Below are 118,274 nucleotides of genomic sequence, written 5' to 3' on the forward strand. Positions count from 1 at the left end.
TCACTAAAGCAGGAAGGGGGCGTGACCACTGTGTCCACGGTGTCCATAACACTAGTCACTAAAGGTGGAAGGGGGAGTGACCACAGTGTCCATACTTCCACTCACTAAAGCAGGAAGCGGGTGTGACCACGGTGTCCATACCACCAGTCATTAAAGCCAGAAGGGGGTGTGACCCTGGGAAAAACAGGAGCCTGGAGGGAGTGGAGGTGGGCGAGTCTGCTACTTCCCTCTTCCTGCGTTTTCTGGAGGAACCTGGACATTGCTGGGAGGTGTCAGAACCCCCTTTTCCAGAAGAGACACTTGGTTTTTCTCAACCAGACGAGTGTTATGGGCCCAGCCAGGCTCCTTGACTACTCCTCCTTGAGCCTTAAAATGCAGCCAATAATCCCTAATGTTCCCGTTGTTCCGCCATCTCATCAGGATCCTATGCAAATTACTACTGATCTCGCCCCCTGTGCTCAGGTGGGGCAGCAGAGAGCCCATCAGAAGGCTGTGTGGACCACTCAGTGGGTGTGGAAAAGCAGAAAGGACAAGCCTGTGAGCAGCTGCATCCCGGGAAACGGTTGTGTTCGACACCAGCCAGAAAGAGAGGGGTTTCAGAGGCCGTTGCCCACGACAGAGACAGCCCATCACCCGAGCGGCCCTCACTCTGTCCTATGGCCTTTCATTCCCCTTACCCTCCTCCAGCCATCCTCTTCATGTCATCATGTGTCCATGTGTGTGCACGCATGCAGGCCCTCCCTAAATGTGTGCAGAGTGTCTCCCGCCTCCCACTGCCTGTCCTGGCTCTGCTCCTCTGTCACACTTCTGTCCGAGTTCAGGCCGCCTCCTCCTTCCCCCTGTCCAGCCTCATCTCTCCATGTAGACGGAATAGAATCCCATGGGAGGCAACAAGGGCTCTGGCTGTGCCTTAGAGGGTCGCTCAGACACGCAAGTAAGGCCAGTGATGGCCACCGAGCCCTGCGGCTGCCCAAGATGCCCCTCTGCCTGGGGCTTTCCTGGTGTTTGCTTTCACCCTCTGTTGCTGGGCTGGCTCCCTGCAGAGCATTCCTGTCTGGCTCCCTGGCTCCCTGAGGGGCAGTAAGAGAGCCTGTGCTCAGGTGGGGGAGATAAGAGAAGAATGAGGAAGAGGAAACCCCAGGGGCCTTCCTGGAGGCAGCGTGAAGGTGAGTGCATGGCCTTTGGTTCTGGCAGCCCAGGGCTGGGGCCTGCCTGAGGAGCTCCTGTCCCCTGCAGGCCCTGGCAGTAGCCCTGGGGATCCTGGATGAGCTGGGGGGGGGGGGGGGGGGGGCGGGTCTGAGGCTAGGTGACTGACCAAACTGAGGCATTGGAGAGGCAACATGGGGCCGGTGAACATAATCAGGTTTTGGATTCGGAGAGACTTGGGTGTTGCCCTTGGCTCTTCACTACTGTCACTAAGGCCTTTATTTCTCAATGCCTTCGTTTTTCTCCTCTGCAAAATGGGGTGCAACAGTTTCCAGCTACACAGAGGACGGGGGCCTCATGCAGTGGACAGCTCAATAAACAGAGGCCAGGATTGTATTTGGATGGATGCATTGCCATTTCCTCTCCCAACAGGCACAGTCCCCCCTTACCTATCCCTCCTTCTTAGCCTTAGATGTTTCAAGACACCACCCCCGCCCTGTGGATGCCTGAAACTGTGGATAGTACCAAACCCTCTATATATCGAGCACTGTGTATACTGGGTTTTTTTTCTACACAAACATACATACCTATGATAAAGCTCAATTTATCAATTAGGCACAGTAAGAGATTAATGACAATAACTAACAAAAACGGAATAATTACAACAACATCCTGCCAGAAAAGTTATAGGAACGTGTTCTCTCTCTCAGAATACCTTGTACTGGACTCACCCTTCTTGTGATGATGTGAGATGACACGAGGCCTGTGTGACGAGACCACGTGAGGGGAGTGAGTCACTATTAAGTAAAATAAGGGTGACAAACACAGGCCTGGCCGCAGGTGATCTGATAACGTGGACAGCTAACGGGGAGTTTAGTGAACAGTGTGGACACACTGGACAAAGGATGGTTTATGTCCGGGGCGGACAGAGCGGGATGGCGTGAGTTCATCCTGCGACTCAAAATGTCACCGATTTCAAATGTAGGAGTTATTTCTGCAATTTTCTGTTTAATAATTTCAGACCGAGGTCGATCTCGGGTAACGGAAACCACGGGAAGCGAAAGCATAGGTAAGGGTCACCGAGGGCGTGGAGCTGAGCAGAGCTGGCTGCAGCTGCCACTGAGACAAGAGACGCCCTTCCTGGTGCAAAGCCAGGCCACCCCCTTGCCAGTGCACGCTTTCCCAAGATGCATCGGGGCCTGCCCGGCCCAGCCTCGATGGCGTTCCTGAGTTCTTCCCCTTCTTGCCAGAGTTGCCATCAGTATTTCTCGGCACTCGGCCACCCAGGCCTGGAATGAGGTTGCCAGAGGCCGGCCTGCTGTGACCAGCGCCGTCATCTCTGTGGGACCTTAGCTGCCCCAACCCTAAGATGGGGAAGGAGATGAAGGTGAGACACTCCCACCCACAAGGTCTGGTCGAAGGACCACAGCAAGGCCCAGGTGAGGGCAGAGGCCCCATCTTCCTGGTTTACTGCTTAGCTCAGAGCAAACGCTCAGTAAAAGGTGAGGGTGAGAAAATGCAAGAGACGTGGCAGGTGGAGTCCCGACCGTGCTCACTGCCTGCACAGACAGCCCGCCTCCTGGAGGGGCAGAGAGAGACAGCAAGGCGGCGTATTAACCATCATCTCTTTATTTACAGGGCAAGAGACCACATGCAACACAGGCCTACGAGGGCGTAGCACCCCCTCCCACTCTAAAGAGGGACCGCAGACCCCCCCAGGAAGGTCCTAAGACTCAGAACACCCAGCTGCGGGCCCGCGGCCCAGGCGCCCCACTTGATTTTCTCTAAAAATAAAGACCAGCTCCAGCCCCGAGGCAGGGCCTCCCAGTTCGTCACGGCCAGTTAGCTGGGCCAGCTGGACTGACAACTCCCCCTGACTGTGAATGTCCCTGAATCATCCCCATGTCCCTGGCCCAACGGTTCCCGACCCAGACCTGTCTCTCAGGTACAGCGCGTGGGAACGGCCCCGGAGAAATTGTCCAAACTCCCCCGGGATTCGGATTCAGCAGGTGGGCCCCGGGGCCTGCCTTTCCCCGCGGCTCCAGGCCATGCCACGCGGCTGGGTCCTGAGCACCGGGAATAAGGAGGGACCAGGAAGCCTCCCAGAGAGGCCACGGTTCCTAAACCCCAGCAGCCATCCTGACAGAATGCAGAAAACACACTATGGAAGCGCCCGGTTCTGCAAACCGCTAGTTCCTGCCGCTCCCTCCGCAGCACACACACACGCTCAGACGCCCTCCTCGCCATCTCCCCCGAGAGTGAGGGTCACCACAGAGGGACGCGCCCCTCCAGCCTGTGAAATGCTTTGCTCTTTGGCCTCTCTCACCACCTCTCCCAGCACCCATCTTTCCTCGCTGTTCTGTGAATCAACGTGTTCCTTGCAGGGCACGTGGATCTCCGCCCCTCTCCAGCTGCACAGGGAACCCCATTCCGGGGGCTGTGTGCCCACCAGGCAGCATCGATGCATTGGGGGTGTTGCACCTGCTGGGAGGGAGATCCACCGAAGCATCTCCGAGGTGGAGGGGGTTGTGGCTTTGCGATCCAACTTGTGTCTCAGTTACACCCCAAAGCGAAGCGGCCACTTTCCCAGGGGCCCTCGTGGCCTCTGACCTCAGGCCATTCCCAGCAGCCTGGGGAGCCACCAGACAAATCCTGGAAAGGCAGCCCCGTGGGAACGGTGACTATCTCTGGGGAACGGCGGTACGACGCCACAGGAGGAATGCGGGAGGGCCCGGGTGACTGTCCCAGCAGCTACTGGTTTCCACTTGGCCCGCTGCTCAGCTCCCCCCGCCCCCCGGGGGGTGGGTGCATTTTTAAAAACTCATGAACCTGTTATCTCAAGCCGCGCACACCTCCAGCTCGGCCCGGAGTCTGTGCACGCAGATCTCCAAACCTCGGACCCAGAAGCCGCGTCCTCTTTCTGACGGAGCATCTGATGGCCCCAGTGGTCCAGGGGACATGCTTCGGGGAAGGAGCCTGAGTGGTGACTTAGAAATGATCTTGGACGATGCGATGGATCATTAGCAAAGAATGAAACACCTCCTAACATTATCCTGGAAAATACATCAAGTAACACTGGGGGCTCATTATGTGCCCAGCACTGTTAGAAGCACGTTATAAGGATTTGCAATTACTTCCCACAATACCCCTACGAAGGAAGAGTCATTGTCCCCATTATACAGATGAAGAAATCAAGGCACAGAGACCTTAAGGAACTTCCTTAAGGTCAGGAAGGTGGTGAGAGGCGGAGCAGGCCTAGAGCAGCTCTCGGGCCGGCTCCACCTGCTAGTCACCTGCAGAGCCTTGAAAACACAGGGAACCCAGACACAACCCTGACCAACGACAGCGGGCTCTCTGCAGGTGGCCCCTGGACACCGGTGCCTTTGAAGGCTGCCCAGGTTATTCTAACGTCCTGCGTGGACTGAGGCGAGCGGACTAGAGCAGGATCTGCAAACCGTGGCCTGTGGGCCACATCCAACCCACTGCCGATTTCTGTGTGGCCCACAAGTTCAGCGAGGTTTCTACCTTTTTAAATGTGCTTTAGAAAATCAACAGAAGAACAGCAGTTTGTGACCTGTGAAAATTATATGAAATTCACATCTCAGTGTCCATAAATAGTTTTATGGGAACACTCTGGCCCTTTCTGATAAAGTTTGCTGACCCCCTGGATCAGAGAAAACTGGCTTCTGTACCAGCAGAAGAAAGTTAAGATAGGCCTAAGGAAGAACTCCCCCCGCTCCCCCCCCCAGAAAACAAGGAAGACCTTCCTGGCTGCCTGGCCAGGGTGGCTCAGTGGTTGAGTGTTGACCTATGAACCGAGAGGTCACCGGTTTGATTCCTGATCAAGGCACATGGCCAGGTTTCAGGCTTGATCCCTGGTTGGGGGCGTGCAGGAGGCAGTCAATCAATGTTTCTCTCTCATCGATGTTTCTATCTCTCTCTCCCTCTCCCTTCCTTTCTGTAACATCAATAAAAACATATTTATAAAAAGAAAAAACTTTTAAAAAATATACATTTTATTGATTTTTTACAGAGAGGAAGGGAGAGAGATAGAGAGCTAGAAACATCGATGAGAGAGACACATCAATCAGCTGTCTCCTGCACACTTCCTACTGGGGATGTGCCTGCAACCAAGGTACATGCCCTTGACCGGAATCGAACCTGGGACCTTTCAGTCTGCGGGCCGATGCCCTATCCACTGAGCCAAACCGGTCAGGGTGAAAAAGAACTTCTTATCAGAGAAGTTCGTTAAACACTGAGGGGGCTTTGGGGCCCCCCTGGAGATAAAAGGATTCCACCCCCGCCCCCACCCCACTTTGCAAATGCCAAATGCAGACAGCCAGGTCAAATGGATACCAGGCCCCACTTCTTAGCCATGGAACTCCCCCGAGGGCAGTGACAGTTCCGTGGGGCCTTCAGCTTTGTCCTGACCTTCTGTTTCCCACTGCCGATGTCCAGGGCCACCTGACAGCACCCCCGCTCCCCCAGACTTCACGCTGCATGGCCTGCCTGCCTGCAGCCACACCCTTACGGCTCCATCACAGTCTCCAACCAGCCCCCCATGCGAGGCACACACAGCAGAGGCGTTGTCTGCTCCCTAACAGACAATCTGCTGGCGGACTCAGGGTTCCATTTCCAAAGAGCCGGCTTTGATCTCTTTCAGTTGCACCGCCTCACCGGCAAGAGGCCCATGCCCATCGAACCGGAATAGGAGAAAAGAGCAAGCCTATTTGGTTTCTGCTAGATGAGTCTGTGTTCCTTGGTGCCAGACCCCTGACCCCAACTGATTTTCCCAGGGGAGTAAACAGCCCTGGCATCCTGTGGGCTCCCCGCCCCCCCCCCCCCCCAGCAGGTGCAAGGAATCCAGCTGGACAGGGATTTTGTCAGTTGTGACCTGGTTTGCCCTGGACCAGAGAGTTGGCCAGGAATGAGATGCCAGGCGGGGGGCGTCAGGCGGTCCCTAGAGCCAGCTCTGCGTGGAGAGACGTCCTGGGTGGGCATCCTGGGTCTGGCCTGTGGGGGGCAGTTATCCTCAAGCACAACCTCAGAGAGGCCCCAACTCCTCAGTGGGCTTTGTGGCAGAAGTGTGGGGTGGGGGTCCTGGCAGGGTCTCCGGAAGGCCTGGGAGCCACTAAGGTGTAGGGTGCCTATGGCGATGTGTGTGTGCTTTGAATCCCTGCTTGCATTACATTCTCCAAGGGCATGAACTACAAAAGCTAAAGAACTGCCCGGCTGGTGTGGCTCAGTGGTTGAGTGTCAGCCTACGAACCAGGAGTCACGGTTGGATTCCTGGTCGGGCACATACCCGGCTTGTGGGCTCATCCCCAATGGGGGGTGTACAGGAGGCAGCCAATCCATGAATCTCTCTCATCACTGATGTTTCTATCTCTCTCTCCCTTTCCCCTCTGGAATCAGTAACCCCGGGGGTGGACGGTGCTGGGGCAACTCTGAGGCACATGTGCCAGGACAGGGTGAGCAGGGCTGGAGGAATGCGAGGAACCCGTCCCGGCTCAGCATGCCAGCTCCTGGGGGGCAGGGGCCCATCTGCCCAGACCACGCCGTACTGACAGACAAGCAGGTGCTTAGCGCAGATTTGGTTCTGTTTGAAAGATGATGCCCAGCTGTCCAGGGAAGGAGGAGAGCGGTCAGTCATTGCAGCTTCACCCAGAGAAAGGACTAGCAGGGAACACGCCTCTCTCCCTGAAAGCCCTGGAGAGCCGGCAATAGTCCTTAGTTGTGAAGGAGCAAGAACGCTGTGTGGAGCCCGAAACGTTGGGCCAGGTTCCGATCACAACTCCACGTCTGCTCCCCAAGACACGGTGGGAGCTCTCGGTGGGGCCGGGGACCAGCGGTGTGGGGAAGGCAGAATCGGCTGGATAGGAATCTGAATTTGCACCCGACCCCAGAGGGCTGGGACACAGGTTAAGGTTTGAGGAGCACTGCGCTGGGACCTCGGGCAGGTCAGATGACTCAACGGTGGCGCTGTTTCCTCACCGGGAAGATGGCGAAGAGGTCGCGGGATAACGTATGTCACGCATTTAGCACAGTGCCTGGCACAAAAGAGGTGTTTCGTGTTCATCTCCCACCCAAGTTCCCATTTCTTTTCCGTTCAAAAACTTCTTCACTTTTAAAACTTGGAGCTGTTGCAGTGCTGCGGTCGGACAGTAGAGGGCACTATCGACATCGCCATCGCGGAGGACAGGGCACCGGTGGCTCAGGCCCTGCGGGTCCTCCAGGGGTGTGGGTTGCAGACGAGCTGCTAATCGGCTCCAGGGCAGAGGCAGTTCCCCAGCGCTCCCCTCCCAGGGCTGCGGGTCCTGGATCGGGTCCTGGGTAGGAGCCTGCAGCCTCAGACATCTGGTCCCCCATTTGCTCTCCCACCGCTAGTTATAAACAAACTGTCGCTTCTCCAAACCTCCAGCGCTCAGTCCCCAGGCCTGCGGGGAGGCGCCTCAAGCTGGGCCACTAGACGTTGATGAAGGATCCCTGGTCGCCGTTGGCCGTCTCGGGCTCCACACAGCGCCCCTTCCTCCGCGTGACCCTGCGGTTCCGGTGGAACTTGGCATAGCAGCGCAGCCCTGAGCAAAGAGAGGCCAGGGGGTCAGGGGTGCAGTGGGCCAGTCCCCTCCCCATCCTCTCCCCTACACACCTTCTGGGACCCCTGTCCCCTCTCACCACCACCCCCTTCTTTATTCTGCCCTACAACCAACACACCCGCCTCACAGCAGCCTGAGTGCGGAGGAAGGAGGGGTGAACAGATGGAGCACAGGGGACATTTAGGTCCATGAAACTAATCCGTGTGACACTGTGATGGTGGATGCATGTCATTGTGCATTTATCAAAAACCACAGGTCGTACCACACGAAGAGCAGACATTATGGACTTTAGTGAACAACAACAATGCATCACCCTGACTGGTAGCTCAGCTGGTTAGAGCATCGCCCGGATGCACCAAGGTTCTGGTTTCCATCCTGGGTCAGGGCACACGCAAGAATCAACCAGTGAATGCATACATAATGAAAACAAATCAATGCCTCTCTCTCCCTTTTTAGAAGCAACAAATGTAAAATAAACTGCTCTTCTTGAAAATAATAATAACCACGTATCCGGATCGACTCATCACTTGTAGAAAGTGTGCCACACTAATGAGAGATAATAACAGGGAGAACTGCAGGAGGAGAACTCTGTATTTTCTGCACACTTTTCCTGTAAACTAAAAATGCTCCAAAAAAAAAGTCTATTAAGCCCTGGCCGGGTGGCTCAGTTAGTTAGAGCATCGTCCTGTACACCAAAAGGTTTCAGGTTTGATTCCTGGTCAGGGCACATTTCTAGGTTGCGGGTTTGATCCCCGGTTGGGGCGCATACGGGAGGCAACCAATTCAAATTTCTCTCTAACATTCTCTCTCCCTCCCCGCCCCCCCAAATTAATAAATATATCCTCGGGTGAGGACTTTTTAAAAAGTCTATTAAAAACTTTTTAAAGGAATGAAGATTCTGCCCTCCCCTATACAACCAGGAGGTTCTCTATTGGGCTCGAAAGGAAACCTGACCTCAGTCTTCTTGCTTTTCCTCATATATCCCGCCACTTCCTGCCTCAGGACCTTTGCACTTGCTGTCTCTCAGCCAGAAATGCCTTCCCCAAGCCCTTTGCATAGCTGGCTCCTTCATGGACTTCAGGTCTCAAAGAGAACCTCCCTGCCCACCTCATTAAAGTAGGTGTGGCCCTCTCCACATCGTCCCAGGCACCCCCTGAAATACATGGGTAGACATACTGTTCATTTAAGTCCATGTGCTCTTGATGGTGGCTGAAGGAGACGTCAGCGAGCAAATCCCTACATTTCAGGTTAGGAGTGACCACAGAGCGAGAGGACCTTGCTACTTTAAGATCCACTATGTCACCATCAAGAGAATAAAGGGGCTGCTATGAAGTGTGTGCCGAGTGGCCTAGAACTGACACCTGGGTCACTGTGCTTTTAGAGCTGGGACCACACAAGTGACACCTGGGAGTGGACAGGGGGTTCACGAGCAGGAGCGGTTGGTAGTCACAGAAGCCCTTCTGGAACCCTCCGGAACCCAGGCTGGCCCCGACTGCCGGGTTTCAGCTCCGAGCCCTGTGTCCAGCGTTTTGGGACATGGTCCCCACGAGGGTTCCTGGCACCCCCAGATACCTCCAGTGTGGCATCTCGGTGACAACCTCTTCCTGGGCCATCTTTAATGAGCTGCCTGAACTGTCGCTTCCACTCTTCATTTTTTTAAGCCTGAGTCTCCAGGGAGCAAGCAAGAGTTTTGATGGAGCCGACCAGTGCGAGGGCCAGCGGAAATGAGCAGATGGGGCTTTGTTTGTAGACAGAGCCTTTGGACGCTTGGAAAGCCATCCCCTCCCACCTGAGGCCCAGGGAGGGAGAGAGAGAGAGAGGAAGGGGGAAAATAAGGAAGGAAGGAGGGAAAGAAGGAAGGAAGAGAGGAAGGAAGAGAGGAAGGGAGGGAGGGAGGGGGAATGGATTGATTCCTGGGCCGAGGGGCCACCATTGAGCATCCAGCCAGGCACCACTGGGCATGTGCAGCTCAGAGGGGCCAAGTCCCCTCACTTAGGTGGGCTGGACCTGGAGGCCAAGGACTGAGGTTTGGCCCCAACGCTGTTCTGGGCTCCCTGGACTGGAGTGCCTCCTGCCCACTCGGCACCTCAGTCTCCTCCTCTGTGAAATGGGGCCTCGACCCTGCATCCAAGTACCAGAAGCAGCTTCCCAGCACCCCCCCCATCTTCCACGCCTGCTGCCTCCATCCCCTCTCCCCTCCCAGCTGGTCCTTCCTGTCTCCATTCCTGCCCCCCACAGCCCTACAGCCATAGCGAACGGTTAACCCCAAAGCCAGACCATGTCACGCCCCTGGTTACAACCTGCCTTCAACTTCCAATTAGAAATCAAACAAGGCCAACAAGGTTCTGCATGATCCTCCCAACAAGCTTCCCCCACTCCCCGTGTGCCACCTTCCCTGTGGCCACCGTGTGCCCAGCCCACACACCAGCCTTGCCCCTGCCTCTCGCCTGGGACGGTCTCCCATACAGCCACCATCTTCAGGTGGCTGGTTCCACTGTCCACTCTTGCCCCTCCTTTCTGTAACAACCCAGACTTTTCAGCAGACCTCCGGGCTATTTTCCTCACAGCCCTTATTGCTTCTAAAGGCATCTCATCTCACTGGGTAGGGAGATAAGATCTCGTCTCACTGAAATGGACTCTGGGTGAAGAACTTGCTCCTTTTTAAAAAAATATATATTTTATTGATTTTTTTACAGAGAGGAAGGGAGAGAGATAGTCAAAAACATCAGCTGCCTCCTGCACGCACCCTACTGGGGATGTGCCCGAAACCAAGGTACATGCCCTTACTGGAATTGAACCTGGGACCCTTCAGTCCGCAGGCCAATGCTCTATCCACTGAGCCAAACCAGTCAGGGCAGAACTTGCTCCTTCTTTTCGCTGCTGAATCCCAGATCAGTACCAGACACATAGTAGGTGCTCAGTAAATATTTCCTGAATGAATGGATGCATGAATGATGGGACGGACACAGTGCTACTGCTTTCACAGCAGATAATTGTTAGCCTGCTGTGAGCCAAACTAGGGCATGTATCTAAGGATGGTTAATAGAGGCACCGAGACCAAATCCTCCCACTCAGGAGATATGAACACTAATTGGATACTGGATGATACTGAGTAATTATTGTTCATTTTTGGTATTTTGTTCTTAAAAGAGTACTTATCTTTCAGAGATACACACTGAAATATTCACAGATAAAATCTCTCAAAACTCCCAGGAGTTGCATCAAAATTATATTGGATTGGGGGACTGGGCAGGGGAGAGACGACACAGATTGGCAGTGAGTTGGCAATTATTGAAGCTGGGTGGTGGGAAACGGGGGTTCATTATTATAGTGACTACTATTCTGGCTACTTCATATATGCTTGAAAAATTTCAGAATACAAAATTAAAAATGTTCTCCTCCTTTTCCAGCTCTGTGAGTTTGGGCAAGTCACTTAACCTCTCTGGGCCTGTTTGTTGATGTGTAAAATGGAGGTCACAATCGCTCCCTCCCTGGATGGCTGTGAGGATTAAGAAGGCGTGAGGATTAAGGATTAAGGAGGGTGAGGAGGATAATGAGAGTCAAGTGCTTAGCACAGAGCCCGGCACACCAGGGCACACCTGGGCACACCTGGGCACACCTGGGCACACCTGGGCAGGAGGACACCTACTGCTCCGGGTGGGAGCTCAGAGGCTAAAGCAGCAGCCGGCCAGCCAAGTGCATCCATCCTTCGCTGAGACGCTGAGACGTGCTGGGAAACCCACTCCCCAGCCCGATATCGCACTTGGAATGCCTCCCTGGGGTAGAATTCTGGCCTGAAAGCACCAGCCTTCTCGGGTTTGATCTTATTTAAAGAGATAGTCTCCTCTCTCCTCCCTTCTCCCTTCTCCCGATCATGGGAGATCAAGCCAGCTTGTATTTTGAGAAGCGAGAAAAGCAAATCTGAGAAACGATACCAGGACTGGAGACTAAATGAGTTCACAGATTGGGGAGGCACTGATGCTCACGGGCGTCGGCTCCCAAGGGATTCTCCCACCCCTCCTTCGCCGCAGGCCCTCGGGCAGCCTCCGCCACGAAATAGCATCCGGGCTCCGTGCAGAGCCAGCTTCAGGGCATGAGGGATGCCTCCCGCCCCCCCCCCCCCGCCCCCGCCCCCGCCCGGGGAGTCCAGGCTCACCTTCCGCACACATGCAGTCGTCGAAGCATTTGTTGTTGAGGCCCCGGTTGTGGGGCATGCAGATGTGCCCCCGCAGGTCACAGCAGGTCCCTGCCAACACAGCAAGCACACGTGGTCAGCCAAGCTGCGGGGACCCTCCCCACGCCCGCACACGGTCCCACCGGACAGCAGATCCATCATCGCTGCGGCAGGGCCGTGCCCTGGCGGGGTGGGGCCATCTGGTGTGCAAGGCTCCCAGCCGGAACCACTGACGCATGTCACGGCCCAGGGCCCTGCGGGCGGGTGGCAGAGACCCAGCTGCCCTAGATGGACAACTGATTGATCATGGGAGGAGCGGGGCACTGTGGGATCACCTCCCGGGGACAGCGGGCGGAACAGCTGGGGGCTGCCAGGTGTGGCGTCAGCCTGGAGCTGGGGCGCCTCAAGGATCATTGACACCAACGTCCTCTTTTGACAGATGGAGAAACCGAAGCGCCCCCCCGCCCCCCCCGGGAAGCAGTGAGATCCCCCAAGGCAGGCCCCAACCCGCCCACCATGGGGCCCCCTCTCAGAGCGACTGCCCAGTTGGCCCAAACGCCAGCCTTTTCTTTCCGCTCCGGGTGAAAACAACGGTTTGGAAAGAAAACTTCCTGTCGGGGAGCTGGTGGTCTGGCCCACACGATGCCAAACGCGGATGCGATGGCGGTTTTGTAGACTATTCCGGCCACTGAATGAGCAATGTGTCCCCCTGGGGGTGTACCACTCGGCTCTCCCCCCAAGATCCAGGTGGCACTTGCTGTCCAGCAGCGAGGAGAGCAGTTAGCTGTTAGCCTCTTCAGGATGTCACCCTGGGCCCATGTCACGCTATCTCTTGAGCAGTCCCAGCGATGGCGGGGGAGGGGGGGGGAGGGGAGAGGGGGGAGGGGAGAGGGGGGAGTGGGGGAGGAGTAACAGGGCCGGGCCAAGACTGCATCCCAGGTTCCCCTGCCATTCCTGCTCCTCGCCCTCTGATCACCCTGAGACCTTACCCCCCACCCCCCTAACCTCTAACCTATCTAACTTCACCTCAGTAGATGCCCCTGGAGGTTAGAGCATCAGTCAAAACCCCAGCCCCTTGCTTTCAGGGTCTTGATGGGCACAGCTGCCGAACGGGCGAGGATGCCATGGGAACACCCACAGAAAGCTGGGCAGTGTGGTGATGGGCCAAGGGCAGCATTAAGCCCGACCAGACTTTAGGAGGAAGTGGAGGGAGGGGTCAGCCGGACTTAAGGCAGCGCGCGGGGCAGTGGCGCCTCAGGCCGACTTAGGGTTGAGCCACTTCCCAGCCGTGTGACCTTGGCTGAGACTCACCCTCTGAGGCTGTTTCCTGGCCTGAAAATTGGGGGTGACAGGGTCTCTTTCTCTGGGTTGCTCTGAGGATGAAGTCAATGTTCCAGAAACTCTCAGGAAAGGATAGCTGGGGTTGTTACTACTTATTACCCCGAGAGGGTCCTGAACCCACAGGCCTCCTTGTGTGCCTGGGAAGGTCCACCTCACCCCCTCAGGCCCCCAGCACCCAGCACCCAGCCTGGTGCCTTGAACGTGACGCTGGGTCGGTACCTGGCAGGCAGTCGTGGTGATGGTCGCACGGCTCCCCTTCGGCTGGGGATGTCTCGTTGCCATCACTGGAGAGTTTACCCCGGGTCTTCTCTGGGGACAAGAAGATCGCGGTCAGACGCTGCCGCCCAGCGGGGCCGAGAGCAAGCACACGGACGCTGGTGTCGGAGCGCACGCACCGCCTTCCCAGCGTGGCGGGGACTCCGCCGCAGCCGTCTCTTTTCTAAACCGGGCTCATGGATAGCACAGACCTAACCTTCTTTTTTCAGGGTCCAATGAGTTGACACATGGAATGAGTTTGGCACTTGGTAAGTCCTCGATAGTGGTATTTCCCTGTGGGGTGCGCCTTGCCGTGTGGACTCCATGCCCCACCCATCCCCCACTTTGGACATCTGTAGGTCAGGCTGGGGGAGGGGAGGGAGCCCAGGCCTGGGGATGGTGGGTAGGTGGATGTACCTTTCTTGTTTTGTTTTGTTTTTAAATTGTTTAATTTTTTATACTTTTATTCATTTCAGAGAAAAAGGGAGAGGGAGAGAGAGAAAAAAAACATCAATGATGAGAGAGAATCATTGATCAGCTGCCTCCTGCACATCCCCTACTGGGGATCGAGCCCACAACCCAGGCATGTGCCCTGACTGGGAATCAAACTGTGACCTCCTAGGCCAGTGATGGCGAACCTATGACACGCGCGTCAGAGGTGACACGCGAACTCATGTTTTTGGTTGATTTTTCTTTGTTAAATGGCATTTAAACATATAAAATAAATATCAAAAATATGTCTTTGTTTTACTACGGTTGCAAAGATCAAAAAATTTCTCTATGTGACACGGCACCAGAGTTAAGTGAGGGTTTTTTCAAAATGCTGACACGCCGAGCTCAGAAGGTTCGCCATCACTGCCCTAGGTCATAGGTCGACACTCAGCCTCTGAGCCCCGCCGGCTGGGTGAATGTACCTTTCTTTTTGGCAGAGGGCCAGGCCTCAGGTTTTAAGTCTTCATAATCGGTCCAGTCGAACAAGGCCATGTCCAGCGTGGGCATCACCTCCCCGTCAGGCCTGGGCTGAGCCTGCAGAAGGTGGGTGGAGAGGACGGAATGTGGAGCCCCAGCAGGTGGAAACAGAAATGTGGGGTCCCAGGGCCAGAGGGCAAAGGAGGGGCTCCTCAGAGGCCAGTCACCCTCTGCTGGAAGCCCAGCCCGGGACACCCATACAGTCACCGAGGGTCCTGCTGCAGCAGCCGCCAGGGTACTGTCCTCGCTTCACATCCAGGCAGAAAGGTGCCTACAGGCGACCGATGCAGACAGAGGGGTCACCCCTCGGGCCTCTGAGGGAGGGGCTGGGAAGGCCTGCTCAGGCCTCTACATCCACAAAGAGGGGGCTGGATGAAGCCAGCTGCTCACTTCCCTGCCCCTCGTTCCCTGGGGAAGTTGTCAGCGGCCAGGGCACCGCTGAGCCATGGCCACAGCTCTGTTGCACTCACAGCCCCGGAGCAGCCGTCGGGGCTGCATCTGCCACAGGACATGGGCAATAAAGGCGCCTTTCGGGGCTGGTGCTCAGTGCATGGACTTCAGGGGGCCTGCGACGGCAGGGATAACCAGGTATTCTTTGGGGATGATTCATAGCTTTTCTCAGAATCTCAGGGGGTGCAAGACCCCAAAAGAGAATAAGAAAGATCTTCTGCTAAAAAGTAAAGCTCTTTTCTTCTACATATACTTTATTGATCATTTTATCTGATATTATTACTTTAAATATATCTTTATTGATTTCAGAGAGGAAGGGAGAGGGAGAGAGAGAGATAGAAACATCAATGGTGAGAGAGAATCATTGATCAGCTGCCTCCTGCACGCCCCCCACTGGGGATCGAGCCTGCAACCCGGGCATGTGCCCTTGACCAGAATCAAACCTGGGACCCTTCAGTCCGCAGGACTACCCTCTATCCACTGAGCCAACCCAGCTAGAGCTACGTGATATTATTTTGGAAAATACTGCAAAACTACAGAAGAGGTGCAATGATGCGTATCTTGCTAATTGCAAGGATGATGCAATGAACTCCCATGTTCCCTTCCTCTATTTGCCGGTGGAAGCAAATTGGCCACAAGTGCTCACCTGCTCTCTCCATACATCTCTGTAAAGGTCTGAAGCAGATGTGCTAACTAACACTGGTTACTTCTGGGTCGTGGGGACGGGGCTTTCTGCGGCGTTGTTATTCTCTGTACTTTCTCTCTGCATAAAATTCTCTGCAAAGTACCCTGCTCTTCTCCATGCAGAGACCGGTGTGCTGAGCGGGCACTGGCTTCCCTGGCTGTCCCCAGAGTGAGCCCCAGGGCCACCTTCTCCTGGACAGTGGCCGCCTTTCAGGACAGAGCGCCCACCGGGCTGTAGCTGGGCTGGACGGGCACCAGGTGACCTGGTTTCCAGCTCACCCCAGAGGCCTCCACCAATTTCCTTCCACCCCCCGTGCCTCAGTCTCCCTACATGGCTCAGAGGGATTTGCATGATGTGGTCTCCAGGACTCTTCTGGCTCCGAGGCCTTACCTGGGGCCACAGGGATGTGACAGGCAGGATCAGGGACTCTTCCGTGGCAGGTGCTGCCTCCAAAGTGGTGAGGTAGAGGATGGTCGGGGCCAGGCTGGTGGACGACTCCTCCATGGCAGCGTCCAGCGCCTGGCCTTCGGAGAGCTCCACCTTCTTCATGAGGGAGCTGGGGCCTCGGACCCAGGCTCGGCCTGAGAGACGGAACAGGAAACACAGGGCCTTTATCTGCTCGCCACCCCGCACCAGCCCAAAGCAGAACCCCCGTTTCCCGCTGCAAACAAGGGGGTGGAGGCATCACGTGACAGGTCTGACAGCCTGGCTAGCCATTGGCTCCCAAACCTCCCTGCTGCCCACTCTCCTGGGAAGGTGGAAACCGGGGCCTGGGGGCGGAGGAATGTCTGGGGTGAACTTGCAGTGTTGCTAGGGAGACAGCCCAAGGATTCTCAATCTAAAGCAACATCATAGCAAGTCCGAGTCTGGGATGGCTGGGTGCAGCCCAGGGTGTAAGTACGACAAATGGGAACTAATAGGATTAACATGGAAGGCTTCCTGGAGGAGGTCAAGCTTAAGTAGAGGAGCAACGAGCTAAAGCTGAGAGGCGTTGCAGGGGGAGAGGCCTTTGAGAAGTCTGGAAGGTGAGAGCTGAGGCTTATCACACACGAGGGAAGGCTGGCTATGTGGTGATAACACGCGCTGTTTGCTGAGTGCCTGCTGTGTGTGAGGACCCCAGTGTATGCCCCGTCCTGCGGTACTAGCATTAGTTCATGAGCTCTGCAGGAGCTCTGGGAGGCAGGTACTCTGTCAGCCTCATCCACCAGGGAGGAAACTGAAGCACAGAGAGGTTAGAAGACTTGCCCAAGAACATAAAGCTGGTAAATACTGGTTTGAATTCGAACCCAGCTCCACCTGAGGATAAAATCAATACTTTTAACCACCAATGCCACCTTCCAAGACACATGGGCATGGGGTAGGTGAGTGTGACCCGGCAGGGTTGGGGTGGTCGGGAACACGGGGCTTCGAGAGAAGCTGGAGGGCCCGGGCTCTTCCCTGCCTCTTTGTCTCAGGCGAGAGCTGACGTTAAGACTGGTTGCGTCGTTGGGACCACTCCACTCTCCAGAAATGAATCCCAGAGAGTAGAAAGGCCACTTAGGGACCTTTGAATCTGTTCCTTTCATTTCCCAGGCCTCACAGCTGGTCAGCTGGGCTGGGCTGGGCCTGGCCTCCAGACCTCCCGTGCCCCCTCCTCCTTTTGTGCTCGCTTTCTCTCTTAAAATATTTTTATTGATTTCACAGAGGAAAGGAGGAGAGAGCAACATCAATGATGAGAGAGAACCATTGATCAGCTGCCTCCTGCACGCCCCCCACTGGGGATCGAGCCTGCAACCCTGGCATGTGCCCTGAAGGGGAACTGAACTGTGACCTCCTGGTTCATAGGTCGATGCTCAACCACTGAGCCACGCCACTCACTCTGTTAGGGCCCCACCGGTCCCCTGGAGCTGGGGGCTGGAGCTGAGCTGAATGGATCCACACCCCATGTGTGCCCTCTGGCTTATCCCTCAAGGATGCCAGCATCCAGGAGTAGGGGGCTGAGGATCTAAGCTGCCCCCCACCACGCATACACCTGCGGACTGTGTTCTGCCCACATGGGGGGTCCCAGTAGGCCTGGCAGGAAAGCAAGCCCCAGCTGTTTGCAGGGGGAGGCGGGGCTGAGGCTCCACCACCCTCCTCCTGCAGAACCCCTTCCGCCCTGTGCTCTGTGTCTGCACCACGAGCCCTGCCCCTAGAGGCAGTCTTGTCACAGGAAGAGGCTTGGAAGCTGCGGTTGGGGTTGAGGTTTTGGGCTGGAGGCCAGGTGAGCCTGGGGAGGAGCTAGTTGAGTGTAGCCGCTGGGAAATGTTTGTTCAGAGACCGAATGGGCAAAGGGAGGGGGCGCTGGGAACAGTGGCAGCTAGATGCTCGCAGGGGCTTGGAGATGTGAAGGCAGGTGAGGAGGGCTAAGGGGAAGGGGAGCTCCGCAGGGAACAGACAGGGCAGAGGCCGGAGCGATAGGGATGAGACGCCTCCCCCTGGGACCTCTGTGTCCAGGTTGGAGGACACTGGTTCAGCATCAAGGAAAAGCTGAGCATCACCTAGCAACAACGGCTCCCCGTCCCTGCCGCCTGCCAGGCACCGCCCCAAGCTCTCCACATATCAGGCGGTCTCTGGACCTCCACTTAGGCTCGATGGGGCCATTTTCCTCATTTTGCAGAGGGAGAAACTGAGGCACAGGGCAGTGACTCATACAGCTGGTCACTTGGGCGGATTACCTACTGATAAGACTGAGCGTCGCCCTAACCGGTTTGGCTCAGTGGATAGAGCGTCGGCCTGCGGACTGAGGGGTCCCGGGTTCGATTCTGGTCAGGGGCATGTACCTTGGTTGTGGGCACATCCCCAGTAGGGGGCATGCAGGAGGCAGCTGATCGATGTTTCTCTCTCATCAATGTTTCTAACTCTATCCCTCTCCCTTCCTCTCCGTAAAAAATCAATAATAGCCCTAGCCGGTTTGGCTCAGTGGATAGAGTGTCGGCCTGCGGACTCAAGGGTCCCGGGTTCGATTCTGGTCAGGGGCCTGTACCTTGGTTGCGGGCACATCCCCAGTGGGGAGTGTGCAGGAGGCAGCTGATCGATGTTTCTCTCTCATCGATGTTTCTGACTCTCTATCCCTCTCCCTTCCTCTCTGTAAAAAATCAATAAAATATATTATTTAAAAAAAATCAATAATAAAAAAAAAGACTGAGCGTCTTTGGCCACACGTCCCTCTCTGCCTCTCCCAGGCTCCTCCCCTCGCCAGATCCCTCTGACCTTAGGGAGACCGCCTCACTCCTCTGGGTGCCCATTGCCCGCCGCCTTTGGGGCCTCTGGACGCCCTCCCGGTGACCTTACCCCATGGACACCCCTCCGGGCCTGCTCCTGAAGCCATCTCCGCCCCTCACTCCGCCCTCCCTTCCATCTCCACACCCCACCCCCTCCCAGATATCCAGCTACCTCTGTGCAGTCTCAACCTCTCCCTGCGTCTCTTGTGCTCCCTGCCGCGTCTCTTCCCTGGAGACCGGTTCTCCTTCTCAGGGTAGGGCAGGGCCAGCCCCAGGAGCAGACTCTTGTCCTGCAGCAGGCCTGCAGGACTTTGCCCAGGCAGCAGCCCCCCTGCCCCTGGCAGCCTGGAGGCCTGCCTGGTGGAGGTGCCCACAGCTCCATCCTGGGCCCGGCCAGGCATGCCTGGCCCCCGCTCCTTCTTGCCCAGGCCCCGCCGATGGTGGTGGCTGGCCGGAGGCGTCCACAGTGCTGGGCCTGGGAAGCTGATGTGATTCTCAGGGAGGTTTCGAGCAGGGGTTCCAGGGCCCAGGGAGCCGGCCAGGCTCAGCTCCAGAAACGCCAGGAGGGCAAGGAACAGCATGGGGGCCACGTGGGTGGTGGGCCCAGCCATGGGCTCCTCCTGCAAGAAAAGCAGCATTTGAGGGGGCAGCTGGGCAGCCCTCCTCCTCCACTTCCCCACTCCCAAACCCCTCCCTGACATCCCTGCCGCCCAGTACTTCTCCACAGGGACCGAGGGGACTTTGCCCCCAGGGGGTAGTGGGTAATTCTGGGTTGGCAAAACTGGGCAGTGTTATCCCGAAACGCCAATCAGAAAGAATGCACCCCTTTGTTCATAGCAGCGTTATTGACAATAGCCAGGATCTGGGAACAGCCCAAGTGCCCATCAGTAGATGACTGGATAAAAAAAGCTGTGGTACAGTTACACCGTGGAATACTATGCAGCTGTGAAAAAGAAGGATCTCTTACCCTTTGAGACAGCATGGAGGGATGTGGAGAATATTACGCTAAGCAAAATAAGCCAGTCAGAGAAAGACAAGTATTATATGATCTCACTTACATAGGGTGACCCAAAATTCACGCAAGAAGTAATTTTGATAGAAAACACAGGTTTATAATTAAAATTGTAAATTTTTTATTGATTCATAAAGTGTACAGTATAGGGTTATGTACGGAATAGCACATCGGGTAAATGGCCTCCACGGCTTTGCTGGCACATACCCAAAGCCGTGGTTTTCATTGGTCTTCATTGTCCCTGCTCCTGGGCCATAACTGGTACTTGGTAATGCTTATCAAATTGAAGGGATTGAAATCAAAGGGCAACAGATATTAGAATCTGATTCAATAAGCCAAGTAAAATTAAGCTTTTATTTGTTGTTGTTGTTGTTGTTAATGCTCACGCAAAATTCAAATCTTGCGTGAATTTTGGGACACCCTATATGTGGAATCTAATGAACAAAATAAACCGAGGAACAGCCCTAGCCAGTTTGGCTCAGTGGATAGAGTGTTGGCCTGTGGACTGAAGAGTCCCAGGTTCGATTCCGGCCAAGGGCACATGCCCAGGTTGTGGGCTCGATCCCCAGTAGGAGGTGTGCAGGAGGCAGCCGATCAATGATTCTCTCTCATCATTTTTTTTAAAAATATATTTTATTGATTTTTTACAGAGAGGAAGGGAGAGAGATAGAGAGTTAGAAACATCGATGAGAGAGAAACATCGATCAGCTGCCTCCTGCACACCTCCTACCGGGGATGTGCCCGCAACCCAGGTACATGCCCTTGACCGGAATCGAACCTGGGATCTTTCAGTCCGCAGGCCGACGCTCTATCCACTGAGCCAAACCGGTTTCGGCTCTGTCTCATCATTGATGTTTCTCCCTCTCCCTCTCCCTTCCTCTCTGAAATCAATAAAACATATTTTTTTAAAAAAGAGAAACTAACTGTAGTAAAGGTTATGAAAATAAAAAACACAATCCCCCTCACCCCCCCAGCCAAGAAACAAAATAGATCCAGAGGGATGGAAACATGGAACAGACTGACAATTCTCAGAGGGAAGCGGGGGGGGGGGGGGGGCGGGGGCAGGGGATTAACCACATAATTTATATGCATATATGCACAGCCCATGAACACAGACAATAGGGTGGTGAAGGCTGGGAGTGGGGTGGGAACTGGGTGGTGGGGGACACAGGGGAGAAGAAAAAGGAAGGACATTTGTAATACTCTCAACAATCTATATATACTAGAGGCCCGGTGCATGAAAATTCGTGCACTTGGGGGGTTCCTCAGCCTGGCCTGTGCCCTCTCACAGTCTGGTAGCCCTCAGGGATGTCCAACTGATGGCCTCAGTCTGGCCTCCTTCTGTGGAAGGTGACCCCGCCCCCCATCACCCTTCTGCCGCCACTGGTGGCCTCCCACTGCGGGAGGTGACCAGGCTGGCAGATCAAGGGACAGCACTGGCCTCACCCCCACCCCATCACCTGTCTGCCACTGCTGGTCACCGCCGCCCCCCAAATGCAGTCTCCTCCCTTTGCTCGCTGGCCCCACCCCCCGCCAATGGGTCGTTCTGCCATCCGGTCAATTTGCATATAGAATAAAAGCATAATATGCAGATCGACCAGATGGTGGAACAACCAGTTGCTATGATGTGCACTGACCACCAGGGGGAAGACGCTCAATGCAGGAGCTGCCTGCAGGCCCCTGTTGCCCAATCGGGGCCTGCTGGCCAACCTCTTGGTCCCTCCCCCCGGCTGGCAGGTTCTGATCGCCCGGTCGGGAATGGGGGACCAGGGGTGGGTGGCAGCAGAGGGGGCAGTGCCAGGCCAAGGCAGGTGCGAGTGAGCGGGGCCCCGACAGCCCTGCCGATCACCCCACAAACAGAGGGCGACCGCCATCAACAGCGGGGGCAGGGCTGGCTGCTGACCGCTGGGGAAGATCGGCCCTGATCGTAGGCCAGGCCTAGGGACCCTACCCGTGCACGAATTTCATGTGCCAGGCCTCTAGTAATAAAATAAAATAAAATATGCCCAGCCGGGTGTGGCTCAGCAGCTGAGCATTGACCCAGGAACCAAGAGGTTACCGGTTCAATTCCCAGTTCGGGCACATGCCCAGGTTGTGGGCTCCATCTCCAGTAGGGAGTGTGCAGGGGGCAGCGGGTCAATGATTCTCTCTCATCATTGATGTTCCTATCTCCCCCTCCCTTCTTCTCTCTGAAATTAATAAAAACATTAAAAAAATAAAATAAACAAACCAGGCAGTGTTACTGACTCTACTGGGCGGAGGCCAAGAGCGAACAGCCTGTGATGCACAGGACAGGCCCTGAGACAGACCGGCCGGCCCACAAGGACCACAGTGCTGGGGCCGAGACCCCGTATAACAGCGTAAGCAGCATCCAGGCTCCAATTAGCCTAGAATTCCTTTCTCTGCACAAACCTCTGCCCTTCACTGCGTCCTCTCGAAGTTACGCCTTTAGTCCCCAGGACTTGGCTCGAAGCCCAAATTCAAGCCAAGGCAACAACAGCGTTTGAGCACGTGCTGCAGGCAGGAGGTGTGCTCAGCGCTTTGGGTGAATTCACAACACCCAGTCCTTTCAAGATCTCTCTGCCACAGCTCCTACCACTTCCTGAAGTGCAAGCGGAGGCCCCGGGGTTCAGTCACACCTGGGAGGGGTCATCTATGCAATTCTCAGGCCTGTGCTGGGAGTCGTCACATGGCTCCCCTTGGACTTCCTGGTTCTGTCACTGCACCCTTCTTCCCTTCGGGGTCCGGGCAGGTTCTGGCACCCCCTGTCCCTGCTGCACTGAGGGGTTCTGGAGGCTTTGACTCTGAACCCTGCAGAGTAGGGTGAGCTGACTGCTCCCCATTCCCCACTGGAAGCGCCCCCCCCCCCCATGGGACCCACTGCTCTCCCTGACCCCGGAGGAAGAATCGGACCCCTGGATGTTCTGGAGGACCTTGGAGCTGGCTCCTGAGGCCTGTGGCTGGGGGATGGATGCGGGGGCGGGGGGGATGTCTGCTAACTCTGGGGACCCCTGCAGCGCCTCCCCCACAGCACCCAGAGGAGGCGGGCACCAGGCTGGCCAGGCTGATTGAATTTCCATGGACTCCCGGCCCCGAGAGTTCATCAGGCCCCCAAAGGCGCTCACACGCCGTCTCCTGGTGATGTGTGGCCCTGTAACTGCCAGGGCTGCCATGGGCTGCTGGGCCTGTGATGGTCCCGCACGTCTGTCTCCCTCCAGCCCTCTCAGTGCCTGCAGTCCCCACACTGGCCCTCGCCCGGTGTTCCCCTTTGCCAACCCTGCCTGCGGTGCCCTTGTCCTGAGCAGGGAGGGCAGGTGGGACAGGATGGCTGGCTCTGGACCAGGCTGACCCGCTGTGAGAGGGCTGGGGGCTCGCCCCGTCACCTGCTGTCCTTTCATCCCGCCTGGCGTGTCCTGGTCCCCTGGGAGGTCCTCTTCCTGGAACCATAGAGACAGGCTGTCCCGTCACTTCTCATCTCATCCCGCCCGGAGCCGCCTGCACAGCCTGGGTGAGCCTCGGGGAGCTGGGTGGGACCGGGGATGGGCTTGTTGTGACAACCCTGGTTCTCATCACATCCCTCCATTCCTAAGACCATTCACGCTGCAGCTCTGGGCTGATTTCCTGTCCACCTGGCAGGCAGCATTGGCTTCTGCCCCCTCAAAGTCCCGGAGGCCGGGGCTCCAGCAGCTGGGCAGTCGGGCTGGAGGAAGGGGCCCGTTTCAAAGGGCTGTCAATCGAGCACTATTCCCCTCCCAGGGACCCCTGCTCCCAGGACTGAGGAAGACGCTGGCTGGTCTGCAGACCGCCCTTTAGCAGGCTCCACCCGCTGCTCCCTGTGATGAGAAAGGCTCTGAGTGTGCCAATGCTGGCCCGGACCCAGCCCTGCCCTCCTGTCCTGGGGGACACCGATGGCCGGGCGGGAGGGATGCCCACAGAGTACCCCCAACAGGGATCCTTCGAGGTGTTGGCCAGTGAATGGAATCCCCGTCCTCCCGTGGGGAGAAGCAAGGCAGGGCACCCAAAAAGTGTAGGCAAGAGTCCAGAGGAGGGTGGCAGAGGGGTGGGGACTGGGCAGACCCACTGACACGTGTGGGCAGCTTGCTGTCCCTGTGGCGCACACAAGCCAGCCCCTGAGCTCGGTGACCAGCCTGGGGACTGGTCTCAGAAGACAGTGTGTCCCCGCAGAGCCAGGAGGTGCAGCCCAGCCCCACACCCCCTGCATCATGACCCCATCTATACTCTTTCTCTCCTCTCTCTCCCCTCCCTCCCTCCCCTCGCCTCCCTCCCTCCCTCCCAAAGTTCTGTTGCCAAGATCCTGCCAATGGCTGTGCCATTCACTGTACCCAGGAACCCCAATTTCAGGGCCATCTTTGCTCCCTCCCCACCCCTTGTACCCCATGAATCATGCATGCAGCCTGCCTGGGGCAGGGGAGCGGGGGGTTCAGTGTGCAGTTCTGGTGTACCCATGTGGGGGGGTGGCATCCCTCTCCCCAGACCTTATTAGCACCGTCCTGCCCCCATACTCAGCCTGTGCCACTGCCAGGTTACTCTGATCATGCCACCACCACGCCCCTCCCTCTCAAAGCCATCCATGGCTCCCTATTGCCTTCCCTCTAATCATAGGCTCCTCGCTTTGGCACTTAGGGCCTTGATTAATATGGCCCCAACCTAACTCTGCAGCCCTGACTGCTACTTCCTCCCCTTCACAGCCAACAGAGACCATTCCCCGGGCCCCAAACACACCCCATCGTGCCCGATTCTATTCTCTCTCTGTGTCCAAACCCTGCCCGCCCTCTCTGTCAGGAAGCCTTGTTCAGTCCCCCAATTAGATGGGCTTCCTCCCCTGCGCTCCTGCCCAGCTCTGCCCAGCTCTGCAGCAGCATCCTAGGGGCTCTGTCCCACTGTTCCTAGCAGATCTACAGGACCCTGCAAATAATAGGCATTGACAACGATGGACAGAAATGAAAGTGGGTTGAGCACAATCGAGCCTGAGTGCAAAATCATAAATATATTCTCAGGGTGTGTGTGTGGGGGGGGGAGCAGGGGAGGGAGTGAGGGCTGGGGGACCTAGCACCACTTTGTCCTGACAACTGCTTGGAACTCTCTCTCCAACCCACAGGGCTTGCATGCAGATCTTGGCACAGCCCAGCAGCCAAGATGCCAGCCTGGCGACGAGCCACCCAGGAAGCGTGGGCTGCTATAGGAGTCGTGCCAAGGATCCAGTAAGGAAGGGCGCCGGTCCGTTTCTGTCGCTCTGGAAGCCAGGGGGAGGCGGCATACAAAGCGCCAAGCATCCAGGAGAAAGGGGGCAGCAGGCACCCCCTTCCGCTCCCCCCCCCACCCGCCTCCCAGCCATGGACGTGCTGCAGCGGCTTGCTCACAAAGCCTGCTCTTCAGGAGTCGCCCTGACAAGAGGTGTCCAGGGACAGCAGGACACCCACCACCCAGAGACGGTGTCCTCACAACTGAGACCCAACAGCGGCTCATTCCAAGCGAAGAAAACAAAAGCAGTCGCGGTCACGGGAGCCTCCGCTCCCCGAGCAGCTGCCAAGCCCAGGCTGCAGGCGTATTTTCGTCCGTTTCTGATCGCATCCCTCTCACATTTTTAAAACGAGGAAACCGAACCTGGCCAATGTGGCCCAGCGGTTGAGTGCTGACCTCTGAACCGGGAGGTTACGGTTCGATTCCTGGTCAGGGCACATGCCTGAGTTGTGGGCTCGATCCCCATTGGGGGGTCACGCAGGAGGCAGCCCATCAATGATTCTCTCTCATCATTGATGTTTCTCTCTCTCTCTCCCCCTCTCCCTTCCTCTCTGAAATCAGTAAAAATATATTTTAAAAAAAGAAAAGAAAGGGTTAAAACCGAGACTCTGGGAAGGGAAGCCACAGATCCAAGATGACATGACTGGTGAGTGGCAAGCCATTCAAGGCCTGGGTTCTCGGCATAGGGGACAGCCCTGCACTCCATCAGGGGTCACCCCCTCCTCCCCCCCCCCCCCCCCCCCCGCATCTGTCATCTCCGTGAGGACCCAGCAGTCAGGACCCAGCAGGGAGGTCGGCACTGGCAGCTGGGAAGGGGAAACTGACCAAGGAGGGGAAAGGGGCTTTTCCGTGCCCTTATCCTGTGCCCATGCTGTGCAGAGTTGAGCTGCAAAGCTGTTTCCATCCAGAAGGCTGCCAGGAGGCAGCATCACATGCAAATGAAGGCAGTTAATCCAGCCTGGAGCGGGCTTTGATTTCTGGGCCCCTCCCCCCAACAGCTTGCATTTGGGGGCCGTGAGATGGGGGGCTCTGGCCTGGCAGACAACTGTGGAGCTGGGCTGCCACCAGCAATCCAGGACAGCTGAAGGTCCTGCCTTCTTTTTTCCGTTAATCCTCACCCAAGGAGATTTTTTTCCATTGAGTTTTATTTTATTTTATTTTATTTTTTTTAAATATATTTTATTGATTTTTTACATAGAGGAAGGGAGAGGGATAGAGAGTTAGAAACATCGATGAGAGAGAAACATCGATCAGCTGCTTCCTGCACACCCCCAACTGGGGATGTGCCCGCAACCATGGTACATGCCCTTGACTGGAATCGAACCTGGGACCTTTCAGTCCGCAGGCCGACACTCTATCCACTGAGCCAAACCAGTTAGGGCTTCCATTGAGTTTTAGAAAGAGTGGAAGGGAGGGGGAGAGACAGAGCAAGTGAAACATCGATGTGAGAGAGACAGGTTAATTGGTTGCCTCCCCCTGGGGACTGAGCCTGCAACCGAGGTGTGTGCCCTTGACTGGATATGAACCCAGAACCCTCCAGTCCTCGGGGCCATGCTCTAACCACTGAGCAAACGGGCTAGAGCAGGGTCCCACCTTCTGGCCTTGCTGATCAGCTCACCAGCTGCACGGCGGGTTGGGGAGAATCAGGAGGTAGTTAGGGGGGTGGGGATAGGGCTGGCTGAGGGTGTCAGGATACATGATAATAACCACCCCATTCCAGAGCCAACCCCCACACTCACTTTTGGAGGTGCCCTGCCTTGCTCTGTCCATCTCTCACTGTGCCTGACTCCTGGGCACAGATGGGACCCTAACCCGCCGATCTGCTGGGATGTGCTCCCTCCGGGTGACCAGCATGGGGTCTCCAGCTGGGGGATCTCAGAGTTCCTGCCCCGCTGGGAGCAAATTCCTGTCTTCTTTAGGGGGAGCTGGCTCTCCTAGGGCTGGAAAATGGGCACTTTTGCTTGTTCAAGCAAAGTATTTATATTCCCATGAGTGGGGGATAGGTGGGTGGATCTTAAATTCAGGGACTGGGCTCCTACTAAGGCAATCTATACTAATAAAAGGGTAATATGCTAATTAGACCGGGAGACCGGACATCTTCCTACAGTCCGACTTCCTTCCGAACAAAGCCACGGTGGTGGGGGCCGAGGCAGAGGCGGTTAGGGGCGATCAGGCCAGCAGGGGAGGGCAGTTGGGGGCCATGAGTCCGGCAGGGGAGGGCAGTTGGGAGCCATGAGTCTGGCAGGGGAGGGCAGTTGGGGGCCATGAGTCTGGCAGGGGAGGGCAGTTGGGAGCCATGAGTCTGGCAGGGGAGGGCAGTTGGGGGCCATGAGTCCGGCAGGGGAGGGCAGTTGGGGGCCATGAGTCTGGCAGGGGAGGGCAGTTGGGGGCCATCAGGCTGGCAGGGGAGTGGGATGGGGCCTAAACCAGCAGTTGGACATCCCCTGAGGGGTCCCGGATTGGAGAGGGTGCAGGCTGGGCTGAGGGACCTCCCTCCCTCCCCCGTGCATGAATTTCACACACCGGGCCTCGAGTTTGGGATAAGACTTTGTCCCTATAACCTCTCTCATGCTCTCTCCCACCATCCCCTCTTTGTGAGTCGTTTTCCTTTCTGGGGATGGGATTCTTAGCCTGTCTGAGATCTGACTATTTAGGAAGTCAGTCCTGTGCGGTGCGTGTGGTTCTGGGTAAGGATGGGCCCAGGAAGGGTAAGGGAGCTGGAAGGCAGTGAAGATGAGTTCGCTGGTGGGGTGGGTGGGACTCTAATCAGCTACCCTGGGAAGTTCTCCTTGACAGCGGGGGGTGGGGGGTGAGTTCTAGACTGTCCTGAGCTAGCCCCTACCCATCTCCCTGCCTCTGTGCAGCTCTGCACCCCCAAAGTGCCACCTGGCCACAGGAAGGGGCCTCCCTCTAGGCCTCAGAACAGCCAGAGCCCCACCTACCCCTCCCGAGGCCATTGTGCCAACCCGGCCTCACGCAGAGAACTCCGCCCCTCAGCCTGCGGAGCACCAGGTGCTTCTTTGCAGTGGAGACTCCGGGGAGGTGAGGCCAGGTGGGCACCCCTCGCCAAGCCTCTCCGGGTGCCATGCCAGGGAACCAGCTCCACTCTGAAGGGGGAGGCAGGGTCCCTGCTCCTGGGCATCGCCAGTGTGACGGGAGGTCCCCGTGAGACAGGGGCGACCCAGCTCTCGCCTTGGAGCACTCTCGGACCAGAGGCATCGCTCCTGCCCGCAGGGCACTCTGTTTAAGTAGGAAAAGCAGCCCATGCCCCAGAAAGGCTGTTCCAAAGGCTGAGTTCCACTGGCTGCCCGTGGGGACCTCCCGATCTGAGAGGAGAGACACAGTTCCGGCCAGAACATGGCGAAAACGCTCTTTGCTGGACGGGGCGTCTCATCTGCAGGCAGAGACACCATCGCTGCCCTCAGGTGTCCCCTCTGACCTGGCAGAGAGGCCACAGGTCCCGTGAAGGACTGAAGCACAGACATGACTGTTACTGATGTGAACACACAGATGTCAGCCCAAACCCATTAAGCTGAGTCCTGGGAGAGCCCCACCCAGCAGAGTACAAAGAGCTGTGTGACCTCGGGCAAGTCACCTAACCTCTCTGAGCCTCACATCCGGTGGATGTGAGGATGAGAGGAGGTAAAGGTATAGGGAGTCAGTGTTACCCAGTAAGGGCGCAATAGACAATAACTGGTTATTACGGGGAGGGGAGAGGGGGGTTGCATGTGTGCATCTGTGCCAGCATGTGCAGGGGCAGGCGCAGGCGGGCCCCTCCTCAGTCCTTGGTGGGTGATGGATGGCTTCCGTGGGACAGGCCAAGGCCAGCCTGGAAGGGACCATTGTCTGGCAAATGAGGTTTGGCTTCCCCGCAGGGGCAGTCCCATCTGCTTTTATTGTTTTCACAGCAGCCTCAGGAATTCCTACCCCCCCACAAAGCCTCAAAAAAATTTGTGTAAGGATATTGTCTTTTTTGGGGGGCGGGGGGGGGGGATGCTCCTCTCTCCCAATATCCCCCCCCCACCTCCGGAGACAGAGTCCTACCTCCTGGTTACAGGTGCTCCTCCCCCTCTTCTTCTCCTCGGCAACCTCCCACCCCCTACTCCCCAAACTTCATGATCTCGGTGCCCAGACAATTTAACATGACTTGCTGCTTGGTCAACTCATCACTTAATCATCAAGTGACAAAAATGCCTGCTCTTGGCTCTGGAGGAGCCAGTGTGGAGTGGAAAGACACCTGGAATCAGACAGCCTGGCTATGAATCTGACTCCAGCACTGAATAGCTGTGTGACCCTGGGCAAGTCAGTTAACCTCTCTGGGCTTCAGTCCCACATCTGAAAGATGAGTGTGTCTGTTTGGGTGTCATGTATTGGGCATTTACTAAGCTAGGCCTAGAGCTTTATATGCACAATCTAGTTTAGCCCTCTGAGTGGACACTATTGTCCAGGTATTAATAGCGACAATGGCTCAACATCAGGACAGAGATTTGGGGGATTTGCCCAAAGTTACTCAGTAGAGTAAGTGGTGGGGCTGTGATTTGAACCCATCTGACTCCAAAGGCAGGGTCTTGACCAGTCATGCTACATTCAGTGACTGATACCGGTGTAGTTCCATGACCCTCAGGCATGACACATTCTGGGGACCTTAACCCAGAGCCTTGCACAGAGAGAACCCCTTAGAAAGTGTGGGTTCTACAATTTGTTCATCCCTGCTGCTGTGGGTCAGGCAGGGACTTCATCCCTCATGACCCCACATCCATCCAGGGATGTGTCCAGGTGATCAATGCCAGGCCTTGCTGTTGTGGGGGGGGGGGGGGGCGGCTGCCAAAGCTGGGACCTGGCGGGAGGGGGGACAGGGCCTCTAGTGGTCAGTCTTCCCACCCTCTCGAGTCCTTCCTGGGGAGGTCTATGCTTCGTTGGCCACAGAGGCCCACTCGAGAGGAAGGGCTGGGGTGGGACAAGCAGAGGGCCTGGAGCAGCGAGAGAGGCAGGTCTCAACTGTACGGTTCAGAACCGGGGGGCTCATAGGACACCCCACTTGGGAATATGCCCAGGGCCCCTCTCTGCTTCTGCTGTTCCCAGGCGGTGGAGTCAGGGAGGCCGGGACGCAGACCCCAGCGCTGCCCCAGATCTGGCTGAGACAACTGAGGGAACGCCTCTGGGTCACACAGCTGCTAAGCAATCCGCTGGGACAACCAACTCTGCAGGACCTAGGCAGTCACTTCCCTGTCGGGTCTGTTTCCTCCGCTCCCTCACCTTCCAGAGGGATGCAGGCCCGCCCGGAACCACAGGGATTTTCCAGACAGTTTGCCCCCTCCACCCCCCCCCCCCCCCCCCGCCACCAACCTCCCCAGCCACTCTTGTTCCAGGACCAACTCTGCCCCTGGCCTGGCCAGCAGGACCCAGCCGCACCCAGGGATGACCTGTGGCCTGCAATTTCCAGTTCATTGCTGTCTCCTTGACCAAGGATTCCATTCCACAGAACAAGTGTGTGCAGAGCACCTACTGTGGGTCAGGCCTTGGGACCACAGGTGGAATGGGACCCCGCCCCACCAAGGGAAATGAGGACCAAAAGAGACGGGGAGACAAAGGGGAGCAGGAGGGCTTCCCCCAGGAGGGGACATCGGGCCTGGGCCTGCAGGATGGGTAGCCGTCAACTGAGCACAGGGCAGGGCAGACATTTCACATGGAGGCAAGGCCCCAGCAATGGCCCAGGGAAGTCGGGGCGTGGAGACGATTAGCCCTTCATCGTGGCTGAACCCCCATGAGTGGATGGGTGTGGTGGGAGGCAGGCAGTTAATTTAGTGGCAACAGGGAGCCGTGGAGGGGCTTAGGGCTGGGGAGAGGGGTGGGTTGAACGGTGAGGAAGGCAGAGAAAGTGCCGTCATTTTCACGTGGACGAGGGGCAAGGAGGCTGTAAGCAAGGTTCCTAGAAGGCACAGGGGCTACTGTGGCCCAAGAAGGTGGGGGACAGAGATGGTGCCAGAGTTGGGCCTGTCTGCTAGGCAGGATCATGAGCGAAGGCTGAATGGGTGTGAGTGTCCCCCCCAGTCCCATCCGTGCCTCTCTAAACAGAAAGGCTCAGGGTGCCAGCCCTGGCTGTGGCTGAAAACAAAAACGCAGCCAGGAGAGCCCAGAACTTGCCGGCTGGGAGAAGGCCTCCCTCTTCCGACGTTGTCCTCATTCAGCCACCCAGCCCACATCCTAGTGGCCCCCTGGGGTGGTGCGTCACCCGTGATGATGGCACAGATGATGGCCAGGGGATCTGGGCGACGGCACAGCAGGTCCAGGGGCCAGCGTGACGATCCCCCCAGTGGAAAGTAAATGGCCCGTGAGCTAAGGCCACGGAAAAAGCAATCAGTGCAGGACAGAGCCTGAGAACTGGGGATGAGTCACCGGGATGCCTCCTGATCAGTGGCCAGCTGCTGGCAACACCGACAGCCAAGCTGATCTCATTTTGAAAGCAGAACTCCTTTTTGCCCTGATGTTTTAACTCTGATTTGAGGACAAACAGCGGAAGAGAGAAGTGTCTGTGAGAAGGCACATGCCCGCAGGGGTGGGCAGGTGGGTGGTGTGACAGTGATGCGCACGGGTGCTTAGTCAGCTTTCTCTGCAGTGTCTCTAACCTTGAATTTTTGATCCATTTCCCCCTTTCTGTGGAGGCCCCCCTCCCAACCCCACCCAGGGGCTGTATACTCCCTCAGCGCCTCTGAGTGTGCCCTGCGCTGGTATCCCGCATGCTTTTTTCACGGACTCCACACACATCCTTATAGTAGGAGCTACAATTCTTCTCGTTTTATGAAAGCGGCAGTGAGACTCAGAGAAGTGCGTTCCTTTGTCCAAGTCGCTCACAGAACATGTCTGCCTGACCCCAGAGCGGCGGAACTAAACCAGCACCTGGGCACTTCCTCGCGTCCCAGCCACCAGACTGGGAGGTGAGCAGCATGGAGGAGTGCGCTGGGCCGCAGAGACCAGACGGAGGCGAAGCTGAGGGGGCATCCAGGGGAGGATGCAAGACTTGGCGGGAAACCCAAGAGCCCTCTTGCCTCAACCCGTGGCGTCCGCGGGAGGCTGAGACCCCACCCAGCGCGCAGGAGGACAGCAGCACGCGGTGGGGAGCGGGGGAGCGAGCGGGGTTGCGCCGTCGGGTGACTAGAGCGCAGTCCTTGTCCATGCCCAACGGGAAAACGCGGGCCCAACGCGAGGCTGGCGGGGCGCACCCAGAGTCCACTCTCCCTGCAACACCTCTCAGCCCCCTGGGCAGCCTCGAAGGGGGCAGGAGGGCACACCTGGCAGCTCCATCCAGAGCTCAGGGAGTCTTTGAAGCTTCCCGGAACGGTGGTGAACTGGGGTCCCCGGACTGAGAGACACCCCTCCACCCCCCCCCCCCCCCCGCCGGAGACTCAGAGACAGAGAGACAAAGAGAGACCGGGTCCCGGAAGAAGAAGGCGAGTGCCAAGGAGGAGAGGGAGCCAGAGCCTCGACCAGGAGAGGGCGGCGAGGGCGCGCGCGAGGCGAGTGTCAGGTGGAAAAGTGAGTGTCCGGCGGAGGGTGGGTGAGCCAGGGGCCGGGAGCAGAGCCAGGAGGCGAGGGGAGACGCGGCGAGGAGGGAGGAGGCGGACGGACGGACCGACGGGTCCCAGGGCCAGGAGGCAGGGAAGAGAGCAGCGTCCTCACCTCCAGCCTAAGTCCTGGGCGCACCCTGTCCCTGAGCGCGCCAGGTAGCCCACCTTTGTCGCCGCGCACAGCCAGGTGAGGTGGGAGGGCGGGGCGGGGGCGGGCCAAGGCCAAGGCCAAGCCTTACCTGGACGGCCGGGGAGGCGGGGGCCGAGGGACGCCGGGCCGAGAGCCTGCGGGAGCCGAACGCAACCGAAGGCCGAACCGCGCAGCGGGGACGGCGCGGAGAGGTGCGCGGGCGGCAGGATGTGCCCGGGCTGCGCGGGGGCTGGAGGGAAGGGGGCGGGGGCGAGGGGCGGACGGGAGGGGAGGGGCGGGAGCGCGGGGAGGGCGGGGAAAGGACGGTGGGAGCAGGCTCCCCGGCCCCCCGCGAAGGGGCAGCCCCAGGCCGGGCCGGGCCCGCGCGCTCCCGGCGGCGCGCCCTCGCCAGCTGCGCTCGGCGTTCGGGGCCCGCTCCCCAGAGGCCTAGCCGCCGCCGCGAGGGCGCAGGGCAGACAAAGGAGGCAGACAAAGGCGGGCGCAGCCGGGCGGCGCTGCCGGCACCGGGCGAGGCGGGCCCACTCCTCCCGGTGCGTAAGAGCCGCCTCGGCGCGGCCCGGGGCGCGTGGGACGGGCGGGGCGCGGGCAGCGGTGGCGCATCTGGAGCGGCCCCGCCGGGAGCGGGCAACAAAGGGCCACGGCGGGGGGTCCCTGGCGAACCCCAACAATGGATGGGGCTGAGCGCTCAGCTGCTGCCGCGTCTGGCCCAGTAGGGGCCGGCCGGTCCCCAAAAGGATTATTCCGCCTAGGCTGTCAAATGGGACAGAAGAAATGCCGGTGGCGAGGGAGGCGGGACCCGGCACCGCGGGGCCTTTGTACCCTCCGAAAGTACGCGAAGTGGGGGGCGGGGTTCTAGGAGAGCTCGCTCTTGGATGTAAGGGTTTGGGGTCTTCAAAGCTCTACCTGGTGAGATTCCCGGGTGCTGGCGACCGCACCAATGCTCACCCCCCCCCACCTCCCCACCCCCGCCCTCTGCTCCCCGGGAAAGGAAACAAGACAATCCTTCCACCCAAGCATCACACACACACACACACACACACACACACACACACACACACACACACGGTCCGGCTCTCGCCACGCCCTGTCCAAAGTCTGTCTGATGCTCCCCAGCCCGGCTCTGCCTGGACAAAGCCAGCGCTCGAGACTGGCTCATCCATCACCGCGCGGGGCGCCACGTCCTGCCGACCCTGGGAGTCCGGGAATGCTGTGTGATGGGTCCCGCGGCCCCCATAACTCACGGCGGGGTCAGCGGGGCCGCGGGCGCTGCAAAGATCAAAGAGCGGTGGGGCGGGACCGCCGCGCACGCGGAAAGCCGCAGTCTCGCCTGGCGCCCAGAGCTCAACCGTGGCTTCCATTTCAACTGTTTTGTTTTTTGTTTTCTTTCTTGAGAGTATGGCACATTATGGCTCAGCGGCTTAAGAGCTCTGCTCAGGAGGCAGGCTGGATGCCTGGGCTCCTCTTCTGATGCCATTCCCGTCTCCTTGGGCAAATCGCTTAACCTCTCTGAGCTCATTATCATCTCTAACTCTCAGGGGTCAAGGATTAAGGGCAAGGTCCTGGCTTCATAGGAAATGCTCTAGAACAATCAACTGCTATTGTTATTGTCATAGTCTCAGCCTGATGGGCGGATTGGTGAAAGGGCTAGACTGCTTATTCACTGGAAGGTTTGAATCCCTTATCTCTCAATGCCTATTGAACACCTGCTATGTGCCAGTTCTGTTCTGGGCACTGGGGCTACAGTAATGAACAACATGAACCAGACTCCCTGCACTCATGGACCTGACATTCTAGTGAAGGAGACAGATGAGAAGCAAGTGAACAAATATCTATATCATATGCCAGGTGGTAATTAGTGCTATAAAAAAAGCAGCATAAGTAGAGAAAACATGAAAGGGAAGAGTTATTTTACATAAGGTTTTGAGGAAAGGCCTCTTTGGTAAGGCAGTTTTTTAGCAAAGAAAATGAGGTAACGAGCCGTGAGGAGGAGAGTGATGCAAGCAGAAGGAAGAAACAGTGCAAAGGTCCTGAGGCAGGAGAGTGCTTGGTGTTTGAGAAAGAACAGCAAGGCTGGGGCACAGAGAGATGATGTCAAAGATGGAGAGGATCATGGGAGCATGCAAAGGCCACAGTAAGGACATTGACTTTTAGCCTGAGTGCGATGGGAGCCGCTGGAGGGTTATGAGCAAAGCAGTGACGTGACCTGACTTGGGTTTTAACAGCGACTCCCTCTGGTTCCTAAAATCGAGAAAAGACTGTAGTGGGGCAGGGAGACCAATTAGGAGCTGAGCAGAGAAGAGGTGATGGTGACTTGGGCCCGGGAGGGTGACAGAGACCATGACTCTCCTTTTCAAGGCTGAGCTGTGGCCAGGCATTTATCGAACCAGCAGCTGCCGGGGTCCAACCCCAGCAGGTCCAGGGGTTCCCAAAGGCGTGGACGGAGTCAGCGAAGAAGGAATGACACGGAGGCAGCCTTCAGGTGATCATCATAGCCGGGTTCTCTTGTCAGGGTCTCCAGGTAGGTTCTGTTCAGGATCTCCAGTGAAGTTCTGGTTCGGATCTCCAGCCAAGTTCTGGTCTCGATCTCCAGAGAGGTTCTGCTTAGGATCTCCCGTCAGGTTCTGTGTCCATGTTCTCTTGCTAGGTTCTCCAGGTTCTCCAGCCAGGTTCTGTAGCCATGTTCCCTCGCTAGGTTCTCCAGCCAGGTTCTGTCCAGGTTCTCCAGCCAGGTTCAGTCACCAGGTTCTAGTCAGGTTCTCTTGCCATGTTCTATAGTCAGGTTCAGTCCAGGATCTTTTGCCATGTTCTCTCCAGCGAAGTTCTTCTGTCTCTAGAGAATGTTCTGTGTAGGTTCTGTGCCTAGGTTCTATCTCTCTTGGTTCTGTCTTATAAGTTCTGTCTCTTTCTGTCTTGTTACATCTGTATTTATACCAGTTGATTTAATCCTATCAATCTCTATTCCAAAGGTTAGGGCGTTTCTTATCTCCATTCCAGGGAGTAAAGATTATGTAGCTTAAGCATGATTGTTCGTAGTTAAAGTGATTAATTACCTGCCTGGCACATAGTTAAGAGGTTTTATTCCCTCCCTAACTTCAGGGGGAAATCCCTACCTGGGGAAACAATCTTTCTCGGAGAGGTGACCTTGGTTAAAACACAGCGCCAAGAAGGTGAGCAAACATATTAAGAACAGTATGCCATATATGCCAGGTCCCTTGAAACAGCAAGCATGGACCGGCTCCCGGCAAGCAGCAGACTATGAGATACTCCGGTCTGAAGGCTGCTGCTGTGAACCAGCAGGGAATCTGTTGCCGGGCATAGACCCCCTGCTCCTTATGTTCTCCCAGGGCGATGCCGTGGGAAACGGTGGATGTTAGGGGAGGCCTGGGCTCCTATCCCATCCAGGTTATGGTGACTCTTGGCCTCTGTTTCGCCATCTGTAAAATGTGGTAGTTGAATGGCCAAAGTGGAAACAACTCAAATATCCATCGACTGATGAACTGATCAACAAAATGTGGTATATTCATCCAATGGACTGTTATTTGGCCATAAAGAGGAGTGAAGTCCCAGAACACACCACATCTGGATGAATCTTGACAACATTATGCTAAGGCATAAAAGCCAGACATACGAGGCCAGATATTGCATGATTGAGTTTATATGAAATGTTCAGAAGAGGCAAGTCCATAGAGACAGAAAGTAGACTAGTGGTTGCCGGGGCTGGGGGGAGGGAGACTGGGAAGTGACTGGATTTGGCCAGGCACTGGGTGAGGTGCTGAACTAAAAGAATGAATGAGGCTGGGTCTCTGCTTAGGGGTTGTTCCAACTGGCTGGTCCCTGAGCATTGGGTGGGATTGTCACCAGGCTGTATGTGGCTGACTCTGTGACTCCCCCACCTCCCTGTGTTTGGTGTCCTGGGAACCTTAGGCAGGGGTTGGATCCATGATTTCGCCTGTGATCAGCCTGGTGTGTATGGGAAGGACTTTGAAAGCATCTTAGCGGTCTGGACACTGTTGTCTGTTGCTTTTCCCAGTTCACTCATTGTGTGCTTGCTCAGTGAACCCCAGGAACCCTCATTTGCCCATGCAGGCCTTAGTCTGTGCAAGGCCTTTCTTTGCAAAGACTTTGTTGCATCTTGCCTTCTCTTAGTTTCCATTTAAATGTCCCCTGGGAGTGATTTTCTCTCTGTCCCCATTGTACACCCTCAGGGACCTGCTCCAGTTGGCAAATAAGCTCTCCCTCCTCCTAAACATCCATCCTTCCCTCCCAGACACCCTCCTACATATTGTCCTTATGGAGAAAAATATGCAAATAACTTTGAAAAACAGTCTCCCAGCAACCGGGTATTCAGAAATGTAATACATTAACCCCATAATGTAATCTGGGTCCTTCGACCATCCATCATGCTGATGAGATTAAGATATGAAAAACCAGATGCTGCAGAGCCCTGTGGATGGAAATGACAGACGAGTTTGCATAGAGCTCCCCTCCAACCCCCGGTCCCTGCCCCAGCCCCAGCCCCAGCTTCTGGGCCCCCATGGAACCCAAGGCCATTAGAGGTTTAGGAATATCTGTCCAGCCTGTTCCTTTCACAAATGAGGAGAAGAGGCCTTTTAGAGATTAGGGGTCAGATCAGTTCGAATCCTCATCTGTCTCCCACCTGCTTTCCACTGTTTATGGCTGACTCTGAATCCAAGCCCCAAGCCCAGGCATTTTTATCTATGGGTTTTGACAAAGTGGGCACCCCCAGTGTCAAACAAAGGTTGTTGGGACCTCAGTTTCCCAGTTGGAAAAATGTAAGTGGTGGCTTGTGTGCCCCCGAATATTTCTCCGGAGTTCTTTAGCTGCGTGTCAGGATGGGTGGCTTGCACTGTGTCTTCTCAGGGCAGAGGGCCTGGCATGAGCCCTGTGCTGCTCACACTGCCCTGGAGGCCATCCCACAACAGTGGCTGGGCTCTGAGCTTCTCCACCCCAGGTCCCAATCCTAGGGGGCCCTTTACAAGGAATCTCCACCCTAAGACTTCCACTTTCTGTCCAATGAAAAAGCTACTTGAGTAGCCTCCGGAGCAAGCATGTCAAACTTGTGGCCAGCGGGCCGCATGGCGAGTTTGACATGCTTGCTCCAGAGAGAGGCAAAGAAGGATGTCCTCTAAGGATGTCCACTTTCCCCCGTGGCCAAAGCATCACAATAATTAAATCTCAAGGAGCCAGGGACACCTCCACAAACCAGTGAGCTGCTTGGCTGGCTCTGCGTGGAAATGGTCCTCTTATGCAAGGCATGATGTGAGCAGGCTCCCCAAGTCTGGACAAGAGTTGGTGTGTCCCACATGCGCCGCCTGGTGCATCAGTTTCTGAAAAAAAAAAAAAATCATCCATCCCTTTGGATTAAGCATTGCAGTTTTATGAAATGCAGACTTCCCTTGGGAACTGCCCAAATCCATTGTGGTGATGCCCATACTTTCTTGGGCATCAGGGCCCCTGGGGAGCTTGTTAAAGGGCCAGTGCCATGCTGTGCACACAGATGGATCTGGTAGGTCAGGGAGGCCACGGTTCCCAGTGTTTAATGGGCTCCCCAGGGATTAAGATGTAGATTTCCAAAGACTCCTTTTGAGACCTGCTGTGCTGGCATTCCTGGCTTAATGGGCCAGGTTAGGTATTTTTTCCTCTGCTCCCACCTGAACGGAAGTGTGTAAATGAAGATTTGAAGGCTTCTGGGGTAAAGGGGGGTACAGGTCCCCAACATTCCTGGCTAGATCTGTGTACCCACAGATGAGTGTGACTGCTGACAAGCTCTTGTCAGCGACAAGGTCTATGGCTTCTGGTCCTGACTTGTTTCCCGTAACTCCACAGCCACTTCTCTGACCTTAGGGGCTGAAAATAAGTTGAATTCCTGGAGTTAGACTAGGAGTTAGAACTGGATTTGTACTCCAAATGTGTGATTTTGGAAAATTAGGGAACATCTCTGTGCCTGATTTACCATCTAGAAAGTGGGGCTGTATAATGGGTGCCTAGCTCCTAAGGTTAATGAGGGAATGAAGAAATCAATGCTTGAACATGAGTGCTCAATCCATGTTGGTAATTATTTTAAAATTAATCATTATCTCCCAGAGGCCTCACAGCCCTTTCAGAGTCGGGGAGTGGGGCAGGGAGGGGATGACTCCCGAGCTAGTGGCAGAAGACACCTCTGCCCACCCCTCCCTCAGTAGCTGTGTGACATTTTAATTCACTCCTCCTCTAAACCTCGCTGGCCCATTTGTAAAATAGGGACAATTACAGTCACTGTCGTGTAGACTTGATGAGAGTTTAGCGAGATAATCCACGGACACACACAGCCCAGCGCCTGGTATATATTAAGGCCAGCGGTTGTTTGGGTGCATGGGCCTGGGGGGTGAAGCCAGGCTGGTGAGGTTCCGGGTGGGGGTGGGGGCGTCCCAGGTGCACCCGGGTCCGCCCCTGGCCCCGCCCCGGAGCCGGCGGATTCGCTTTCGGTTGGGCGGCTGCGACCGGGAACCCGCAGAAGTCGGAGCCGGCGGAAGATGTCGCTGTCCACAGTTCCCAGCTGTGACTCCACCTGCTCCGCACCAGCAACGCGTGCCCACCCCCTACCGCGCCTCCTGAGCGGGAGAAATGCCCTGGGGGAGGAAGGGTCGTCGCGATCCGACCCGGAGACTGAAATTGCCTTTTTTCGCGCTCACCCGAAAGTGAAAGGAGGCGGCGTGACGCCCGGGGATCGCCTGCGCGGAGGCGTGGCCCCGCCCCTTTCCAAGCCCCGCCCCTCCGAGGCCCCGCCCCCGGCGCTGCTCCCTCCCGCCCCCGCTCCGGCCGCTGGGGGGAGTAGGCGTGTCCCCCAAGCGGCCTCCGGGACCCGCCGCCGCGCCGCGGACGTCACGAAGCGGCGCCCAGCCGCGCGCATTGAGCTGGAGGCGCCAGCGGTCCGGTCCGTGGTTCCCCGCGCGGGGCCCGAGCCGCGACCCGCGAACCGAGGCCGGAGCGGGTGCCGCGGGAGGGAAAAGGGCGGGACTCCCTCCGGGGAGGGACCACCCGGGCGGGGGTGGAGCCTCCTTCCAGCCCGGCTTCTCCTCCCGCCGGTGCCGCTTTCCGCTCCCGGCCCTGCGCCTCCGGCCTCTGCGGCCCTTCTGGCCTTTCCTACCCCCGAGACAGCGGGTGGTGGCCAGGGAACAGGCTAATCGCGGCGTAGCTGATGTCCCCGAGGTACGACGCCAGCGTGGGGGGGGGGTCGTCCCCAGATGCCCTGATCCTGTGTTCAGGGGGGTCCTGCTCCGATCCCCCCAGGGGGAGGGGAGGGGCGGTGGAGGCGGGCGGGCCCCAGGTGCCTGGGTCTCTGGAACTAGCCCTCACTCCGGTCCCACCCCCTAGGTGGCGGGAAGGATGACTACGCTCACGCGACAGGACCTCAACTTTGGCCAAGGTAGGGAGGCCGGGCCTGCCGACCGGGTCCGGGGCGAGGGCGGGTCTGTGCGGGCGGACTTTGCTGAGCGCGCGGGTTGCGCCCCTTGCAGTGGTGGCTGACGTGCTGTGCGAGTTCCTGGAGGTGGCCGTGCACCTGATCCTCTACGTGCGCGAGGTCTACCCGGTGGGCATCTTCCAGAAGCGGAAGAAGTACAACGTGCCTGTCCAGGTGAGCCCCCACAGCCGGGCCGGCGCCGCCGGTCATCCCCTAACCCCAGAGTGGTCAGGGAGTGGATGTTAAGCGTCTGTTCCACCTTCAGCCGGCCCCTTCGTTCTCCAGCGGGGCGGGGGGGGGGGACCTCCAGGTCCTGGCAGCGGCTGGCAGCCTGACAACCTCCCAACCCCTGCTGCTGCAGCGGCTCCTTCCATCGCCTCTGAGCTGGGAGTTCCCCTCCAGGAGTTAGGGACCAGGCCTTCGCAGGGAGTTGCCCTGGGGCATGGTTGTATTTTAAAAGAGTTCTTGAAGCTGGTCTTGAAGTTGCCCTGAGGTTGGTTGGGGGAGAGGATTTCTGTAAACCTCAGGCACCTTCCCTCTGCCCTCACTTTCCCTAATTGTAGGTTAAAAGGGAGACACAGCCCCACAATACTGGATTCCCAGTCTCTAGAAGTGTCTGCCCCTTACAAGGCACTCAGTAAACATTAGAGGAAACGACTGAATGCTGAAGGTGGTGGAGCTCAGGGAGTGTACTGGGAAAAGGAAAAGAGAAGCAGCGTTGCCTGGGCACCCACTAGGTACATACCTCACTGAATCCTCACTCTGCCTTCGAGATCTTCACAGACGAAGTTTATTAAAGCTCCAAGAGGCGATTTGTCTGAGGCCACATGGCTCCTTCGTTCTAGATTCTTAACTTTTGAAAACTGATTCAATTTCTGGATCCCTACTCTTAAAGAAAATGCCCATATACTCAAACACAACGTAGGGGTTTCTCAGACTCTGGAGGAGCTGAAGGACCCCACGTTAGGAAACCCTCCTGCTGGAAGTGCTAACGTTGAGCCTGAATCCGTACCTTCTGGCTTCTCCCCCCCTGTGGGTGATTCGGAGTTCTGAGCCCCATGATGGGAAGTTGGTCTCTCAGGTGGGAAGCCTGGGGAGCTGCCGGGCCTCTCTCCGAAGGCAGGCAGGCTTGGGCTCCTGGAGGGGGTGGGGGAGGCTTCCCAGAGGTGCTGGGGCCTCACCAGCCATCATGGCCTTGTGCGCAGATGTCCTGCCACCCGGAGTTGAACCAGTATATCCAGGACACGCTGCACTGTGTCAAGCCGCTCCTGGAGAAGGTGAGGGCACCAGCCCACCTCACACGGGTATGGGATGGGGTGATGCTGGACCTGGCAGGGGACCCAGGGCTCTCACACCCAGAGGCCTGTTTCCTGCACCCTGGAGACCCCCGAGCCCAAGGACAGGCCCCAGGGCACATGGGCCAAGAGAATGGTGTGCTGGGCTCTGTGAAAGGTGTGCTGGGCCCAGAGCCCTCGTGGATGGTTCTGAGTGGGGCCTGCCTGGGAGGGTTCTGGGTTCTCACATCTGTTTCTCTCCCTCCACCCCCAAGTTCCATCTGGGCTTCGCCCCTCAGGGTGTCCTCCTCCTGTGTCTTCTGTGACCCCTAAGGGGCCCAGGTAGTCTCTCCCCTCAGCCTGTACCACTCATGTCAGGGAGTGCCTACTTGAACTTCTCAAACATCCCTCCAGGGTCTTGGGGACCCTGGGCCTAGAGGCTGAGCAGGGCTGTGAGTGGGCCCTTTCCCACCCGTCCTGGGGTAGGGGTGCGGGGGAGACCCAGTTCCGGAGTAGGAGATTTCTGTCCTTGCAGAATGATGTGGAGAAAGTGGTGGTGGTAATTTTGGACAAAGAGCATCGCCCAGTGGAGAAATTCGTCTTTGAAATCACCCAGCCTCCACTGCTGTCCATCAGGTGAGCCGCCTCTCCGCCATCCACCTGCTAGACAGTGCGAGGTCCTTAGGAGTATCCTACCTTCATGCCTTTAAGCAGCTCCCAGAATACCTTGGGGAAATGCAAGGCATGCCAACTTAGCAGGCAGGCCGCCCCGTGGTCTCTGGACATCACACAGGTTATACATGGAGATCCTCCCGTGACACATGTGGGAAACCATGGCACTGGTGAATGGCTAGTCCCAACCTCCTCTTTCATAGATGGAGAAACTGAGGTCCAGAGATGTGACATGAACTACCCAGGGTCACCCAAATGCTGACACAATCCAGGGTCCTAACTTCCCATCAAGCAGTGTAATCCATAGTCAATTGGTTTGGCTCAGTGGATAGGGCGTCGGACTGCAAACCGAAGGGTCCCAGGTTCGATTCCGGTCAAGGGCACAAGCCTGGGTTGTGGGCTTGATCCCCAGTTGGGGCATGCAGGAGGCAGCCAACCAATGATTCTCTCTCATCATTGATGTTTCTCTCTCTCCCTCTCCCTTCCTCTCTGAAATCAATAAAGATATATATTTTTTAAAAAGTTGACCTTGGGCAGGAATGTTGGCTGGTCAGCTGCTGGCTTCCCGTGGTGAGATCAGGACAATAGAATGGCCTTGGGCGAGCCCTTTGCCCTCGCGGCTGGGGTCCTGGTCCTCAGATGGGAAAGGGGACATTAGCATGTTAGCACCACCTATAGGGGCTCCCTACACCCCTTTCCCCCATCCTGGCTTAGTTAGTCTGGGATGGGGCTCTGCACTGGTTTTAAACTCCCCTGGTGACAGGTAGCCCCCTTAGAAGCCAACACTCAGAAGGACTAGAGGGGCTCGGGACCCCCTCATCTGCTTCTGGGGTTGACTGCTTGTGGAGGGGGGCACCAGTGTGACAGACCTGCCTCTTCTCTCCCTCCCAGCTCAGACTCCCTGCTGTCTCACGTGGAGCAGCTGCTCCGAGCTTTCATCCTGAAGATCAGTGTGTGTGATGCTGTCCTGGACCACAACCCCCCAGGTGAGCTCACCTTCTACTGCCTCTTCCCTGGGCGTTTCCATGGCTACCTTGGGTGGGTCTGTGTTCTCAAGTTCCTCTGAGCCTTGTCTCTTCCTGCTTTTTAGAACTCCTTTCAAAGTTTACATCCTCCAGGAACTTCCCTGGTTAACTCCACTCTGTCTTCAGTCTGTTTACTTGTGTCTTGTCTTAACACTTGCTTTCGTTACACTTTGATCTCTGGGGCTGCTGAGCCACTAGGGAGGTGGGAAGAGGCTCTGCCCAGTGGCAGGCATGGTGTGGCCCGGCCTTGATCACACGCTTGCCTCCTCAGGCTGCACCTTCACCGTTTTGGTGCACACAAGGGAAGCTGCCACTCGCAACATGGAGAAGATCCAGGTCATCAAGGTGAGAGGAGACTGGTCCAGGGGGTGGGCAGTGAGACCGCGGGAGGCTCTGGTAAGCCAATGCCACAGTTCTGAGTGGGCAGGGGTGCTGTCTGTGGGCATTGCACCCATAACGTTGCTTAAGACAGTGCCTGGCACCCAGTAGGTTCTGGTTGTGTGCTAACTGTGTGGCCACATGCTTGCCATTGCTACACCTGGGCTTGCAGCACTGGGAGGAGTGGGCTGTGTGCTGGGGCCCCCAGCTCAGTGAGGTTCTCCTTTCTGACCCCTTTCAGAATTGGTGCTTGGGCTTATTAAGTCACTTAGGTTCCCAGCCCAGCTCTGACCCATAGGCATGGCCTGTCTAGTGGAGGAGCCCGGGATTCTGCACTTCCCTACTGATTTGATGGTCCCTAAGTCTGAGGGCCCCAGCTCTGGAGGTAGAGGGGGAAGGCAAAGGGAGGGCTGGCAGGTCCAGCGCCCTTCCACCCCGTCACCTGGATTCCTCCCTAGGACTTCCCCTGGATCCTGGCAGATGAGCAGGATGTCCACATGCATGACCCCCGGCTGATACCCCTAAAAACCATGACATCAGACATTTTAAAGGTGAGCTGCATGGGGACCAGGTATGCTTTATTTAGGGTGTGCTTAAGGCCTTGTGGACAAAGCTTGGAGGTTACTAGGCAACACCTGGCACAAGGCTCCTCCCATCCCCTTTCCCTTCCCCATCCCGGCTGTGGCCATGTAACCTGCACTTGGGGAGAGAGAGAGAGATCTGCCTGCCAGGGGCTTGCAGACCCTCCATATAGGGGCCCTGACTGCCACCTGACACGGCTGTGTGTTCCTGTCCGTTAGATGCAGCTCTATGTGGAAGAACGAGCTCATAAAAACAGCTGAGGGTGTGTCTGCCCCCATGGATGCCACAACTATCGGACTTTGGGGGCCCCCAGCCTCGGGCAGCACTGCAGGGCCACCCCGCTTCCAAGTGCTCTTATTGCCTCTGTGCGGACTGCCCATCCTCCAGCCCGGAGCTGCTCAGGTCTGGTTGCCTTCACGGAGGAATGGTCCCCCCAGGAGGGCAGGAAGGTGCTGGGATCTCAATTTCTCAGCCTCCTGGGGTTCAGCCGGTCAACACTGTCTCAAATACTGTGCTGTGAGTTGTTTCAATAAAGGGCCCCAAGGGCTGACCTGGGCTCTCACTCATTGTAGTGGGAGGGGCAGGTGCAGCGCCCGGACCCCTTACCCCCCACCCCTAGACCCAACCCCAGGCTGGTTTTACTGGGAACATTTATTATGACAAGTGAGAGCCACACAACAGTGGGTTTGCCCAGGGTTAGAACTGTGGCAGGAGGTCCCGGGGCAAGGGCCTCCCTGCCCACCACAGGCTCATCTCTTGCCTGGAGGAGACCTTTGGCACTTGGCTGGCGGGTACAGAGGGCAGATGAAAGGCTATCGGATCCAGACTGTCAGAGGGGCCTGCAGAAACGAAGTCGGGAGGGCAGGTTATTAAAGTTCGCATTCCATGGCCGTGGCTGTTCCCGCTCTCGTTCCCGATTCTGCCCCTGCCCCTGCCCCTGCTCCTGCATGGTCTCGGGCTGAGTTGTGGAGGCTGCTGGGTTCCTGGTCGTCTTAGGGCTGATGATGATGCTGCTGTTGGTGACACGGGGCCCATACCAGCCTGCCCAGAACTGGGTGTCTTTGCCCCCATGCTGGAAGAGGATGTGGCGGACGCCTGGAGGGTAATCTGAGAAGGTGTGAGAGACCTGGAAGGAAGGGAGAGGGAGTGACCACCAGGACTGGGAAGGGGATGAGATGGGGTGACCACTCAACTGGAGAGGAGAAGGGGGAGTCCCAGGTGGGAGAGCTGGGGCATCCAGGCCCTGGGGGAAGTGGATGACAGGCTAGCAGCTGAGGTCTCACCTCTCTCCACTGGGCATCGCTCCACTGCTCGATGATCACAGGTGGGGGCTCGAAGGAGGCCAAGACGATGTAGTTGGCTGAGACCAGCTGTACTCGGATGCTGTAGGTGCAGCCACAGTCTGCTCTGGCGGCGAACCTAGGGGAGGCTGGGCTTCAGGACTGCACCCCAAGACAAAGGGTGGCCCTGGCGGTGGGCAGGCAACAGGCTTACAAATTGGAATTTCGTTTCTCTATGGGGCCCATGGGGTCCACCTTTAGTGCTCCCTGTACCCCCAGGGTGTGCAGTCTCTGTGCTGGGCCTCAGTTACTCCATCTGAGAAAAGGGCAACGCTTTTGGGTATTTCAGAGATTGCATCTTAAAAGGCAAAAGGCTCTACAGAGATAGTAAAGGCCAGGCTGTGGGTTCAATGGGAGATTCAAGGGGTGGCCTGTTTGGTGTGGGCTGGCACAGAGCTCAGCCCTGCTATCTCCCCCGCCCCCAGCAGTTCTGCACACCCCTCCAATCCCACCCCTCCACCCTCAGAGTGGTGGCCCTGGGCCCTGCTTCTGCCATGGGCCAAGGCAGAGCGGCTGGCACAGCTCTGCAGAGAGGAGCTTGAGAAAGAGTTGTGGGATAAATGGTGGAAGGGGGCAGGGGAGGCAGATGAGAAGGCATGTGCGCAGATGTGAGGTCCGGGAAGGCTGGGTCTTGGGTGTCTTGCTCTCGTGCGGGTCGGAGATAACTCACCTGTAGGCCTCAGTCTCCCCATCTGTAAACTGGGGTTAAGGTTTATCCCCTGCTGATGTGATGGTGGGGAGGCCAGGAGGCGCTGCTGGATGAGCAAGTGCTGGTTCTGTCCACAGGAGGTGTGTGTTGGGGGCGGAGGGGGCAGGGAACAAGCCAGCCGGGTTGGCCTGGCTGCGGGGACTACCCTTGCCTTAGGCGCCGCTGGGCAGAGTGGGCACTCCCTCCAGGTGTTCTCAGGTTAAGGGGAGGGTGCAGTGTGGGGCCGGGCCTCACTCACCAGTCCTTCACCACGATGTCAGGCCGGATTGTGTCCATTAGTTCCTCCCAGTAGCCCTCAGCTTTGAGGTCCACCATCTGGGACTTGAGGCACAAGCTGGGGAGAAGGAAAAGCTTGTATTCCTGGGTGTGCTCTGCGTGGCCTGCACCCAGGGAGGTGGTTCAGGGGACCCAGCAGTGTGTCCCCTGACGGCTGCAGGACAGCTCCTGGCTGGTGCTGATGCTGGCTCCGACCTCGGTGTGGGCCCATGAGAAATATGCAGGGAGTCGACTCCCTTGTGCCTGGGCAGCACCTGATCCCAATCCATACGCCCAGTCTCCCGGGGCTCCAAGAACTCGCATTCCTCGGTTATGGACAGCCTGTGGACACTCCTGACAGCCCACTGCCCCAGGGGCTCCCAGCCCCCTTAAACCGGTCCCCACCCCCAGTCACTGAGTTTCCTTCTGCCCCAGGAGGCAGTAACTGAGCTGGTTTGGGGAGCACCTCCCTTGAGCTTCACAGAGGCCCTCACGTAGGTAGGCCTGGGGTTTGGCAAAAGGTGTCCCGACCCGCTTCCTCCAACACAGCCTGCTCGGTTCAGTTTCTTACTCATAAGATGTGACGAAGTACTTCTTGACCTTGGAGTCAGGAAAATCTTGCCCATGGCCTCCAGGTAAGCTCTCCACCTTCCAGTGGTCCCCCCCATCGTGGTCGATTTTCCAGGATCTCATACCCTCTAGGAAAAATAGGAGCCTAGTAAATGTGTAGCCTGGTCCTCCCCATTTGGTACGAGGGTGAAATGCAGGGCTCGCTCATGCTCCGATCTCCAGGTGTGCACCCCAATTGTGCCTTGGAGCACCCCTACAAAGTTAAACTCCAACCCATTCCCACCTCTCCCCTCCTTGTGCCTGACCAGCTTGACTCCCACATGAAGCGGGGGGAAAACTACCTTCACTTCCAGGTTCTGATGCCCTTTGGGAAATAGCCAAGTTTCAGTTCTCAGAACATTGTGAGGGGCCAGTGCTGGTACTTTCATTCTTAATGGCTAATGTGAATTTGTCCCAATGGGGATCACTCCGTTGACAACTGACATCCTCACTATGTAACTGAGATCGGAAGGGTGTGCGGTTTGTTGCTGGGTCATAGGACCCTCTGGCCTGGGTGGGAGGGATGATAATTGGGAGAATGGGCGTCCTCTGAGTTGGTGGCATGTAGTAACCCCATATTCATGGGAGCATCCCCACCAGGTTGGCTCACCATGTCCTGGTCTCCCTCTTCAGAGAGAGCTGAGAGGAACTTAGAAAACTGGCGTGTTTCTCCCCAAGGTTTTCCAGAACAATCACCAGGGGAGCTTTTCCAAATTACGCCCCTGCTCCCTCTATAAGGAACCCACACCTATTCCCTGTGTGCCCAGGGTCCCCCCAGTAGAGAGCCAGATGGGTAATACAGGGCCCTGTGCAGGCAAGGCTGCAGGCTGGCTCTGCAGGGTTGTGAGCTGAGCAGATGGCCAAGCTGGGCAGCTTCTGAGAGGGGCCTGAGGGCCTCCAGCAGCTGAGCATTTCTGGATCTTTGGGCAAGACGCATCTCGCTTGCGGCCTAACATTCTCATCTACAAAATGGAGCTAACCCTCCTCAGGCGGCCGACTCCTGGGATCCACGTGAGGAAAAGAGAGAAAACAGGCATGAGAGGGACCCTAAGTCTATAAACAACGCCTGTTCATCAACTGCTGCCGTGGCCCCAATAAGGAGCAAGGTGCCTGGTATGTAGTAGGTACTGAACAAAGGAAAACACCCTGGCAAATACAAGAGAACTCGAGCTAAACAGGGAACTCAAATGATGTGATTGCAGTCACCTCCCAAAACCCTCATTTTCATCTGTATAATTAGGGTAATGGGAAGATTATTGACATTTGGTAAGAGCTTGGGCTAGTGCCTGGCCCGTAGAGGAAGCCTCCTAAACGTTAGGCAGCTTGGACTGAGCTAAAGGGGCAAAGGTGGACCTGCAGTTTGTTGATTCTTCAACGAACGTTTTCTTGAGCCCCTGCTGTGTGAAGGTCTAATTGTGGACACTGGGTGTACTGTGGCAAGCTAGATCCACTAGGTCCCTGGAACTTGAAGGGGAAAAAAGAGAGATAAAAAGGTAATTCTATGGTATGAAAAGTGCTATGAAGGAATTAAATGGGGGTGATAGGACTGAGGTAGGGAGCACTGTTTCTGGATGGACCAGGGCAGGTCTCTGAACTGAGACCTCAAGAATGAGGAGGAAACAAGGGAGCCTGGTGGGGGCTCAGCTTTGGAGAACATTCCAGCTAGTATGGGCATAGCAAGTGCAAAGGCCCTGAGGTTCCCGAAAGGGAGGAAGGAAGCCGCCCACCTTCAGCACATGGGTTGCGTAGGAGGTTCCTGCGGAGGATGCACAAAAAGTAAAAAATCTTCCAGTCAGACACAGGCTCGTCGTAGTCCTCGTTGATGAAGCCCTCACGCAGGCTCTTGCGTTTCCAGAGGGTCATAAGGTCGATGAGGTCGCGCCAGAGGCTGCAGACAGGGCGGCAGTCCAATACCAGCTGACGGGCAGGCACGTATATGAATACCTCCAGCAGGATGTTCTCAGGCAGGTCATTGATGGTGAGCAGGGCCATAGCTGGGCTGAGGTGCACACACAGGCCTGTGTGTGGGGTTGCGGCGGGGGTAGGGGTGGGGGTGGGGGTGGGGCAACAATGGTGGTTATGAGCCCTGACCAAGGAGATGGATTCCTCAGATCTTCAGGGTCCTGGGCCTGGGCCCCCTAATCCTGCTTCTGTTGTAAAACAAGAGGGGTTAAGACAAGAAGCATTTGAGCATCCTTCCAGGACACAGCAGGCCCTCAGAATATGGACTAAGTTTTAAGGGGCCTTTTCCCCCATTAAGGAAATAATAGCTTAGTTTTAAGTTGGTGGGCCTGGTGAACAGTAAGATTCTGCCAAGGCCACACAGTTGTCTGTGAGCTCTGTAAGGGTCTGTGGTGATATTTTAGTGTATGAGTTCACTGTCATAAAATCTTTATAACACCCCCAGACTATGTCACAACTTCATTAAGTGGTGGGGCTCGTACCGAGGCATCAACTTCTCTCCACGCTGCTGCTTGTGGCCTGAAGTCTGATGTGATAAAACACCCAGGCGAGGAGCTGCCCCACCCATCCCAGTTCTGGGGGCGAGGTGTCAAGCCAGAGCCCACTTTTTAAAAAGACATTTTTTAAAAATTGATTTCAGAAAGGAATGGAGAGGGGGAGAGAGAAACATCAATGATGAAGGAGAATCAATGACCAACTGCCTCCTGCACGCCCCACACATGGGATGTACCCTGAAGAAACAGAATGGTGACCACCTGATTCCAAGGTTGATGCCCAACCACTGAGTCACACGGGCTGGACCAAAAAAATTTTTTTTTAAAATTATTGACTTTAGAGGGAGAGAGGAAGGTGTGTGTGTGTGTGTATTGGGGGGGGGGGGGAGGGGGCGGAGAGAAACATTGATTTGTTATTCCAGTTGTATATGCATTCATTGGTTGATTATTGCATGACGCTCTAACCAACTGAGCTACCTAAGGCCAGAGCCCACCCTGAAATGCCCAGAAACCGAAAAGCAGTTTGAGGGCCTGGGTTTGAACCCTGGCCTGCAGTGACCGACCCAGAAGCTGTGTAAAGGTGGTAACTGATGTCCAACCTCAGAAGGCCCAGGAAAGAATTCAGCACAGGATGTCATTACTAACATTTCTACCATCGGAGCAAAACAAAACCGAAACCAAAACCAAGAGCACCTTCCTCCATCCAAACTGCGCAAGGGTTCTGAAGAATTTACCGTCACTTGCCTGGGGGTGGGGGTGGGGTGTTTCCCAAAACACAGATCACTAAGCTGATCCCCTGGTGGGTGGGGGAGGGAACCTTCACCCACACCGAGAGGCACTGGGAAGACATCCTTTTCCACAGAGCCTCGGATAAGGAAGCAGTTCAGATTCTTTAGGCTCCTGTCCCCCCAAAATGAGGGGGCGCAGAAAGGAGCACTTTAGCATGGCAGAGAATAAACAATAGACAGATATAGAAGGCACTCTGTACGGTGTGCAAAGTATTATGATGGATAAAAACTCTGATGTGACCAGATCTGCTATTTCAGGAGAAGCTGTAAACATTAAAAAAAAAAAAAAAAAATGGAACCTGTGACTTTTTAATCATCGGTGGCTTCTAAAAGCACTGTCTAGGCAAAGGTGGCTGGGCTGTTAGGTACCGACAACTCCTCACTCGGGCGTCCGAAGCCTGGTCTTTGGCTCTGGTCCCCGGTAACCACTCCACCCACCCGGTTTGTCCTTCGTGGGGCCCGCCGCGCGGGGTGGGGAGCGGAAGGGAAGCCCGTCCCGGGGCGTGTGCGGTGGGAACTCCAGCCCCAGAAGCCACCTCGCACTTAGGGGGCTGCCCACGTGCCCGGCCCCAAGTCGCGCGCTGGCCTTTGCTCCGTGGACCCTCCCAACGACCCCCCCCAGGCGCTGTCACTGCGCCCGCTTCTCCGAGGGGAAGTCGGACTCCCGTGCCAGGCGGGGGTGCCGCCCGCGAGGTGCCCGGGACGTTCGCCTGCTGGGGCGTGGCCCGGCCGCCCGGCCCGGAGTCTGACTTAGGGAGGGGAGAGCCGGATGCCCGCAGGGCGCAGAGTCGGGAGCCCCGCCCGCGACGGCCCGCGGGAGACGCCCGGTGCCCCTTCCTTGCTGGCGCCGGACACTCACCCTCTCGCGCCTGTCGCCCCCCTGCCTGTCCTGCTGGCCGCGACCTGAGCACCGGGCGGAACGGCCGGCGGACCGAGCTGCGCATCGACCTGGAGTCCGAGGCCTCGGCGACTCCGCGACTCCGCCCGCCCCGCCCCCCGCTGACGTCATGCGCGCGCCCCGCCCCTGGAGCCGCCCCGGTGACCTCGGCCTCGCTCTTTAGCCGAAGGAGTCGGGAGGCCTCGGGGCCGGGCCGCACGTCGGGAACCCAGGCCCCGGCCTCCTCCTTTCCCTCCAGGCGGCGTGCGGCTCGGCAGCCGGGACCGTTCCTTCCCGTGGCTTCCTCCTGCCTCCGGGGAGCCCGAGGCCCGCCCCTGCACCAGCCGCTGCACCGACCTCTCAACCTGCTCCCCAAATATGAAAGGGAAGTGAAACCGGTAGGACCGGACCGGTGGGCCCTTCCCTGGAGGATGATTGCTGAAAGCGAAAGTCAGTCTTTTTTTCTTTTGTAAGAGTTTATTTTTATTATAATTTTTTAAAAATATTTTTTTATTGATTTCAGAGAGGAAGGGAGAGGGAGAGAGAGATAGAAACATAAATGATGAGAGAGAAACATTGATTGGCTGCCTCCTTCACGCCCCACACTGGGGATCGAGCCCGCAACCCAGGCATGTGCCCTTGGCTGGGATCGAACCCGGGACCCTTCAGTCCGAAGGCCGATGCTCTACTCACTAAGCCAAACCGGCTAAGGCTGTAAGAGTTTTTTAAAAATATGTTTTTGATTTCAGAGAAGAAGGGAGAGGGAGATAGAATATCAATAAGAGAGAATCACCAATTGGCTGCCTCCTGCAGTCCCCCTACTGGGATCCAGTCGAGCCCTGGGAATTGAACTGTGACCTGGTTCATAGGTTGATGCTCACCTACTGAGCCACACCAGCCAGGCTTAGTCAGTCCTACCTTCTCTAGGGCTTAACCAAGGGCAGGCCTCAGTGTCCTCAAAGGTAAAAATCTCTCCGCATTTTTGTCAGGATTAAATTCATTGATGCTTTCTTCATTTCATTGTACAAATAACGATGGAGCACCTGGGGCTGCAGGGAGCCACAAAAGGCTGTGCAGGCTGTGCGCTGCACAGGGGTGCCCGGCCAGATCACATGAACTCCTTAGGGCTGTCTCTTCTCCAAGAAGGGTGTTCTCTGCTAACTTGCCACACAGCTCGTGAGGGGCGGTCCCTGCCCTGGCCGAGGCCCTAATCTCGCTAGTTAATGACTGAGAGCATTAAGTTGAACAGTACTGAGCACCTACTGTGTGCCAGGCACTATTCTCAATGCCTTGGCTTTATCTAATGTCAGTAAAGCTCTTGGCAGAGTAAGGGAAGCACCAGTAAGCAGTGCCTGACATGTCACTGTTGACCCAGCATGAGGTGTGTGACCCGCAGGCTTGTGGCGAGGCCACAGAAGAAGCTAGCAATGCTGAAGGCGGCTGGGGGGAGGTGTTTGCAGCTCACCGAGAGCTTTGTCCTATGGCCCTGGTTCTGCGATTGTCAGGCTCCTGAAATGTCAACTCCTCCGTACCTTGGACAGAAGCCACACATGTTGCACCTTCTGCATGTCTGGGGCCTCCCCCGAAGTTTGCCCTTTCGCCCCAGAAACCACAGGGCACAGGCTGGGCTGGGAAAACCTTTTATTTGGCTGCATGCAGCAGGGGTAGGATCAGAGCACTGCTGGAGGAGGCAGAGGCAGAGGCAGAGGGCAAAGTGGGAAGGGTCTGTGAATGGCAGTTCCAATGTGGGGTGGGGCTTGGATTGCTCTCCAAGCCACAGGGAGCCTGGTGTAGGCATGGAGGTGGACAGGCGGTCCTTGAAGACTACCCACCCCACACTCATCCTGTGCTCACACATCCTAGCTCTCAGAATCAGAGCCCAATCCTGCACCCACCTGCCCTGGGTTCCCACGCACTGGGTTCCAGAGAGCCTTCTGGAGAGCCCCACCCCATCTGGCTTTTGGGACTTCACTGGCGGTAAGGACGGTCCAGACGTGGCGTCGACTCCACCCCACCCTGGGCCTGCCCGTCTCAGACCAGGCCTGAGCCTCTGGGCCATAGCCACCTCTCTGAGCAGGCAGGTCTAGCGAGAGCGTGGGAGCAGCAGAGAATGGGACAGGGACAGGCTGGCAGAGCCCTCCTTCCACTCCCAGATCTGTCTGAGCTACACAGTCGCTCCCAGCATCTGGACTCTCCAGGGCAGCCCCAGGCTTGCCCGATGTCCTCCACACCGTCCCTGCTCCGAGGGCCCCCCAAAAAGATAGGGGGCAAGGCCCAGGAGGGGAAGGTAGGAACACAGATCTCGGTTGCCATCTGAGCTTGGACACCCACCCTCAGAGGAGTCTGGGGAGGAACCTGGGGGAACATCCTGTACCTCCCTAAAGGGCCCTGCCTCTTAAAGGTATACACAGCCCTCACCATCATTCAGCTCGCACCCTCAGGCAGAGCGCTGGCTGTCTGCAGCATGGGAGGCTCCACAAAGAGGCGACTGGGGGGCAAGGGTGAACTAGGAGGTCTGGGGAAGTTGGCCCACCGCCCCTTCCCAAGCCCAGCCTTTCTCTGACAGCAAGTTTACCAGTCAGGGTTCTGCGGACGGGGCCTCGGGGGCGTCAGGGCAGCGGGGGGCCCAATGGTGATGCTGCTGTTGGTGACCCTCGGGCCGTACCAGCCGGCCCAGTAGTGGGTGTCCACGCCACCGTGCTGAAACCAGATGTAGCGGACGCCGGGTGGGTAGTTGGAGAACGTGTGTGAGACCTGGGAAGGGGGCAGGTAGAGGGAGGGGGAGAGGTCAGGGAGCTGACCCTGAGGGTGGCGCTGCCTGAGGGGCAGGGGGGCAAGGAAGGGGCTGCCCTCTTAGTGCTGGGCCAGAGCGGAGTTCTAGTTCTCATTCTGTGAAGCTGGGCAGACCACCTCCCCTCTTCTATGCCTTAGTTTCCTCGTCTGGAAAATGGAGTCGATTCCTGGAGGGGCCACTCCACAGGATTATCTAAGTGTGGCGCAGAGCAACAGAAGGAAATTTCGCAAGCTGACGAAGGGTGTCCAGTCCAGTCATCACTGGGCACATTTAGCTATTTAAATTAAGTAAAATGAGATGAAATTAAAATTCAGATCCTCAGTCACACTAGGAACTGGTTCTTATTAAGTGTTCGATAGTCACATGTGGCCATTGGCTACCATACAGACAGCGCAGACAAACCATTTCTGCCGCTGCAGAGAGTTCTATTGGAGAACGCTGGCCTAGGTCAGGATTTGGCAAACGATGGCCCGCCTGCCTGTTTTTGTAAATAAAGTTTTATTGGAACACAGCCATGTTCACTTGCTTAAGCTGCTTTCACAACACAATGGCAGAGTTGAAGACTTGAGTAGTTGTGACGGAGACAGGACAGCTTACAAAGCCTGAAATGTTTCTATCTAGCCTTTTAAGAAAACATTTGCTGGCCGCTGGTCTAGATGATAGTAACCACCAATATTAGTAATTAATAATAGTCAACCTTTTTGAATGTGGCTCTATCAGCATCGCTTCACTGAAGTCAGAGCAGCCGAAGCCCAGGTGAGAAGCAGCAGAGCTGGGATTTGAACCCAGGCCTGTCTGGCTGTAGTCTCAGCCTTGGGCAATGTGCCCCCTGCTCCCGTCCTGTCCCACACACCTCTCTCCACTTGGCATCGCTCTTCTGCTGGATCGTTGCTGGGTCAGGCTGGAAGGTCCCCAGAGGCGCATGCGCTGATGACAGGAGCTGAACGCACAGCTGGTACTTGGACCCGCAGTCTGGCCTTGCTGCGAACCTGCAGGCAGAGAGAAGGCCCATCAAGGCCTTGGAGATGGGGGGGCAGGGTGGGGGTGGGGCACCTGAGTGGCAGGGCCCACCCCCAGGCCCTCGCCCCAGGCACTCACCAGTCCTTGACCTTGATGTCCGGCCGTGTAGTGTCCATCAGCTCCTCCCAATACCCTTCGGCCTTGAGGTCCACCACCTGGGACTTGAGGCAGGTGCTGGGGGGCAGGCGGAGGGTAGGCTGGGCTGAGGCTCACCACTAGGGCACTGGGAGGCTAGGCTGCTTTCCCAGAGAGGAGAGACCCCAGGGGGGCAGTGACTTTGGCTTCCCCCTCACCCCAAGTCCCCCTGACCTTGGATCTTACTAATAAGAAGTCACGAAGTATTTCTTGACCTGGTCATTGGGGAATTCCTTCCTCTGGTCTCCAGAGAGGTCTTCCACCTTCCACTCATCGCCTCCATTCACATCCAGGCTCCAGAACTCAAATCCCTCTGGCAGGAAAGCACAGTTCACATCAGAGGGAACCCCCTCCGTGGTCACCTTCTCCCGAGGGCCCCTCCTCCCGGTTCTCCCTGCAGCTCAGCAGTTGCCCTCAGGCCTGTGCTGTGGAACTGCAGATCAATGGTGCCTGCCTGGAATTAGTGCGTCCTGTGTCAGGCACTATGGTGAGTGATTTCCATTGGGACTCCTGGGACACGTGATGATATGAAGGACCAGATTCTTTCTGTGATGCAGAACGCTCTGCTGCTGGCCAGATCTGAGGCTAGTCCTGCCTCTACCAATACTGACGGTGTGACATCAGGCAAGTTGCTTTCCCTCTCTGAGCCTTGGTTTTGTCCTCTGGGGTCAAAGATTAGGGACTGGCAAACTTTCTGTAAAGGGCCAAAATATTTTAGGTTTTATAGGCTATCTATTGTCTCATTGCATAGTATGTGGTGGTGTTTTTTTTTTGTTTTTTTTTAAATAATCCTTTAAAATGGTAAAAGGTATTCTTAGCTCCTGGGCCAGATTTGGCTCATGGACCATAGTGTGTCAACTGCTGGTGAAGAACATAGCTGTTGGGGAGTCACGTGAGGCAGGCATCTGAAAGTCCTAGAGAGCTTGGAGCTGTTTTATCATTTTGCTCCAGAATTTGGCCACATAATGGAGAATGAGGCTCCCATCCTCTCCTATCCCCAGTGTCTAGCTGACGAGTTAACATAGGGAGGGAACAAGGAAGTGCTGGAAGTGGCTGCAGTGTGCTGGAAAGACTGGACTTCTTATTCTTCCACAGGCAAAGTCCTTTGACCTCTGGGACAGTCCTAGTAGGCCTAGCCCTGGAGTCTGGGAACTAGGTCAACAAAACAGCTGACTTCCTGGTCTTGTGCCTGGGGCATAGTTAATCCCAACTAATCAACATTCCTTCTCCTAGGAAAGGTCACTGGGGATATCAATTTAAGGGTGGAAGAAGAAATGCCACTCTTGGCCTCAATTTGCTCATCTGAAAAATGGGTACACTACTAGCACCTACCTACCTTTTAGGATTATTGTGAGAGGATTAAAGTTGTTAGGCCATTCAAAGTACCTAGCTTATAATAAGTGCTTAATAAATGTTAGCTAGTATCCTGACAGTGTGTGTGTTGGGGGCACGCCTGACCCACTCTGCACCCCACCTTCGGCACACGGGTTGTGCAGGAGGTTCCTGTGGAGGCTTCGTAGGAAGTAGAAGATCTTCCAGTCGGCCACAGGCTGGTCCCAGTCCTCGGTGATGAAGCCCTCACGCAGGCATTTGCGCTTCCAGAGGGTCACGAGGTCTATGAGGTCCCGCCAGAGGCTGCAGACCAAGCGGCAGCGCAGCAGCAGCTGGCGGGCGGGCACGTGGGTGAACAGCTCCAGCAGGATGTTTTCTGGCAGCTCGTTGATGTTCTCCACCGCCATGGCTCCCGGCCACTCCTGTGGTTATTGAAAAGTGAGGCTACAGACCCTCTCCTGGGCCTGGGATTTGCAGCACCCCATGCTGGTGGCGGTCCCCAGCCCGGGTTTACAGTCTCGGGAAAGTCCCTGGGCCTCTCCTGGCCTCAGTGTCCTCCTCGGTAGCCAGGGGCCAGGAACAGCACCTGCCACCCCCTGGGAGGTCCAAGGAGCCTGTGACACAGCAGAAGCTCAGTACAAGGTGAGTTGTTGTTTTGTTTTTAACTGGCACCTCCCAACAGCCTCTAGGCTAGGGAGGCCTGCGGAGAGGTGGCGGATCTGCCCAAAGTCACAAAGACAGAAGCAGAGGGAAGGAGGCCGAGTCTTCTCTGATTCTAGAGTCAGCCTTTTCCAAGAGGCCAGTTGTTAGAGTGGGTAACAGCGCGCAGCCCCGCAGAGCACTCCAGCCGGTGCGGTGCCTTCTCCATTCTCTCTCCTGCGCTCGGAGGGGGGAGGGCGATGTCGGGGGCAGGAGTAACGATTGTCTCCGACCGAGGTCCAAAGGGCTCACGCGACTTTCTCAAGGCCGAAATGGAAATGACCTGCCCAGTTGGGCCTGGAGAAGGGTGGGCAATGCAAAGACCTTCCCTACACCCCCACTCGCACCCGCATGCCCGTGTATGGGCTCCAGCCCCAGTCCCCCTAGCGTGTCTGCACCCTCCCATTCCTCGTGGCGACTTTAAAATGTCCCCCAAAGTCGGGGCTCGGACCCCTACGCGAGACCCCAGCTCCGGTTTCCGCTCGCACCGCCGCAGGAGGCCGCGCCACGTAGTTCCCGCGAGCAGCCTGGGACTCGTCCGCGCCGGCCTCCTGGGCGCACAGCTGCGGGGCCGGGGGCCGCCGAGCCCCCCGCCAGGCCCCCGGCCGCCTGCGCCCCCGCGCCCACTCCCGCGGGTCACCTGCACTCGGCCGACGCCGCGCTGTCCCGCTCGGAGCTGAGCCGGCCGCTGCTCGCGTTCCCGGGGATGCGGCCCCGCCCCCGCCCGCCTGGCCCCGCCCCCGGCCCGCCTGGCCCCGCCCCGGCCCGCCTGGCCCCGCCCCGGCCCCCCTTCGCCGCCCGCTCTCCTCTCCACGCCGAGCCGCGCCGTGGTGCGTGGGGCCCGGGACGCGCCCCCCATCGGGAAATAGGAAAATTACCCGGGTTGGGGGGTGCCGGGAGGAGCCTCTGCCCCTCCCCTTTGCCTGGGCCGCCCGCCCCCGCACCCTCCGCATGACCTAGACTCCCTGCCCTCTGCCTCCTCCTTCCAGCAGCCACAACGGAGGGAGCGGGGAGAAGCCTCAGATCGGACCCCCGCTCCCCCATTAAAAACACACACAAAAAGCTGACTCCTGACCTTTCTCGGCCTCCTGGGTCCGCCGAGGAACCTGCAGCCTCAGGCCTCCGCCGCCCGCTCCGGATTGCGGGGCGACCGGGCGCGGGGCCAAAGGCGGGGCGGGAGGGGCGGGGGCGGGGGCGGAGGCGGGGGCCTTTAAGAGGCGCGGCGGGCCGGGCCGACCCCAGACGCGGGCAGCACCCAGCCTTGCCAACGCCGCGGGACTCGGGCAGCCCCGCAGCGCTCCGGCTTCTCCTTCCCTCGGGATCGCCCTCCGCAGCGATGGACGGAGACGGGGACCCAGGTAGCCGGGCCCACGCGCTCAGTCTGGGAGGGGAGAGCGGGGACCGGTGGGCGAGCGCTGGAGAGATGCGGGGTAGCGGTGGGGAGGTGGGCAGCCCAAACCCAGCGCCGCAAACTTTTACCTAAGAAAGTCCTTGAGACCGTCTCTAGAGTGCAGTCCTCTGTCTGGTACCTTGGTTTGGCTGGAGGCCTCGAGAGGTGACAGCAGGGAGGGAGGACTCCTGGTCCCATTTACCCAGGAGACAGCAGAGGCGAAATCCCACGTTCCACCTCTGGCTTACCGAGGTCTATAGGGCTGGGGCCTGGGACGCATCTGGGATGCAGGAGGCTACAAGCCCTCTTCTTCCCTCAAGTTCTTCCATTTGCCAGCTCTGGCCGGTGAGCTGCCTGAATCCCCATGGATTTCTTGGGGTTACCAGCCTCTCCCCACCCCATCCCAGCCTTCCTCCTGGGTTCCCTTGTCTGGAGGGGCCACCCTTCATCTGGGTGGCCAGTTGCCCAGTGGGGACCAGGCCAGCGGTGAGGGAGGTTGGAGCACCAGCTCTTGCCAATGCTCAGGGCCTTCTGAGACTGCCCAGTCATCTTGTCTGGCACCAAGACCCCCCGGCCTGGAGGGGCTGCCCGCTGAGTCAGGGTGGGAGCGAGCAGACTCCCCCATGCCCCCCCATCAACCCCTTCCTCAGCAGGCCCATCTGAGAGTGGGCACTGCTTGGGGGAGGCCATGGGAAACAGACTGATGCCTGCTCAGGTCGACCAGCCCCGCCTCCCAGCCCTGAAAATCCCAGCGCCTTCAGCTCCCACTCCCAATCCTCCGGCGCCCTCGCCACACCCTTTACGGGGCTCCAGAATGGCTCCTGCTTTTCCTCAGGCCACAGCTATTCCCTGGACTCCAGGGCCCAATCCAGGCGCATGAATCAGCCTTGGAGGCAGTTTCCAGGGCCCAGATAACTTTCCGACAGCAACAATGTGGGGAGTTGTGTGTGCCCGAGAGGGGGATGGGGGGCCGTAATCAGATCTGGGGCCTCAAGTGCCAGGCCTGGGGCCAGGAGAGGGGACTGGGTGAGGTGCACCTTTCCGGGGAGCATCAGGTGTCCACCAGGGCCAGGGCAGGGGTGGAGAGGTGAGGACACTGGGCCCTGCTCCCCAGAGAGCTGTGGGCAGCAGGGTGGGCAGGTGACGTGGCTTCAGGGCCTGGCATTTTCCTCTCTGACTGACCACTCTTCTGCAGTGTGACCTGGGCAAACCCAGGAAGTGTCTCTGGGCCTTAGTTTTCCTCTTCGCCAAAAGGAAGGCGGTAAAGCCCCATGTCATAAAGATGTGGCAAAACAACAACAAACAAAAAACTAATAATGAAGGGAATAATAAGATTCATTAAATAAGATCTACTGTGTGCTCTGAGCGCTGAAGAGGTAAACCCTGATTCAGTTATCAAGGGTCTGACTGCGGGGAGGGGGAAAATTCTGCATGTGAGGAGGTAGAGGGCTGGTAGGCTGGGCAACACCCAGTCTCGGGTCCAGGCCCTGCCTGTTCCCTCCCCCAGTGCATGGCACCTTGGCTTTTCAGGGTTCAGCCCTTAGGAACCCCCCATCCTAAGTCAGAAAGCTGTGGCCGCCCCCATCACCCAGAGTGGCCCCATTTCCTCCCCACTGTCTCTCCCTCCTCCAGAGACACTGGGCACTTGGTATCTGCTTACTCAAGGCTTCAGTGGCCTGGCTGGGGCCGGCTGGGATCCCGGAGACAGTCCAGCCTGCGGCTCCTGAGATCTGTCCACCGAGAATGCCCTTGCCTCTCCTCAGGGGGCTTGAACATCAACACTGTCTGAATGGCCTGGCATCCCCATTTCATAGACGAGGAAACTGAGGGCCAGAAGTGAGAAAAACCTTCCTATCCCAAACACTTATTACATCTCCCTGTTTGACACACACACACTCACACTCACATGATCTCTCTTTTTTTTTAATATATTTTATTGATTTTTTACAGAGAGGAAGGGAGAGAGATAGAGAGTTAGAAACATCGATGAGAGAGAAACATCGATCAGCTGCCTCCTGCACATCTCCTACTGGGGATATGCCCGCAACCCAGGTACATGCCCTTGACCGGAATCGAACCTGGGACCTTTCAGTCCGCAGGCCGACGCTCTATCCACTGAGCCAAACCGGTTTCGGCCACATGATCTCTTTTAATGAGCCCCCCTGCCCCCATTCCCAATTCAAAGATTCCTGTCCCCTTCCTCTCGGGCCTCAGAATCCAATGTCCCCTCCCTAATACTAGCAGGGTGACTGTTGGCAAGTTACTCACATCTCTGAGCCTGAGCAATTTCACCTACAGAATCAAAATCAAGATAGTGCCTCCTAATTCAATGAATTATGTTTTTGATGGGTGATGGTGAAAGGTGGCTCTGGGGCCAGGCTGCCTGGCTTCAAATCCAGGCTCCAACCACAGTGTGGTCCTCAGCTGTGTCACTCCTCTGTGCCTGAGGTTCCTCAGCAGTGAATCCGGGACAATAGGAAAAAACCTCTGAGATGCTTGGGGCTATAAAGAGTAAATGGCCCTGGCCGGTTTGGCTCAGTGGATAGAGCGTCAGCCTGCGGACTAAAGGGCCCCGGGTTGGATTCCGGTCAAGGGCACATGTCTGTGTTGCAGGCTCGACCCCCAGTAGGAGACATGCAGGAGACAGCCGATCAATGATTCTCGCTCATCATTGAGGTTTCTAACTCTCTCTCCCTCTCCCTTCCTCTCTGAAATCAATAAAAAATACATATTTTTAAAAAAGAGTAAATGAACTTAAAATGCTCAAAAAGGGCCTATACTTACTTGCTAAGTGCCCAATAAACATTAGCTGCTGACAGTGTGCCAGATGCCAGGCACTGGGGATGAAGCAGTGAGTTTCCCAGACCTTGTTCCTGCCCTCATGTCCTCAGTCTAAGGTGTTTTATAAACCATCACACACTAGGACAAAACCTGGAAAGGACTGGAACTCTGGGGGTGAGAGGATATATCAGAGGGTAAATCCAGGAGGGCTTCCCTGAGGAGGTGACAGGAGCAGGGCTCTCAGAGGGTGGTTGGAAGGATTAAAGAAGTTCATATGTGAAAGTGAAACGTGAGGCAATTCTGTTCATCATATCAGTTGCTGTCATCTGCGCAGGTATAGGGCGTACTGGCTCTGCAGGGGAAACTGAGGCCTCTGAGGCGGCTCTTTGTACTTGATGCTGGCCTGTGGCCCTGAATCCCCAGGGAGGTCCCCAGGGGGCTCCTCCACTGGGCACCCGTTTCTGGTCTCAGGATCTCTGGCCCCAGGTGCCGACTGTCCGAGGGTGGGTGGGGGCGGATACCTGCCACATCTGGGTTCTGGGGCGTGCAAGGGGACAGTCTAGGGGGGAGTCACCACCTCCTCGCCCCTTCATCCCCGCAGAGAGCATGGGCCAGCCTGAGGAGGCGAGCTCGGATGAGCAGCAGGAGGAGGGGTGCGTGTGCGTCCCGGAGGCGAGCGGCGGGGAGGAGGAGGAGACGGCGTACCTGGACGAGCTGCCCGAGCCGCTGCTGCTGCGCGTGCTGGCCGAGCTGCCGGCCGCCGAGCTGGTGCAGGCCTGCCGCCTGGTGTGCCTGCGCTGGAAGGAGCTGGTGGACGGCGCCCCCCTGTGGCTGCTCAAGTGCCAGCAGGAGGGGCTGGTGCCGGAGGGCGGCTCCGAGGACGAGCGTGACCACTGGCAGCAGTTCTACTTCCTGAGCAAGAGGCGGCGCAACTTGCTGCGAAACCCGTGCGGGGAAGGTGAGGGTCAGGCTGTAGGAGCCTGTGGCTGGGGGGCTCAGTTTGCTCCTCCGGAAAATGGGCCACATCCAATGCCCGCCTGCTCGGAGGGTTCGCTGAGATAAAGCGCGAGGCACAATGCCCAGCCCAGAAGAGCCCCGATAAACTCTGCTCCCGGTGGGCTCTTTCCCAGGTTCTTCCACGACCCTCCCAGGGGGGAGAGAGAATCTGGGACAAACAGGAAGTGCCTGCCATCCAACCCCACTGTACCAGTTGGCCCAGCACCTGATTCAGGGGCCAGAGCCAGCGCTGTCACACCCTCCGCGGGGACCGGGTGACGAGGGTGGGGCTGTCCTGTTCCCGCAGAGGACTTGGAGGGCTGGTGCGACGTGGAGCACGGCGGGGACGGCTGGAGGGTGGAGGAGCTGCCCGGAGACTGTGGGATGGAATTCGTCCACGACGAGAGCGTCAAGAAGTTCTTCGCCTCCTCCTTCGAGTAAGGAGAAGGGGGGTGGGCGGGAAGCGGGAGAGGGGCCTACACTCCTCCTAACTCACTTTCCCCAGGTGGTGTCGCAAAGCGCAGGTCATTGACCTGCAGGCTGAGGGCTACTGGGAGGAGCTGCTGGACACCACTCAGCCGGCCATTGTGGTCAAGGACTGGTGAGCCGCCCTGGGGGACTTGGGGGGTGGGGGTGAGGGGGGAAGAGGAGGGGACTAAAGTCACTACCTGCTTCAGGGCCACTGCCTCCCCACGCTAGTGGCTGTGGCCATGTGGGCCGGGTCTCCAGGAGAGGGTGAAGGCAACCTTTCCTCCTGAGTTTAAATGTTGGCAAAAAAAAAAAAAATAATTTTTTTTTGTTTGTTTTAATCCGTCTACAATCCAAACGAAACATGTCTTGGCGGGCCGGCTTTGGGCCCAAGGTTGAGTCTGGCCTACGTGGATTTTAGTCCTTGGGTTTGGACCTTGGAAAAGTTACTTTCTCTCTCTGACCTCAGTTTCCTTATCTGTAAAATGGGGGCACTCCGAAGGCCCCGCCCCCCGGCTGAGGCCGGCCGCTCGCTCCCTCCGCCGGCAGGTACTCGGGGCGCAGCGACGCCGGCTGCCTGTACGAGCTCACGGTGAAGCTGCTGTCGGAGCACGAAGACGTGCTGGCCGAGTTCAGCAGCGGGCAGGTGGCCGTGCCGCCGGACAGCGACGACGGAGGCTGGATCGAGGTGAACCTGGAGGCGCTGGGGCGGCGAGGCCGGACCGGGAGGCGGAGGGCGGGGCTTGTGGAAACCACGCCCCGTGGGCGGGGCGGAAGGGCCCACCGGCTGGGAGAGGGCCTGGGGCTGAGAAATCGTGTTGGGGCTGGAGGCGAGTTAGTGCGCCGGGTGTCTGACCCTTCCTCTCCCCCCCAGATCTCCCACACTTTCACCGACTACGGGCCCGGCGTTCGCTTCGTCCGGTTCGAGCACGCGGGACAGGACTCCGTCTACTGGAAGGGCTGGTTCGGGGCCCGGGTGACCAACAGCAGCGTGTGGGTGGAGCCCTGAGTGACCCCTCCTCCCGCTCCCCCCAGCTGCCCTGCAGGGGCAGAGGCCTGGGGTAGACAGGCCTTAGTGGTAGCACCTCCCCTTCCCCTCCCCACGCACTCCTCTCCCGCCCCGGCTCCAAGCCCAGCCCCCAAGCAGGTAGGGAAGGGTTTTGCTGGCATATGTTTGCACCTGGAAAATAAGATGGGTGAAGGCTTGGGCCTGGACCGGGCCCACCGCGGAATCCCCCACCTCTAGCACAGTGCCTGCCGTAAAGTGGACTTTCAATAAACATTACTTGTTCGAGGAAGAAATGAACGAATGGATGAAAAACCCCCCTTCCTTTGCACCCTTCCCTTCTCCCGAGGCCCCTGGCTCAGCCTGGAAAAATACTTGGTGGGGCTCCAGCTGCTTTGGTTTCCAGGGCCCATTGGGCGGGGGCAGAGCCAGCCAGGCCTGGGCCGGTGGACAAAGGCTGGGATTGTGAGGCCCGGGAGTGGGGAGCTGGACCTGGCGCCTGCCTGACACCCAAGCTGCCCAGAGGCCGGAATGAGGGGGGGCTCTGTGTGTGGGGCCACCCTCCAGGCCTTTCTGGATCCCCATTCTCATTTCCTTATGAAGGCAGGTTGGTGGGTGATGGCAACACCTCATATAGGGATGCCCATGGCCTGGGCTGGGGGGTGGGGAGGTGAGGGTGGGGACCACAGGAAGGCCAGCTTGGCCTCCCTCTTCAGTTCACGCCCACTTTGCTGTCCTCCCTGCCCTGCTATTGAATTGCACAGGAGTCCTTAGCATCTGGTCTCACAGGTCACTTTCTAAGCCTGGCCCAGGGGCTGGCTCCTGGCACCTGTTTGAGGGAAGGGGTTTAGGGTGTGGTGCCCTGTTCTGTGCCAGCAGAGGTCAGGCTCTGGCCTCACCAGCAGCTCTCCAACCGGCCCCTCCCCAGGACCCTCAGCTGCTGGTCCTGGGCCAGGGAGGGTCCTGAGACATCTGCTCTCTCCGACGTGGGGACCAGTAAAACCCCTGTGCCCCTCCAGCTTTCCTTCGATTCTGAGCCCTGATGCCCCCTGCTAGTCAGGAGGGATTGCAGGGTTTAAGCTGGGGCTCATGCATGCACTCATGATTCCTGAAGTCCCCATCATGGACAGGCCCTGTGTAGGGTCCCGAAGTGACAGGGTGAACAAGACACTCCCTGTCCCAGGAAGAGGTATCGTCCTGGCTACGCTGAGGAGGGGTACCCGGGAAGGGAGTCTCCAGTCTAAGGGTGGAGGCCTACCCCCTGCTCTGGGGACATGCTCCATCTGAAGGCGGAGGCCTAGCCCCTGCTCCCAGTCCTTTCTAGGAGATTTCACAGTCCGGTGGGGAGGGCACCACACCCACCTGAGTTGCCAGTCGGCAGGGGAAGCAGTGCCTTGCGCTGGGGGCCCAGTTTGATGAGGATTCACGGAGGTCTTGAGGGCCAGCCCAGGAGCTCCCAGGCTCAAGTAGAGGGGTAACCTGGGAAGCTTTGGGGTGAGGGACTAACTAGGGTGGGCAGGTGGGGAGCCAGGTGGGGATGAGTTGGGAGAGGACTCCTTGGGGCTGTGGGTGGAGTCTGGACAGAGCGATCAGTGGGCCTGAGAGGCTGGGATCCGAGTCCTGGCGCCTGTGAGGACTGGATGTCAGGGCAGGGATGTGGGGGGTGCGGAAGGTGCTGCAGGTGGGGGAGCTCCCCTGTGGGGATTCAGGAAAGAGGCCCAGGTGATGTCTGGGGTTCTGGGAGTTGCAGTGTATGTGGCCAGCAGTCAAAGCCAAGGGCACCGCTGAGGGCCGGAAATAATTGTGAAGTGAGGGCCCAGGGAACCTGGTCTCTGGGGCTTTGATGGGGAGACAGCAATCCAGGGCGGGGGGTGGGGTGAGTAAGAGGGTGCAAGTCCAGCAAGGCCACCCCCAGCCAACTGCCTGCTCTCAGAGGAAAGATCCAGAAGCCCAGAGACCAGATTCTTTCCCCAGAGCCCGCAGAGGAGCGCTGAGGGGCTCAGATATTGGGGTGGTCCAGACCCATCGTCCCTGAGCACCTGTCACTGGAGGGCCCATTGGCTAGACTGGTGGTGCTTAGCTTGGGAAGGCAAGACAGCTGCCCCTGAGTTGTCAGAGGGCTGACGCGGGGAGGGAGGGGGCAGGTGGGCCTGCAAGGCTCACTGTGCCCAGGGGGCGTCCTGTCACACCAGCCCTGAACCCTAGCAGGAGGTGGGGAAGGGGGCAAGGGCATTGCCATCCCCCTTCGTCACATGACAAGACTGGGGATGAGAGTAATCGGAGAAGCACAAGTTCTAATCCAGACGCATCTTGCTCCAAAGGGCTTGCTAACCCCTCAACTTCATCGTCCCTGCTCTACAGGGCAGAGTGGACCCCCCAGGAGCGTACAGTTATAGGACTGCGGATACCAGCTTCCTTCAAGGGAAACCTACACGCTGTCCAGCAGGGGGCGTCTCAGGGCCTTCCGGACACTGGAGTGTCCAAGCCAGAGAGAGCAGACAGGCTATAGCCAGCCACATAGCTCAATGGCCTGTGAACACTGGCTAAGGAGAGCGGCCTGCATGTACCCTTGCTAATTAATCAATATTTATTGAGCACCATCTACCTGTCAGGCAGAGATAAAGCAGACCAGGACGCTGCCCTCCTGGAATACACAGTCTAGGTGGAGACACTAAACACAAGAGGTTAAGTGAATGAAACAGAAAACCACTAACCTGGTGTAGCACTTAATACCCACGACAGGCGCTATGCGAAGAGCTTTATGCACATTAATTCACAATAGCCTTATGAAGTGGGAGCTGTTATTACTTCCAGTTTTGACAGATGAGAGAACTGAAGCACAACTAAGAAGCGGAACTGGAATTCTATTAGGCTCTTGCCCTCCACAGTGTAGGAGACAAAGTAGAGTGTGAGGATGGGGGTGCTCTTTTGGTCAAGGTGGTCAGGGAGGACCTCTCTGAGGAAGTGATAAGGTGCAGATAACTGGGGGGAGAGCATTGCAGGAGCAGTGAGTGCAAAGGCCCTGAGGTGGGAATGGACTGACTTACAGACCAGAAAGGCAGCCAACGTGGCTGGAGCTCAGTGAGCAAATGGGGGGAATGGTTGGACACGAGGTTGGACATGTAGGCAGGCAATTCTGAGAGTTTCCTGAGCACCTACTGTGTGCTCTGACATATAAGGTATAAATGCTATAGGAAGCAGATATGGTATCAGTGTCCTCTACGGAAAAACCTTCTTTTGTATAACAGGAAGGAGCTGGGACAGGGAGTTAGAGACCAGCAGCTGACAGTCTAGTTGATGAAACCAAATTCCCCAAGAGTAGCAGGATGAACCATGATGAAGACGATGATGATGGTGACAATGACAGGCATTTGCTGAGGCCCTACAGGTGCCAATTCCTGTGCTAAGCACAGCAGCCCATTTAATCTGCTCCACAGCCCTCTCTGGTAGACACAGATATCCTTATTTTTTCGGGGAAAGAGCGAAGACACAGAGAGGGCCTCGCTGAGGCCCCTGACCTCACCATCTCCATCCCAGGCCACCGGCACCCTCCCCTGCATCCCTTCTCTCGGGGGATGTCCCTGGGGCCTGTCTCAGCCTCACGGGCTCCATTCTGGAGAGGTTGGGCAAGTGACCCAGGGCCATCCAATGAGTAAGTACTTGAGGCTGGGTCTCCCGCTCCAGTCCTAGCCACGTCGCCATGGTACGTGATCAAAGAGGGGCACATGCCAGGGGACCGAGCAGGGGCAGCAGTTAGGAGGAGTGAAAAGAGCTGGAGGTGGCAAGGACTGTGGGCGTTAGGGCTTCTGTGCATATTCTCGGCCAGGAGGAGGGGGAGGTGCTGAGCGTTCACGGGCCACCTTGTGTTAAGGGGTCAGGGCCTGAGATGAATTTTCTTTTAGATTTCTTGGTGGAGCCCTCTAACCATTTTGCAGTAGAAAAATTCCCCTTTCGGCCCTGGCTGTGCAGCTCAGTTGGTTAGAGTGACGTCCCCATACACCGAGATTTTGGGTTCGATCCAGGTCAGGGCACATACAAGCATGAATGAATGCAGAAATACGAGAAACAACAAGTCGATGTTTGCCGGGGTCCAACCCCAGCAGGTCCAGGGGTCCCCAAAGGTGTGGACGGAGTCGGCGAAGAAGGAATGACACGGAGACAGCGTTCAGTTGATCAGCAGCCTAGCCAGGATCTCTAGCCCGGATCTCCAGCCAAGTTCTGGTCTGGATCTCCAGAGAGGTTCTGCTTAGGCTCTCCAGAGAGGTTCTGTCCAGGTACTCCAGTCAGGTTCAGTGTCCAGGTTCCAGTCAGGTTCTCCTGCCAATCTCTGTAGTCAGGTTCAGTCCAGGATCCCTTGCCATGTTCTCCCGCTAGGCTTTGCCTCAAAGCTCCGAGGCCAGTCCCTGTCCAGGATCCTCCGGCATGCTCTCGCCAGCGAAGTTCTTCTGTCTCTAGAGAACGTTCTGTGTAGGTTCTGTGCCTAGGCTCTGTCTCTCTTGGTCCTGTCTTCCAAGCCCTGTGTCCTTAGTTCTGTGTTCTGAGTTCTGAGTGTTTCTGTCTTGTTACAACTGTATTTATACCAGTTGATTCAATCCTATCAATCTCTATTACAAAGGTTAGGGCGTTTCTTATCTCCATTCCAGGGAGAAAAGATTATGTAGTTTAAGCATGATTGTTCGTAGTTAAAGGGATTAATTACCCGCCTGGCACTTAGTTGAGGGGTTTTATTCCCTCCCTAACTTCAGGGGAAAATCCCTACCTGGGGATTCAACCTTTCTCGGAGAGGTGACCTTGGTTAAAACACAGCGCCAAGAAGGTGAGCAAACATATTAAGAACAGTATGCCATATATGCCAGGTCCCTTGAAACAGCAAGGATGGACCGGCTCCCGGCAGATGTTTCTCTCTCTCTCCCCGCCCCTTTATCTCTTAAAAAATCAATAAAAAAAGAAAAAAGTCCCCTTTCCTCGTTCTGATTCATTCACTTTGTAAATCTGGATTTTTGTACGTATGGTACGTTTATAGTTGTGGACCTAGAGGAGCAGTTCCTCTCCATACCACTAGGTGGCAGCATCGTCAAGGCAGTACCCAGAGTGGGCTGGTTCTACCCAGTTCTTCCCAGGGCTGGGGGCTTCAGGGGGCTGAATTTGAACCCAAAGCCTGTTTTCTTTCCATTGCTTGAGGCTAAGTCTGGGTCTGAAGAGGCTGAGGCCCTTGCCCTGCTCTGGGGCCGCTCTTACACCACAGGCTCCCGAGAACCATTTAGGAGGCTGGGTCCTTTGAGGTCTAAGTCCTATCAGACAAGGAAGGGTGGGTGGTCCCCAGGGATCTAACCATACGTGGGTCTGGGTCCTGAAACCCCCAGTCTGTCCCGCTTAGGCAGAGCCCCAGGCCTGCAATGAACACCGGCCACCCAGGCAGATCCAATCCTGATCTCCTGGTGAGTAATGGCTTTGCTATTTTTTTACACCATAAATTAGACCTAATCTTGTGTTGACTCTGCTGAATGAGGAGAATAATGAGGAAGATTAAGATGAGATGGTATTCATTCTCCTCCAACAAAAGCCAATGAACTGCCAGCTGGATTCGTGCCCTGGGCCAGGAGCTCTGCAGACAGGGTAGGCAGGCCCGGGGTCCACCGGGGATGCAGCAGGAAAGATCCCAGTTAGATGTGAGGAAGAACTGCCTGGGAGAGGGAGGGGCCGGAGTCAAGGAGGGGGATGTGCAGGTCATGGAACCGCCCACCCAGGTGATATTTGTGAGACACGGAGCGGGCTCCAGGGGAATTCCTGGACCCCTGCACTACTGGGCACCTGCTCCCTGAAGCCCCTGACCTCACCCATCTCCATCCCAGGCCACCTGGCATCCTCCCTGCATTCCTTCCCTCAGGGGATGTCCCTGTGGCCTCTCACTGGCTCCATTCCAGGGTCACCTTTGACCCTGCATGTAGAAGTCTCCAACCTCCTCCCCACCTGCTCCCCCTCCTCCCTTCCTCTCTAGGAATCAGGGAAGCCACATGTCCAGGGTTAAGAGCATGGATCTGGAGACAGAAGCGCTTGGGTTTCACCTGGCTTTGTCCCTTGTCCCAGCTGCAAAATGGGACCTGCAGCCCCACCTGCCAACCTGCTCTGCTGTCCCGACGAGCTGAAGTGCCCACGGTTCCCAGACAGCTCCCAGCACCTACGGGGCTTTCTGCACAGATCGGGGGCGAATGGATGGGCCGACTGCTGCGGGGCCGGGGGAGCTAACATTTGTTCATCTCTTTTCCCGGCTACGTTATGTCATCGACCGCCCCCAGCAGCCCCTGGGGAGGGCTCAGTTTGTCACCCACTTTATGGAAGAGGAAGCGAAGACTCTGAGAGGAAGGTCTAGTGGTCAAGGTCACAAAGCTGTGACCTGCAGAGCTAGCTGGGCCGGGGCCTGGGTCTGAGACGCCCCAAAGCTGTGCTCCTCCCTGAGTCCATACCGCTTCCTGCCTGTGAAAGGCATTCATCACGCGCTGGGCTGATGAATGAAACGCCCGTCAAGTGCCGTTTCTGGTCCAGTAAGTCCCTGTTTCAGACTCTCCCACATCTTGGTAACTCCCAGAAGGAAATGGATTGGGGGTGATTTACAAAATCCTTCCCGGTAATTCTCGGCAACTCGCCCATCTCGTCTCTACTGTTGAGAAAAATCCACCCTTCCATCCACGTCTCAGAGTTTGCTACATGTGCTTTGTTATTTTCTGAGCCTGGCAAAAGTAGCCCCGTCGTCCACATTTTATCACCCATGCTATTTTACACCTTCTGTGTGCTCACTACGGGCAAGGTGTGTCAAAGCACTGCTCAAACATGGATCTATTTATTTATTTATGAATATATTTGTATTGATTTCAGAGAGGAAGGGAGAGGGAGAGGGAGAGAGAGAGAGAGAGAGAGAGAGAGAGAGAGAGAGAGAGAAAGAGGAACATCAATGATGAGAAGGACTCACTGATCGGCTACCTCTTGCATGCCCCACACTGGGGATCGAGCCCGAAACCCCGGCATGTGCCCTGACCTGGAATTGAACCGGGACCTCCTGGTTCATAGGTCGATGCTCAGAGACTGAGCCACACCGGCCAGGCCAAACAGGGTTTTATTTAATTTTCCCAGCACACTTAAGTACTACTCTCATCCCCATGTGTGAGACTGTGACCAAACCGAGGCTCAGAGAAGTGCAGTTTCGCCCCAGGTCACACCGCTAGGCCGTGGCAAGGCTGAAATCCATCCGAGACTTGGAGTTCTCCCCAACCCCGTGGGCTTCCCCACAGGAGGTGACTCTCACGGGGAGTCCTGTCCTGCGGGAGGCAGGGTTGGTGGAGGGCAAGGGCCGCAGTGTTCAGGGCAACCAATGGGATTTTAAGCTGAGCCTCAGCGGCAGACCTGCGGTTCATATGTGCAAGCACCTAGTGCCACGCCTCTGAGTGCCAGACACCTTGCTTGCTCCCAGGATGCAACAGTGAGCGAACGAGGTCCTTATCCCCAGGGAGCTCACAGGCGAAAGGGGGAGACAGGTCTGAATTCCCTGCCTGTGTGACCTTGACCAAGCCACTTAACCAGGAAGTGTCTCAGTTTCCTCGTCTGCAAAATGGGGCCGATCACAGTCGCTACCTCACAGGGTTGTTATGCAGATCAAACGAGCCAATATTTGTAAAGCGCTTAGATGGGGGTCTGCACATAGAAAGTGCTGTATATGAGTTTGTTAAATAAATACAAGGAACAAGTCGGGCAACGACAGTCCCATAGTACAAGGACTGGGAGAGGGGAGCCCCTGTAGTAGGGGAGCCCAAAGGAGGGGGTATCTAACCTGGACCACAATCAGGGAAGGCTTCTCGGAGGAGGCAGTGAGTGGACACGCGACCCGAGGAAGGGTAGGATGCTAAATTACTTCCCTAGCCCAGGAGGCTCCCTGCCAGTCACAGCTGTGGTCCTCACTGGCCTTTTCCCAGGGCTTATGGTCATAATTCATCCATGTACTAAGCACGGAAGTGGCATCTAAATTCGAATGGAAGTCTCTGTCCTCAGGGACCCAGGGTTGAGGGGGCTGGGTGCAGGGGGTCCCAGATCTTCTCTGGGACGGCGGAGGAAGGCCCTAGCCAGGCGGGCAGGTGCAGGGGAGCCTCTGGCAGTGGAGGCTGCCGCCAGGCCCTCCAAGCCATAAAGACAAAGATGTCTCTGGAAAAAAAAAAAAAAAAAAAAAAAAAAAAAAAAAAAAAAAAACCTAAAGAAAAAAATATAGGAAAGGGAGAAGCAGGAAGGGAAATGATTTTTCTCGGCTGGCCTTCTCGGGGAATTAAATCTTGTTTTTTGTCACCACCGAGTGGAATAATCCAATATATTAAAGCAGAAGCCCCCTCCTATTTATTGCTATGACTTTGGTCTAACAGTCTCGGGCTGCATTTGGAATCAGATGGTCCTGGGGGGGAGGGGGTGGGCGGCGGGAGAGAGGGAGGGAGACATCAGCCCCCTGGATCAATTACTCTCCTCTCCAACACCGGAAAAATGAATTATTCCCCGAAAAGCAGGCTCCTCATCCGATGAATTCTGCACTGCAGAGCCGGCGGAGTTAGACCAAATTGAATTTGGTCTTGGAGACATTGAAAAGCAGGTGGAGTGTGTGTATTGGGGGCGGGGTGTCTGACTGCCACCTTGGCCTCTGTCCCCTGGCTGGGGAAGCCCCTGCTCACAGTCCCCTGGGGTGGGGACAAGAGGCAGCCATCCTGCCTGCCCAGGGGCGCGCCTGCACCCCGCAGGGGAAGACATCTGTTCCAAGCCTGAGGCTCGGAGCAGTGCGGTTGCTTGTCCGAGGCCACACGGGGACATGGTCAGCAGGGCAGTCTGTTTCCTTTCTGTCCCTTGTCCTCTGGCTCCTGGCCCCTCAGGGAACCTTAGATGGAATAAGTTGAGGTTGGGAGTTTTTCACTCTGGACACTGGTTCTGCCCATCCGTAGCTGTGTGACTTGGGGCAAGTAGCTTAACCTCTCTGGGCCTCAGTTTACTCATCTGAAAATGGGGTTTACTAAAATCCCTACTCTGGTTGCCACTCTGTCACTGACCAATGACAGAAATGCAGTGCAAAGTGGTTTAATTGAAAAGCAAATTTGGGGCTCACAGGACAGAAAAGCCTAGGGTGGGTTTCTTTCAGGTATAGCTCAATCCAGAGGCTCTAAGGGTGTGCTCAGAACTCAGCTTTTCTCCTTGTCTCTGTGTGGCTTCATCCCAGGCAGGCTCCCCCAGGAGGGGCCAGGCAGGCCCACATCTGTGTCTTTCCAGAAGTAAACCCAGGGGACTCACATGCCCACCTCCGAGCCTGTGGTGAGAGGGATGGCCGATGCCCAGATGGGTGAGGCCTGGGGTCCAGTCACCCAGTGAGAACCGCAAGGCTGAGAGAAGGGGCAGATGCTGTGGGGCCCTAAGAAGGGGGACTGGGTGCTGGGACAAAAAACTAACACAGAGTCCCCGCCTCACAGGCCCTGGAGGGATGCGGGGGGTGTTGTTTGGCCCAGCGCTTGGCACAGGGCAAGCTCTCAGCTAACCAGGGCCCTGTGGACAGTGATTGCTCGTGTTCACTGACGGGGCCAGTGTCCTGGGCAGGATGTGAGGGGCTCTGCCTGGATTCGCTCTGCCTCCCTCATGGCTTCATCTGCTCCCCAGCCCACCCCCAGGCCAGATCCCAGCCTTCAGCCCTCTGCCTGCCCGGGGGTCCCCAGGGAGGGGCCCTCGTCACCCCCGCGGCCCTGGGAGCTGCAGAGGCTGCACTCTCACTAATGATGTGGGGAAGGGAGGGAGGAGGAGCCTGAGCTGGAGCTCCTCCTGGGCCTGAGCAGGCTTTCAGGGCTAACGAGCTGGGCCCAGGGAGATGCTGGGGAGGGGGCTTCTGGTCCAGGCTGGGGTTCTGCAGGGGCTGGAGGCCTGGACGGGGAGAGAGGCCTGGGGGCCTGAGGAGGGGGCGAGGGGGCTCTGGGTCTCTGATTGAGTGGAGCTCACCGCTGCCCTCCTCCTGCCCTTCCCCATGTAGAAAATACCCCAGCGTCCAGGACAATTTGGCCAAGTTGGTTCTCTCTATTCTGCACTATGGAAACACTGGGTATCTGTTTTATTTCCTCCAAATATCAAGTCATGTTACAATATTGTAATTGCCTTTGTATATTATACTCCCCACCTCCCAACCCCATCTGAGAGATTCTGACCCCTCTAGCAGGTGGCCACCTGCCCCAGGGATCAAGGTGGGGGCCGGGGGGGAGAGGGCGGAGAAGATGAGCATCTTGCTTTGCACCCACCACAGAGTGGGGTGCTGCTGCCGTGGTCTGTTTAGGGGTTGCTCTCCAGGCAGCCCCTGCCCTGCACCTTTCCAGTGACCGATGAGGAAACTGAGGCCACGTTGGGGGAGGGAATGAATGTTCCTCTTTGAGAGTCAGTGTGCTTAAAAGAGAGTCAGCAAGGAGCTGGGTTCAAATCTGATTTATACCATTAGCAAGCCTGGCAGCCTTGGGCAAGTGTCTACCTTTCTGTATCTCCATGAAATGTTTTCTTTTTCCCCCACATTTATTTATTTATTTATGGAGATGACAGAAGCACAAGAAAGAGCCAGGCCTCTCGAGGTGTAGACTTAGAAGCACCACACCTGTACCTCTGCTTCATTCTATTACCCAGAGCCAGGCACAGGGTCAAGTCAGGAGACAGAGGCAGAGGACACTTCAAAGTTAAATGCCCAAGGGGGTGGAGGCAGAGAGGGTAAAAGATCATTCAACCCATCAGCAAGACCTATGAATTCTACCTTGGAAATACTTTCCACACCTGTCCAATACTCCTTCTATCTTATTGCTCCCACCACTTCAGTTCACCGTGATCTCTCTTACCTATCACCACCTGACTGCTCTGTCCAAATCTTTCTTGTCCATTCCGTCTCAGACCATTCTCAATGCAGCAACGAGCATCAACTTAGAAAGAAAACCTGCTCTGACCACTCATTTCATTAAGTCTGCCAAATGGTTTCCTATTGTTCTCAGGATAAAGGTGAAAATCCTGACTAAGGCCTGAATTGTTTTCAATTTTCAATTGAGGGGTTATCTGAAAGCAAATAGGTGACCTGGTGAAAGGGAGAAAGAGAGTGAGGAGGGTGTGTGGGAGAGAGAGGCTTTGTAATGACTTCCACGTGAGGACAGCCTGGAACCCCCCTTTCTCCAACCTCATCTCCTTCCATCCTTTCTTTCACTTTATGGTTGGAACACATCCTAATTCCCCAAGTTGTACACTATTTCAAGCCTCTGGGGTCTTACTTGGACTGCTCTGTGTTCATGTAGAGTTCTTTTTCCCTCCTTTTGGTATGGATTCAAAACCCTTTGCCTTTCTCCTTTCCTTCTTCTAGGGAAAAAGAAGAGAGGAGAGGAGCCCTGGGTGGTTTGGCTCAGTGACTAAAGCGTCGGCCTGTGGACTCAAGGGTCCCAGGTTCGATTCCGGTCAAGGGTATGTACTCCAGGAGAGTCTTTCTAATACCTTTTCCTGTCTGTGCCAGGTCCTCTCCCCTGGGGCCCAGTGCTATCCTGTGCTTATCTCTGTCATGGTTCTAGTCATATTGGATGGAAATAATCACTCGGATCCTCTTTTCTAATTACAGTGCTTCTCAACCTTCCTAATGCTGTCACCCTTTAATGCGGCTGGTCAGGCAAGAACAGTTAATGGTGCTTGCTATTGCGACATGATAATCCATTTACCCGATATGCTATTCCATACATAACCCTATACTGTATACTTTATGAATCAATACAAAATTTACAATTTTCAATTATAAACCTGTGTTTTCTATCAAAACTAGTTCTTGCGTGAATTTTGGGACACCCTTATTTCGTAGGTTCAGGCTGAGTCATGTGTCAATCCCAGATCCAATCACTGTGGAGACCAAGAGAGGTCCCCCATGAATCAAGTGCTCTTCTTATTCCATGATAAAAGTCAAGAAGACAGGGTCAAGTAAGAGAATGGCTGCTTCCAGACAAATCACATGACTGCATTTTTGCTTTATGTGTAGGTGTGAGGGGAAGGTGGGGGAAAGAAAAAGGATTCCCCAGAGAAAGGGGTGAGCTATGAAGGGTATTTTCAACGAGAAGTTTCCTGGGAACCAACAATCCACATACTTATGTCCAGCAAAAAGATTAATAAAATCAACATATATATAATCCAACTCAGAACCTTTCTTCCCAAGCTGTTCATCCACCCTGTTTCTGTTAAGAGAACCCCATATTCTCAGAATCTAAGGGCTGACTTTTTCACAAGAAGGACATAACATCACCTTCCTCTCCCTTTCCGCATGATTTCCCTTCCCTACTAGCAGGTCTAAGCAGTCTTCCCCCTCCCACCCCACTGTCAGCATTTCATAAAGTCTTAGTAGATGAGCATTTCAAAAGGGAAGCTCATTCTTACAGGTGAGAGAAGATCCCAGTCTCTTCTCATTCAACCAGTCACACTGGAGTTGCAACAGGTGGGTCATTCCAAAAAGAGAAAGGGAAAAGAACCAGAGAAAGAACCATTCTGTTAAGGTTTTGCTTCTCCAATTGCTACCCATTCGCACTGAACCCTCTACCATCCATCTACCCTGTTGATTGTCTTTGACCATCCGTGAGAGACTCCATCTAGAATGAGTGCCTTAGGGGAGGGGGCATTGCACTGTTTATTTCTATTAGTTACACTGTGCTCTTAACACATGACAGTCCCTGTAGAGTGGGTGCAGTCCATGGTGAAGTAAAGGGGCAGGGAAAACTTCAGAGAAAAGCACAGCAAAATACTAGTGTTCTGGAAGAACTGCCATAATAAATTAGAGATTAGGATGAGATAAGAAGTAGTCGTTTGACCGCCAAAGGGGTCGCGACCCACAGGTTGAGAACCGCTGAAGGGAGAGCAGGGGTCAACCTGGAGCAACAAACCCTCCAGCACAACCTGCCAGAGTCCCGAAGCCAGACTTTTGCTTGGCCCAAGGTGGGAATTTTCTGTATCAATATGGGCTGGGGGTCAGGGTCCAGCCATACTGCTCCTTTGGGGGGCTCTACCGCCCTCCCCCTGCCCCCAGCTGGGGTTTGCTCACTTTGGAATATGGGGAGGCAGACCCTTCAGGGAAAACTTGGGTCTTTGTCTCCCAGGTCACCTGCAGTGGCTGCCTTGGGTGGGGTGAGAGTCTCAGAACAAGCTGACCAGGTTGGGGGCAGCTATATCCTAGCTAATAAAGAGGGAATATGCAAATTGACCACCACACCACCACAAAGATGGCGGCCCCCATAGCCACAAGTTGGTGGTGCTCAGCCCTGCCGGGAGGGTGGCAGGCACAGGTCCAGCCACTCCTTGTGCCTGCTGCCGGAGTCCCACAGACCTTTTAGCCCAGCCGGGGGGCGGGAGGGGGGGGCGGAAGGCGCATGATGTGGCCAGATCTACCCTCTGCCCCCCAGTCGCCCAGGGCCAGCCCAAGGTGCAGGCAAGCCTCAGATGGCGGCTGCCCAGCTGACGCCCAAGGTGCAGGCAAGCCTTGGATGGCAGCTGACTAGCCAATGTCTGAGGTGCATGCATGCCTTCGATGTTGGCTGCCCAGCTGCCTAGGGCTGGCCTGAGGCACAGGCAAGCCTTGGATGTTGGCTGCCCAGTGTCCAGGGTGGGCCCAAGGTGCAAGCAAGCCTTGGATGTCAGCTGCCCAGCCGCCCAGGGCTGCCCAAGGCTCAGGTAACCAGGGCTGGCTGAGGCTTGCGCTGCTGGCAGTGGCAGCAGCAGAGGTGTGATGGGTGTGTCACCTTGCCCTGATTGCCGGCTCGCCTCCTGCCCCTGAGGGCTCCCGAACTGTGAGAGGGGGTAGGCCGGGCTGAGGGACACCCCTCTCCAGTGCATGAATTTTCATGCACCAGGCCTCTAGTATATATATAAACCTAAGCGACCGTTTGACCATTTGACCGGTAGCTATGTCATGCACTGACCATCAGGGGGCAGACACTCAATGCACAGGCATGGAAACATGGAACAGACTGATGAATCTCAGAGGGAAGGGTGGAGGGTGGGAAGAGATTAACCAAAGATCTTATATGCATACTAGAGGCCCAGTGCACGGATTAATGCACTGGTGGGGTCCCTTGGCCTGGCCTGCGGGGATTGGCTCTCCGACATCTCCCGAGGGCGCAGGCCAGGCCGAGGGATCCCACTGCTGCACGAATCCGTGCACAAGGCCTCTAGTAGCTATATAACAGAACTGGTTGGTGTGGTTCAGCACCACGGACAGCACCCTGATGCCAACAAGCCAGAGACCCCAGGACTGGAAATCCTGAAGGAGGGAGCTTCAATCCCGAATTGGGGTGACATAGTCTAAGGCAGGACAGAGGGAAGGCACAAGGATTACTGGGCACTTCTACCAGCCAGAACCAGTGCTGGACATGAATACATGATTCCAACGGGGCCTCATCTTCCTTCTCGTGTGACAGCTGCGAAAATGTGGCTCAGCAAGGTTACGTAAGCTGCTCCAGGCCACATAGCTCGTTAGTGGTGGAGCATGGACCTCGACCCAGGCCTTTCTGAGCGCAGAGTCTCTTAGTGTCTCTCTGATCAGAGGGAGACGCACAGCCTCTGCACCCTTGCGGCAACGATGACGCCAAAGCGGCTGGTGTGTGTGGCATGTGAGTGACCATGGGTGTGCACGCGGGTGAACTCAGCGGAGTGTGACTGCTTACAGGAGGGTGTGCGAGTCCCCGTGGGAGCCAGTAGGTTCGAGTTGGTGTCATGTCGTGGAGACCCTCCCTTTCCTGGAAAGAGCTCTAGAATTCACTGCTGGCTTTTTTTTTTTTTTTTAAGCACTTAAAGAACAGACCAGAACTGATAGCTAAATTAAACCTGCTGAGCGCGCCTGTTTAATTGAAAATGCCATCTGTAATTTAAATGTCAGAAGCGGGATGGTTATTATGGCTGCCTTAAAGACTAGGGCTCATTTCACAGTTTCAAAACAGACCAAGAAAAGCAGCAAATGGACCATGGCCTGCGGCATCGTGGAGCGATTAATAACTTCTCCGGTCCTGCTGAGCTCCGGCTCCCACCGCAGCCCCCATGGAGGCGGAGGGCGTCTGGCTGGGAGCTGGGAGCTGGGAGCTGGGAGCTGGGAGCATGGGGCTTGGGGTCCAGGACTCAGCTTCCTGCCTCGTCCCCTCTTCTCCAGCCTCCGCTCAGAGGCAGGGCAACCTCTCCAAAGTGCAGGGCTCATTTTGACCCTCTTCAGGGTCTCCCTGGCACTTCTGGGATGAAATCTCAACCCCTTAGCCCGGCATTCAAGGCCTCAGGAAGACAAGGCCCTGCCCACCTCTCCAGCTTAGGTTGCCACCTCCATCTGCGGAATGCCTCTAGGCCTTTGCACGGGCTGAGCCTGCATCCTGCAAAGCCATTGTGGCTACTTTTGTCCACCTGGTGAGCACCACTTAACATTCCTGACTCAGCCCTGGTGTCACCACCTACAGGGAGCCTTCCCTGACTGCCCCATGCTTCCTCGAAGCCCTGAGCCAGACAAGGGTAAGTGCTATCTTCTTGGTCTCCCATGGCCCTTTAGTCACCTCCCTGACTTACCACGCACCATTACTTCCTTCTTAACCCTTCTTTCTTACCACAGCGCTATCTTTTCCCCATCCCTTATGCGTATGAGCTCCTCAAAGTCTCATATATCTTGAGACCCTGTGCCCTGTCCAGAGCAATCACAACAGCTAACATGTATTGAACATTTACTATATATCAAGCACCGTCATCAGGCCCATTTTAGAAATGGGAAGACTGAGGCCTGGGGAGTAACTGTCATAAGCCGGGTGGTTACCAGGGGCAGAGCTGGGACTCGGATGGAGGCAGTCTGCCTGCAGAGGCCGGGCTCCTCACCGCTATGCTATAGCGCCTCACGCTGGGCCCTCAGCTTAGAGAATGTTTGTTCACGAAACACACGAAGAGCTGGTCAGGTGTGTCCCGGGCTCTGTCTCAGGAGAAGATGCCACAACAAGGTGTTCGGGCAGAAACTCCAAAGGGATTTAAGCCAGACCGTGCTGACCTTCCTGTGCTGGGAGCTCAGGCTGGTGCTTTTTCCTCACATGCGGGGGGGGGGGCAGGAAGGTCTCCCTGTGCCCCAGGCCCCCATGGCTTCCAGACGGGAGTCCCCGTCTCCTCTTCCATCCCTCCATCAGCAACTCCCTGCCTATCCATGCTCTGCCTATGGCCCCCCATTCAGGTGCACTGAATGAATGTAGCAGTGAGGTGCAGTGGGACCACTAGAGTTGGTGTCCAGCATCTTACTTACAGCCATGGGATCCTGGGCAGGACATTTGACCCCTGTGACCTCACTGTCTTCATCTTTGAAATGGGGTCATGTAAGCGCCCAACTCAGCGTGTTGAGGATTCAAAGAGAACACGGAGGTAGAGCGCTTCACAGAGGCACCTAGCAAAGGTCCAATGACGGTAGCTGTATCATTCATTCATTCATTCATTCATTCATTCACTATTTCCTTCTTAGCCCATGTCTGGGGGAAGAGACTGTGCCTGCTCTGTGTTCCTGGGTCTCCGACTTCCAGCTTCGGGGGACTTTAAGCTGCTTAGTGGAGAGAGAATTTCCAAGATGACTTACTTGCTCTGTGATTGGTGCTACACCACCACGCTCTCAGTACGGCCCCAACCTCCCAAGCCCTCCAGCCCACATCCCACCGTCCTGCTCCGTCTGCCCTCGGCCTGCTTAGTCCCCGGACCGTCCCCTCCCGGGGGTTGTCACACAGCCTTCTGTTCCCTCTGCCAAGAGAAGAACAGAGAAACTCATTCCTAATTAGATGGGTTTCCGTCTCCCCAGGTCTTCACTTCTTGCCTGTTCTCAACTTGTTAGAGGAAATCGTAAATTGACACTGGTATTGATTTGCATAATTCAGATATAATTAGGAGACAGATCCGCCAGAGTGGCAGACAGCGGGGCTGGCGCTGCTGCAGCCTGCTGACCTCGGGAAGAACTTGGAACTGGGCCTTTCACTCTTACCAAGTTCATGGCTCCCATTCTCTACAAAGTCCTGTTGGCCCTCGCCCCTAGAAACTTGCTCCTCCATGAAGTTCCAAGGCAACAGGAAAGCCCGCTTGCCCTCAAAGTGGCTCCTGGCCTGGTCCAGCATCTGGAATTCTGACCATGAAGGGCACCTCAGGGGGCCTGCAGGGATGCAGAAGGCCAGGAGGTCAGTGGACACGGGCCAATTTGCTTATGACACCCACCATCTGGAGGGGGGAGAGGACTTCAGGGGAGTGACACTCTGACAGCAGGAGGAAAGGAAGCAGAACCAAGCAGCACTTTGAAGCAAGAGACTAGAAGTGAGTGTGAGCCAGTGAATTACGTTGCTGCTGCGAAGAAAAAAGGTGGTGTGCCCTTGGGAAAATCAGGAACAAAATGAGGCAGAGAGATGGCTGAAAAGTGCACACCTTGCCCGTTCTGTTCTGTAACCACGTCTTCATGACTTTGTTTATTCACCTACTCATACAACGAATATTTATTGAGGGGCTATGATGTGCCAGGACAACAGCAAAGAATGAGGTGTCCACCCTCTGGTCTCTTATCACCGTGACTGGTACACATGCTTCCACCTCTCCAGCCTAGGAGGGTGGATTTTGGTCCAGGATTTAGGGCCTGGGGGGCAGGCTCTGGAAAGGACCGGCTCTGGTTCTGTCTCAGGAAGGCAAGCAATGGCGGGGCATTGCCAATCAGATGAGAACCTGGGGAGTGACCGCACCGAGGGTGGGGCTCCCCAGCGGGTGGGAAGCAGGAGGATGGGCAGGGAGTTTCTCCATACCCAACCCCGGCCCCACTTCTCCCCAAAGTGACCCCCCTCCTCCCACACAGCCCCTGCAGAACCCCCCCGCCCCCCCCCCTGCCTCCAGGAACTACATCCGGTTTCCCCAGGAGCAATCTCCAGGCACCGATTCACTCGTTGGCTGTCACCACGGGCACTGAATAATAAGGCCTCTTCCTGCAGAAAGGATATTAGAGGCTGAGGTGGGAAGGGCCCGGGCAGTATGATACTTATTTCCTGGGCATTTGCTGCGATTAATCACAGGGCTGTCTCTCACCTGCTCTCACAGGCCCATCCGCAGTCCCCAAGGCACTTTCCCAGTGCCCCAGGGGCTGCCTGCCTGCTAACCCACCACGGAGGCGGCCTGGCATGCGTGTGCGTGGGCTGAGATGGGGAGGAGGCTGCCACCCTCCACTGGCGCAGGACTCTCATTCATTCATTCACTCATTTGGCAAACATGTATTAAACGTCTGCTGTTTCTCCCTGTGCACTGGGCCGGGGGCTGGGCATACCAGGGTGAACCCGCCAAGCCTGGTCCCTGTCCTGGGCAGCCCAAGTCGTGCTACACTGTCCCTCCATCTGCTACCACTCAGCAGGCGGGACTTCGTTCGGGGTTCGGGCTGGGGGTGGGAATTCATCCCTACATTCTCTGGCCGGCCCCCCCTACACCTTCCGCACCCCCGCCCCACCCCCACCTCAGACCCACACACACCATCTCTGCCCAGATGGTTAAACAAGACAGCCACTCCCTAAATCCTCTGATGAGATTTCCCAGCTTTGCACCAGGACTCCTCTGCATTCCTCAGGCGGCAGAAAGAAACCCTTAACCCGCACCAACCTGTGGCAGGCCCTTCTAGATGGTAAGGTTACTCACCTATCTCATTCAACCCTCACTTCACAGACGAGGCAACTTGCCCAGGGTCGTACTTAAAGCAGGGATGTGCCCAGCAGACTCTTACCAGCTGGGCCTTTGCTGCTGACGTCAGGTGGGCAGTTTGCAATTGGCCCTGGGGGGAGTATTTACACCACGGCAATTGGCAGATGCTACCGTTCAGGGCTTTCCCCCTTTAGAGCTGGTTGTCAAGCATTTATCAGCACACCACGGCAGGGAGGCAGGGGTTTCCGGCCTCTGTCTGGCCACTTTTCAACATCACAGACCATTTTGGGAGTCAGATGCGGTTCCCACTCCCCTCCGCTCTCACATCCAGGCTGATGATGGAGTTAAGACCTTGCAGCTAATTGAGGTCTTGCTCAAGGTTAATCTGTGCTTTTATTGGTGTGAGTGATAGCTCGTTGCTTTTGCTCTGAGGACGAGACAGGAATCTGGTGGAGGGCAGATACTGAGGCCCCTTCTCAGGGGTGAACGCAGACCTGTTCTCTGAATACCCGTTTTGTATGGCTGGAACCCGCCCCCCCCATCCCTGTGATCTCAGCTTAAATGTCATCCCCTCACGGACACCCGACCATCCCATGTACATGGTACGTTCCTTGGCACCCACAGTTTCCCCTTTTAGTTTACTTATTTCTTTGTTTCTTTCACTAGAATGCAGGCTCAGAGAAACTGAGGCAAGAGGGCCTCAGCAATTTCAGATGTTTCTTATTCCTCATCAACGCATCTTGTTTTCCAATTCCTGATCTGGGGAAGTCATTACCCCAGCTATTTTTTTTTTATAATATGTTTTTATTGATTTTTAGAGAGAGAGGGAGGGATGGGGGATAGAGAGAAACCTCAATGAGAGAGAAACAACATCGATCGGCTGCCTCCTGCATGCCCTCCACTAGGGACTGAGCCTGAAACCCGGGCATGTGCCTTGACCAGGAATCGAACCAGTGACCTCCTGGTTCATGGGTCAGCATTCAAGCACTGAGCCATGCCGGCCAGGCTCCCGGCTGTTTTTATAACTCAGCTTGGGTCAGCATCAAGTCCCCGGCTCACAGTCAGAGCCCGGATTTGCACCCTGGTTTTGGTGCTCCCGAGCTGTGGGGTCATGGGAGGGAACAGAGGAGGACAGCCTGGAACAGAAGCTGTGGAGCCAGGGCAGCCACGCCCCAGGCCCCAGGCCAGCGCTGTGGCTTTGTTCTCCCAGGAACAGGTTTCCTAAACACCCTAAGGCATTCCCTGCTTTAGATTATATTGTTTTATTTTTGATATTGTAAAATTAGTGCTTTCCAGTGGAGGAAATTTGGGAAATACAGAACAACATTAAGACAAACGAAAAGTCATCTATATATATAAAACCCTCATATGAAAATAGACTGAACAGTGCAACAACTGAACAACCAAACAACCGGTCACAATGATGTGTGCTGACCACCAGGGGGTGCACGTGGAACATGGCGGGCGTCAGCCCTGGCGGGATGGTGGAGCAGGTGAGCAGGGGTACCAGATCAAAGCAGGGTGCCAGTCATTGTTATCAGGGTGAGCCTCTAGTGGTTACTAAAAATTCTTTGCTCCTGCATACTGCTGTGCCGCCCGGCGCTTGCACCAGCTGCTGGTGCTGGAGCCACTGCTCACACCCACTGTTGGAGCCAGCCCTAATCACTCTGCACTGTCAGTGGGTGCGAGCGGGGCCAGTGCTGTCAGTGTGTGGGAGTGGCGGCAGTGGGAGCCGGGCTGCTGACAGATAGGGAACCTGGGGCTGTGGTGGGAGGGGCTGGGTGGGGGTGCAGAGGATGGGCAGAGACCTGCCCCTGTGCTCACTGTGGCCCACAGTTCCTTTCCAGGTGCACAAATTCGTGCACTGGGCCACTAGTGTAAATAAGAGAATCGCTGCAGTTTTCCTGAATTGGCCCTGCCCACCTGAGCTCAGGACCCCCCCTCCTCCAGCAATTAGAAGTAGCATTAACACTGCCTCCTGGACCAAGTTATTACTTCCAAGAATCACAGTCTCTGTTACTACAAGGAACTAATTAACAGCATGCAATGAGGGGGAAATTCAATTAATTAGTGGCTTAATCAGCGCTGGCAATGACTCCGGCCCTGGCTTGGGAGTTGGGTGTGTGGGGGATGAAGACCCTCCAGAGGGCCAGGGGTGGGGTTTGAGAGGTGGGGGGGGCACCTGGTTTGGGAATGGGGTTCTTGAGAGGCTGTGAAAGTGCTGTGCACAGGAAAGAGCCCGTGTCTGTTTCTGCCAGTTCTTTGCTCTGCCTTCTGGGCTGAGGCCCCGGTTAGCATGGCTGTGTGGCGGGATGGTCTTGGTCTCACCCCAGTGTGGGGGTGTGGTGGCTTCAGGGGAAGTGAGGTCAGACTTCCTTCTTTGTCCTGTGGGCTGGGGGTGGGGAGGGAAGGTGGGCACACAGGTCCCCTCTTTCCCCTCACAGTTCCTGCTCCTGGAGTCCTGCCCCTTGGGGTCCTCCCATCTCTCAGCCAGAAGTCTGGAGTCACCCCTGACATCCTTTCTGTCAAGCCCGCCTCTAACCTGTCGCCAAATCCCGTGGCTGCTGCCTTCTAGGTGGTTCTCCCCCCTCCCCCCTCCTCCCCCTCCTTCCTTCTCAGCCTCCATGGGGCTCCATCGAGCTTTTCCTGGGAACCGGCAGTAACCTTCCCACACCAGGCCCTCCTCCTCCTCCAGCCCCTCACCTCCAGCAGCTGCTGTGACCTCACCATTGGTGGCCTGGACAGGGTGGATTAGACGGTTTCAAGGCCCCGCTTTGAGTTACAAGGCCCTGCTTGCCCCCTCCCCTAGGCCCACCTCGTGCCCCCATCACCCCTCCAGGCTCTCTGTGCCCCAGGCACGTACCTGCTTTGAGTTACTTCAACAGGGTAAGTGTGGATTTGCCACAAGCTCCAGCACTCAAGGCTCAGGGCTCTGCTAACGTAGACTGCAGCCTATTGCCTCTGTCCACTCAGACTTCTCCGTCTTCCCTGCCCTTGGGGCAGGGGTGCTGGCGGGGCCGGGGCAGTTTTGGGATCCATCTAAGGCAAGTGGAGTGGGGGATTCATTTAGTGAGGGTTCAATGGGACTTACACACATGGTTCAAGGTCTCTGCGACTAGTTAAGGAGCACTCCTACCCCCCGCCCATGACTCATCCAAGCTCATGATGTGAAGACATAGGGCCAGGGGTCGACGCAGGAGGTGCACGTGCCCTTCAGTGCCCAGGCCAGAAGGCTTGACACAGGCGGAGTGGGGAGCCACTCTGCTGTGGAAATTTTTAAGTGGAGGTTTTTATCGAGGCCTCATCCAAAGAGGAGTGTGTTCTCTCCAGTCAGGAATACACATGAGGAGGCATCATCCTATATCATAAAAGGCTAATATGCAAATCAACTGAATGGAGGAACAACCAGTTGCTATGATGCGCACTGACCACCAGGGGCAGACATTCAATGCAGGAACTGCCCCCTGGTGGTCAGTGCACTCCTACAGGGAAGCACCGCTCAGCCAGAAGCAGGGCTCACGGCTGGCTAAGGACCCCCTCAGGGGATGTCCGCCTGCTGGGGAGTGAGCCTAAGCCAGCAGGCGGACACCCCCCAAGTGGTCCTGGACTGTGAGAGGGTGCAGGCTGAGCTGAGGGGACCCCCCCTCCCTGCCAGTGCACGAATGTCGTGCACCGGGCCTCTAGTTTACAAATAAATGCAGTGTGTGTGTCTGTGTGTATTTCTTTCTTGGTGGTAATCATGTGACATAGAATTGATCAGAATTCATGTGTTTGTAGGTATATTACTGTCTTGTTGCCGCTGTAACAAATCACCACAAATGTAGTGGCTTAAACAATACACATTTATTATCTTAAAGTTCTAGAGGTCAGAAGTTTAAAATGGGTCTCAGATCAGGGGCTAAAATCAAGGTGTCAGGACTGCATTCATTTCTGGAGGCCTTAGGTTTCCTGGCCTTTTCCAGCTTCTAGGCTGCCCACATCCCTTGGCTTGTGGCCCCCTCCTCCATTGATGTCGGACAGAATACTGCTCACACTGCCAGCTCTCTGCTTCTCCCTCTTCCACTTTTAAGGTCCCTTGTGATGACATTGGGCCCACTTGGGTAATCTATTTTATGGTCAGCTGATCAATACCTTTAATTCTATCTGCAATCTTTATCACCTTTTGCCATGCGACCTAACATGTTCACAGGTTCTGGGGATTAGGGCATAGAATTCTTTGGAGGCCATTATTCTGCTGACCAGCGAGGGCATTATCTTTCTATCTTCTCTGTAGAAAATGTTACAAAATCTTGACATATGAAGAGGGAATCCAAGAGCATGCAGGCAAAAATGTAAGAAGAAAATATTATAAAGTTGTATTAAGCAGTTAATAAAAATAGTTCCCCCCCCCCCATGGATTGTGTGATGTTGGTGTAATTTTTTAGCTTTGAAAATGTAATTTACTAACACTTTTAAAAAATTCGAAATAAACACTAACTTTCATGCCCCATATTGCATTCTTTTGAATGAAGAATTCAATTTTGCATCTCTTAGATTCTTTTTTTAAAAAAAGCTCCTGCCCTCACCCAAATTGTATAAACTTCAGGTCCCCCTGCTGTCCCAACCCCAGGGCCTTTGCACATGTGCCTCCCTATGTTGAGAGCTCTTTATACGTCCCTCACCCTCTCCTCTTGGTCCATCCTTCAGCCTGAGCTTTAGTCCTTCATATAAATCTCTCACTGCATGTTCTCCTCCTCAGTTTGGTTGGGTTCCTGGGCTTTTCCTTTGTGGCCCCTGTGCAATTGCAGTCAATTATTCATGAAATTGCCTGCTATGTCTGTCTCCCCATTGGAATGGCAGCTCCATGACCTTGAGGACCTGGCTCACTGCTGTTTCCCCCAGTGGTTAGCGTAGTCTGGTACTCAGTCAGGAATTTGTAAGGATGTGCGGAATGTGAGGATGGGTGGAGGGGTGGGGGGATGGTACTCTCGGGGCGGGCGGGAAGGCAGATGCTCCTGAACACAGATACCTGTCCAAGGTCGTGCCTGACTCCATGAGCTGGACTCACCTTCAAACCCAGAGCTTTGCCGTGTCGATATATATCCAACCACACCACCCATTGGAGGCCTAAGGCCATGCAATGGGTGCCCATGTGGTGGGAGGCAGAGATGTGTGTCAGCTGGTGAAGAGCTGGGCTGGGTCAGATCGTGGGGGTGATGGGAGCCTGGCAGGTCCTGGAGCACTATGGGCAGGTCTGCCCTTGCAGGAGGCTTCTCTGGAGAAGGACCCCTGCCCTGGCCCCATCACTTGGGCTGGCAGCCCGGCCCGTCTCTCCGGCCTGCAGGCTGCCTGGTTGCACTGACCCCTCTTTCCAAGGCCTCTCCGTTAAGCCTATCAAAGGCAGCCACTGTGGCCCAGTGGTTTTCAGAGGGAGGCCGATAAGGCATTGATTGAATTCAGGATTTTAATTTATGACAATTCTAATCCTATTATGGATTCCCTTTTGTCTGCAGCCTGTGCGGTGACGGAATTTAATTGTAGCCAAGCCAGATTCCCCCTGCTTGGGGCGCCTTTCCTGCCAGGCCCCAGGTCCGGCCAGAGTTGCTTGAGGGAGCTGAGTGGCCCTGGGCTGGGGGGACAGGGGTGGGGAAGGAGGGGCGCCCTGGTCTGCGGAGTAGCAGGCTGCTGCAGCGTGACCTGTGGCTGGCAGCTGCCTTGTGTAGGATGAATGGTGATGCCTGGTGAGTGACAATTACGACTGCAGCACGTTGCTGGGGGGGGGGTGGGAATGGGGGGAGGGGCAGTGGCAGTGTGCCGCCTGCACAGCTGTGTGGACAGCGCTGGCATCCAGAGATAGGCAGGTTCCTGGGGAGGAGGAGGAAGGGGAGCTCAGGGATCTGCCAGGACCTGTGTAGCAAAGGTGCCGAGAAAATGACTATCTCAGAGTGAGCCCAAGACCCCACTGCCTACCCAGAAAAGGGGGTGACTCCCAGGTGATCAGGGTGCTTGGAGGGAGATCCAAGCAAGGGGAATGGTCACAGTGACATCACAGAGTCCCTTCTTGGCTTCTGGGCCGGGCTGGGGGGAGGGGGAGGGCAAGCGGAGTGCAGCGGGAAACACGGTGAAGAGGGGTCAGGGGTCAGGGGTCAGGGATCAGGTGCTGGTCTCAGCTCTACCAGGAGCAGCTGTGACTTGGGTCACATTGAGCCTCTGTGATGCGCCTTCCTCCGCTGGGGAATTAGGGGCAGAATCAGGCCCAGCCTGGGCGGGAAGGAGAACGTTGCTGGGGTGGGTGTGAGCTGTGTGTAGGGGGGCAGAATGAAGGGTCCCAGTCTCAGAGGAGGCGGGCTGACGGGGGCACCAGGCTCAGGCTACTTGTGGCCTGTGTCCAGGTGACGGCGAGGGGGCCTAACAGGAGAGTCAGGCATCAGGAGAGGGAATCAGCTGTGGCTGGTGGGCAGGGAGACCTTAGAAGTGAGAGCCGCCTCGTATGTTGCAAAGAAAGACCCAGTGTCTCACCTCAGTTCCTTCGTCTGTCAAATGGGTATGAGAACAGCACCAGCCCTACCTCCCCGACAGGTAGGAAGGGGCGCGGAGACTTGGTGGGGCGGCTTAATGACCGGGTGAGGGAGGAATGTATTTCATGGCTCTCTGGGCCTCAGTCTCTTCGTCTGTAACTGCTGGGTTAGGACCAGATGACCTCCGAGAACCCTTGCAGCTCCGGCATTTGCGAAGTTGATGATGAAACAAGGAAGGCTTCCTGGAGGGGTGGGCCAAAAGGACAGAGAAGAGTGGAGGCTTTTGCAGACCTGCAGGTCTCAGATCCTGATTCCTTCAGAACCAGGTGGGGGTGGAGGAAGCACAGGGGAGGGGCAGCGCGGTGGAGGAGTTGAAAGCTCAGGCACTTGCTGGGATGGAGCAAGTCACTTAAATGAGCCAGGCAGACAGGGTGTAATACAATAGGGGGTGGTGGGGATTATGGCTAACTGGAGTGTGCATGCTCCACCTAAAGGGGCAGCCATTTCTTTTCTGCTCCAATGATTATTGCCACGTGAGGATGCTGATTCTGGTCGTCAGGTGGCCTCAGTCTTCTCAAGTGCCCCATCTGTAAAATGGGCGCAATGATATTACCCGTCTCATGGAGCTGGGGTGAGGACCTAATGAGCTAATAAGTGCAAAGTGCTCAGAACAGTGCCTGGCATATGGTAAGTGGCAATTACTTGTACTGACAATGACTGCAATGATTATTCTCTATCCTCACAAGAGACCAGATGTCTTCCTCCCCCAGCGCACTCAAGGCGGGAAGGTGGGGGTGTCTAATCATTGTGGTTCGGTTGTTTGGGGTCTGCAATGGGCTTCCTGGCTGTCCTTGGGCGTGGCCTGAATGGCTACCGGGGATGAGAAACGTTCATGACCAGGGGAGAAAACAGACGCTAAAATGCCGCTGTGCACAGAAGCCTTTGAGTCCAGTGGAATCACTTCGAAGGCTTTTTATGTTATTTGGGGAGGTTACTCTGAGCCTGAGACATACACGCTACAGGGAGGATTTGTGTGGCTTCGCTGGGCTGTGCCGGAAAAGCTTGGGGAGGGGGAGTCAGGTGGTGAGGCGCCGAAACAATGCCAGTTGGAGAAGGAGCCTAATTGTGAGCCTAAAGGAGATTCCCAATTGTGTCCAAGGACGAGGAGGCAGAATTAGGAGCGGGGGTGACAGGTTAATTGACTAGCCAGTCCTCTCCACACCGCACGCCTTCCTAATTCTGCCAGCGCTGGTAGGAGAGGGTGTGATCACATGTGTGCACATCCATGTAGGTGACCGGTGAGGCGTGTGCTCGTGTGAGGCGTGTGCCCATCTACCCGCTACCCCTCCTCCTCCAAGATCCGCTCTCTGGTCTGTACTACACCTTCTCCCAAGCCTTGCTTTCCAGGCCTGGATCTTCGGAGAACCCGCTGTATGTCCTTGGGGAAGTCATTTACCTTGCCGTGCCTCAGTTTACCTATCTGGAGAGAGGGCTGATCATTTGGGCCCTACCTGCTCCAAAGAGGTGTGGTTTGGAGGCCATGTGAGGGGGGTGTTTCTGTGGTCTGCCTTTGGGTCGGGTATGCCGTGTCTTGTGTGCAAGCCCTCGTAGTTTAAGGCTTTTTAAGGCATAATCACATCTCATTCCTGCGAGACCCTCTGAGGCAGCGTGGGTGGATGCGACCCAGGTTATTAATAGGGAAACTGAGGCTCAGGGGTCTTTGAAATACAGTTGTGTTATTATTTAGGTGTGGTGATCAGGAGGCAATTGCCATTAGTAACACAGTTTGTTTCTCGCAAGTCCCAAGAGGAGGAGGCGTGGTGATGAGGGGTAAGAATTCTGACAGCTGGGTTCAGTCACCCACCCACCTACATTGTGTGTGAGTGTGTGAGTGTGTGTGTGAGTGTGCGTGTGTGTGTGTGTGTGAGTGTGTGTGTGAGTGTGTGTGTGTGAGTGTGTGAATATGTGTGTGTGTGAGTGTGTGTGAGTGTGTGTGTGTGTTGCGCAGAGCACTGTGACTAAGCTCCATTAGGGCCTCATGGAACAGGGAGAGAGGGGGCAGAAACAGGCACTATCTTCTCCTTCCAATGTTCTTCATGCCCCTCAGACACTTCACCAAGGTCCTGCCTTCAGCCCTGAGCGAGAAGGACTTCCCCGCTGTTCCCTGAGATGGCTTAACAGCAGGGCAAGCGTCTCAGTCTGGGAGCCAGGGCACCTGGGTCTGAGTCGTAGCACTGCCACTGAGCCATCACAAGCCTCAGTTTTTGCATTCGTACAATGGGTGGGCTGGGCCAGAACTGCCCCCAGATTTGACCCTGTGTGAATCAAGTGGTTCCCAAGCCTGCTTGCCTGAGTGAGCAGGGTGGGCAGGGGCTTTTCAAGTGCCGACTCCTGGGCCCTCTCCTAGCCCGGCCAGATCACACTCTCGGGAGTGCAGCCTAGGAAGCTGTGTTTCTGAGGAGTGATTCCGATGGAGCTGGTTCATAAGCTGGCCTTTGGGAACCACTGCTACCGAACCTGGGTCCTCAAAGGGAACAATGCCCTAGCTTCTGTTTGCGGCACCGCCGGCCTCCCCTGCTGGCTGGGCAGCGAACAGGGCCTGTCTGGCACACAATTGGAGAGGCAGTACCTGCCGAGCCCACACTCACCATAAGCCTCCTGGTGGTGACTGCCCTGTGCCCACGTGTGGAGGTGGCCCATATGGGGACCAGGCCTGCCAGCTGAAGTATGTTGGAGCATCTTCAGGAGGTCTCAGCCCATGCCAGTGCCTGGGCATGAGATGCGGGGGAGTGATGAGGCTGTGGGCTTGGGGTGGGCCCAGGAGCCCACGGCACAGGCTGCTTGAGTGGAGCGGGAAATGGGAGCAGTCTGTGAACTTGGGCAATCAGGGCATCCGCTCCGGGGCCTCAGTCTCCCCACCTGTAGAATGGGTGTGGGATTGGATGCCATGACTTGTCAGGGCTTTGGAGCTCGGGCATTCTGATTCTAATCTAGCCCTAGAGGGGACTCAGCTGGGGAGAGAGGCCACAGTGGGGAGCTGTGGAAGGCGATGGGAAGGTTGCTCCTGTTGGAGAAGGAGGGAGGGGCTCAGCCTACAGGATCCAGTGAGCAGCTCAGTCCCCCAGCCAATCTGGTGGCGTGGATGTAGGAAAGCAAGAGCTCAGCAGGGGAGGCGGGTGACAGGGTAGAAATGGGAGAAGCCACAGGACGCCTCCGGGATCCACGACGCCAGGACCCCCTTGGTATTGCCAGAGGGGGAGGGGCCAAAAGTACAGACCCCAGAGCTTCTCTTCCTGGTTCAAAACCCAGTTCAGCCTCCCCCCAGCTGTGTGACCTTGGGGAAGCCACTCCACCTCTCTGTGCCGTTTCCTCACATGTCCAGTGGGGGATGGCAATAGCACCTTTCCCGGGATCTAATGAGGACCGAGGCCTCAGGGCAGTGCTCACCGAGCACTTAGCTACGCCGGAGTTGCTGTCAGTGTATTCGTACGAGGGTGTGTCCCCGAGTGGTGATGAGCAGGCCTCTGGAGGCTGAGCCACTGATAGGCCATGTGACTTTGATGCCTGACCTCCCCAGGCCTCAGTTTCCCCACTTCTAGAGGGAGGGGAACAGTGTCTACTTATTGGAGTGAGTCTTCATTGAATTTAAAGGGAGAGGGCTCAGCACAGTGCAAATGCTCTGAAAAGAGCAACTCTTGCTGCTGGTGTCATTAATAATCGAGGTGAACTGTGACAATGATGTCCATACAGTTACTGACTGTTCCCCCCAAGCTCCAGGGGCGGGGGGAGGTGGATACTGGCCCTCCAGGCAGCCCGGGGCCCAGCCCAACTCGGTGTGTTTTGGTTGAACCATCGGCCCTCCTCATGTCTGTGCCCTGGTATGAAGCAAGCCCTGAACTTTGAGTCCAAGGCCTGGGTTCAAGTCCCAGCCTCGGCCCTGGCCAGGACTGGCCCTCAGCTCGTCCCACCCTCAGTTCCCAGATCTGTGAATTGTGAGGATGGTGCCCTCTTGACCAGGAGGCTGGGGGGCTTGAAGGAGAGGGCAGAGGGGAGAATGAACCTGGCAGACAGCTGTGCAAACAGAAGGGGCTGATGGCTAGGTGGCCCGGCCTGGCGTGCAATCAGAAGGACTTGGATTTGCCTGGCAGCTCCGCCACTCACCGGCTGGACGACCCCAGGGCAAGTCCCCCGCCCTCTCCCTCCTTACCTGTCCCAAAATGCAGGTTTTGTGCGGCTTGTCATCTCGCCTCTGCGTCTCCACTCGCTGCCTCTGTTCTCTCCCTTCCGGCGTCTCAGCTTTCCTTGTTAAGATGAGGCTTCAGCGTGTCTTGAGGACGCGGATATGACACGCTGGCGTCTTTGCATGTCAGCCTCAGCCTCCGACGTGCCTGCCAGCGCTCCATTCTCCAGCTGCGGTGGATGCACAGACCCAGGTCCTGCTGTGCAGACCCGCAGCTACATGGGAGGGGTGGGGGGCGGGGGGGGGCGGCTTTTTCCCTTTTGATGCGCACGCCTCATCCCCTGTGCTCGATGCGGTCTCCTTTCCCTGTGATGTTCAAGATTTTAATTAAGTGGAAAAAGCTTTTACTCCTTACAGCGCTCCAGTTATGAATAATGATTCTGGCTCATAAGTGAAAATCACTTTACTGTTTAAGTTCTGTTTTTGTTTTTTCAACGAAGGCATGAAGCCAGGGCTCCTGGGTCACTTGCGAGTTATTAATTTGAAGCGGCGCGCTTAGCTAGCTTATTAATGGCGAGGATATTGCCGCCGAGTTAAATGACCTGGGTTTTAATTACCTCGTAGGCCTTTATGTGCGGGAAATGGCTTATTTCCATGTTGGTGGGTGGTCCAGGTGGGAAAACAGGACTCCGCTTCTGGGAGGCCTGAGAGGAAGTGGGTCCTGGGGAGATGCTGGCTTGGTAGACAATGGGAGCCCTGACCTGGTGCTGGGATCTTTTCCAGGGCCTGGAGGATTCTGGGAAAGGTGGCCGGACAGGCCATGGTACCTGGGCCACGGGTCTCCAAGCCAGACACAGGTGGGGGAGTCAACACTTCTCCGTAACATACAGGACTATGTCCTTTGGCCTTCACCTTCCCGGAGCGCAGGCCTAGTGGAGGCAGGTCGAATGGTGGCAGGTGACATTTCGACGGATCCAGCGTTTCTAAAACCTCAGCCATTTCAGTTCTATTTGGGCCGCATTGACATACTGCTTGTTCTTATTATTCACTTACCAGTTTGATTTCCATGCACTCACTTTAAAAACACTTAGATTTCATTTAAAGGGAAACTTTATATCAGCACCAGAAACGGCCAACCAGCGTCCATAGTCATAAATTCAGAACAACATAAAAATGAGTCCATGGGTTTAAAATAACACCCGTCCGATTGTGTGCTGCACGGGCAGTGGTGCATTTACCGCAGAGGAAACCTGGGTCCGTTGAAGGAGGGACTTCCTGACCAGGGTGTGGGCTGCCCCGGGTGGGCGGTCAGGAAACAGGTCGGGGGAAAGGACAGTGGGCAGGTGGCCAGCCCAGAGGAACCAGTGCTCCCTGGGGTCCTCCCAAACAGATGCAGCTGACGCTAGGAGGCGGTGGGAGGAAGGCGGATCGGAGGAATGTCTGTGTGTCCCTGCCCACCTGTGCATGCCTTTCCATGCACTCAGCCCTGCCCACCTGTGCATGCCTGTGGAGCACACAGCCTCCTGCTGATTGGTCATTATGGTGTGATGGCGTGACGACCACAGGCTTTTTATATAATAGATTTTTAAAATATTTTTATTGATTTCAGAGAGGAAGGGAGAGAGAGAGAGAGAGAGATAAAAACATCAATGATGAGAGAGAATCATCGACCAGCCACCCCCTGCACACCCCCACCGGGGACCAAGCCCGCAACCTGGGCATGTGCTCCAGACCAGAATCGAACCGGGGACCCCCCAGTCTGCAGGCTGACGCTCTATCCCCTGAGCCAAATCTTTTAGAGGCATAGATCAACCGCTTCCATATCCAGCCCGCGGCTCTCTCACGGCATTGGCCTGAGGCTCTGCGTGGTCAGCCACCTCCTGTGTGTCTGACCCCTTCTGACTTCCGTAGCCTTTGGTCATCGTGCTCCAGCCACACTGACCTCCTGGAGGTGGCCAAATGCATGCACACCCGCCTCAGGGCCTCAGTGATGGCTGATGCCCTCGGCCTAGAAAGTTCTCACCCCAAATCCCGTTTTCTTTGTTTTCACTTTTTATTCGTGCTTTTAAAACTTTCTTTATATACATATTGATTTCAGAGAGGAAGGGAGAGGGGGAGATAGAAACATCAATGATGAGAGAGAATCATTGACCAGTTGACTCCTACACGCCCCACACTGGGGATGGAGCCTGAAACCCGGGCAGGTGCCCTGACCAGGAATCGAACCGTGACCTCCTGGTTCATAGGTTGATGCTCAATCACTGAGCCACGCTGGCCGGGATATTCTGGAAAACTTTCAACCAGATACAACAGCAAAGACAATATAATAACAATAAACCTCCCCTCTATCCATCACTCAGATCAATTATTCATTCACGACCAGTCTTGTTTTATTTATAGCTCTACCCACTTCTCCTCTGTGTGGCTGTGGAACGAAACCCAGACATCTTGTCATTTAATCTGTAGATATTTTAGCATTATCTCTGAAAGATAAAGAGACTTTTCCCCCAAAACATAACCACAGCAGTATTATCACACCTGAGAAATAAAACCATATTCCCTCAGCGTCATTCAACATCCCGTCAGCGCTCACATCCTCCCCACTGGCTCAGACATTTACTTTGTAACAGCAACGTTTCCATTTACTTTTATTGCCTTTTTGCTTGGAACACCGCGGCTTCCTGCCCATCTCCAGATTCAGGTGGCTTCTTCATTCAGCTAAGAATCCTCTCGCGTTACCCTTGGCTGAGGCTTCTGCCCCATTTGCTCTGTTTTCCTCGAGAACACCGAACACCCGTCGTATTTAGGTTACAGTCTCGCTGATTTCCATCATCTCTCTCTCTCTCTCTCTCTCTCTCTCTCTCTCTCTCTCTCTCTCTCATTACTCGCTTCCCCATCCTTCTCCTCTGCAGCCTCAGGGCACCTTTTCCGCATCTCGGTTCTGCAGCCCAGTTCAGTTCCCCACAGTGACTGGTCTGTGCGTCTCTTCCATCCAAGCCTTGGTCATACACCTTATAAAAGTTTCTAAATAGTTTGTGAAATACCCTTACAGGATAGTCTGAACAGTGCAATTTGTTGCTATGTCTCTTAAGCCTTATTGTAGGTTAACACATCATTTCTCTCTCCATCTCCTGCGCCTCCTCTTCCTCCCTCCCTCTCTCCTCCCTTCCCGCCTCCCCTCCCTTTCCCTCTCTCCTTGCAATTGATGTGGTGAAAAAGCTGAGTTGTGGCCTGGCAGATGTAGCTCAGTTGGTTGAGTGTCATTCCATGCACCAAGAGGGTCAATTCCCGGCCAGGGCACATGCCTGGGTTGCGGGTTCTATCCCTGGGGCGTGAGTGTGTGCAGGGGGCAGCCAGTCGATGTTTCTCTCTTATTGATGTTTCTGTCTCTCTCTCCTTTCCTCTCTCTCTCTCTCAAATCAATAAAAACATATATTTTTTAAAAATATATTTTATTGATTTCTTTACAGAGAAGGGAGGGGGATAGAGAGAAACATCAATGAGAGAGAAACATCGATCAGCTGCCCCCTGAACCCCCCCGCCCCCACTGGGGATGTGCCCGCAACCAAGGTACATGCCCTTGACCGGAATCGAACCTGGGACCCTTGAGTCCGCAGACCGACGCTCTAGCCACTGAGCCAAACCGGTTAGGGCAATAAAAACATATTTTTAAAAAACCTCCACCTAGTGAAACACAGCCACGAGCTGGGAGGGTCGCTATATTAAAACCAAAAAAGCTGAATTGTGTATATTTTAGAGTTTCCAGTTGTCTGAAGTTTTCTGATTGCATCTTTAACGGTGTCATCGAACATAGTCCCTTGTCCCTACAAAGTGGCAGTTGATTTGCAGTGGTTCTCAACCTTCTGGCCCTTTCAATACAGTTCCTCATGTTGTGACCCAACCATAAAATTATTTTCATTGCTACTTCATAACTGTAATGTTGCTACTGTTATGAATCGTCATGTAAATATCTGATATGCAGGATGGTCTTAGGCGACCCCTGTGAAAGGGTCGTTCGACCGCCAAAGGGGTCGCGACCCACAGGTTGAGAACCGCTGATTTAGAGGCTTGATCAGAGGCAGGGAGATATTCCAGCAAGAAAAGGTCAGGGCTCAGCACCTGTCTGAGGGACCGAGGGGGTCCCAGGATGTGGGACTTTTGGTGGCTACCCGGCCTGTGACGTAGTAAGTGCCCATTAAATATTTATTAACTGCGTTCATGCAAACGGGAGGTAGGCGTGTCTTGTTTGATCTACACAGCATCTGATCAAATGTACTTTAATTAGATAAGGTTTACAAACCAGAGGCTCTCGTATAAAGACCTGGACTCGTGCTTTCTGGGAAATTAGATGTCCTTGCCACCTGGGGCCTACATTTCCGCACGGCAGCTGCCAACTGGAGCAGGATTTGGGCCATCTGTGTAGATGGGCCTGCGCTTGCTAACTCCCAACAGAACGCATTAGCAGGTGCTGTCCCCCCCACCTCCCAACCCCCCACCTACTCAGCCCTGGCAGGTGTTAGCGGTTTTTGTGGCCTGATTAGAGTTTGTTTCACAGAGTTTGTTTCACAGCCTTTGGACCGAGATAGATTTGGACGCAGATTGGGGCCAGGACACCTACTAGTGCTGCAACCTTGGCTGCCCTTCCCTGCGCGGGGATGGAGCCTGCAACCCGGGCATGTGCCCTGACCGGGTTCTTCCGCGTCACAGCCTTCTCCTCTCCTCGGGGCTAAGGCGTTACTGATTCTAGACATTCCTGTTACCATGTGAAGGCCTTACCAGATTAGAGGATGTGTAATCCATAGTCCTCCTTTCCTGGCCTCACCCTCCATCTCCCGCCCCGCCCCCCACCCCCCTGCCCCCGTCCTGCCCCGTCCAGCCCCATAGCTTTTGAGAGACACTGAGCTCCGCGCTGGCTCAGCCAAGGCTGGGGTTGCTGTGTGAGACTCAGTGTGGTCCAGGCCAGTGTGGGGTTACCATGGTGATCACCCCAGAAGATGGGTGCTGGGTCTGGAACCAGAGGGAGGAAAGGAGAGGAGGCTTGGGAGGGGGGAGGGGTAGGCAAGCTTCAAAAGGGGGGCGAGAAGGGAGAGTGAGCTGACAAGGTGGGGGTGGGGGTGGGGGTGGGGGGCCTTTCCTTCTAGGCTGTGATCCCTCTGAAAATGCAAAGCTCCCAGGAGGCCTGGTTGCTGTCTGCTGTCAGTTTCTCATGCTGCTGTGAAAGTGGCAGATCCAAGGCCGGGCAGCCTGAAACCGGGGACTTAGACTGGCTTTGCTGTTTCCCCTCCTCAGCCCCATTGACTGAGTGATTGCTGCAGCCCAAGACAGGCTCAGGGGCTGGCTTCCCCGCCCAGCCCCTCAGGGACACCTCTGCCCACTGGCCTGGCTGGGCGGAGGTGACAGAGGCACCATCCTGTGCTCTAGGCTTCTTCTCACAACTCCCTCCTCCTTCCCAGCTGAGCTGCCCCCTCCTCCAGGAAGTCTTCCTGAATACTTCTCCCCCAACATGGTAAGGTGTACCCAGGCAGCCGTATTCCCTCCGTCAGAGCGCGGGTCGTCCTCTGTGACTGCCGCGCCTGTCCATCTCTCCAGCACCGCTGTGAGCTCCAAGGGCCCAGGGCCGCGGTCTGCCTGGGTGGCCGCGGTGTCCCTTCCACCCCCGCCTGCATGCAGTGGATGGGAATACGTGTGTGTGCGTGGGAGTAGGAGGACACGGTCACTACTGCACAGGTTAGCCGGGTGGTGAGCGGGGCCTGGGTGCTGCAGGGAGAACTCGGAGAGGACAAGGGCTTTCCCCAGCTGGACAGGGGCTGGCTTCCCCACCCCTGCTGCCACCTTGCAAAGCACTCCTGTTTCTGCCCCCACAGTTCCTGACCAGTGTGGGTGGAGATGCCCCCTGCTGGGGCAACAGTCAAGGTGCTTATTCCCAGAGGTTGGGGCCTCTGGTTCCTCCCTCCTGGGCTAAGGGAAGGAGAGGGAGCCTGTGTGTGTGTGTGTGTGTGTGTGTGTGTGTGTGTGTGTGTGTGTGTGTGTGTAGCCAGAGCCGCTGGTCCCATCTGTCACGGATCATTCAGGATCCAAGCTGCCACTCATAGGTGGAGAAGTCTGCCAGGGGCATCCCTTCCTCTCCTCCTCCCCTGGGCATGGGCCAGTCTCTTTGGCCTCTTCTTCCAGATCTACAGGGCAGAGGGCACTGGTCAGTTCTCAGCCTCCGGCCTGCTTGGCAGAGGCGGCAGCAGACCCGGTCACCTTTACTCAGGAAAGATGCCTGGAGGTGGGGGTGGGGACTTCTCCCCAAGGCCTAACCCAGGCCACTCAGGCTGCATGCATAAGCACGTCCCCAGGGACCTTGCCCTTGACCCGACTGTCACATCCACAGCTGGGCGGCTCTGCCCAGCCCTGCCGCTCTTAGTGGCTGGGGGTGCAGGGGAAATAGTGCAGGCCTTTCCCCTTTCTTGTCCCCCTTTCTCTCCATGGAGGACACAAGCGTGGCAGGTTCATTACCTAGAAAGTCGCTCTGAACCACACAAATGAAATTCAACTGACTGCAAAATAGCGTCTTTTATTGCTTTGCTCTTCATGGGTGAGAGGGAGGTCTCTGCCTCCATCTTCGTGAGGATCGGAGGGTCGCTCCGTCCCAGGCCACAGCCTCTGCTGGGCTTGGCCTTGGCGCTGCTGCTGGGGGTGGGCCGGCTCTGCAGGACACACTGCTGGCTGGGAGGGCCCTGGAGAGCAGGATGGGGAAACCGAGACCAGGCAAGTTCAGTTCCTTCCTCCAGGCCACACTCAGCCTGTGGGCCTACAGGCTTTTCAGGATCCTGCTAACAAATCCGAGCCCTTAAAATATTTATTGGCTCCACCGTAGGCAGAGCAAACTGTGAAATGGAAATTAATAAATGTTAAATGTCTATAAAACGTGACATTAGGTCAACTGCATGAATTACGACCTTTAGATTCATAAAGATGTCATTGCCCGCGAGAGCGAGGTGCCGGCTGTATTTCCTCCTGGTGAGAAACCCCGGGTGGGCCATAGAACACAGGAGAGGACAGCCCACTGCCGTTCATCAGTACCTGAGCCAAACAAGTCCGAGAGCCAAGTTATAAGCATCCTTGAAAGATAGTTGGCAAAATGCTCTGGTAGAGGGAGGGCGTTAGAAGTCCTCCTGTCCTGGGCTTGGCCAGGTCCCTGGCCTGCCCTTGGCATTGGTGAAGCTCCCGCCAGGCCTTTCCAGCGCCTTCACCGCCAGGTATATTTTCGAGACAGAGCCCAGAGGACTAGCCAGTTGGCTGCAGCGGGCGGGACCAAGAGAGGAGTGGAGGCTGGTGCCTGAGCTACTGAGCCCGGAACAGGAGGGAGGGGCGGGTGTGGAAGGAAATTGAGATTTCTGTTTTGAATTCCCACCCTACTGAACATTTCAAGAAAAGCGTCTGGATGTGTGAGACAGGAGCTCAAGAGGGGTGTCAGGGCTGGAGACGTGAATGCTAGTTGATAAATGTGAGGCCGTCCCCTGCTGGGTCTCACGCTGTGCTGCTCCCTCACGCCTCTGCTTCCCATTGGGCTGTGAGCCCCCGGGGGGCAGAACTGGATCTTATTGTTGTTATATCTCTGGGGCTTCGGGACAGAGGCCACTCGGAGAATTGGTGAGGAATGAATAAAAAGCATAGGTATCCTTCACGGTTTCATCGGAAAATACGCTGTGCCTGGCCCTGTCCTTGGTGCTGGAAACACAGTGGCGAGCGAGACGCTATCTGGGAACTTAGGCTTCAGTGGATGAGATTGGCTGTGACCAAACCAACGAATATATAATGTTAACGATGAGCAGTGCTGAGAGCTAGGAAGAAAGATTAGACGAGGTAAGCAATGAAGAGTACTGGGATGTTTTTTAGGAGGGAGGTTGGGCGGGGGTCACTTTAAGGAGAGGGCATTTGAATAGAGATCTGAGTGAATGAGAGGTAAACTGTATGCATATTGTGGCGGGGGTGGGGGAAGAAGGACAGCATGTGCAAAGGCCCTGAGGTCAATGCAAAGATGCCCCTGTGCTGGAGGCTAATGGCACCTCAGGACAGACATACCTGGGGGCTAATGAGAGTCAGAGGAATGTTCCTGGTTCCCACACCCATGCGAGGAAAAGTCCCTCACTGAAGGCTAGAGAGAGAGGCTTGAAAATTCAAACACCTGTGACCCATTCCCCACATTCTGGAAGCATGGTAGCCACTCCAGTCACACCCTGAGCACAGCGTCCACAAGGATCCTTGTGGGTCAGTGAAGGTGGGGTTAAACTTGAACTCCACGTCTCCCGTGAGAACCACCACTCCCCAAATCTTATCAATAGCACTAGAGGCCCGGTGCACAAAATTTGTGCAAGGGGCTCTGCCCCTCACAGCCCCAGCTTCATCTGGAAGGTGGTCTGGACAGTCATTCAGCTGTTCAGTCTAATTAGCATATTATCTCTTTATTACATAGGATGATTTACTCAGCCTCATGCACCTGACCCCAAAGCTCAGAAGCCAGGGCCAAAGTGGAGGCCATCTCTCTGTTCATTCATTCACTTAAGACCATTTACTGAGCTCCTCCACGTGCCAGGTAGTGGAAATATTTTTCCTCTCTCCCATAATTTCTAGGTCAAGAAGGAGCCAGTGCATATAGGTCAAGAGCCTCTTCTAGGGAAAGGAAAAAGGAGGGTCCCCCCACCCCTCAGGCAGGACTCTCAGCCCCCCAAGGGTTTGCTCTGGAATCCCTTCCTGTCTGTCCCTGGGGGAGGATGCGAGGGAAGTTTAGTGACATAAAGTGCCTTCATGATAACGCTGAATAATGACAGCCCGGGGCCTTCATAGAGCTGTTACCTGGAATCGCAGAGGCCCCTCCATGCCACAGTGCCTGAGAGTGCCGGAACACCTCCATCCCAGAAAGCTTTCACCCCAGTTATGTTATTTTAGCCTCACAACATTCCCACGCAGAGGTGGGGGACAGGAGCAGACACCCCCCCCCCCAGTTTAGCAATACTGGCTTTAGGGGGTGGAGACAGGCCTACAGTCAGAGGCCCCAGGCTCCCCGCTCTGCTCTTCCTCTTTCCCCAGTAACCTTCAGGTGTTTGAGGAAACAGAGGTCACAGTCAGCTCCCTGTCTTGGCAGATGTTTGGCTCATTCCTCATTTGTTCTAAGGTCCCCTCCCCCCGGCCCCTGCCCCTGGCCAGCCTGTTTCCCGCAGCTGGGATTGGCTGGAGGGACCCTGTCCAGACATCCGGGCAGAAGGGAGTGGGGTGGGAATGAACACGTGTGGTGTCTGGGGAACGGGCTTGGGTACAGGGCCTCCCAACTTCCCAGAAGAAAACATAGTTTTGTCTCTTGGTCACTGTGACTCTTCGACGATGCGGTCCCAGCTCAGCGTCCTTATTTCCCCCTGGCCAAGCCTCTCCAGGAGCCCCTGCCCTTGGCTCTCTGTGTACGGGCACCTCCCCTCTAATCCTGCCCTTCCCGTCCCCGGGGCAGAGGTCCTGGGGGTGGCTGGACACTCGGGCTCAGAGAGACACCTGTTCCCAGGGATGAAAGTCACAACCAGGCACAGAGCGTCCCAAGGGAGCCAGGTGGAGGCTGTCTCGCCTTTTAGGACCCAGACGTGGAGGTCCTAGAGCAGCGCCTCCGTTGGAGCAGTCACAGAGGTCCTCCAGACTCAAGGAGGTGGAACTCATAGACCCCATGACTCAGTGGGAGGAGTGTTGAGGTCACATCACAGGAGAGTCGTGTGGATGGGAGATATCGCCTCATCCCTCTTTGGAAAATATTCCTCCCACACTCGGCCACCAGTGTATTTTAATAGTCAGGGTGGGCGGGCTCCGCCATGAATCTCAGTGGCTTCACATAAGGGAGTCATATTTCTCACTCTAGTTGGCATCCATGCAGGTTTGCCGACACCTGTTGGCACCTGATTGCCGTCTTACACGCAGGATATGAGGATTCTGGCTCTCTGCACTTTGTGATGCTGCCTGCCATCTTGAACTTGTGCCTTTGAAGTCAGCGTAGAAGTGGGAGGGAAAATGTAGATGAAAATACAGGGGGTTTTATGGGTGGACCTACCTGTGGCACCCAACACTCATTCTGCATCTCATTGGCCAGAACCTAGCCAGGCCCCAACCCGACTGCAAGGGGAGCTGGGAAATGTAGTTTTCCTGTGGGCCCTGGAAGAGGGAAAGGGGATTGGTGAGCACCCAGCCAGGCTCTGCCACACTTGTCTCCTAAGACCTCACCTAGAGAGCACCCCTAGGATGGAGGGTGTCTGGTTCACTGTTGTAGTCCCCGTACCCCTCATTACCTGGCTCAGTAAATGGTCTTAAATGAATGAATGAACAGAGAGGTGGCCTCCACTTTGGCTCTGGCTTCTGAGCTTTGGGGTCAGGTGCATGAGGCTGAGTAAATCATCTTATATAATAAAGAGCTAATATGCTAATTAGACCGAACAGCAGAATGACTGTCCAGACCACCTTCCGGATGAAGCTGGGGCTGTGAGGGGCGGAGCCCCTTGCACGAATTTCGTGCACCAGGCCTCTAGTGCTATTGATAAGGTTTGGGGAGTGGTGGTTCTCACGGGAGACGTAGAGTTCAAGTTTAACCCCACCTTCACTGACCCACAAGGATCCTTGTGGACGCTGTGCTCAGGGTGTGGCCGGAGTGGCTGACATGCTTCCAGGACGTGGGGAATGGGTCGCAGGTGTTTGCATTAACCAGCTTTGGCTGTAGAGGTGAGCGGCATGCATGGGCACCAACAGCCTTGTCAGGAGTGGGTGGCCCCGGAGGGGGGGGCGGGAGGGAGACTTGGGAGGGTTCCGAGCATTGAACAGTCTTCAGAAAGGTGAGAGTCATCCTTGAAATGTAAGGGATCGTGGTTAAAACACAGACATCCTGCAGCTGCCTCAACCCCTACAGCACAGACTGACCGATGCCCAGGGCAGCCACCTGGCCGCCGCCTCTGGCACAATGAGGAGTGAGGTCTTGCTTGAGTTCCAAGTGAGAAATTAGTTTCCTGCCTCTGGGAGCGGATCCAGGCTCCCGCCTGGGAGATGCGGCTACTGCCAGGGACCCTGAAGGGTTGCAGATAAGGGGTGCTCACCTGTTCTTCTGGGCTTTTGGAAGCCTACTCTCCACCTCCACCCGTCTCTTCTCCCAGCTCTTAGTGTCCCCAAGCCACGGATGCCGGAGCCACTGGCAGAGCTGGGAAGCCAGGATGGCAGCGTTGGGGGGAAGAGCTGAGAGGAGGCAGATGTGGGGACATCAAGTTTCAGGGGCTTGGAGAGCGTCTGAGGTGCAGGTAGGTTACCAAGTAGGCGGTGAGAAGAGACTGGATAGACCCCCATTAATTTGGGGGAGGAAATAGAACATTGTAAAGCGCCTCCACATCTGTGAATGACAGTGGCAACAAAGACAACAAAAACAACCGCTCAGTCATTTACTGAGCACCAAGCTCCGCCCACTTACAGTGATTCCAAGTCCCTTGTCATGTGTCATCTCCTCTGAGGTCATCAGGGCTGGACGAGGAGGTGGCGGTGGCGGCCTGTGCTTGACCCTCAAGGTTACCTGACTGGAGTCTGTTTTTCGTGCAGAACTGTCAGCCCCGAAAGCCTGAAATCGGTGTCTGGTTCTCTCCCAGTTGTGTCTTTACTGCTCACATGATGGCACTTAATTCATGTCTGTTGGATGAATGAGCAAATGAACCAGAGACTCCGTTTCTCCAGGACCTCTAACAGGCTCCCTCGGACCTGGGAGGGGTGGGTCTCACGGAAGATCTAGAGGTCAAGTTTAACCCACATTTAAACTCCGAGCGAGGGGACTGAGTTTAACTTTCTGACAACGGCTGTGCCGTCTTGGAAAAGTCAGTTGTACGGCGATTATAAATTGCCGTGTAAGAAACTGCCCCAGATTTAGTAGCTGTAGAAGTCAGCTCTTCAGGGAAACAGAACCAATGGGATATATATAAGAAGATTTATTCTAGGAATTGGCTGCTGCGATTATGGAAACCGGGTCCTACCATCTTCCATCTGCACGCTGGAGACCAGGACAGTGGGTGGCATCACCGAGTCCGGTCCAAAGGCCCGAGAATTGGGGGCCGATGGTGTCAGTCCTGGTCTGAGTGTGAAGGCCTGAGGGTTCGGAACACTGGCGTCTGAGGCAGGAGAAGACGGGTGCTCCGCTCAGGCAAAGAGAGGGACTGTGCCCTTCCTCCGTCCAGGCCTCGGAGCGGGTGGAGGGTGCCCACCCACCGGGGGAGGGTGACCTTCCCCCAGTCCACCCATTTAAATGCTGATCTCTCTCAAAAATGCCCTCACGGACACACCAGGAATAATGTCTTACCAACTTTCTGGTCACCCCTTAGCCCAGTCAAGCTGACACAGAAAATTAACTACCACAAGTTCACCCCTGGTCAACTTGGCACCAGATGCATCCCTGAAACTAGGAGTGGGGAACCTTTTCCTGCTGAGGGCCGTTTGGATATTCATAACATCACTTGCGGGCCACGCAAAATTATCAACTTAAAAATTAGGCTCTATAGTTGGTCAAACATTTAATTCACTCACCCCTCATGCCTTGGCAGGGCCCGACCCAATGATTTTGCAGGCCTTATAGGGGCTGTGGGCCAGACATCCCCCACGCCTGCTTTAAACCAGACTCCATCTCCAAATAAGGACAATGACAAGATCCTCATTCCACCTCACAAGACAGAGCTGTGCTGCGGACACTGAAGCCGTACTAACTGCTTCCCCCAGAAGAGGAGGTAGAGTCCTTGAGTGATGTTTGCTCTTCTCCCCATATCCCGTGGCTTAAATTCTATGTAAAATGAACAATACGTGAACACGGACATGAAGTCAGTGCATCTTATGTTGCACTAGAGGCCCAGTGCACCAAATCGTGCGTAGGTAGGGTCCCTAGCCTAGCCTGCCATCAGGGCCATCTTCTGCCCGTTCACCAGTCCCTAGTCCCGCCCCACCGCTGCCACCACTGATCGATCGGAGCCTGCGGGCTGCGGGGAGGGACCTAGAGGTCTGCTTTCCACCCGCTCGCCAGTCCCCAGTCCTGCCCCTCCACGCCACCCACCCCGTTTGCCATCCAGCGATCGGAGCCTGCAGGCCGGGGAAAGGGACCGAGAGGTAGTCAATGCACCTCATAGAAACTGGGCGAGCGGTCGTTCTGGTCATTATGGTCGCTGGGCTTTTATCATATAGGATGATAAGGGAGTAAGAGAGGAAAGGAAATAGAGATATCTGCTTCGTGTATGTGCATGTGCACACAAACATGTTCATAGCAAAGGAGGAGGAGACAGTCATGGCAATTACAGCCCTGATTTCGGTAGCTGGTCACGTGGTCATAGCTGGTTTTATTTACAAGTACCTTCTCCAACTACCTGTCTATGCGTCCTTGGCCTTCGGAAAGCACCTCAGCTGGTCATGCTTCAGATTCCAGAAGGGCCCGGGCCGCTTGCAGTCCTGCTTGGGATGGGTTGTTGTCGTTTTTCACTGACTTCATTCATTCATTAAGAGACATCCGCAGGGATCTCCTGTCCTCCGCTCTCCCTCTCTGCCATCGTGGAGTGGTAGTCCAGCGTCCCCCTGGGAGTCCGGATCTATCGTCCCAGCCAGCGCTGTGACTCCTTTTTTGTCTGTTAGCTCAGGAGGCTGGAAGAGGGGGACCGTGAGTCCGGGCTAGTGGGGAAATGGCATCCTCTGTTGGACACCGACCCAGAGCACAAACCACCCTCGGAGAAGCTTGCCCCTGCCCTGCCAGGTTTTGACGCGCAGCTGACGCTGTAGATGAGTCTTCAAAAGACCATTCCACGGTTCTACCAAGCCAGCTGCTTCCGGATGGGGGGCATGGTGAGACCAGCAGAGCCCATGAGCTTGGGCCCGTGGCCACACTTGTCTTGCTGTGAAGTGAGTTCCCAGGGCTCTGCGCTGGGTCAGAAGACCCAGTCCTGGTTTTGTGGGTCACCCTTGGACAAGTGTCTAGACCAGTGGTTCTCAACCTTCCTAAGGCCGCGACCCTTTAATACAGTTCCTCATGTTGTGGTGACCCCCAATTTCATTGTTACAAATTGAACATAATTAAAGCATAGTGATTAATCACAAAAACAATATGCATGTGTTTTCGATGGTCTTAGGCGACCCCTGTGAAAGGGTCATTCGACCCCCAAAGGGGTCGCGACCCACAGGTTGAGAACCGCTGGTCTAGACCTTTCTAGGTCTCAGCTGCCCAAGGTATGAAATGATAAACGTGGACTAGACCATCTCGAAGGTTCCCCTGGCACCCGTGCCCTGGGCTTTGCTCCTGGATGCACAGGCTGGTCCTCTCTCGGGGCCGGCTCTCTGGTGAAGTAGGTGGGCTGGTTGCCCACTTCCAATCCCAGAGCCTTTGACCCCCAGCTGGGCTCCTGGATTCCTGAGAACAGCTGGGCCCCGAAGTCCTCAGCTTGGGAAGAATAGATCGCCCTCCCCAGCTGCCTCTCGCACATTATTCAGGAGTTCATTACTGTTTAACTTAATCACCAAATGTCATCCAAATGCCATTTATTCTGCCTGCTCACCGGAGAGTTACCTATTTGTTTTACATTTCAAATGAATAGCTCATTATTCTGTCATTTGGGGCTTTATTTTGTAATTCATTTGGCAAGTTCCGACAGGTTGGAAATGATGCTGCATGGAGCACAGTGCCTTCTGGGCCCCTCTCTGGCACCCAGGAGGCCAGCCCCAGGCATCCTCCACCTTGCTGCTGGGTAATGGAGAGAGAGATGCAAAATTCTGTTCTTGCTTCGAGTCCAAACCCTGCATCTGCCCGAGACTCTCCGGTGTGCACGCTGAGGGCTGGGGCAGGTAAACAAGAAAGCTCAGAGTCGCTCTGCAGTGAGCACGCCGCGGTGTTCTCATTTTGCCCGGGCCTTCATTCCCTTGGGCAAATGGCCTACCTTCTCCCAGCCTCAGTTTCCTCATCTGTAAAATGGGGTGGTAATAGGCCAGCACCTCCAGGGTTGGTGTGAAGGGTCAGGGGGGCGAGGCTCATCCAGCGCTTCCCCAGTGCCGGGCACATGCGCTCCCGACATGAGTTATGAGCTCATTTTATCCTGAGCTCAAGGTGGAAAGTGATGGCCCAGACCAGCTCTTGCAGGAAGCAGGGGATGAAGGTCAGAGGGCTCGAGGCGTTGATGGCAATAGGCAATTCTGGGTACCGGTGGTGTGCAGGGCCCCCGAGGTGGTGGCTGACCCTATTCTTCCCCTCCTCGGCCCCCCCCCACCCCCAGCTCAGGTCTGGCTGGGAGGCTCCCCAGCAGCCCTCACTTCTGGCTGCTGCCTGAGAACTGGCTGCTGAGCCAGCAACCCCAAGGGGCCATCGATCTCAGAGACGGATGACACCACCGCCTGGAAGCAGAGCCCACGCCTGTATATTAAAGCCTCGTGGTGCCTCCAGGCAGCTTCACGGGCTGTGCGGCAAGGCCACAGGCTCTGAGCCAGGCTCCTCGCCAAATCCCGGGAGCCCCCACCCCAGGATTCAGACTCCGGAAGCCCGGGTGGGGCCTGGGGTGAACCTCAGGGTTCTCAGAACAACGGCCTCTCTGTGTCCTTCTCTGCCTAGAAGCTTCCCAGGCCTCTTGGATTATTTTTAAAAAAATATATATTTTATTGATTTTAGGGAGAGAGAGAGAGAGAGAAACATTAATGATGAGAGAGATTCATTGACTGGCTGCCTCTTGCATGCCCCCTACTGGGGATCAAGCTTGCAACCTGGGCGTGTTCATATGTTGACACTCAACCACTGAGCCACACTGGCCTGCCCTCTTGGATTCTTAAAAGAAAGCAATTATTGCCGAAACCGGTTTGGCTCAGTGGATAGAGCGTCGGCCTGCGGACTGAAAGGTCCCAGGTTCGATTCCGGTCAAGGGCATGTACCTGGGTTGCGGGCACATCTCCCAGTGGGAGATGTACAGGAGGCAGCTGATCGATGTTTCTCTCCCATTGATGTTTCTAACTATCTATCTCTCTCCCTTCCTCTCTGTGAAAAATCAATAAAATATATTTAAAAAAAAAAGAAAGCAATTATTAGGTGGCTAATGATAAGACCAGCACCGTACAATGGAGACAGGAAGACAGAGAAACCCACTTGGAGGGAAATGGTCGTCCCCCTCCCTGGAGAGCGCTGACATTTTGGGATCGACTCCGTCTTTTGTCGATGACACACGACGTATTGCTCACATCCTACTGTTACCAGCCCGCGAAGGGCTTCCTCTTCAGAGCCTGCCCCTGTCCTCCAACCCGCTCTGGGCTGGCTCAGAGAGTCATCCTCTCTCTGGCAGACTTGCCCTCCCTCTCCTGGACCCTAATTTCTGGCTTGTACCCCAAGACTCCCCGTCCTAAAATCATTCCCTGGACCCTTTCTCCCCTCAAACCATTCACCACGCTCCCTCTTTAATTCACCGCCAACTGTCTGAATTCTTGCCCCAAGTCCCCTCATGTCCCCTTAATCTAGTCACTCCCTGGCCCCCAAACTCAGGCTTCCCCGAGATGCTCCAGGGCAGTGCCATCCAGTAGAAATAGGATGCCAGCCACACACGGGATGTAAAACCTTCCCCCAGCCACAGGCAAGAAGTACAGAGAACAGGTGAGATTGATTTTAATAATATATTTCATTTAACTCAATAGATCCCAACTATTATCACTGCAACCTGAAACGTAATCAATGGAGAAGTTATTCATGGGCTACTTCACATTCTTTTTATTTTTATTTTTGTACCAACTTTGTAATCTCGTATTTTTACACGTAGAGCACATCTCGATTGGGACTAACCGTCTCTCAAGTGTCTAGTAGCCATGTGTGGTCAGCAGCCACGGCATCGGATGGCACACATCTAGGGGGCCCAGTGGGCAAACCCTCCACTCCTCTTCCCAGGGAACCGATTCATAGAGTTTGTTCCTGTGTCCCCCTCGACTTCCCGTGCCCCCTCCACCTCCCATGACTTCCCTTGCTACCTCTTATTTTACCTTTACATGTTACACCTTTATTTCTGGAACTTCTTTATCTATCTGTAACACACAACCATTTCTAAATATCAGACATATCCAGATACGGGGTTCTAGATCTTTGAAATAAGATGTTTGTGACTTTCTCTCCTGCGGGCCCTTGTAGACCCCTGGTCCTGGTCGGGCACCAGGATTAATTATGGCCGGAGCACGAAGAGGCAGGAGTGGTTGGGAAGTCACTGTTAGAACCCAAAGGGAAGGCCCCTGGGGAAGCTGGGTGTGGCGTTTGTGCCATAAACATAGACAGAGCGAGAAGAAGGGCCGGCCCAACTCTGCCTCCCTCTGCCCCTGAAATGAGGTGAGGACGCTCAGGCCGGTATCAGGGTGAAGGCGCGTTCCGTAGAGTTTTCAGCGGCCCAGAGAGTCGCTGGGGGCTGAAGGCCCAGGTTCCGATCCGATTCATTCCGCCACAAGCAGAGCTGGGCCACCAAAGGGAGAGGCTGTCACTCCTGTGGCCGGGCAGCGTCTCGTCGAGATGGAGGGGCTGCCCTTCACCGTGACCAGCGCCACCACCACCGCCACCCCGACCCAGCTGCTAAGTCGGGACGAAGCTGCCACCCTGAGCCCTGCCTCGGGACTCTGGGTCCCTGGAACTCCCCATAAACGGGGCTACAGCCACCCGACAGAAACGGCCAACGCAGCCACACCCGTGGAGGTCCATGTTCAGAAGAGGTGACCTTTAAAAAGTGGGAGGGGATCGGACTTCAGAAGTCTGGCTTGCCACATAAACCCCAGAAATGCACGCACATCATCAGCTCAGGCTGTTACAGCCAAATACGACAGACCCGGCGGCTTATACAACAGACCTTTGTTTCTCACAGTTCTGGAGGCTGGGATGTTCAAGGTCAAGGTGTGGCTGATTTGGTTCTTGGTGAGAGCTCCCTACCTGGCCTACAGACAGCCACCTTCTTGCTGTGTCCTCGTGTGGCAGAAAGAGCGCTGGAGAGCAAGCTGCTGGTGCCTCTTCTTACAAAGGCTCGCATCCCACCATGAGAACCCCAACCTTCTGACCTGTGCCTGGGACCTTTGAGAATTAATGTAGATGGTTCCCAATTTTCCCTGATTGGAAACAAGATGATGAAGAGCGTTTCAGAAATGAAATCTAAGCATGAGTGACTGGGAGCCAGATTACTGGAGAGGCTGTCTATGTTTTAAAGACTTGGCACACACCTTCTTCACTTGCCCTCCAGAAAAACCACATCAAATGACACCCAACGAGTCATGTTAGGGCAGTGGTTCTCAACCTGTGGGTCGAGACCCCTTTGGCGGTCGAACGACCCTTTCACAGGGGTCGCCTAAGACCATCCTGCATATCAGATATTTACATGACGATTCATAACAGTAGCAACATGACAGTGATGAAGTAGCAACGAAAATAATTTTATGGTTGGGTCACCACATGAGGAACTGTATTGAAAGGGCCAGGAGGCTGAGAACCACTGTGTTAGGGCGTGTATTTTTCCCCATGTCTTCCACAGCACTGGGTATGGCCATCCACTTTTTTTTTTTCTAATTTGATAATGAAATATCTTCCTACCCGGCCCCACCCCTCTTTGAAATTGTGCCTTTTCCACTTCCTTCTCAACCTCAGCACAGGTTCCCTCTTCCCCACCTGCCCCCCACATGTCTGTGCCCCCAGCTCCCTGTCCAGCGCCTTCTTTTCTTTCCCGACGTCCCTTTGTAAATTTGCGTGAAACCTGCTCAACACCCTCCCTCTGGCTGCCATCCGCTCAAAAAGCCCCCAGCGCCCTGTCCCTCTCCTCCTGGGCCCTAAATCAACACGTGATAAACAGTGAGTGAGCAATAACCCTCCTTGTTCAGACTTGCGGCCAGAAGTGGCGGCGCCACCCTCAGACCTTGTTAACGTCTCAGTGACCTCAGGGGGAAATGGTTCGCGCTCAGTGCAGCCAAGATGTCACCAACGGGAACAAAACAGAAAGCATATCTTCAAGATCAGCTTGAAGGTGCTTTCCTGCCGCTTCCCTTTCCGGGAGCCCCGGACAGATGGGGGACAGAACGAGGCGGTAGTTCTTAGCACGCACACCCCCAAAGGGGGAGGGAGTGCTGGCTGCAGATCCTGTTATCAAGACCTGCCTTACCCTCCCTTCAGGGATGTATGTGCGCGGTTCAGTCCACCCGAACAAGGGTCTGAGCAACTCGTCTCTGCTTCTAAAAGTCTTTGGAAAATCAGAACCAAACAACCAAGAGCCCAAAGCCCAATCTGGTCTCTGTGGGGGATCCCCAGTCGTCTCCTCCGCCGTCTCTCTGGCGCGGTAGACCGGACATGAACTAGATGTTCTGGTGGGACCTCAGACTCAAGATGTGACCACATTGTTGCCTGATCCCCTTCCTACTGTTTTGAAAGTTGACATGACTGAGTCTCCCCAGAGGCAGGGACAGAGACACAAATGCCGGCAGTGCATTCGAGGGTGATCCCAGGAAACACTGGTTGGTAGGAGTGAAGTTGGAAGAGGCAGGAGGCCAGACAGGGTGTGTTCATGAGCAGGTGACCACTGTGGGCAACTGGGCTCACTCCCCTGGGGACCCCCGGGAGCCTTTGGAGAGCACACCTTAGAGGTGCCCCAGGGGAGGGGCAAAGAGCCAGGTGTTTATCCACCGACTTGTCCGGCATCCCTGCAGATCAGGAAGAGCTGGGGCAGTGAGTGAAGCTAGGGCGAGGGCTGCAGTAGGAAGCCTTTGGCTTTTGCAGGAAGGGGAGTGCCAGTGGGCCTGGGGGGCGCCCACAGCACCTCTGCCAGGGCACCCTACCTGCCGGTCATCCTGCAATTTGATTGTGCACCATCTCCTTAGTCACACCAGCAGCCCAGGGAGAGGAGATTTCGGTGATCCGGTTTACAGACGGAGTGGAGGCTTGGCGATGTCAATGGACTGGCTTAGGGTGACACACATCCAGGGGGGCAGGAGGCTGGGCCTCGGACCCAGAGCCTGTGCGGTCCCCTCGCACCTCCCGCCTCCTGCCTCCCCTCCCTCCCACGGCTGTGCTCCCTCCGGGCGCCTGTGAAGAAACGGGAGGCAGATAGAATCAGGAGCTTATTTACCTCCCGTGCCGCATGTTTCCTTAAATCACAGGCCTCTTGCAATTTTCTGAGCTGTCGGTTCCCCACTTGGCGGATTTTAGACTCTGCGGTGGGAGCTCTGCCCGTGGAGCCTGTGGAGGCCAGTGCACGGGGAGCGGCTCCCGTCAGCGGGGTTTTGATTAGAGCGAATATGTGTGCGTGCGTGATAAGTCACGATGCTTTTTTTTTTCTTTCTTTCTGGAAAACAACCATTTTCTTGCACTTTGAATAAGTTCCAAAGAAGGTCGCTTCTCCATCTACTGGGTTCAAAATGTTGGTTAAGCACAGGAAGAAAAGCATTTTCATTCTTGATTTCTCTCCGCTCTGCTATTCCCTTAACATTAATAATAATAATAATAATAATGATAATAATAGCAGCAGCAGTAGTAATAGCAATACCTATTATTGACGAGGGTTTACTCCATATGCAAAATGATGTACAGATGTGCTGAATTGTATCAGCATTTACAGTAGTCCTCAGGTTACGTCAGAGATCTATTCCTACGGCGCAATGTAAGGTGATTTTCGCCGTAAGCCTACCTAAGCACCTACATCACTCACGTGGAGCACATACACAGCAGTAATGAAGTGAAACAGTAAAAAAACATTTAAAAGAAAGATAATTCCTGACCTTTACTTGTGGTAAATAAATAATAAAAAACATAAAGCACATATGTACATACGTTGAAAGGATGGAACATTTTTTTATATAAATAAATGAGAGATGGCGACGTACCCACGAAACGACATACGTCGAGTCCGATGTAACCCAAGGACTGCCTGTATATATATTATCACATATGTATATATATGTTTATATATATTACTAGAGGCCCAGTGCATGAATTCAGGCATGGGTGGAGTCCCTTGGCCTGGCCAGCAAACACCATGGGTATTTTTTTTTTCACTATATATATATATAATTGATTTCAGAGAGGAGTGGAGAGGAAGAAAGAGATAGAAACATCAATGATGAGAGAGAATCATTGATTGGCTGCCTCCTGCATGCTCCCTGCAAGCCCGAAATCTGGTCCTTGACCAGAATCAAACCTGGGACCCCTCAGTCCGTAGGCCGATGCTCTATCCACTGAGCCAAACTGGCTAGGGCTCACCTTGTATTTCGATTTCCATAGGCTGATCGGGGCTGCGGGAGGTTGGCGGGCCATGGGAGGTGCACTGACCATCAGGGGGAAACTCCTGTGTTGAGTGTCTGCCCCCTGGTGGTCAGTGCGCATCATAGCAACTGGTCAATTGGTCGTTCGGTTGCTTAGGCTTTCATATATATAAACTAGAGGCCTGGTGTCCCGAGGTGGGTAGGGGGTGGCCCAGGATGCGATCGGCCCTCCGGATGGGCAGTGGGACGCCCTTGCCGGCCTGGGATCTGGATCTATCCTGCTGACATTCACGCCGGTTGTTGGGAGCCACCTGGCGGCTGCTTTTATATTGCTTCTTCCTTGCAGTGCGTCTAGGGAGGGGAAGTGGCTGTGGTGCCCCAGAGGAGGCTGGCAGCACTGTTCTGTCAGTGCCTGGCCCGTTCTCAGGAGATTGGACCTGCAGGACTGCTGAGGAAATGAGTGGCTGCCGCCGGGTTGGTGGGCCACCAGGAAAGGTCGGTCAGCTGAGCGGTGCTCCCACTGGGAGAGTGCACTGACAACCAGGGGGCAGCTCCTGCATTGAGTGTCTGCCCCCTGGTGGTCAGTGCATGCATAGCGACTGGTCAACTGGTCGTTCTGGTCATTCCGGTCATTCAGTCATTACAGTTGCTTAGGTTTTTATATAGAGAGAGATTATACATAAATATGTGAATGTAAATGTCTAAACATTGTATTATCTACTCTCCACAATAACTTGTGAGATAAGTGCATTCACATTTTGCAAAGGCTGAAACGGAGGCTCAGAGAGGTTAAGTGACCTCCCTGAGTTCACCAGCCAGGAAGGGTGGAGCTGAGATCGACTCTCTGCCTGGTGCCCTCCCTGCTCCCTCTCATCCCACTGCAGCACCTGCCTCTTCCTGGATGCGCCACTCGTGTTTGCAGGCTCCGGCGGCTCTGTCCCTCTCTCCACGTGGGACCTAGGTGGACCTGCCACAGCTCCCGTGGCGTCATCGCAGCGAGGCTGAGAACTAAGGGGCAGCCCTGGACCCGGTCGCCTGCTCTGTCCTGGGAGCCACTGCCCACAGCCCTGTCCAAGGCCTGTCCTCACAGATAATATGTCAGAGCGTGATTTGGGGAGGGCGTCAGGACCGTGGGTGCTTTCTTTCCCACCTTCTATTTCGATTTCCATTGTTCTTGCTGTAGTGTAGAGGCAATGAAAAATAATACCACAGGCATGTCTCTTCTCCTTTCCCATTCTCTGTCCTGGCCGCCTCCCTTCCATCCTTTCCCCTCCCGTGGCCTGTCTTGGATGGGAATGCCCTTTTGCTGGTCCCAGCAGTGGCACGGAGCCATCCCCCACCGCCTGAGCACAGCTCTGTGTGGGGACTGTGGCTTTCCCTTCATCAGATGCTCCAAGAAAATCTAGATGGAAGTGGTTCAGAAAAGATGTTCTAAACATCTAACCGGCCACAGAATAAAAGGCCGGGAGACCCAGATCCGTGCCTACCGACGGAGTGGCTGTGGGCACATTACAGACACGGACCAGGGGCAAGAGGAGAGGAGGGATTGAGCTGACCACTGCTTCTCTCCCTCCAGGCTCTGCCGGGTCATTCTCGCACTCAGCAAGCATCCACTGAGCACCTGCTCTGTTCTAGGCACAGTGTTAGGCTCAGGATATATAGCAGGCAAGCTCCTGTCTTCATGGAGCTCAGACCCTGGCAGGGTGCCCGGCTCTCTGGAACCTGCTGTCGCCGGAACAACATAGGTCTTTTCATCGCTGCGGTTCCCTGGTGCCATCCACCCGCCCTCTGAGAGCATCACTCACGGAGACGCATCGCCCAGCGCCGCCTCTGCATCCTGCCTGCTGCGGACTCTCTCCCGAGTTGTTACTGAACCTCGGCGACCATGACCACAAATGCAAGTCTGACCCAGCGAGTGAGCGAGGTGGCGTTTGGGGGAAATGTTTGGACTTTCATGGCACGACATGGAGCACCACCTCTTCCCCCCATGTCCTCTCCTGAATTCCTGGGCTGTAGCCATTGTATTCCTGGAGTGCAGTCTCTTTCATTTCATGGGTGACAGTACCCTGCCTCCCCCACCATCATCAGCAAGGAGAAAGGCAGGGGCCTGGGGATGAGCAAGGACAGAAGTCCCTTCCGTGCAGGGAGTGGCCGGCCTTCGTCCAGCGTGGCTAAAGACTGGCAGGGTGCGAAGTCACCACATGGTTAGACGATGAGAAGACACCGACAGTAGGACCCATGGGGCTCACGGAGCAATGGTCTCAAAAGCCCTCGGAGGACATGGGCACAGCCACCCCCAGAGGACTGCCTGACCCGTGGAGTCCAGTGCAGGGGGACGGGTGACTGACCTGGGTGCCGGGGGCGGGAGGGACACAGGGGCAGGGACATCTGGATGAGAGGCAGATGGACGAGAGCTGACGCACAGCTCAAGCCCAAGGGTGGGGGAACCGAAGGTAACCCAGCGCCCTGAGCTCGTCCTGAGCAGGAGTGAGTCACCCTGAATTGGAATGTCGGCACCTCTAGTGGCCTAATCTTTTTTAAAAATATATTTTTATTGATTTCAGAGAGGAAGGGAGAGGGAGAGAGATAGAAACATTAATGATGAGAGAGAATCATTGACCGGCTGCCTCCTGTACAGCCCACACTGGAGATCAAGCCTGCAACCCAGGCATGTGCCCTGACCAAGAATCAAACCGTGACCTCCTGGTTCATAGGTTGATGCTCAACCACTGGGCCACACCGGCTGTGCTAGTGGCCTAATCTTGCCAAAGGAAGTATCCCTCCGGCCAGCAGGAGTAGACTGCCTGCCAGGCCACCCTCCTAGCACCAGGGCCCAAGGACAGGCAGCGTGGAGTAGAGGCCAGGGGCGTGGATCCAGCAGCCGGCCTCTGTCCCCTCCGAGCTGTGTGGTCCTGGGAAGTCGTGCCCCCTCTCTGAGCCTCGGCTCCCTCGTCTGTACCGACCCCACGGAGAACTGCTGTGAGTGTTTCAAGGATTAATGTGGGCAGAGTGCCCGGCTCGGGGTAAGGACGTTGTAAGTGCGACAGTTCAAAGTAACAGACAAACGAAAGAAAATGTTGGAAGGAGAAAAAAATTAAAACCTCATTACCCTCCACTAACAGAATAATTGGTTTGCTTTTTTAATTGTGAGACACGTCCAACTGAGCATCTAGAGAGTCTCAGGTCTAGATGGGGTCAGCGACCCCTGGTCCCTGTACATGAAAAAGCCCTGCATTGGAGGGGACAAGGGTGGGACTCAGGGTTGATGCCTGGCCTTGGCCAGAGCTGCCTGGGGAGCAGGGCGAGAGTGGGGGGGGGGTGTGTGTGGCTCCAGGTCTTCCAGAAGAAGGCTGTTCTCCCCCCACCCAGCCTCCTGATCTCAAGCTTGCGATAATCCTTCCTCCCCATTAACCCACATCACAGGGGGGCTATTTCTAAGGATCGTTTTGGTTCTACGTGGCCCAGACTTCAGCTCCTGGGCAAGTGTGGTCCCTGCTGTGGCCACTGGAACAGGCTGAATGGAGCTCTCAGAGCTCACGCATGACCCTACGGCCACCGCTAGTGGCTCTGAAAGGCATGGTGGCAAAGGTCACCTCTCTCCCGAGGTATGTCTGCCACCCCCACTCCGGCCAAATCACCACTGTTTTTCTTTTTTCTTTTTATTGATTTCAGAGAGGAAGGGAGAGGGAGGGAGAAAGAGAGAGAAACAGCAATGATGAGAGAGACACATTGATTGATTGCCTCCTACATGCACCCCAATCAGAG

The 118,274-nt window shown here is 55.8% G+C and overlaps 5 protein-coding genes across 12 annotated transcripts; 2 read left to right on the forward strand and 3 right to left on the reverse strand.

The window, feature by feature from the left end:
- Nucleotides 1–1,826: 1,826 nt before the first annotated feature.
- DRAXIN (dorsal inhibitory axon guidance protein) lies at nucleotides 1,827–33,040 on the reverse strand. Of its 2 annotated transcripts, XM_059691249.1 has the most exons (7): nucleotides 32,937–33,040; nucleotides 19,031–19,478; nucleotides 16,007–16,197; nucleotides 14,427–14,538; nucleotides 13,477–13,566; nucleotides 11,899–11,988; nucleotides 1,827–7,724 (listed from the first exon to the last, which is right to left on the reverse strand). In XM_059691249.1, the coding sequence occupies exons 2-7, from the start codon at nucleotides 19,467–19,469 to the stop codon at nucleotides 7,612–7,614; spliced, it is 1,035 nt and encodes a 344-aa protein (XP_059547232.1). In that variant the 5' UTR covers nucleotides 19,470–19,478; nucleotides 32,937–33,040; the 3' UTR covers nucleotides 1,827–7,611. The 2 variants fall into 2 exon arrangements, with proteins under 2 accessions (XP_059547232.1, XP_059547231.1); XM_059691248.1 differs by lacking the exon at nucleotides 32,937–33,040 and having other exon boundaries at nucleotides 19,031–19,551.
- On the forward strand, nucleotides 32,866–44,796 carry MAD2L2 (mitotic arrest deficient 2 like 2). Of its 4 annotated transcripts, none has more exons than XM_059691258.1 (9): nucleotides 32,866–32,884; nucleotides 40,223–40,274; nucleotides 40,366–40,484; nucleotides 41,516–41,587; nucleotides 42,120–42,220; nucleotides 43,148–43,242; nucleotides 43,553–43,626; nucleotides 44,118–44,210; nucleotides 44,460–44,796. In XM_059691258.1, the coding sequence occupies exons 2-9, from the start codon at nucleotides 40,235–40,237 to the stop codon at nucleotides 44,499–44,501; spliced, it is 636 nt and encodes a 211-aa protein (XP_059547241.1). In that variant the 5' UTR covers nucleotides 32,866–32,884; nucleotides 40,223–40,234; the 3' UTR covers nucleotides 44,502–44,796. The 4 variants fall into 4 exon arrangements, with proteins under 4 accessions (XP_059547241.1, XP_059547243.1, XP_059547242.1 ...); XM_059691260.1 differs by lacking the exon at nucleotides 32,866–32,884 and adding an exon at nucleotides 33,239–33,378; XM_059691259.1 differs by lacking the exon at nucleotides 32,866–32,884 and adding an exon at nucleotides 39,650–40,057.
- An 89-nt stretch (nucleotides 44,797–44,885) lies between these two features.
- On the reverse strand, nucleotides 44,886–51,409 carry LOC132231681 (F-box only protein 6-like). 2 transcript variants are annotated; one of them, XM_059691251.1, is made up of 6 exons: nucleotides 51,258–51,409; nucleotides 48,882–49,304; nucleotides 47,117–47,243; nucleotides 46,529–46,624; nucleotides 45,525–45,660; nucleotides 44,886–45,367 (listed from the first exon to the last, which is right to left on the reverse strand). In XM_059691251.1, exons 2-6 carry the CDS (start codon nucleotides 49,144–49,146, stop codon nucleotides 45,071–45,073), a joined length of 921 nt encoding a protein of 306 aa, XP_059547234.1. In that variant the 5' UTR covers nucleotides 49,147–49,304; nucleotides 51,258–51,409; the 3' UTR covers nucleotides 44,886–45,070. The 2 variants fall into 2 exon arrangements, with proteins under 2 accessions (XP_059547234.1, XP_059547233.1); XM_059691250.1 differs by having other exon boundaries at nucleotides 48,882–49,172; nucleotides 51,258–51,386.
- A 1,490-nt stretch (nucleotides 51,410–52,899) lies between these two features.
- On the reverse strand, nucleotides 52,900–58,427 carry LOC132231683 (F-box only protein 44). Of its 3 annotated transcripts, none has more exons than XM_059691254.1 (6): nucleotides 58,324–58,427; nucleotides 56,699–56,978; nucleotides 55,411–55,537; nucleotides 55,168–55,263; nucleotides 54,923–55,058; nucleotides 52,900–54,029 (listed from the first exon to the last, which is right to left on the reverse strand). In XM_059691254.1, the coding sequence occupies exons 2-6, from the start codon at nucleotides 56,961–56,963 to the stop codon at nucleotides 53,847–53,849; spliced, it is 807 nt and encodes a 268-aa protein (XP_059547237.1). In that variant the 5' UTR covers nucleotides 56,964–56,978; nucleotides 58,324–58,427; the 3' UTR covers nucleotides 52,900–53,846. The 3 variants fall into 3 exon arrangements, with proteins under 3 accessions (XP_059547237.1, XP_059547238.1, XP_059547236.1); XM_059691255.1 differs by lacking the exon at nucleotides 58,324–58,427 and adding an exon at nucleotides 57,883–57,979; XM_059691253.1 differs by lacking the exon at nucleotides 58,324–58,427 and having other exon boundaries at nucleotides 56,699–57,969.
- Nucleotides 58,428–58,480: 53 nt separating this feature from the next.
- On the forward strand, nucleotides 58,481–64,192 carry FBXO2 (F-box protein 2). Its single transcript, XM_059691252.1, has 6 exons — nucleotides 58,481–58,613; nucleotides 62,028–62,384; nucleotides 62,730–62,859; nucleotides 62,928–63,023; nucleotides 63,440–63,578; nucleotides 63,765–64,192. Exons 1-6 carry the CDS (start codon nucleotides 58,592–58,594, stop codon nucleotides 63,897–63,899), a joined length of 879 nt encoding a protein of 292 aa, XP_059547235.1. The 5' UTR covers nucleotides 58,481–58,591; the 3' UTR covers nucleotides 63,900–64,192.
- The last annotated feature ends 54,082 nt before the right edge of the window (nucleotides 64,193–118,274 follow it).

The sequence above is a fragment of the Myotis daubentonii genome, chromosome 3 (assembly GCF_963259705.1).
Source record: "Myotis daubentonii chromosome 3, mMyoDau2.1, whole genome shotgun sequence".
Classification (NCBI taxonomy): Eukaryota; Metazoa; Chordata; class Mammalia; order Chiroptera; family Vespertilionidae; genus Myotis; species Myotis daubentonii.

What these genes read in the sequence shown, in the direction of transcription:
- DRAXIN (XM_059691248.1), bottom strand. Translation starts at nt 19,496, where the DNA reads ATGCTGCTTTTCTTGCAGGAGGAGCCCATGGCTGGGCCCACCACCCAC. An exon ending in TCACCACGACTGCCTGCCAG is followed by an intron (nt 11,989 to 13,476) that starts GTACCGACCCAG and finishes CTGTGTTGGCAG; the next exon opens with GGACCTGCTGTGACCTGCGG. An exon ending in CGACTGCATGTGTGCGGAAG is followed by an intron (nt 7,725 to 11,898) that starts GTGAGCCTGGAC and finishes CTCTTTGCTCAG; the next exon opens with GGCTGCGCTGCTATGCCAAG.
- MAD2L2 (XM_059691258.1), top strand. Translation starts at nt 40,235, where the DNA reads ATGACTACGCTCACGCGACAGGACCTCAACTTTGGCCAAG. An exon ending in AGTACAACGTGCCTGTCCAG is followed by an intron (nt 40,485 to 41,515) that starts GTGAGCCCCCAC and finishes CCTTGTGCGCAG; the next exon opens with ATGTCCTGCCACCCGGAGTT. An exon ending in CCTGGACCACAACCCCCCAG is followed by an intron (nt 43,243 to 43,552) that starts GTGAGCTCACCT and finishes TTGCCTCCTCAG; the next exon opens with GCTGCACCTTCACCGTTTTG.
- LOC132231681 (XM_059691250.1), bottom strand. Translation starts at nt 51,342, where the DNA reads ATGCGCAGCTCGGTCCGCCGGCCGTTCCGCCCGGTGCTCAGGTCGCGG. An exon ending in TACTTCGTCACATCTTATGA is followed by an intron (nt 46,625 to 47,116) that starts GTAAGAAACTGA and finishes CCTTCTCCCCAG; the next exon opens with CTTGTGCCTCAAGTCCCAGA. An exon ending in GCGATGCCCAGTGGAGAGAG is followed by an intron (nt 45,368 to 45,524) that starts GTGAGACCTCAG and finishes CCTTCCTTCCAG; the next exon opens with GTCTCTCACACCTTCTCAGA.
- LOC132231683 (XM_059691254.1), bottom strand. Translation starts at nt 56,963, where the DNA reads ATGGCGGTGGAGAACATCAACGAGCTGCCAGAAAACATCCTGCTGGAG. An exon ending in GCACAACCCGTGTGCCGAAG is followed by an intron (nt 55,538 to 56,698) that starts GTGGGGTGCAGA and finishes CTTTCCTGCCAG; the next exon opens with AGGGATTTGAGTTCTGGAGC. An exon ending in TACTTCGTGACTTCTTATTA is followed by an intron (nt 55,264 to 55,410) that starts GTAAGATCCAAG and finishes CCTGCCCCCCAG; the next exon opens with CACCTGCCTCAAGTCCCAGG.
- FBXO2 (XM_059691252.1), top strand. Translation starts at nt 58,592, where the DNA reads ATGGACGGAGACGGGGACCCAG. An exon ending in TTCTTCGCCTCCTCCTTCGA is followed by an intron (nt 62,860 to 62,927) that starts GTAAGGAGAAGG and finishes CACTTTCCCCAG; the next exon opens with GTGGTGTCGCAAAGCGCAGG. An exon ending in ACGACGGAGGCTGGATCGAG is followed by an intron (nt 63,579 to 63,764) that starts GTGAACCTGGAG and finishes TCTCCCCCCCAG; the next exon opens with ATCTCCCACACTTTCACCGA.